Source organism: Ornithorhynchus anatinus, chromosome 4, assembly GCF_004115215.2.
Source record: "Ornithorhynchus anatinus isolate Pmale09 chromosome 4, mOrnAna1.pri.v4, whole genome shotgun sequence".
Lineage (NCBI taxonomy): Eukaryota > Metazoa > Chordata > Mammalia > Monotremata > Ornithorhynchidae > Ornithorhynchus > Ornithorhynchus anatinus.
Genome location: NC_041731.1, coordinates 41,715,536 through 41,841,465, shown reverse-complemented (window position 1 = coordinate 41,841,465; position 125,930 = coordinate 41,715,536). Strand labels below are relative to the sequence as shown.

Here is a 125,930-nt window from a genome sequence, read left to right as displayed (position 1 = left end):
TCAAATTCACCTTCATTTATGGCAGGGCCTTTGGTTTGGTGACTTCCACAGTCTACAACCTGTTTCACTGGATGGCTGGAAAGTCCGATAGAAGCCCTCATCAGTGGACTGTTTTTAGCTTGTAAAACTCCAGGAATTTCATAACGATCCCTATGATTCACACAACTTTTATCCTTAATGCATGTATTCAGTTTCCACTGGGGTATGGTGAGGTCAATAACAAAACAAATTGATTATATGGCCATCTCACCGAGAGGCAAAATCATTGTGGCACAGCAATATTATATACTGATTTATGGATGCTACTTATTCTCTCAGTCATCTATCCAGACTCCTGCTATTACCACCTTCCAATTCCCAGCTCCCACTACTTGTAAATAATTTGTGTCTACTTGTTTCCTTCACTAGGTTATAAGCTCCTTGAAGTGAGCCTTAAGGCTGACAGCCACAAACTCTAGCACAACAAGAGCAATCCTGGAGAACCATGCTGGTGGAGGGGGAACCTAAAAGGGAGAAAATTAATAAAAAGCAATAGCTTCTGGCTAGATATGGAAAAGGGAGATAACCTTTGAACAGCAATAGCCTCATAATTGCTCTGCACTCTGGGGTGAGTATACAACTTCCCTCCACCATATTCGGGTGTCTCCAGGGTCTCTCTTCTTACTGCTTTCTCCACTAAACCTACCTGGCAGTTGAAGGTAGACCTGATGACTAGAACCTGGTAGGTGCAGGTAAGTTGGCCGGGTTAGCACTTCCATTAAAAAATTATGGGGTGAGAGAGCTGAGTTGAACAGCAATGTGCCTTTTGCCCCCATTTCCTTTATCCCTTTGAGCAGAAGAAAGGAAGGATTGTGAAGAAAAAGTTCTTCCTGCCACTCTTACAGGGGAAGATGTTTTCCCTCCTCAGCTTCCTCCTCTTTCCCCTCTTTTCTGCTGCCAACACAGGGAAAGAATGAGGTTTAAAGAAAGTGAGAATAAGGCAGCAATGGGTGAATCAAAGTCAGTGTGTGTGTGAAGGCTGAGTTCTCCTTTGTTCTTTTCAGAGAGAGGAAGTCAATCCAAGAACCAGAAAAAAGGAAATGTTTGTGTAAAACAGGGTTCACTTAGAGGAAGGAGGAAAAGAGACAGAAGAAATACAGATGGTTAGATAGTGTCAGGCCACCAGCCCACAAGGCAGAGCTGCTGTTCTGCCTGAATTCCCGGTCTCATTAACTAGTCATTTCTATCCAGCTCCTACATCCAACGGAACAGTGCTACATTTCACACATCCACCCGACTTAAATTGCCAGCTTCCCCTCCACTAATGATGCCAGCTAACCCTCTATCCACATCTTCACATTTACACGTTCAGAGTCATGCATGCCAATGTAGTTTTGAATAACCGAGGCACCATAGAGTCAAAGAGGCTAGCCGTGCTATCTCACAGACAGTAAAGACAATTCTGAGAGCCTAATTCTACTTTCTTTGATGACTGAAAACCACACGATTCAGAATTCAAAAAAGACTACAACATTACCTCCTTCCTGGTACACTGGTGGCTGGTGAGAAGAAAAGTGCTGATACACAGCTGGCCATCAGGAATGACTCCTTACTTTTCAAACTGTAGGCATGAAATGCCAGCTTTTGGCAAAAAGATGTTAGGTTTAATGAAACTGACATCTGTTAATCTGTTTCAATGGGAACAAGCTCCTGGAATGCCTTAGTTTGGCCCGTTTCTCCAACAGGGCAGGAGTCTCCATAAGAGAAAAGAGAAAACTTTTGCTTTCAGAAAAGAGCCTATATTCTGCTTTATCAACTTAAATGATTAACACAGTTTCTGACAATCCAAGCAATAATAATAAAGCCAGCTTATTTAGGTTTCCCAAGCGAGCAAAGGAGTTTAAGTGTGGTAAATTACTGGCCAGATTGTTTCCTCAGTTGCTGCCTCTTGGCCCATCATGTTCAAATCAATGCCAAGATCATCCCCACCGCCCTGCTCCGAAAGTGAAAAAAATCAAAACGCCAAAGATCTAGAATCACTGAAACAAATATCTTTCATCTACATATAAATACCGCTGTGAGTAAAGAACTTACTGTTCATCCTTAGACTCAAGCTTGAGTTTTGTCCTTCAAGTTCCACCTCCTTGGAATGGAATGAGCTGTCATTTCCCAGAGTATTTATGCCTCCTGATCATCAGCTTGGCCCATTAGAGCAGTTATCCATGACAGGACATATTACAGATTAACAACACAGGAGACAAGTTCAAACAGGAAACACCCCTAGCTATAGGAAAGCTTGGAATGTTCAGCCCAACAGTGCTGCACATTCTCTGCACCTCCAACCCTCTTCTCTCCTTGACTGAACAGTACATTTGGTCTCCATCACCAGAGGGAAGAGAAGCCACATTTCACAAAAATGACACAAACTTGCAAAAAAATTAATTGAATGCAAATGTATTTATTTCAAGAGCCATGAGCAGGTCCTATCCCCTTAATGTCACCTGGAATATCTTCAAAATGAATAAGAGGTAATTCCACTCTTATATTGTACTCTTCTAAGCGCTTAGTACCAATGCTCTGCACACAGTAAGTATTCAACACATGCTGATTCAAATTATTTTGTATGTTTTCTAAACAAATATCACATAGTGGGTAGAGAACTGAATACTATATGTATTTGTTTAGAATAAGTATAAAAATAGAGATGTATCTATATACACAAGCATATACATATCTGTATATGTACACAGATCTACAGATATATGGATGCTGATTGACTAGTTCAAAATGTTAACCACAAAAAGAATAACACTGCTCCCAGAAAGCTGTTTTGCAGTTAAAACCCCTAGAACCAGAGCTCTGCAAAGACAACTGAAATGAAAGGAAATCATTCCTGCCAAACCTTCGGTAGCAACCCTCCAGAGGGTTAAAACAAATCTAGGCTCCAGGGTTGCAAACAAACTGTGCTAGGGTGCGTTTCGGCTCCAACATATTCACTCTAAGAACTCTTAAATTGTCTAATCATTATAAAAAGAAAGAACACAGTACTGAGGACAGTCTGCTAATCTGAGTTGGGCAGGAGTAGGACAGTGCAGGAACAAAAATAAACTCAGGACTGCCAGAAAACATATTGTCACTACACGTTTTGCCTAGAACATTGTTAGGGAATTAGGGAAGATTCATCCAACAACATGAGTTTGTTTAGATATGAAGCACCATGGTGTCAAAAGGAATAACATTTCCTTAACAAATGTCCAGTGAAGCTGAAAATGGCTCTTCCTGTCTCTTCTCTCATCGGTCTTACACTTTGGTGGCTGACTATCTGGTCTCTGATGTGTCTCCTTCCAATGCTTCCGGGTGCATCGGCCACAGCTCTCCAATACCTCATGCAGCAAGTCACGGAAGGGATACTGGGTCGTGTCAAATAATGGAGTGTGGCCTGACCGCAAAGAGGGGATTGTCTTATTTGCTGGAAGTCTAGACTGCAAATATGCCGCACCTCCATCCCACATCATCTCTCCCTGAATGCCCAGAATATTTCTAAATCCTTTCAGAGACAGTGAACTCCCAATATTCCCTACAGCTGGTTCTTGTTTGGAGACCTTCTCACTCAGAGGATTTGCTTTGCTTCTCTTGCTGATATCAGACTTGTCCATACGATCATTCTACAAGGCCAGCAATGGGTCACATTTATGGGCCTTTATCATCAGTCCTTGCTATTGGTATAGCAGGAGAACAGGGGAGTAGGTACTGATGTACCTTCCCAGAGCCCCTGGGCCCTTTGGAAATTAAACCTGGGTCTTGCTTACCTGCTGCTTGGGGCCACGTCTGAGATCTCCTCAGAGGATGGTGGGGCTCAGGGTTCCCATTTCTAGTCATTGCCCCTTGTGGTATAGCTTCAATCTCACCGAGTTTTTCAACAACCAGAGGGTCACTGAGATAACTCCCAGGATCCAAGTTTTCAGCCTTGGCAGAATTTTTCCTCATTTCTCATGGAACCTGGCCCAGCAGTGAAGGAATTGTTTCCCCTGCATCCTCACCTTGGGGTCTTCCAGTCAGTAGGAAGTGCTGATTTTCTTCATTGTTGAAAGACAATGCCCTAGCCCTGTTGGAGCTTCCGCTGTAACAGGTCCGGTCCTGGAGGCCAATACAACGGTTTGTTCTCGATGGACATCCACGTGACCCAGGCCATCTGTGTTGCCTCTCGAATACTCTGAGCTCGGGACCATGGCTGAAGGTGACTTAGCCCGACTTCTCGGCACCTTCATTTACCAAATGGCATTCTCCCTTGCGGGTGACCGTCCTATCCCTCAAGCTTCTGATTAACTGGTTTAAGATAGAGTCTTTTCTAGATGTAGTCAGGATAGTTGCATCCCCTTCATTTGGTTGGACTTGGATTCTAACACATTTTTTCTGCCAGTGTGCCAACAAAAGCAGCCCAAGCCTGAAGGACCCTGAAAAACACAATCCAAAATTGTTAGCCAAAATGCACTTTTAAATCTAAGGGCACTTACAATTTTTCAGAGGCCAGGAGCTGTTTACAATTAATAGTAGCCAAAAAACAAACAAATTTACTAAATAATTCTAGGGGAAATACATTAGTAAAGTACAAAGAGGGAAGTTACTTTGAGCGGCCTTTTGGGCAAATGGGTAATAATAATAAACAATTATTTCTATACATTCTGCGGCACTTATATCCAAAGATAATTTTCATGAATTCAGTTTTTTGTGAGTATATTTATGGAAAAAGTCTACAGGAAAAAAATAACTTTGGTCTTGGTTCTACTTTCTCACATCGGTGACTGATATGATTAATAAAATCTCGCTCTTTGTGGCTGAAGCTGTTATGTAGGCCATTACTAATATCTACTCACCAGTAAACAAGTTTGGAATTCTTTAAAGAAAGGTTCATTAATACTCTAGATGTCTTAGGAGACTCTCTTGTCATCAGTAAGGACAAAACAGGAGGTGCAGTAGCAAATATCTCTTCAAAGCCTCACCTTCCTCCCCATTATAAAGAAGGGGCCTGAATGGGATCAGCACACCAATATATGATACAACTCCCACCTGAGGTGAAACAAATCAATAAACGGCATTTATTAAGCATTTACTATGGGCAGCGCATTTAACTAAGCACTTGGGAGAGTATGACAGAGTTGGACAGAGTTGGCAGACACATTCTCTGTCAACAATGAGCTTACAGTCTAGAGGGGGAAAAATACTTTAATATAAATAATTTATAATATATAATTTAAAGAAATGTACATAAGTGCTTTGGGGTTGAGTGTGGGGTGAATAGCAAATGCCCAAAGGTCACAGATCCAAGTGCATGAATGATGGAGAAGGGAGAGGAAGTCAGAGAAAAGAGAGTTTAATCAGGGAAGACCTCTTGGAAGAGACTAACCCTAATAAGGCTTTGATGGTGGAGAGAGTTGGCAGTCTGACATATATGAAGATGGAGGGAGTTCTAGGCTAGGAAGAAGACATAGGAAAGGGGTCAGCAGCAAAACAGATGATGCAAAAGGGCAACTAAATTTATGAAAAGGCCTGAAAGAAATCAGATTGTAGTCGGGGAAAGTGAATCAAAATTTTTAACGTCTTTACTTCAGATACGTAAGAGTAGTGGCTTCCTGCTGTAGATACAGGTAACCTCAAATTATAAACATTATACCTATTCGAGAGGCAAGGTTGGAAGGACTTGTGAAAGGCATATGAGCTGGTAAAAAAATTCAATCTAATTAATATTTGGAGTCTCTCTGCAAAGATCTACTACCCACAAACTGCAAAAGTGAAATTTTTCCAGAAAGACTGAGTTAACATGCCACTCAAACTAAAAAACTAAAAGCAGCTGGCTTAAATCCTTTGAAGACAGTAACATCCTTATCAACAAACTACATTTACCTTATATATGTAAAATGTGAAATTATCATTGGATAGTCACTTATTTTATCAAACCTGCCATTTCTATTCAAATCACTTTCTCTGTGGTACTGTCTCTGTTTTCTTATTTTCTCAGCATCTCGCAATTACTCTTTTAGAAAAAGGAGGTTTTTAAAAAAATGGATTTTGGGAGTCATGGATTAGAAGGGATGTGTTTCTGGACACAGAATAAAGTTCCCAAGTTCAATGATGTTTGCCAAAAATACAACATACCTATGCACACCAATGTGGCTGGTAATCCAATTATAGTGAATGCACTTTCAAAAAAATGTAGGTAATACGATGGATGGACAGCGAAAGTCTGAGACCTTCCAAACAGTAATTCCTTTCAGTCTAGGTGGACTATGGCAGGTGACCAAGGAGGCATCTTCCAAAAGAGAAGCAATCAAGAGTTCCGAAAAAGAATTCAGATTGTCAAAATTACATCACATTTTAAAAAACAAAGACAAGGTAAAAGTGGGCTAAAAGTTTTAATTTAGCTTACAACTAAGCTATTTCTGGAAATTTCTTAGTCCTCTCGAGTCAATATTTTTGCTGTCCTATCAGCCCTCCTGGAAACTATCGAACTGATTTAGAAAAAAATACATTATTAAAAACCAATAATGGGTGAATACAATTAAGGACTGGTCTGGTTTCTCACTGGAAACAAGACTAGCAATAATGAGATATTACTTCCATTCACAAAATTACATTACATTTCAGTGAATTTTTCCTCATAAAAAACCCAGAAATTCTTTTTGTTGTTTATGTTTTATAATACGAACATGTTAATATTTGCTATCAGACTGCAGCTATGAGGCAGGTCTCTACTGCAAGACTAAGATGGGGTCTCAGCCAAGTAAGTTGGAAGATGAAAAAGAAACCCAAGCGATGAGACCCATTCATTCATTCATTCATTCATTCAATAGTATTTATTGAGCGCTTACTAAGTGCAGAGCACTGTACTAAGTGCTTGGGATGAACAAGTCGGCAACAGATAGAGACAGTCCCTGCCGTCTGACGGGCTTACAGTCTAATCGGGGGAGACGGACAGACAAGAACAATGGCAATAAATAGAGTCAAGGGGAAGAACATCTCGAAAAACAATGGCAACTAAATAGAATCAAGGCGATGTACAATTCATTAACAAAATAAATAGGGTAACGAAAATATATACAGTTGAGCGGACGAGTACAGTGCTGTGGGGATGGGAAGGGAGAGGTGGAGGAGCAGAGGGAAAAGGGGAAAAAGAGGGTTAAGCTGCGGAGAGGTAAAGGGGGGACGGCAGAGGGAGTAGAGGGAGAAGAGGAGCTCAGTCTGGGAATGCCTCTTGGAGGAGGTGAGTTTTAAGTAGGGTTTTGAAGAGGGAAAGAGAATCAGTTTGGCGGAGGTGAGGAGGGAGGGCGTTTCAGGACCGCGGGAGGACGTGACCCAGGGGTCGACGGCGGGATAGGCGAGACCAAGGGATGGTGAGGAGGTGGGCGGCAGAGGAGCGGAGCGTGCAGGGTGGGCAGTAGAAAGAGAGAAGGGAGGAGAGGTAGGAACAGTGGAGTGTTGTTCTTTGGGCATTTTTCATCCTTGTAAATCAATCTTACTTTGGCCGCACCCACAGCAGGGCCAGCCACACCAGTGACTCCACAAAATAAGATGCCCAGATTTGTGGGTGCTCAAAGTAGACGGGGGACTGGATGTGTGAAAAAGAGAGAGAGCGAGAGAGAAAGGGATGTGAGGGGAGGGAATGAGAAAGAAAATGGTAGAGAGAAGTGGGTCCAACAGAGAAGAAAGAGGATAAAGAAGAAAAGGAATGGGCCAGAGTAGAGGGAACCCAGACTCCCTCCAAAAACATTCATATCTGCCATTAGCGGAGTCCCAGAAGATTGTTTGTTATGACCATTCTGGGCTACGTACCTGAAGACAGTTCCATCTCACTGCTTCATCCCTTGTGAGCCAGTTTATCCCTCTCTATGTAAGGGGGTAGAAGGGTAGATGCCTGGATGCTGGTACCCAGAGTCATAAGATTCAGCCTACTTTAGTCGTATATTCCTCTCTAATGTTCCCCCTCCATCTCCATAGTTCCTTATCCCTCTTGGTGGGCATATTAACAATTTGCCACACAAATACACTTTCTTGAGATAGATTCAGAAGCAGCGCGAGAAGCAGAATGGCCTAGTGGATAGAGCACGGGCCTAGGAGTCAGAGGGACCTGGGTTCTAATCCCAGTTCCTCCACTTGTCCGCTGTGACACCTTGAGCAAGTCACTTAACTTCTCTTTGCCTCAGTTACTTCAACTGTAAAATGGGCATTAATACTGTGAGCCCCATGTGGGACATGGACTGTGTCCAAACTGATTAGCCTGTGCCTACTCCAGAGCTTGGTGCATGCTTGGCACCTACTAAGTGCTCAACAATTATGGCAATAAAAGCATTAGGAAAAACTTCACTTTGAAAATGGTTTAAGGGGCTAATTCACACTTTATAAAAAGATTATCTGAGAACTAGAAATCAGGTTAAATTGGGTAAACTCCTAAAAATACATTCCCCAACTGTATGATTATATGGCTGTTTGTCCTCTATACTGATGCTGTGTAGTTCACTTAAACAAGGGGCCCTTTATACTTAAAAAATTTGAAATAGCCTATACAATTAAAAACTACTGCAAAAACTCATCTCTAAAGAGTGAGTTACCTTTACTAGACTGATGGACATTTCAAACATTACACTAGAAAACCATTTTCTCTTGCATTTGTTGAATAGGCTTTTACGTTATGAGTTTTAGCATTTAGGTTATGAGGCACCTGGAGGTTTTTCTCTCCCGGGCTAACAGTCTCCACAGTACCCTTATTTTACCAAAGGATTAATTCCTATTTTGACCTCTCCCAAGATCTCTATTCCCGCTTGATAAAACATGCACGTTCTTCCACTGGAAATGTCATCGGTTCTTTTATAGTAAATAAAAACATTAGTTCAACCACCATATAGTGATAAACCATCTAGACCATATCTGTTCAGGAAGTAAGCCAAAGAGTCTGTTGATTAGTGGGAAAAAAAAATCCTTGCTATTCTCGAAACTGTGATGAGTCAGCCATCGAAAATCATGGAATTTTTATGCACTTTAGCATTACTGGAAACAACAAAGCAACAAAATTCATCTTTAATCCTCCACCACTAACCAAAAAAACCCCAAAACCCAAAAAATGCCAAGGGAATTATGATTTAGCTAGTGTTAATTTAAGGATAGCTGTTTAATATAAACTGCAACCATTCTAGATAAGAGCCTGTTGGAGGGACATTAATTTTAAACTTAATTAAAAGATAGCCCAAAAAGATATGGAATTAATCTGGTAGTATGCAAGCAATCAGCATTCAGAATCCTTACCTTGCAGAAATGCTTCAAACTCCTTAAGATCAAAGGAACAGTTCCAGGGGTACAGAAGCAGCATGGCTTAGTGGAAAAAGCTCGGGCTTGGGAGTCAGAGGTCATGGGTTCAAATCCCAGCTCTGCCACTTGTCAGCTGTGTGACTTTGGGCAAGTCACTTCACTTCTCTGTGTTTCAGTTACCTCTTCTGGAAAATGGGGATTAAAACTGTGAGCCTCACGTGGGAACCTGATTACCCTGTATCTACCCCAGCGCTTAGAACAGTGCTCTGCACATAGTAAGCTCTTAACGAACACCAACATTATTATGACCCAGTTTCATGGATGGGGAGAAGATGCCTTTGAAAACATCTCAAGATCGAGAGATTGTTGTCAGATATATCTAAGGACTTCAACTTAGATAAACTCCCCAGATAAACATAAACTCCCCAGACTTCCCATGGCAATTGTATGGATTCTACTGCTTGCCAAATTAAACATAGTCAGGTTGGTAAACTTTGACAACATCTGGGGTCCTATTTCCTCAATGCTATTCAGAGCCATTGTGAGATTTTCTAAGTGACCTGGCTTAAAAAGCCAAAGGGCCAATGCAGTAGACAAATTGTTGCGATATAAATTGAGTTTGGTGAGACTCTGGAAAGCAGAAAAGGCTCCAGGTTCAATCTTCACATTACCATCGTTGGCTAATGCTAGACTGGTGACAGTCCTCAAGTTTGTACCAAGTAACACAGTAGAGTTGATTGCTTTGATATTTGGTCACTACAAGAATGGAAGTCAGGCTTTCTGGGAAATCTATGAATAAAACCAGGAAAAAATATTGTACACAAAGAGGAACAGAATAGTCTATTGCAATTCCAACATGTCTTTAAAATAAAATATGACTATTCAGTACCATAAAACCAAATATATAAGCACACAAATGCCTCTCTTTACATTTATAGTAGGAGGGTCGGTGGTAGTTGCCTCTTGCTGGAGAGTTTAGTCCCCCACAATAATTATGAAATTAAAATACAAAAGCTAACAATGGGACTGCCCAAAATATCTTTTGAAACAATAAGAAGCCAAAGTGGGATGTGAAAGATAATAATAATTATGGTATTTGTTAAGCACCTACTATTGGCCAAACATGTACTATGCGCCGGGATGGATACAAGGAAATGGGGTGGACAGAGTCCCTTGTTCCACGTGGGGCTCTCAGTCTCAATCCCCATTTTACGGATGAGGTAACAGGCACAGAGAAGTGAAATTTCTTGCCCACAGTCACACAGCAGACAATTCATTCATTCATTCAATAGTACTTACTGAGCGCTTACTTTGTGCAAAGCACTGTACTAAGCGCTTGGAATGAACAAGTCGGCAACAGATAGAGACAGTCCCTGCCGTTTGACGGGCTTACAGTCTAATCGGGGGAGACAGACAAGAACAATGGCAATAAATAGAGTCAAGGGGAAGAACATCTCGTAAAAACAATGGCAACTAAATAGAATCGAGGCGATGTACAATTCATTAACAAAATAAATAGGGTAATGGAAATATATACAGTTGAGCGGACGAGTACAGTGCTGAGGGGATGGGAAGGTAGAGGGGGAGGAGCAGAGGGAGATGGGGGGAAAAGAGGGTTAAGCTGCGGAGAGGTGAAGGGGGGTGGTAGAGGGAGTAGAGGGAGAAGAGGAGCTCAGTCTGGGAAGGCCTCTTGGAGGAGGTGAGTTTTAAGTAGGGTTTTGAAGAGGGGAAGAGAATCAGTTTGGCGGAGGTGATGAGGGAGGGCGTTCCGGGACCACGGGAGGACGTGACCCAGGGGTCGACGGCGGGATAGGCGAGACCGAGGGACGGTGAGGAGGTGGGCGGCAGAGGAGCGGAGCGTGCAGGGTGGGCGGTAGAAAGAGAGAAGGGAGGAGAGGTAGGAAGGGGCAAGGTGATGGAGAGCCTCGAAGCCTAGAGTGAGGAGTTTTTGTTTGGAGCGGAGGTTGAGAGGCAACCACTGGAGGTGTTTAAGAAGGGGAGTGACATGCCCAGATCGTTTCTGCAGGAAGATGAGCCGGGCAGCGGAGTGAAGAATAGACTGGAGCGGGGCGAGAGAGGAGGAAGGGAGATCGGAGAGAAGGCTGACACAGTAGTCTAGCCAGGATATAACGAGAGCCCGTAGCAGTAAGGTAGCCATTTGGGTGGAGAGGAAAGGGCAGATATTGGCGATATTGTAAAGGTGAAACCGGCAGGTCTCGGTAACGGATAGGATGCGTGGGGTGAACGAGAGAGACGAGTCAAGGATGACACCGAGATCGCGGGCCCGAGAGACGGGAAGGATGGTCGTGCCATCCACGGTGATAGGGAAGTCTGGGAGAGGACCGGGATTGGGAGGGAAGATGAGGAGCTCAGTCTCGCTCATGTTGAGTTTTAGGTGGCGGGCCGACATCCAGGTGGAGACATCCCGGAGGTGGGAGGAGATGCGAGCCTGAAGGGAGGGGGAGAGGACAGGGGCGGAGATGTAGATCTGCGTGTCATCTGCGTAGAGATGGTAGTCAAAGCCGTGAGAGCGGATGAGTTCACCGAGGGAGTGAGTGTAAATGGAGAACAGAAGAGGGCCAAGAACTGACCCTTGAGGAACTCCAACAGTTAAAGGATGGGAGGGGGAGGAGGCGCCAGCGAAGGACACCGAGAATGACCGGCCAGAGAGGTAAGAGGAGAACCAGGAGAGGACGGAGTCCGTGAAGCCAAGGTGAGATAAGGTGTGGAGGAGGAGGGGATGGTCGACGGTGTCAAAGGCAGCAGAGAGGTCAAGGAGGATTAGAATGGAGTAGGAACCATTGGATTTGGCAAGAAGGAGGTCATGGGTGACCTTAGAGAGAGCAGTCTCGGTAGAGTGGAGGGGACGGAAGCCAGATTGGAGGGGGTCCAAGAGAGAATGGGAGTTAAGGAATTCTAAGCAGCGATTGTAGACGACTCGTTCTAGGATTTTGGAAAGGAAGGGTAGTACGGAGATAGGGCGATAACTGGAGGGGGAAGTGGGGTCAAGAGCGGGTTTTTTTTAGGATGGGGGAGACGTGGGCATGTTTGAAGGCAGCGGGGAAGGAGCCATTGGAGATTGAGTGGTTAAAAATAGAAGTTAAGGAAGGGAGGAGGGCAGGGGCGATGGTTTTAATAAGGTGAGAGGGAATGGGGTCCGAGGAGCAGGTGGAGGGGGTGGCACTTGCGAGGAGGGAGGAGATCTCCTCTGAGGATACTGCAGGGAAGGATGGGAAAGTAGGGGAGAGGGTTGGTGGGGGGGGAGGGGAGAGGCGGAGGGGTGACTTTGGGGAGCTCAGACCTGATTGTGTTGATTTTTGTGAGGAAATAGGTGACAAGGTGACAAGGAAATAGGAGACAAGTGGCAGAGCCAAGATCAGAACCCATGATCTATTGACTCGCAGGCCCATGCTCTACCCACTACACCATGCTGCTTCTGCCACAAAAATTTTGAGTAAATTATTCCAAACATTCACTTTTTTCCATGACTTTTATCATTCACTCATGTAGGAAAAACAAACTTTTTCAAACTCACCATCTAGAATGGAAGAGCAAAAATATTCTGCTTCTTGCACACACTGGAGACTTGAAAGCTTCATTAATCCACTCATCAGCACAAGTCCATTAACACTACAAAAAAAGAATACACCCCAACATCAAGGGACCAATTCTAAGAAAACTGGTCTTTTCAAAGTTCACATTTTAAAACTCTCATGCCTCTTTATAAGAAAATTGAAAGTAAGATGCTACAAAGGCATAAGTTCATATATATGAACTTATAAAATATTCTAAATCAGGCAAAGGTTGTTAAGGTTTGTCTGGTCATCTGTGCCAATTTTTTATTTGGAGCACTGCTGAATTTTCCATATGGGAACAATATTAAACCTAAAATACATTTAAGTACATCTAATGCATCTTAATTTTGAACTACTTTCAAGAATCTTTCAAATTACATCTTAAAACATGCTAGGTACTCACCTTTTATATAGTGTGAAAACTCCCTTAGGTTTTTTTTAAGGCACAAACAAGAAAACATTTGCAATATTAGAAAAATGAAAATTTTGAGGAGCCTCTGAGAAAATGCAAGCTAAATCATTTTTCAATGAAGAAACAAGCCGAGACCTGTTGGGTGATCTGTTTTCCCTGCCTTATTGGGTCCTTGAGGGAATAACCCTGCAGTAATCTATAAAAGCAGTCACCTGCATGAGCAACTTCGTGCATCCACTTGCTACTTCCAGAAATTTGACACAATGGCAGTAAAAAATCCAAGCGGACAGTCTTCAAAACTATGCATACTTCCATGTTTTGGGAATTTTTTTTGTTGATGACCCAAGAACAAACTAGCCTAAGGGATTGAAATCTCATGAATTCATTAAACATAGGCAATACAGACCCAGTTTATTTTTCATTGGGGATCCTCAAAATTGAGTTCATCACAATTTCATATTTACAGAAAGCTTAATGCCTAAACCAAAGTTGAGTTCACTTTTTCAGTGCCTGTATTACTCAATGATACTTTAAATTTTCTAGTTGTCATTAAAATGGCACGTTTTCTTTAGGATGGAGTTATTGATTTTGCCACCTCAGATATGCTCCTTGTACATCAATTTTTCACAGTAAATTTTCACTCAACCATTATACTTTGAGTAATTAAAAAAAAACTTCATCTTTTACTGTCAGAACTTACGTGGTTCACGATTACATGCCTAGACTTGACTACATTAAAAAATAGTCGGTTAATCTTCTACTCTGTGTACAACACTTTTATTCATTCTTTAACCATGCAGAACCTTTGGGCCTTGGGAGAGACAGAGTTCAACTTTGAAACCTCCATCATTTTCTGTTTGATATGATTTAATAATTTAAATGCATGTAAACTGTTAATTGTTCCAATTGCTTGTTTCAAACCTCCCTTCTACCACCCCTCTGAGCCCAAACCATATCTGAAGGAAATTAGATTAGTGGACAGGATTGGAACATCCAAATCATGGTGTGAAATATCCTGGGAACTGTATTTTTCAAGTTTTTACAATTACACTTTGTGAAGATCCTAGCTCCTTTCGTAGGCCTGAAAGTTCAGTTCAAAGATCAATCGTTTTTGCAGTCACAATTTTCTCAACTTAAGAGCTTTGTTTCCATTCTTTCTGTATCCCTCACACTGCATGGCACTTTTCATGAGACTGTGCTTGCCCTCCTTTTTATCAAAATATTATGGGGTCATTGGAGAGGGAAAAGATGCCTTAATTATACCAGCAAACTTATGCAGATGAGAGGTTTGAGCTTCTAATAAGACAATACAACCTAGGATGAATTCTGATAATTGATGATCTAGCAATAAATAGCCTGGTTGAATAATGCTCTTTTTAAGCATATAATTCATATGAGTTTAGATATGAAACAGAATAGGATTAGATTTAAAGCCATACTTTAAAGTTCCTACAGGAAAAAAAAAATTTACTTCTGTCAAAAATGATCTAATCACTTGGGGTGGGCTAAAGCACTGAGTGAAACCTTGTGGCTACAGGACAAGTGCTTCTTTTATTGACAGTGGTTTGCAACAGGAAAAAAATAAAGATGGTGGGGAAGGAGATATGGTTTACTATGAGCCAGCAGATTGATTACATCCTTTGTATGCCCACATTTGTCTTGAAACATCATAAAATGAACCATCAAACCACAACTCTTTTACGGAGGACATATTCCTGAACTAATTCTCTTCTAACAGGACCCACTGATTAAGGAAATCAATCCTAGTAAGCGTCCACAAAAATTGAAACACATTCTTTTCACTTATCTCTGAAGATATGTTTTTCTTGATTTAATGAGTCTGATGTTGTTAGCCTTACAGACATTCTAAAAACCACTCAAGACCTATAGCATTTTCCAGAGTACTACTTTCCACAAACCTATTTTTCAACTAACATGGCCAATGTGAAAAAGAACATACAAGCCTATATTATGATAAAGTAAGAGTGAATACCTTCAAAAATGCAAATTCCAATTTCCGGTTATAATTTACCTGCAGCAAATTATAACAATCTAATTATTGCTTCTAACAATATAGTTTAAAGACAGCATATTTGAAAAAGCGTTCTTGAAACCCCAGGTAAAGCCAAGATCACTAAAATAAAGCAGAAAGATGACAACTTTACTTAGGTTTTAAATACTTACTACCTACAAAGGGAAACCATGAAAATTTTCCATTTAAAAGGATGATTCTCTACCATTAAAAAAAAGTTAAAACCCTAAATCAGTCTAATCTCCATATGGGGCTGAAATGAAAAAAAATGAAATCTGGACCACACAATTGAATTAAGTACTCTGTACTCATCCTTTAGCCCATATGGTTTACAATTTTCTTACACTGTTTGAATTTGATTATCTAGTATTAACTAGGATGCTACGCCAACCACTCCAATTTCTTTTTTTTTGAAATGGAATTTGGTAAGACCTTATTATATGTCAACCACTGTTGCAAGCACTAGGGTAGATAGATGTTTATGAGGTTGGACACCGTTCCTGTCCCACATTGGGCTAGCAGTCTAAGTTGGAAGGCCAAAGTCAAAATAAATGGAAAAGAAAGAATACTCTCAAAGCTAAACTCTGAAAACCTTCCTGCTTTGACAAGTACTTTAAGAAATCTATTTTTTTCTTATTCACAAATACCATCCCAGAAACCTAGCCTCCTTTTGCCCCCAAAAAGACTTAGAACTGCCGAGACGTGGTCATCTTATATTGTTTCAGCTTACTTTTCAGCACACCCATTCCACTCCCACTTCCAAAGGATTTATGAAGTGAATTAAAATGGAATGATTGCATTACATCTAGCAGTAGATGTGAGACAGCAGCCAAGCCTTCAGAAAGGCAAAGAAAGAATAATGATCTTTCCACCCCAGAAAATACATTGTCAATAGAATGTAAATCAATTGGCAATGTAAAACACAATAAATGCTTCAGGACCATTAGGGGAAGAAAGTTCAGAATCAATAACAGGGTAACTGACAGACCTAATAAGAAATGCTTGTATCTTCTCACAGAAAAGAACCAAGCTTATGCAATTTCTTCACTTGTCAAGTGGATCAAACAAAATGATCTTTGTGTTCTAATGCAGATGGACAGAGAAATATGAGAATGACTCAAGCACACACACAGATATGTATATATCTATCTCTATCTTTGTATATAGTTAGACATATATAAAATATATATAGTTATTTGTTTTTAATCAGCCACTTAAGCCAGCACAGGTGACAGGTTCAGAGCCTGGAGAAAAAAAAAATCCAGCTTTGAGTCATTTCTGATCCTTTAGTTCTCCAAGTTACCCAGTTGCCCATTATTATCATAAGCATGAGAAGTGATCCTAAAAAACTGGTAGATAAAACCTTCAGTGGGTTTTAAACCTGGGACTTGTTTAAAAAAAAATCCTGACTTTGGAGAGAATATTAACATTGTCTCCTAAATACTGCAGTATCCCATATTTAATGGTTTACATTTAACCCCTCCCACTCCTGTCATGTAAAATTTAAACATTTCCCATACTAAAGAGAGTTCCGATTTTACGTGGTTGAAAATTGTTATGGATTTGGTCTGCAATTAAATGAAAAATGAGCACTACTCCAACGAATAAGTATTTAAAATAACCTTATAAACATGGAATGTAGTACATCTTCAAAGCATGATGTTGGGTGGAATTAGATCCCTAACAAACTGAAGTATTACAACAGTTCAAACACATGGAATTAAAATAAAGCAAATTAGTTAATGATTTTATTACATTTCAGTGCTTCATAAAATAAATATGATAATATCAAACTTACAGTGAGAAATAAAGCACAAGCATGAAAAGCATGGTAACTGAAAAATTACACTCATGACTGTGTTTAATACTCAGCACTTTAGAAATTATAAAGCCTTTAGTTATTTATTTACAGGGAACCAGCTATCCCTAACACAATATATACAAAATTGCAACAAACTATAATCTTCAATATAAAAAAAAAAAATGGAAGGGTGGGGAAACTAACAAAACTGCGACATTATAGACATGCAGTTTGTTCTACTTAGTGTTTTATTATGTACCATATTTTCCCCTCTATATCCACAACGCACTTACCTCACATTTTTAAAGTTTATATAATAATTATACCCCGTGTCTTTAGAACTTCAGTTTCTCCCTACTGGTCTTTAGTGCCCTCTGCAGTACAAGATACATATTCAAGTAACACTTTAAAGTAAACAAGTGCAAACCTAACATACACGCCTATAAAGCCCTCAGGCAGTAGTGTCAAATCAAGGTACTGTAGCAATCAGTTAACTGTCCAATATGCTGAAACTACAGAGCTCTAGATGTTTATCTGAAAACATGCGTGCTGAAAGGAACCGTACATGCACAAAGAAACAGTTTGCGTTCAAAGCCAAGATTTATCTGCTGAAAAACACTAAAAGATTTTTAGGGCCATAATTCAAGATTTAATATTTCAACATGAAAAGAATTCAAAGCCGTTTCACTTATTTGAACTTTTTGAAACAACTGCAAATATCTGGTTAAAATGTGTTTTTTTTAAATGAGACAAAACAATATTACTTGATATCACCCCAAAATTTTTGTTTAAAAAAAAAAAAAAGGATTGCACATACTCGGGTTGGAGGATGCTGCTCATTCCAAATAAAGACAGGACACAGGAAGTAGAATTACATTTCAGGACATCATAAAAACATTAAAGGGTTTGTGATCATTCAAGTGCACCATCATTAGAGGAACATGCTCAGCCTGGAAATGTTCTACTTGTATCAAAAGCTGCCTTTATTAAAACAAATTAATAGACCATTATTCGAAATGGAAATGGCTCCAAAGAGTTTTGCCTAGGATCTGGCAAACTCCAAATGGAACATCGACTTACAATTTTTTGCCTCTTGATTGTGTCCCAGAAATAGTCATCTCTAAATTTGAAAAACTGATTTTACAGAGACAGATTTTGTAATCTTTCAGTGCTTTTAGTGACAAGATATTGTCATCGTCTATAACCTTTTTCTGAGCAGCATGGTTTGGAGACTTTTCAGGAATCTGAGTACTGGACTTAAAAGTTGGCAGTATATACAATTTGATATACATGAGAGTTCCTCAAAAGAAAATATGCCCCCAAACAAATTACTTTTTCCTCTAAAGATTGAATTGGAAAAGCTTGTGACCCAAAAATCAATACTCAGTTCTCCCACTGAAGATTACAGTTTATCGACAAAAGAAGTATCAGGTAAGAAAAGTGGAAGGTAGAGGTGTGAGGTGGAAGAGGAAAAGGGCCAGGGACACACACACACACACACACACTCACACACACAAATCATATCAATGTATTCCCAATTTGTACCGATGGAGAACTTCAAGTAAAAGGAAATCCACTGGTTGAGATCTTGCTACATGCACAGAGTTCCTCATTTGAGCATGTCAGTAGTTAGCATAGGCTGTAACAACAGATTGATGAAGTCATAAAAAAACACTGGCATTGTTCCTTCATTCTTTTTAATTTGCATCCATGTTTTGTGGGTGGAGTCTGCAGTTCTCGTTTTGTGTTTAGGAGCCTCTTTAAAAAACAGTTTATGGTTTTGCACATTCTGTACCCAATTGGAGAAAAATGGTCAATTTCTTCTTGCAACATAATCCACTGGGATTTATTCTCCCCAAGTTCAATGTCATTTACGAGTCTGAGTCTTCTTTGGCACTGCGGGCCGCTTGGCTTGCCACAAATGGTTATGAATAGTAAGAGCATCCACGCTGACAGACATGGTTTTGGCCGGAATCACATTAAACTGTTTTCGGTCTGAGCTATATTTATAAAGCTTGTCGATCATTTTCTTGGTGATGCTCTTTGGCCCCGTGCCCGTCAGCTTATAGATTTCTTCGGTGTCAGGGTAATAGCAATAAAGTGCCCTAAACTGGCAGCCAGCATCCCGAAATAGGATGATGTAGTGGTTGGCATCACACTTTTCTAGTTCCTGCATCAGAAGGAAGCAACAAGAGAGAAGAAAATATGCAGAGATTCACACTAGGAATGGTAAACAACTATAAACACATTCATTTACTCGGAAGCAAACAGTTCTTTGGCGTAACCCATCATCTAAATTAGAGAGGTAACCCTACATACGCCAATTTTAAAATACGAAAACAGTTCTTGGAACCTATGTCAGGTTTACTTAAATCATGTGAGATCTCCCAAATGGTTACCTTTTTGAGAGAGTCACAGGAACAAAGGGACTGGAAAGAGGAAAGGAAAGAAGGAAGGAAGCCCAATCCATTTGGCCACATCCACCTTCCCCTCTGTAGAGTAGGGATAGTGTAGCAGGAACTGGCCAAGAATATCAAGAATAATCTCAGCCAATTTGCCTGTTTTTTATTTGCTCGTACTGTTCTGACTGAAGGCTCATCAACTGAGTTCATTTATCTCCCCGACTAGCTCGAAATCTCCTCAAGGGTACCGATTGCACCTTTTAAAACTACTCTGCACTCCCAAGCACTAAATAAATGTTGTGGAAAACGAATATTCTGCACAATCTTTTTGTGGAAGACAATCCATTCACTATTATATTGACAGCATTTATTGAGCACCTGCGTAAAAAGCACCAAATGAGACTCCTGCCCTTGATGGCCTCACAATCTGATGGTCAGTCAAATCACTGAGATGAGACATAACAAAATATTTACTAAATGTGTTAGCCTATTCCTGGAATTTAGTCTAAATCTAGAAGTTATGTAACGTAGAGTTCTATAAACGGATTTGAAATTTATTTTCCTAATCTGGTTAAACAGTCAAAAACAGAGAAGGATATGGTAGGACTTTTGATGCAAAGCAATTATTTGAGCAGGATAAGAGACCATTAAATATTTTTTAAATCTAAGTAATTTTCTCTGTAAGATTTAGGCCCCTCAAGCATCCATCCTTTGGGATTTCAAAATTCTAACCACTGGTAACTTGAAAATATTCTCTTTCAAAATGCTTTTAATAAGGTTCCAATTCAAAATGGTACCCCTTTTTAAAGACTAGTTAGAGATAATATTCCTTTGTGGACAGGAAATGGGCTAAAAGATAGAAAATAAAGGTTAATAGCCACAGTTTAGGGTTAGAAAAGCCTAACCAATGGGATCCCTGGAATCTAGGCTGGGGTGCTTTTGCTTACACTTTCGTGAATGTCCTGGAAAAAGGGAATTTGCAGTTAAATCTCTAAATCTGCATATAACATTTAGGTCTCATGTGTTGAAATGCTATAAGGACATACTAAAACTGTGTGAGAGAGATGATAATGGCCAATAAGCTTCAATGTGGCAAGTACAAGGTAATCCATCTATGAAAAAGTATCCAAAGAGGGGCTAGAGGGGCTCAGTCGTGACTCAAGAAAGATCTCCAAGTCATCACTGCCTCTACTTTTAAATCATCTCTCCACATTACAGCATCACCCTAAACGACCAACCAAATGCCATGTCATAAGGAAGGGGATATAAAACAAACCACAATGTTTTCTTACTAAATAAAATAGTATCTTTGCACCCAAATGTGAAATACTGCTTGTAGCTCTATTTACTACAATTTAGGAGAACATAAGAGAGTTAGAGATAGGTTCAGAGTGTGACAAAAAAATATATGACCAGTAGAACAGAGAAGCTTCATCATGAAATTACAAATTGAACAAGTTAGGCCTCTTTAGCCTACTAACACAAATGCAGAAGGTGGTCATTGCCTGAAATCTATTAAATCATAAAGGGTGTGGGCTGGGGAAAAATGGAATTTTCATTTAGCAAATACCAATTCAATTAATGGTATTTACAGACGGATTCCTTTTTGCATATCACTATACTAAGCACTTGGGAGAGAATACAATAGAGATGGTAGACACTCTCCATGCTCTCAAGGAGTAAACAATATAGTGGGAGAAATCAATCACATTTTTGAGCACTCACTATGTGCAGACCACTTGGGAGAGTACAATATAACACAGTTGGGAGACCATTCTCTGCCCATAATGAGCTTACAGTCTAAAACGTGAGGCAGACATTAATAGAAATGAATTACGGATATGTACATAAGAGCTGTGGGGCTGAGGGATGAATTAAAGTGTGAAAATCCAAGTGCAAAGATGACGCAGAAGGGAGTGGGGGCAGAGGAAACGAGGATTTAGTCGGGGAAGGTCTCCTGGAAGAGATGAGTTTTTAATAAGGCTTCAAAGGTGGGGAGAGTGATTGTCAGATATGAAGAGGGAGGACTTTCCAGGCCAGAAGAAGGATATGGGTGAGGGGTTGGTGGCAAGATAAACGAGACTAAGGAAAAGTGAGTAGGTTGGCATTGGGGGAATGAAGGTGACAGGCTAGGTTTTAATAGGAAATCAGGGAAGTAAGGTAGGAGGCGGCAAGGTGATTGAGGGCTTTAGAGCCAATGGAAAGGAATTTCTGTTTAATAGGGAGATAGATAGGCAGCTATTGAAGAGAGATATTTTATAATACATTATGGATAGGAGAATCATCAGAATATAAAGATAGGTACTTAAGTGCTGAGGGGTGGGGGTGAAGTATCAACGTGCTTAAGGAATACAGATCCAAATGCACTGGCGACAGAAGGGAAGGACAGCAGAGTGGGAAATGAGAGGTTAATCAGGGAATTCCTGTTGGAGGAGATACGATTTTAATAAGTCTTTGAAGATGGGGTAATAACTGTGGTATTTTTTAAGCACTGTGGTAAACACAATATAAGTAGATCAGACACGCGAAATTTAGATGAAATCGAAAATTAGATCAGACACAGTCCCTGTTTTACATGGGGCTCAAAGTCTAAGAGGAGGGAGAAGGAATAGTATATCCCTATTCTACCAATCCCGGCTCGGCCACTTGTCAGCTGTGTGACTTTGGGCAAGTCACTTCACTTCTCGGTGCCTCAGTTACCTCATCTGTAAAATGGGGATGAAGACTGTGAGCCCCACGGGGGACAACCTGATTCCCCTGTGTCTACCCCCAGCGCTTAGAACAGTGCTTCGGCACCTAGTAAGCGCTTAACAAATACAAATACAAATACAAATGAAGACAATCAGGCCTAGAGAAATTAAATAACTTGCCCAAGGTTACAGGGCAGGGAAAGGGCAGAGCTTGGATTAGAACCAGGTCTCCTAATAAAAAATAATTATGGGATTTGTTAAGCATTTACTATGTGCCATGCACTGGATTAAGCAGTGGGACAGATACAAAATAATCAGTCCTTGTCCTGCATGAGTGTCACAGTTTAAGAGGGAGGGAGAAGAGATATGGAATTCCCATTTTCCAGATGAGGAAACTTGGGCCCAGAGAAAGTTAAGTGACTTGCCCAAGATCATATAGCCGGCAAGTGGCAGAGTCTATGCTCTTTCCACTAGCCATGCTGCATCTCTCTATACAGGTCAAAAAGATCAAAAGGTTCAAGGGGAAGATAAACCAATATATGGACAGTCACTTTAATTTAGAGTCTGTCTTCCCAGCTAAAATGTAAGCTCTTTGAGGATGGGAATTATGGTTTAAATAATTCTAATGCATTCTCTCAAGCACCTAGTATAGTGTTTGGCCCACAGTATGTGCTCAATAAATACAAATAACGAGCAGTTTAAATAAAGTTAGAGATGTTATGTGGCACGTTTGCAAACATTAGGATGGATCCTAAAGATGGCAATGATCACATGGTTGCTCCAAGATACCACAGTCAGAGATGGAACGATGGGATGGTGAGATTGATCTGGCCTGATGTAGTGATGGCATAATCTGTGCTACTAAATTTCCTTTTTAGGTTCTTGGCATGTGTCCGAATATTGAAGCTGTTTTGCATATGAACTTCTAATTGTAAATTTCCCCAAATAAAAGGTCTTCCTGCTTGTAATTATATTTTTATCATTTATAAAATCCAGTCCTTAAAACACCTAATACTGTACTTGCCTCCAATATCGAATTCTTGTGAGGTTCATTCACTTTTCCAGCCAGACAGCAATGAGATATAGCATTGTGAATAATTGGTTTGTTTGACTTGCTACTGGGCTCTTTAAAGAGTTTGGGGCCTAAAAAGAAGGAAAACCAACAAGAAATCAGGAAAATGAATGCCATGAAAATTGACCAATTACAGAAATACATTAATAGCTAAGAACTACCAATCTCAGCATGATAAATAAATGGGACAATTCAAACCCTTATAATAACCAAAGAACACCACACTGAGTTTAAAGTATGCTGATTAGGAATTGAACTTTTAAGTAATGAACTCCACATGTGATAGTATTACCTGTGTATTCTGCCACTGAAGCAATTGAAGATGCTGTGGAAGCATTTTCCCAGTCTCTTTCAGTATTTCTGCTAGGATTCCTGCTCAAAATTGGCAAGGATTCCATTGATTCAACACTTGAGGAGAGAGAATGGCACAAAGGTAAAAATGATATTAGAAGCTGGTTTGGTGAATGCCAATGTATTTGGTTACTCTTCTCACCTTCCAAGCCTTATTAAAATCACATCTCCAAAAAGCCTTCCCCAACTAAGTTTTCATTTCCCCTCTTCCTTCTACATCACCTATATACTTGGATCTGTACCGCTTAAGCAACTGATAGTAACCCCACCCTCAGTTCCACAGAATTTCTATACATACCTGTAATTTAACATCTGTCTCCCCTTCTAGAATGTAAGCTTCTTGGGGGAGGGAACGGTTTACCAACTCTGTACTATCCCAAATGCTTAGGACAGTGCTCGGCACACAGCAAGTGTTCAATAAATATCACTGCCTGGTTTGGTGAATTTTAAACACGGCAAGTATATGTTATTTGCCACTCAACCAGACGAGCGGCAAGAGACGTTAACACATAAAAGTCCCTCTCGTATGTTTAAGTTTGTAAATACAGTTTTGGTTTTAAAAAATCCTCTTTAAAATCTAACCACATGGTATTCACACCTAAAATAATCTCTATTCTGAATCCACCTTACCGTTGGGATGGAGTGCCTCCAGAATGTACGCTTTCAGCTTCTGTAGTTGCTGCAGATGCCAAGGACAGGCTGGAGCCAGACTGAGCGCTACTTAGGTTATCGGCTATTTTAAGAAGTTGAAAATAAAAACATGTTTGTAAACTTGGATCTGCTCTGAACACAGATCCGTACTCAGATGCACTGGATAAAAGTATACATGCCCATGGACATCTATTAATATCTATTTACACTGTTAAGTTGCAGTTTTCCCGGAACGGGGGTTTTGGCTGTTTTGCGATTAGAGATTTGTTGGGAAATAAGGGAAGGATCTGATAATACACATCTTCCTGAATAGAACACAATGCAATATCGGTACAGAGGGTTCTGCATGTGTGTGGGGTATCATTTAAGGCACAGATACTACAACTTCCCAATTTGAGCATCACACTCAATGATGGCTTAACAGAAGGAGAGGGCAAAGTGGCATCTGCTGCTGTTGACGTCTTAGATATTCCGTTCTAGGGAAGCAGCATGGCCTAGTGGAAAGAGCACGGGCCTGGGAGTCAGAGGCCCTGGGGTCTAATTCTGGCTCTGCCACATGTCTGTTGTGTGACCACAGGCAAGTCCCTTTACTTCTCTGTACCCCAGTTACCTCATCTGTAAAATGGGCATTAGGATTTTGAGTCCCCTGCGGGACAGTGAATATGTCCAACCTGATTTGCCTGTAACTACTCCGGCACTTAGTACAATTCCTAGCACAGAGTAAATGCTTAATACCCCATTAAAAGAGGAAAAATTACCATGAACTGCACCTATTCTCCCTACTAGTCATCTGACAATGCACACTGCTGGGCCCAGGGCTAGCGGGGAGTGTGGATGGTTCAGTGTAAATCATCACCACTGCAACACACTCAGTGCGTGACCTGTTGGCGGGAAAACATACCTTTCTCCACTTAACCACTGGTGTCTGAGCAATGCTAGGGACCAGAAAGGGGGCACTGCAGTATTTCATGGGCAAAATGGGCAAGTAGTTTTCAAAGACACTAACACACATGGACGTAGTCTTTGAACCAAAGGATTCAAAATGGCACATCTTTGAAACAAAGCTACTACAGCAACATTGTGAGTTTTCTGTAATGCAGGATTCCTTCAAAAATATAACCCCCGTTATCAGAGAACTGACCCTACACAGATTTAACCACTTACGCGTCGAAGAACATTTTGTTCCTGAATCACTGTATGATTCTTCCCGATGGACAGATTTTGGGCGTGTTTTTTTCAGTTTTGATTTAGGTTTGGTGAGTCCTTGCTCTTCTAAAATCTGTTGTTGCTTTCTTCTCAAGTACTCCTGTTTGATTAACTCTCGTCGTGCTTTTTCCTCTTCTTTTCGTATCCTGTCTTCTTCCGCTTTGCGCCTGAAAGCAATACGTACAGAATTCTATGGCTTTCAAAACAATTTCAAGTTAGAGAGGACCCGCTTCTCTGATTCCCAGTTGGATGATACACCAAATCATTTCAAACTAGAAACAAATGGAAAGACCAAAGTTATGGGCACCAGAGGGTCGAGGTACTGATCCTGGCTCTGCAAATGGTAGCCTGCTGGGCCTAGGTATTAGGGCCCACACACCAGAGGAAACGCAGACAACCAAACCTGTCCACTCAGGCTCTAAAGTTGATTTTTGGCCTGATTTCTCCGGGTGAGCATTCTACATGAAGCGAATTAACCAAATAACTGTCAGTCTCCATTTTACTCTGAATTGTGAATAGACTGAGAGTCCCAAATGGGAGAGGGACTATGTTCCACTCAATTTGCCTGTATCCACCCCAACACTTTAGTAGAGTGTCTGGCACGTAGTAAGCGCTTAACAAAAACCATCATTATTACCATTATTACCCAACCTCAATATGTACTCAGACTATTACACTGCACATTCCAAAAATTCACCTTAACATTAAACCAATCAGGTTTAGGACTGAGAGCTACCTAAGGTATCTCAAATAGTGGATAGGCCTAGCAAGAATCCTGGAAAATAGCTGGCCGATTTGGGCAACAAAGACCAGTGACTATCAAGGCAATCCCCTGCTGGATTACAGGGCTATGACTCCACATCAGTCCACTGTGCTGTGGTCATTTGGGCCATAAATGCATCTTGTTTCTGTCTGCCCTTTGCCATATGCTGCTCCCTTCCCACCTATTCATTTTTTGTACTCTGTGGCCAAGCCAGGATCCAACTGGCAGGGGTGAGAGACTACAAGCAGTACCGTGCAAATCACTAACACTATATCAATTCCTTCACACAGGTTCTCAATCCAAGTCTTGATTCCAAAGGGGAGTCTCCACTATCATCATTCTTCTGATCTTTAGGAATCTCCTCTGGTAATCTATTCTCATATATCATTAGCCTAACAAGAATTTCTTCAGATCTATTCTGAATCCCTCCTGTTGAAATGCAAAAACAACTTGACCCCGTCATCAGTACAATAAGAATTCTCTAAGGAGTCGGAAGGCTAAAGAGTAAGCTACCATTTGGTTCCAGATGCATCATGCTAAACATTAATATGCTGACAATTAAATACAGGAATTGATACGCTAAATATTCAAATGGTTTTCCCTCATTCTAATCGTCTTCTTTCCAAACCTCTATTTTACATAATCCATGATCGATGCAAACACTCTAGGCCTTTTGAATTATTGGCACAAGGCATAGTTTTGCTTGACATTTAAAAATATTGTTTACCTGGCTTCATCTCTTTTTAGCTCAACTTCTGCTTCAAGTTGCTGTTTCCGTGCACGGGCTTCTTCAGCTTTGCGCTGCTGTTTTAAGAGGAATGCTGCCCGTTTCTTAGCTAGCTCATCTTCTGCTTTTTGTTCATCCTGAAAGGTTGAAATATCTTTTATGCATATCAGACATATAAGTAAAAATTATTTTGTTATAAAAGACAGTTCAAACACAAATGATGGGAAAAGAGAATCAGACTGTGATTTCAAAGCACCAGAGGGAACACAGACAACCAAACTGACCATTAAGGCTCTAAAGTGGATTTTTTTGGCCTGATTTCTCCAGGTGAACATTCTACATAAAGCATGTTATCCAGATAATTATCAGTCTCCAGCTTGCTCTGATTAGTGAAGACCCAATCTCAATATGTACTCAAACAACTACATGGAATATTACAAAAATGCAGCTTAAAAGAACATTAATCCTAGCTATATATATATATATATATATATATATATATATATATGTATAGATCCTTCAAATCAGTTTCTATACCTACCTGCGAATTATTTTAATGTCCTCTCCCCAGCTAGATTAGAAGTCCCTTAGAGGCAGGGATCATGTCTACCTACTCTGTTGAACATTCCCAAGTGTTTAGTAGTGCTCTACACACAGTAAGCACTCTAATACCTTTGTTTGATTGATGTGTCTTTAGGGAATGCATATGAGTAATAAAAAAAAAAGAAGTATGAAAGACAGTCATACTGGCCTATAAAATAATGGCCTATAGAAAAATCTAACATTTAAGCAAAATACAGATATTATTGTAAAAACAATTTACCTACAAAAATGAACAATCCAAAACATAAATTCTCCAAATTTTAATGAATTATTGACAAGCTTTTCTAATTCTTGCAAAGATACTCAGAATTGCTACTACTAAATTCCTTAATTTAGAAGCAGCATAGCCTAGTGGATAGAAAATTCACCTAGGAGCTGGAAGGATCTGGGTTCTAATTCCGCTCCGCCACATCTCTGCTTTGTGACCCTGTCACTTCACTTTTCTGCTTGTATCTTCTCCAGAGCTCAGAATAACGTCTGGCACATAGAAAGTGCTTAACAGACTCCACTACTACGCTATTATTATTATTCTCCATAAATCGGTATAGCTGCAGCTTTAAGATTCACATTATCATTAGCCATTTGCTTCAAACCATTAAGGGCCTTTTTTTTAAAAAAAGAGAAACTTCTATAACACAACTGAATTATAATTTACTCTTGCCTCAGTTCGCATCATTTTTGAAAAAAAAAAAAAATTGGTGTATTTACCAGTGGCCCTTCCCCACATTTTATTTAGCTTTATCACTTTTTTCTGATTCTTACTTTTGCAACAATTTAATTAAATCTGTTAAATCTGTCTCCAAGTAGAATGTTTAATCGCCAATATCCCCATTACTGGGATCTCCCTTCTTCCATGTCCCAAAAAGGCAGTTTCCACATGCCTTAAAGAGAGGAGAAAATGGAGTGCATCATCAAATCTCACGTTTACAGGATCTTAATATTATAGCTTTACATCGGCCAGACCCCAGGTCTCCCCACATTCAAATCTCTCCTAAAAATTCCACTTTCTCCAAGTTTTTCTGATTAATTTCCGAGAACCTTGAGCCATATCATCACTTCAGTCAACTCTAGTGCTTACGAATGCGTTTTTACCCCCTCCTTAGTAGTCACGTATATCTCTGTAATCTTAATTTATTTTGACTACTTTAATAGTAAACAGCTTATATGTTTGTCTCCCCTTTTGGATGTAAATTTCTTTGGGGCAGGGAACATGTCACTTTTGTTATTCTGGACTTCCTAAACCTTCCCTTTCCAGTGTGGTCCCTCAATAAACACTGCTCCTTCTACTTTTCAAACACAGATAGAAGAATTACACTATTATTTCATTAATTATCAAAAGTTTTATGAAAGAAGCTTGGTGCAGGTGGAGCTAATTTTATGAGTACAGTAATAGAATATTTCCTTCTCCTTCCTCTTTACTGAAAAAGGAAGGGAAGGGGCAGAATTCAACAATAGTTCCTTGAAAATTTAAACTGACTTCTGCAACTTCACATTTTCTTTAAAGTTATGGAACTAGACTCTTGCTAGGATACCACACAGACTGAAAAAAGGTCCAAATAAAATCACTTTCCCACCCCACCATTACAACAACGCTCAAGTGTGCACTGACCTTGAAAAAGAACCCAACACCAGGTTTCTGATCGCATTCGTTTATTAAATCCACCGAACTATCCTGATTCTCTAGTTCTCCCTCTTCATCTGGCGCTTTCAAATCTGACAGATCTACTTCAATGAGATTAGCCTTGCTCCTCAAGGGTTCTTCCACAGGAACATTTTCTTTTCCTGAGACCTCTGAAGAGCTTAACGCTGTTTCTTTCAAACTACTATTCACAACCTCTTGGCTCACTTGTTCCGTTAGAATGTTCGCATCTTTGGAAGTGGCCAAAACGAAAGACCGCTGGTTACTCTCATCAAGGAGCCTGTAGCTGTCGAAGAAAAAGTTTTCTTGGCCACCATTTCCACGTTCAGGGGTACTTTCAAAGGAGGCTTCTGGAGGTGTCCGTGGATGGGCATGAGGAGGAAATGGCCTTAAATGAGGCAGGGTTTCCAGACTCGGTGTTGGGGTTTTAATACGGGATGAGCTCTGCTGCCGGTCTTTAGCAACTTTGAGGTCAGCTGGCCGTGCTGACCGGGGACTCCGGCCCTGACCAAATCGAGGTTTCCGATGCCCGGTCATTCCAGGTGGGGAGAGGGGTTCAACAAAATGGATGGCCGGCTTGACCTTCTGCTCCTGAGAGTTGTTTCTAGTGGTTGGCGTTGGTACCGTTGGAGATTTCAAAAGAAGCTGTTCTTGTTGTTGAGATATCTTTAAGATAGCTTGTTGGAGCGAACTAATGGTTTCGTTCAGCTTCTCAATAGAAAGATCGCATTCATTCATCTCAACTACCTCTGCAACGTTTTCCTCTAGGAGAGCGGCAGAAATCATCTTACTTTTCTCAAGTTCATTCATAGAGGCAGGATCTCTAGATTTGTGTTGCTGGACAAAAGCTACATTTTCCTGGATTTTCATTTTTATCGCCTCTTGTGGATCATTTAGGAAATCCTCTCTCTCCTCATCTTTTACAAGAAATTCTTCAGTTTTAGAGCTTCCCTCATCAAACTCCTCACCGTTGTGCCTAGAATATTCTTTGGAAAAGTGTTCCGGTTTAAGTGGCTGAGGAACAACCTCTGCCTTGCCCTTTTTAACTACGTGCAAAAAAGCTGCTTTACCCAACTTCAGACGCTGTCTAGCAGACAGAGCCTCCATTTTTTTCTTTTGGGCTTCTATTGCTCTTCGCTTTTCCTCTAATTGCATATGGAGCTGAACTAGCTCCGAAGCCAAGAGATTCGCATGGTCTTTATTTTGCCTGTTAGGGCTTTGTTCTCTCTTTTGCTTCCATGTAGTCAGAGGGGCTGGGCAGCATTCTGACGCATCTGGAGTGGTCTTCTGGGAACTACTGGTACTGGATTTTGCTTCGTAGCTATTTAGTCTCTGGAGTTTTCGTTCTGCAAAGCTAGTCATTCGTACACTCCCACTAGCCATGGAAACACTGCTAAGCTGAGAAATAGTACTCAGGCAAGGACTTGAACGCCCGCTGGCATCATCCTTGTCTTCGTGCTCCTTCACTTTCATATCCTCTTGAAGTTTTGCAGATTCTTCCTCTCCTACATATTTCACAATAGTAACTACCGGAGTGTCGTCTCTGATTAAATCTTGTTCAGCATCTTCTATATCTAGGATGTCTGAGTCTGAGTCCTGTCTTATCATAGCCCATGACGTATCTGGTCCAGGGGAATGAGCACTTCTTAGAGAGCTAACATTTACTTTGCCTGGTACATCTTCTTCAGCTCTGGTAACATGAAGAAAGAAGCCTTCAGCAGAATGTTCCGGAGGTAAGTGATCTAAACCATCGCTAATCAAAGGTCTACGGAGTTCTAATCCAGTGTCCGTTGAGCGAAATCCTGAATCAGCGGTAGCAGAATCTGTGCCAAATTCTGAACTAGGGATTGGAGTAAAAGTTCTATTGAGGTTGTGATCGATGTGATTGTTATTTGTCTTCTTCCGACCCGAAGGCTGATGTCCTTCATTAAGTCTCTTGGTCATGAAGTTCCTTTGTTTCCCTTCCCCACATTCATCCTCCTTGTTAATAATCTGTTTCTCTTTTGCTGGTTTCAGCACTGCCGGCATTAAGGGCTCCAAGAAAAAACTCTCAGGTTTACCTTCTACATGCTCCACTTGACTTTTAGGAGAACGGGCACTTGCAACTAAACCAGAGGCCCGACACGATGTACTTGGCAGTTCTAGTTCACCTCGGATGGGAACTTCATCTGCCCTAATTAGGGCAACAAGTTCTTCATCTTCATCCTCAATATCAACATTATTCAGCAAGCTTTTTCCATTAGTTTTGACAGATGCAGGAGGGGGCTGATGTTTTGGGGTAAGATTAACGATATTTGAAGCCAGGCTGTCTTTGCTGATAGATCGAGCTAAACTAATGCTATCACCAGAACCAGGGTCCACGTCACTGCTTGTGGCATGATGAAGAGCAAAGGGCGTTGGTTGAGATAAGGGTCTAAAAATAAGGGAAGAGGTGGAGAAAAATTACTCAGGTACCGAGTACCCAAAATACTAACTCTAAGCAAACGGACACTTCAGCTTGAAATCCTTCAAGCAGTCCAGTGCCTTTCCCCAGCCCTTCCCATTCCCCACAAAAGACGACACTAAAATCCTGATCTCGTACATACCTTTCAGAGTTAAAAGTATATTTCACACACAGGTAAACTCACACAACACAAAAGAAGATAACCAACCTGGGCCTTTTTTCTGGCCAGGCTATCACTGCGGTACGGGGCTGTCCATCGACGCGAGTCAAAGAATTGGAACGATGTCGCTGATCTACAATTCAGGGGAGGAGAACAAGTGAATCTTGTAAATGGCAAATAATTTTATACCATTTTGAACAATTCTATGTTCATTTTTACACCAGGAGATGGCAGTGTCAAGCAGAGAACCTAGTAGCCGTTTCAGCATGAAGAATTTACTGCTTCAATAAGACTTAAAAATTTTCAATACGACATAAGTGTGAGGTCCCACAAGTTGAAACGTAATAATAATAATAATAATGATGTTGGCATTTGTTAAGTGCTTACTATGTGCTGAGCACTGTTCTAAGCGCTGGGGTAGACACAGGGGAATCAGGTTGTCCCACATGGGGCTCACAGTCTTAATCCCCATTTTACAGATGAGGTAACTGAGGCACCGAGAAGTTAAGTGACTTGGCCAAAGTCACACAGCTGACAAGTGGCCAAGCCGGGATTCGAACCCATGACCTGACTTCAAAGCCCGTGCTCTTTCCACTGAGCCACGCTGCTTCATACCATGATAGCATGGAAACATCTTAAGAGGCCTAATTATAGCTGCAATTGATCAGTTTAGTATAACCTCATTACCCCTTAAAAAAACAGGGAACGCCTCAGTAAACAAAGCCACAACTTCATCCTAAACCTTAACATTGGAACTTTTAATCAAATGTTCTCAAGCATTGGAAAGCTATTCCCTGTAATATAACATTACTGTCAATGTATTCAAAAGGCACTAATGTTATAATTATTTCAAAAATTGAGACTGAGTCAAAATGCTTCTAGTTTATACCCAGAGAAAAATCTTAATACTGATTAGGGGAGTATGTAGCATATAAAAGGAGAACTGAACTATTTCAGGAGAACTGAACTGAACCTACTCCATGTTCACACCCCCAACAGATCATTCAGACCCTAAAATCCTCTCTGGGCCTAAATCATATGTTAGCCATCTACCAAATGATCTGCTCCAAATGGCCCAACTGGGTAATTCACATGATTCTGAGTCATGAAATTTCTGTTTAACATAACTTCAAGGATTAAATAAACTGATCAATTTTTTCAATCCACCACTTTACATGGGCTGGGAAGCCTAAACACTGCTACTCAAGATAATTTCATACTTTAGAAAAGAAGCTGACCATGTTTTCCCACCACCACCAATTATTAAAAGGTGATCTGATTTAAAGAAAAAAAAAGAGGGGAGGCAACATAAATCCACTATGGGAGGGGAAAGAAAAGAACTACAACAGAAAGGGCTTACCTGAGCCATCCTCCCCCTGTAACGTTTTCTGTTGTTTCTGTCTCAATGGCAATAAAGGATGGGATGGGCTAAAGGCAGGGGTTCCCTTCCCACTAAATGCAGAATATAAGATTTGATTAGTATTGTACCCAATCATAGAATAAATTGGCAAAATAAAAGAGAAAATTGGAGGGGAAAACCGATTCACATATTCTCATTTCAAATTTTGAGATTCATCATCATGAAATTGGACTGAAAAATTCAAATAATCCTGAACTGGAGAGAGAAAAATCTAAATATTTTAGGAAACTAAGCTTGGAAAGTGTCCTGAAACCTATTGTTAGGAACAAGATGTAAGAGAGCAAATTTAAGTATGTTGCTAAAACAGAGAAAATAAACAGAAGCATTTTTAAGAAGTCAATAATTCTTAAAAACACAATTCTTCAAAAATGAGTAAGATTTAATCAAATATAAGGAAATCAAAACTTTTGAACATTAAAAATAATTACACAAGTAATTTATGGCATGGTATGGATGTCTAAGATATCAAAAACACTAATATCTTATTACATAAACTCACAAAAAATTGCACAAGGATCATAATTTTATGTAGTGACAACAGTGCCTTTGAAAAATGACTTAAATGACTTATAAAATGTCAAAACTCAGTTACTGTCTATATTGGCTTGATTTTCCTACGGATATTAATCATCTTTGGTAAGCAGTCTATGGCTTGATCAACGAAGAGTGAAACAGCTTATGAAGTCTGCAAATAATTTCAGATAATATAAAAGGAAATGACAAAACCAGTTCTACCAAAACATGTTTTCATTATGTGTGTGGGCTAGAATGTTGTTAGGGAATGGTCTTCCAACCACGAGTGACTGCTTAGATTCAGGGTACACTGCATGGCCAGAAGAAATGGGCATGGACGTATGCATCAGTAGTGGGAAAAGTACAGTACACGCTTTCCTTAGTAAGGGGTTTGTGCAAATGCCCTCCTTGTGTTTGGTGGGAACTGAGCATATCTGAAATAAAATCATAAAATTTGGGAAGATAAATTATTCAAACTCTCAATGTAAACTCTCCCTAAAAACCTAGATGGGGGGAAAAAAGCCAATCTCCTCAAAATGCATACTTTTTTCCCCAAATTGATATCAGAACATTATATCATTTCCTAGCATTAATTCACATTTCCAGGTATTAGCTTGACTTGGTAAACCATGACTACTAATGCTTTTACATAGCAAATCTCAGTTACATTACATGCAACCACCAACTACTGAACTACACCATATTTCTTCATGTCTGAACTATTTAAATATAACCTTTAAGATATTTTCTTGTTTCTTATCAACTTGAGCTAATAAATCTTGATGTATAAATTTTTATACAGCTGTAATAAGATGCTCCCAAAGATTATCTCTTCAATACATGGTCTGTGGAGAAAATATCTAAATACGGACCAAAATCAGATCTCTTCTCCCAAATACTTTATGTATATGCCCATTAAAGATAAAAGATTTCTCTTCTGAGTCCAAGATCACCTCACGTCAAATTTAGCAAGTGGCACAAAACAACACTAGCAGAGTTTCCAAAAAAAAAATCCCACAAGCCCATAACATTTACTTGTCAAATATGTCCAGCTCCCTGCTAACAAACTGAAAAAGGAGAGGCAAGACGTTTACTTTGTTTGGACTGATCCCAAAGTATCACAGGGATGTTTGTTTGAAACTATAAACAAATGGATTCCTGGCTTTGAGACTGCCTGCTCATTCATGTCTCCTGATGGGCCTTAATTTAATCCAACTGGAAGCAACTGACATTGGGTATGGGGGAGGTTTTGACACATTTGCTCTCCACACACACTCACATTGTTAACTTGGCAGAGCCCTGGACCTGACAGTTTATGGGGAGGAGGGAGAGAGAGAGAGAGAGAGAAATAAAAAGACGACTTGATCCAGGGAGAGAAAAAGAACCTTAACATTATCTTTTAATAATGCATAAAAGAATGACTCTGGGTTTCCCAAGGCAGCACAAAGGAATATGATTCCAAAAGCATTATCCCCATCTGGGCAAGTTCACCTTGCCAGTGTTGTCGGGCATGAAGGGTTTAATATATCCTCTGCGGATTATGGTAAGAAATTAGTTTCTCCAACAAAAAAAATCATTTCAAAAAATTTGTAATATGAGGTGCAGATTCAGTCAGAAATCAACAGGCTTGGTGTTTTTTTCACCAACTACCTTAATGGTTACGTGGATCAGTGCCTGTTTCATTTGGAAAGACTTTGACTACCTCCATTTTCAGCAAACTATGCATGTTATTGTAAATACCTATGGCCCTTTACATTGTCTTTGCTGAATTACTGAACAACCTATGAGTAATCATTTCAAAATTATTCCTTTAATCTGCAATTATTTCACCTACCTTCTCACATGCTACATTCCATTGCCAAATGCATCTGCCTTCTGGTTGCCAATTTTAAAATTTCACCCAAAATCTGGATTAATTCTCCTCAAATCAGACTCAGAATCACCCAAATGACAAAGGGAAGCTAGAAGGTGTCACCTTCGCTGAGAAAGACAGACTTACAGATAGTCAGATTCTTCAGGGTGCAGGTAATACCTGTTACAAGCCTCCGGTGCGAGTTGAGCGGAAGGCTGCGGTTCTGCGGGGCTTGAAGAAGCGGGGCTTGCCATGAAACTTCGTTTTGTTGCATTGGAAATGGGAACAGGTGGACGATTGCTTTTTTGATGTAATATTGCTTTAGCTGCACAAAACATAGATTTACAGAAAACTCAGTATTTCTCCCAACCTCTAAAGAGGGTGGCGAGAAGTGTGAAAAAGTTAGCTTCCAACATCTCCTTCCAAACTGTAATTAATGTATCGATCAATAGGATCATTAGTGAAAATAATTAGGATAACACCCAAGAGTAACCTTCAGCACAATTTCACTGAATTTCTTCAATGAAAGAAATTCAACTGAATTAGGAAATTTGAAATACTGCACAACCTAGAGATGATGAATAGCTTGCTGCATTGTACTTTCCAAATGCTTAATATAGTGCTCTGCACGAATTAAGCGCTGAATAATTACAATTGAACCTAGCCAGATACCTCCAACCTAATACTTAACTCAAGTTCTCAAGCGGTAAAATGACAACACAGAAATCAGAGGATGTGCTATAGCACCATGAACTCAAAAGCATCTTAGTTTAAATTTATTATGCATAGATAATGTAGACTAGACAACAAGCTCATTGTGGGCAGGGAACGTGCCTATCAACTCTAGTATACTGTACTTTCTCAAGCACAAAGTACAGTGCTCTGCACACAGTAAGCACTCAATAAATACGACTGACTGACTCCCAAGTCTCCCAAACTGCAAAAGAATGCATGTAACTAGAAGTTATGGTCTCGCTGACATTTTATTGCTAGAGGTAAATGGGTTTTGTTTCTTAATATGAAAACTTGAGAAACTGTGAGGATGCAAAAAATTCCCATAGGTATTGCAAGATTATTCCCTCCAAAGAGGTTACAACAATAATAATAATGGTGATTTAAGTGCTATGCGCCAAGCACTGTACTAAGTGCTGGGGTAGATAACTGAGTCAGAGGTCATGGGTTCGAATCCTGGCTCTGTCACTTGTCAGCTGTGTGACTGTGGGCAAGTCACTTCACTTCTCTGGGCCTCAGTTACCTCATCTGTAAAATGAGGATTAAGACTGTGAGCCTCATGTGGGACAACCTGATTACCCTGTATACCCCAGCGCTTAGAACACTGCTCTGCACATAGTAAGCGCTTAATACCAACATTATTATTATTATTATAATCAAATTGGACACAGTTCCTGCCCCTCAGAGTGCTCACAATCCAAGTAGGAGGGAGAACAGATGCTGAATCCCTATTTTATAGATGAGGAAACTGAGGTAGGGTGAAGTTAAATGACTTGCCAAAGGCCAGACAGGAGGCATGTGACAGAGCTGGGATTAGAATCCAGGTGCTGACTCCCAAGCCCCATACTCTTCCCAATGAGCTATACAAAAACTCACTTAAAATTACTTACATAATGAATGTGCTTTTATTCCCTAAAGTATGGTTCAAAACCTTAATTCGTAATTTACGTAATTTATATACATCTCTGTGTGTGTGTATATATATGTATGTGTGTGTGTATATATATGTGTAGATATCATACAGATCATCAAAGCCAACTCTTAGTCACTCACCATCTTTTATTTCTTGAATATCCCTAGGCTGTACGAAGTCTGGCTTAACATTCTCAAACCACCAGAATAGTTCAGCAATAAAAACCATCACATTAGGCTAAAAGAAAAGAACAAGTATAAGTGGATTATTTACTACTTTGGTTCAAAATTGTATTTAATTATATTTGTTACCTTTAACACTAAAGGAGCATACAGCATATCTTCCAAGGTGAGATAAAAGCATTTGTTTAGGTACTCATTTGAGAATTCTCTCAGAAGCTGGATATTATAAAGACTATCTGCTATCGACGTCACTTCCTTCAAACAAATATCTGGAGGGAAGAAAGACATTTGAAATTTATTTCAAGAAAAGTTTCGCTTCACAATCTTTTTCACTAACAATTCTATACTAGAGTTTGTGGGGAAAAAAAGCCTAAAAGAATAGCAACATTTCACTAAAGCATAAAAGCGGGGTCAAAACCTCTGAGGACCATCACATCTTTAGGGCAACATTCTTTCTAAAAAACTATATTCACCTTTCTCCACGTCTTCAACACTCATATATATACTATATGAGTATATACTATAGTATATATATATATAGACAGAGAGAGAGAGAGCCACCTGTAATTTATTTTAACATTTGTCTCCCCTTCTAGTCTTGTGGGAAGTGATCGTCTATACCAACTATAATGTACTCTCGCAAGAGGTCAGTACTCAGCAACAATAAGCACTCACTATATCTCTTTGATAATTGCCACAGACATTTTTTTGAAGAAATAACAGTATTCTTTTTGTACCACATAATTGTAAGGAGTGCTAGGGACACATGCTGGAAGAGGAGGAGGGTGAGAACGAAATGACATAGTAGTGAGGGAGAATTCCTTTGTTGAGAAGGGACTGCTGAGGGAATTAATACACTGACTACTGGAATGCAGGATTTACAAGACTGCAATAGAATAACAATAATAATAATGATGGCATTTGTTAAGTGCTATGTGCCAGGCACTGTACTGAGCGATGGGGTGGATACAAGCAAATCGGGTGGGACACAGTCCTGTCCCACATGGGGCTCACAGTCTCAATTCCCATTTTACAAATGAGGTAACTGAGGCACAGAGAAGTGAAGGGACTTACCCAAGGTCACAAAGCAGACAAGTGGTGGAGGTGAGATTACACTCCATGACCTTCTGACTCCCAGGCCCATGCTCTATGCACTATGCCATGCTGCTTCCCGTAGAAGTAATAACAGGTATCCGCTTACCTTTCCCTGCATTATCCCTTCCATTTCTCCTTTTTTCTTCCCTTTTCCTTCCTCCATCCCTTATGGCTAGACTCAATTTTTTATGTAATGAGCATAACTGCCCCACCCATGCTTTGAAGGTAATAAAAACTGTGTGGGAAAAGCGGAACAATAATATAATATGGCTTGTTATTCTCAACAGAAATTTCATGAAATGGTTCAGATTTCACACATAAAAGGGAGACACCTGAAGTACTAAAATATAAGTGTGGATAATGTTTAAAATGTATATTTGAACGAACTTGAAGAAAAGCTTCTTATCAGCAGAATCTACTGTGCTCAAGACTACTGGGGAAGGGCCTTGTCTGTGGGAAATACTTTTAGTTGGGGGCAAGAATCTGCACAAGAAAAGTGAACCAAAAGTGGGGACTGTGCGATACTGACTAGCACTTTTAGGTTAAGCATCATTAGATGCACTTAATAGCCTGGCCCTGATACCATGTCCACTAGATTGATAAACTGCACTCCAGATTTTTCCAGCCTCCAGCCTTTCCCTCCACCCTACCACTGCCCAAGTGACTACTAAAGGAAGAATTCTAGGGGTAAGCTTATAAAGATGAGAAACTGAATGCACAGCAAGTACTCAGCATCCTTAGGATTCTCGGAAATTGAGAAAACGGGCATGGTCGTCCAAATCTCCCAGACAAAAACTAATTCATGCATGGGCACAAACAAGTGGTTGCAAGCTAATTCTGAAGTGTATCGTCAAATTAAATGGATACCATTTTCCTTTGGGCTTCAATTAAAAATGGTCCCTTGCATAAGTGATATGTATGTAGGTTTCATCTGCACTTAAAGGATCACTGGTTTTGTACCATTTAGATTTGATTACTTATATGCTACTATGATGAATATTTCATAGGACTCTAGGGTAATAGGAGTGCATCCAAGCCAGGTTGCACAAGGAATCATCATCTTGAAAAAGAGAAGCAGCTCAATTTAGTGAATAGAGCATGGGCCTGGCAGTCTAAAGGGCCTGGGTTCCAATCCCAGCTCCTCCACTTGTCTGCTCTGTGACCTTAGGTAAGCCACTTAACTTCACTGTGCCTCAGGTAACATCTGTAAAATGGAGAATAAGACCATGAGCCCCATGTGGGACAAAGACTGTGTCCAACCTGATAAGCTTTATCTACCCCAATGCTTAATACAGAGCCTGGCACATTGTAAGCGCTAACAAATACCATTAAAAAATACAAATGGCAGCAGAACAGCATAACCACTTGGGGGATACTGCATGCACAACTACAATGAATTGAGCAATCATTAGAAATTTCTAGGAAAAATGTGCATTTTTTCCCCTATTATGATTGAACTGTACAGACATGGAAAGTTTAGTTTTTTTGCACGCCTTATTCCAGCAGTGCAATATTTTTTCAAATGAGCATTCTACCCAAACCCCATAAGGTTTCACGTGAGGCAGAAGTCGGCATTATACACATTTGATGAGGAGGTAACCAAGGCAAACTCCTTAGGGAAGCAGTGTGAACTTCTTGACCCCTCCAACCTAGTTTTTTGCCCTTTCACTCTAGAGAAATTGTCCTAAGGTCACCAATAATCTCCTTCTTGCCAAATCCAACAACCTCTTGGCCATCTTAATCTTTTTCGTTCTCTCAGCTGCCTCTGACGTTGTGGACCATCCCGTCTCCTGGAAACATTACCTTATCTTGGCTTCATTGACACGATTCTCTCCTGGTTCTCCTCCTAACTGCTCCTTTTCAGTTTCTTTTGGAGGTTCCTCCTCTGCCTCACCTTCTAAACTGTCGGGTTTCCTCAAGGCTCGGTTCTGGGCGCCTTAATATTCTGCACAAACACCCACTTTCTTGGAGAACTCATTCACTCTCAAGGCTTCAAACTCTATGCAGATGATTCCTCAATCTACCTCTCCAGTCCTATACTCTCATTCAGTGCAGTCCTGCATTTCCTCCTGCCTCCAGAACATCTCTATTTAGCCTTCTAACCTACCCCTCAAACTTACCATGTCCAAATTAGAACTCCTCATATTTCCAACCAAACCTATCCTCCCCCAGACTTTTCCCATTACTACAAACAACATCATCACCCTCTGTTTCACAAGCCCTTAACCTTGGCATTATGCTCGATTCATCTGTCTCATTCAACCCACGTATTAAGTCTGTCACCAAATCCTGCCTGTTCTGCCTTCATAAAATTTCTATGAATGTTTATAGAAATTTCTATGAACTGAGCAGAAGGGAACATGTCCACCAACTCTGTTGTACCCTCCCAAGTGTTTAGCACAGTGCTCTGACCACTGTAAGTTCTCAATAAGTACCACCGGTGATACCATGCAAATATGGGTACTGTTGCTTCAACTGCCCAGATACACACGAACAACATTTACAATAAGAAATGCTCTATCAACTCATTCTCTTCTGGTTTCGGTTGATCTTTTACATGTGCTAAAGGGAAAAAGTATGATTATTCACTTACCATCCAGTTTCATTTGTTCTGGGCAATAGTAATGTATCACAGCTAAAAGAGCAGCACCATCACTGCCATCTTTCATAAGATCTTCCAACAATGGAAAGTAGGGCAGCTGCCTACTTGAAAGATGTTCTCGTCGATAGCGAACCTGTTTTTAATAAATGGAAAAGTATTTTCGTAAGGGATAACGCGTTGCTCTACATACACTTCAAAACTATCAAGAATTCCTCACTCTTTTTCAGGGAAGGTTGGCATGGCAAACCAAGCAGCTTGCATTTCCCACATTGGTTAAAAGTAATTTGGATCTACACACCAAAACGTTTAAGACATCAACCTAGTCTGTTTTGGGCTTGATCATAGAAACATCATAGCCTTAGTTATTTAGAGGTAGGCCCTCAAAGTTAAGATGGAGGAAAAGGCAACAGAAAAATCCAATCCAAATGATCTGAAAATGTAAATTGACTTTAAACCAATGAGAATCAGTAAAATTATGGAAGCTGTTACTTGCAAATCAGAAAGACCCTTTAATACACTAAATGCTGTCTACTGGGTTTAACCTTTTCCTAAAGAGAAACATACAAATAGCATTAATATGCAGTTTGGGTTTTTTTAATGTTATATCAGGATTTCAGAAAACGTGGTAACCATCACTAAGCAAAAGGCAACTAAATTCATGCAAAGCTCCTACATAAAATAAACCTTTTTCAGTTTTCATAAGTCTGCACAAGATAGAAAATGGTACAAACACTTACAAGAGAAGGGTCATCAACTATGTAATCTAATTCTCAAAATCTAACTGCATAATAGAAGATCATAATCCTGAATGAGAATACACATAAGTTTAAGGAAAAGTAGCCCAATTATTTTCTTGGTTCTTGAACTTTCATCCTCTGGTGAGAAGTGTTCTTTGGTTTATCATCTGATCCAAATTTCTAAGATTTGACAGGAAAGCTCAAGGAATCTTCATGAGCCCACCTGAACATGGATGTATTTTGAGAAGGGTACAGGCTGAGATAAAGTCCATTCCATAAGAACAAGGGTTATTCCTCTGTAATTTTCATATATAATAGGTTTAGTAGAAATCACTTACTAACAGTACACACTGATACCATGTCTAAGTAACAAATTCATGAATTTGAGATTTATAATCATGCATAACAATTCCAAAACTAAAATACCTGTTCCAAATGGTCGGTTAAAAAGTTTCTTGTCTATGAGAAAAAGTGTCAAAAGAAGACAAAAAATATTTGACTAAGCAGAGTAAAGTCAAAAGATTTCACTAATTTGGTAAGTACTAAATTTAGTACTAGGACGTACAAGTGATTGTAAATTTTTGAAGGTAGGGACTGTGTCTACTTAGTCTACTGTACTGTTCCAGGTGTTTAGTACAGTGCTAAACACAAAGTACTCAAGTACCACTGACTGACTGATCTCGAAAGGAATATTCTGGTTCATCAACAGAATCTGTGGGTCAGCACAGATTTTCACTGGTTTCTCTCAGCCTGAAGCACTCCGTAGAAATAGAATGTGAATCATACTGTACCACCCGATCAAAATCCACAGGTTCCAGCATGCAGTGCGCCACAGCATGCATCGGATCAGGCTTACACAAAAAGAACAGTAAGACACATACGATGGTAGTTAACCAAGGTCATGAACAAAAAAATCGAATATTTTAGCCAATAATGATGAGATATGTGGATATTAAATCAATGAAATGAATCTCCCAACTAAGGTGATCTGGTTAGTTCTTAAAGCAGCCTTGCAAATAGTTTTAAAAAAATCTTCAAGGAGATAAAACTTCTGAAAAGAAACAATTCAAGCGACTTGTTCCTACCCTTTCCATCACCAAAATCGATTTACTGAGAATCCAAAGGGTGAATGGCTCTGTACTAGGGTTATCACAGTTACTTTACATCGAATGACAATCTACGTTATTAGCCTTACATAAACACTAGTGCTGAGGATCATTTTCAGCTTATAGGCAATCTTATGCCTTCTGCAGCCAGCTCGATTTAAGCCCATTTATTGTGGGCCATAGCTAAACTGCAAAGCAGAGTCTAATGGAAAGAGAATGGGCCTGGGAGTCTGAGGACCTGAGACCTAATCCCAGGGCCATCACTTACTTGCCTGCTGTGTGACCATGGGCAAGTCACTTAATATTCTCTGTGCCTCAATTTCCTCTACTGTAAAATGGGGATTCAATATCTGTTCTCTTTCCTACTTAGACTGTGAGCCCCATGAGGAAAGGGGACAGTGTTCTACCCGAGTACCTTGTATCTAACCCAGGGCTTTAGAATGGTGCTTGACACATATAGGAAGCACTTAAATAACATTAAAAACTATTTAAATTTTAACTGTATAGCTGAAAAGGTCAAGGTGTACAGACTCAACCAAACTGTGCTCACACAAAGCCTATGATTTTTTGCTGCATACCTCATCTTATCTTCAGGACATCCCTATTAAGTGCAGGTATTATTATCCTTTTTTACAGAAGAGGAAAATAAGGCCCAAAGAGGTTGACTTATCTGAGGTCACACAGCAGGCCTGTGACAAAAGCTAAGACAAGATAGAACCCAGAACTCCTAACTGACCTTACCACTTGGAAAGAAATAATTTATAATATTTATATCAATGTCTCCCCATCTAGACTGTAAATTCCTTTTGGGCAGGGAACGTGTCCACCAATTCTGCTGTACTCTCCCAATCTCTTAGTACAATGCTCTGCACAGTAAGTGCTCAATACATACCATTGTATTGATTAATTGATTATTGGTTGATTGATTGATTAATGGTATTTTTTGATGCATTTTGTTGTTCTTAAACATCTTAACCAAAGAGAGTGGCAAACTACCAATCAGAGAAGTGGCAGTCTGCTAAATTGGATGCTGGTAACTGACCACTATCTAATTTCCTTTGCACTCAGAAATCTAAAGGAATAATTTGTCCAAATAAGAGGACTAAGTCAAGAAGGGCAGCACAAACTGATGACAGAAGGAGAACGGTGGGCTAAAGGTGATATGGGTTCTGAGGGTGATAAGAAAGTCTTCAGGAAATGATAATGTTCTAGAGTCAAATCACCCATAGAAATCACAGTTCTTGTAAGTGGAATAACCATTCCACAGTTCATATCTTCTACGTGATAGGTCAATGGGAAGTAACATCAGTGAAGGAAATGTCAGTTTAACCATCAGAGAAATAGGCAATTCAGTAAACTGATTAATACTTTGAGCTTTAAGTAAAAGGACTGACGTCCAAACACTTAACAAGTTTGAGTTGGTCAAATATCCTATCGAGGGGGTACCGCTGACAATGTTCATCAAGAAAAAAACAGAAGTTACCTTAACAATAACCAAAAATTTTAAGGAAACACTAGTTTCACAAGAAAATCCTACGAGACATTTGGCATTGAAATGAAATACAATTTGAAATTCTGGAATGTTTTACAGTGATTATGCAATATATTATGCAATTCTCATTATGAAAGCTAAATTATATTTCAAAATGCATTCACAAGTAAGGATTTTATCTCCTATGACATTTTTAAAAAGAAGCACACACTTAATATTTTAAAAAGCCATGGTTTTCTGGATGATGACTAGTGTAAAAGTAGATCACTTACAGGTACTAATTTCCAATACCATTTGGAAGGAGACTGCTCAGGAAGCAAGGAAAGGAAGGTGGGAATAGGAGATGAACATCAGCAGAGTAATTACAAGCAAAACAGCTAAATGCACTTATGCAAACAACATTTCTATAGAGCATTTTAATGGCAATTATTAGTATTTTGAAATAATAGAAACTGAAAGCTTAAAACTAATCCTTAAGAATCTACAAATTGAAGAATTTTCCTATTCCCAGAAAACAGTTTTTGTTTTATGAAAAAAGCTCTTCTCTAGTGAAGGAAATCAGTGGGGAGAGGGTGAATTCCTGCTCTTTTTGGCCATTTTAACTTTGTTCACGGGTCCAACTGAGTCAACATGCAAAGACAGAGTGGGCCGGCTCTTTTAAGATTAAGCTGGAGGCACACTCTTTCAGAGAAACAGTATGGCCTAGCGCTTACAAGACCAGGCTGGGACTCAGCCAAGTCACTTGTCTGTTGCGTGACCTTGGGCAGGTAATTTAACTTTGCTGCGCTTCGGTTATCTCATCTGTTAAATGGGGATTAAAACTGCGAGCTCGATGAGGGACAGGGACTATATCCAACCTAATTCGTATCTGTCCCAGAGCTTAGCACAGTGCCTGGCACATAGCAAGTGCTTAACAAATATCACAGTTTTTAAAAAAAGCCTTTAGATTCTCAAGTATCAAAGGTTAGCAGAAGTGCACGGTAATTTCAAAGTTGAAGGGAAAGAAAAGGAAAGAACACACAGGATAAAGACATACATACGCATATCATCCATCCTCCATCTCTGCCAACTACCCCTCTTCTTGAGCCTCCCAAGGACTTTCCCCAACCCTGGGTCAGAGTGCAGTAAGAGGCAGTTCCCCATCTCTCCATATTCTCCGAAGTCCTTTTATACCCAACTACTTCACCACTCCGTTTGTGGGAAACAAAGCAACTGATAACAGGAATTGGTACTTGAAGGTTCACAGGAAAGTTACAACCCTTTTTTACCTTTTGATGAGCTGGGCTTTCCAGTAACTGCTGCTTTAATTTTATCTCTTTCTCTGTTATCTCTCTCATTTTGAGGTTCACCTAAAATAGAAGAAAAAGTTATTTAAAAATCCAATATTTAGAGCAACCTGAGATCTTTATATCCCTATCCACAGACACTATGCCAAGGGTCAAGAGCCAAACAATATGAAACCTTCGAACAGTTGTCAAAGGGCCAATCATACAATCTGAATACAAATTAACATTGTTTACTTCATTGGGAAACATCTAATGGTTTTAAATGCCTTGTCTCCCCACACTACAATGCTCACTTAATGGTGGCTGGGACAAATTAATTCCCCCCAACTCAACAAATCCTCGCTTTGAGGGTAATTGGGAGACTGTTTTATGGGCCCTCATGTGATACTTGACTGTCATTGTGTCTTGCCACTGATGCAGTGTGATGACATCATTTTGTCACAGGAATGTTTCATAGAAATTGCTGCTGCTGCCAATAAGGGAGAGGAAGGGAGGAAAAGAGAAAGGAAGGAAAATGGTGAAAAGAAGGAGGGTCTAGGCTACAGGCCAGAATGGGAAAAGGCTATTCTTGCCCTCTTCTCCCATCCTCTTTCTCTCTATCCTCAGCCTAGGAATGGGAGAGGACAGTTCCCACATAGCCAGGGACGGGCAGCAAAAGCCCAGCCATTCCTCACTGCTCAGATCCGACAGGAGATGACAAGAGTCCCCTTCAATTCCATGGGAGCTACAGTGAGATCTTCGGGGTAGGTGATATCTGCTCTCTCCAGTCCACAGCAGGACACAGCCAATCCCCATCCTGTTGTGTGCCACAGGTTTCAGGCATGGGGACTGAGGGAAGACTTCTTGGTGCAGTGAGGTGGATGTTTAAGACTTGTTCTTCCTGGTCCTGCTTATAGCCCCCAACCCCAAAAACCTATCAGGCCTGAGGACACTTCCAGGGTAGGAAGGATTTTTGCTCCACAAAAGGGCGGGAACTTCCTCCCAGCGTAGAACAGGGGCAAGAATAATCCAGTCCAGAAGGCAGAGAGAAGGCAGTTCTGGCTCCACTCAGACCACCGACTGGGCCCCAGCATCTGAGGAGCAACCCGCAGTCACCCCAGCTACCGGAGGGCCTTAGATGCCAACAGCTGTCATCCTCCCTCACCGCCCCCAGGGCCCAACAGCCTCACAATGCCACAGCTTTGAGGTAAGTTGCAGTGGTTAGGGGTTCCGTGGGCCTTAAGGGTCTTAATGGCTCAAGACTCTGGGTGGTGGTCTGAAACACCCCGGCTCAACAACTACAACTACTTCCAGAAAGAGGCAGATATGGCTCCCAAACTATAGGCTGTAGATCTCTGTGATACACTAAACTCTACTGATATTCTACACTTGATTTGGAATCTTCACCGCTGAGAGGTGATTGATGCAAATATTATATCACTTACATATATGTCTCAACATTTATTCACTTCTATTTATTATCTGCATCTATTCTCTCTTTTACTGAAGTATATTTGGCCATTTGTGTCTGCCTGATTTCTCCAAACTGTAAGCTCCCCAAGGGCAGGATAACCATTTATTTCATCTGTTTACAATGCTCTGTACAGAGGAAGTAGGCAGTTGGGAATGTTGATCATCCCTATTGGATTAACGAGGTTGGGTGACTTTGCTCCAATAACGAATAATGTTCTGTAGAACAGCTGGGACAAGGATGAACCCCGTCCTAAATTAGAAACAACAATATCAAATCATTTCAAGAGAAATTAACAACATGAGCAGCCAGGGAATGGCAGATCACTGTCCACTGTTCTTTGGCAGTAGCAAACTCAGGGAAGAAAGGAAATTATAGCTTGGGGATGTTTTTCCTAAAATCAGACTTCTTAGATATTTTCTCTAGGGCCTAGTTTCTTTTCAGGGATTTTCATGCATGGTGGCTGCTGCCCAGGGAAAATCTTAAAGAAAATGGGACAGTTTATAATGACTATGAGTTTTCTACACACTCTCCAGTGACCCGGATCACTAAGAACACTGAAAAATGCTTACCTTATTTATCCAAAATACCATTGCATCTTCAAGGTCATATGGTAGTTCTTTTGAGGCACTGAATGTTGAAAAACGTTTGACACTAGCTACTACTTTTTCAATGCTGATCATTTCTACAGTATACGCCATCATTAAAGCATCAATCATTGCCATATGAGAACTCTGAGGAGCAAAAATACATAATTTTTAGCCAAGAATCTTCCCAAAAATATAGATTATTTGCCATGCTAACATTCCACTACTTGTCAGAATTCTTACATGATTTTAAGCCTTTTTTTCCCCCCCTTTTCTTGGTAAAAGGACTGCCTGGGTTTCAAAACTACATTTTCAGGTTAGTGCTTCATCATACATATTCCAGAAAAGTAGCATGCCCACTTTAGAAGGGGTTTTTGTAATAATTGGTTGTGCCTTCCACAAACATTGCCACTCACTTGCAAAAAAATTTAGTGGCACTCTCTTGAACCTAAACTTAAATCCACAAGAGGAAAAGTCAAACCCCACTCAATTTCAATAGCAGTACAAAATAAGAAAATGAATGTTGCACAAAATATTTCATTTCTAGCCTAAATCTTAAGCAGAGAAAGTGACAATTTGTAAGTAAGTTAGTGGGCAAAATGGGTTTTAAATAAAATTATCAAATGTTGTCTTAGGCACAGAATGGATAAGGAAACACAGAGAAATGGAATATAATAAACACACATCAGATGTTCTATTAGTGTGAATACATTTACTGGAAAGAATGCTACAAATTCAAAAAAAATTGCTTAGAGCAAGTTCTTTTTGTACTTTTCAAATATCCAAAGACCCATTAAAATATTTAAGAATATTTTTCAATATTAAGTAACAGAAATAAATCAATGTTCCCAATGCTTATATATACGATGTAAAATAAATACTATTCTTCTAGTTGAGATTTTGAGTAGCTGTTGATCTGCACAGCCCAGATATTTGAGGCCCATCCGAGAATTTTTTTGCTTGTGGAGTAGAGCGAAGATTTAAAGGGCAGTTTCTCCTATGTGCTGTGCTAGTGCATTTAAGTTGGAACTTTTCGGGTTCCTGCAAGAGCCAGTGGCTAAGGTAACAGTAGCAGCAGAAATAACGGGGAAGCAGCATGCCCTAGTGGATAGAGCACAGGCCTGGAAGTCAGAAGGACCTAAATTCTAATCCCAGCTTTGCCACTTGTGTGCTGTGTGACTTTGGGCAAGTCACTTAACTTCTCTGGGCCTCAATTCTCTCATCTGTAAAATGGGGAATAAGACTGTGAGCCCCATGTGGGACACAAACTGGGTCCAACTTGATGATCTTGTGATGATCCCAGTGCTTAGAACAGTGCTTGACACATAGTAAGCACTTAACAAATATCATCAGCATCATCAAATAAGTAGGCACTCTTCTAAATGATGCTTCATTTTTATTTCATTTGGGACCCACTCCATAAAAGTCATAGACATTTGTACTTGCTCTTCCTCCTGTCTAGCTCCACAGCAGAACACAGTCAGCAGGAGGAAAGGGACTGTCTGTGTCAGACCTCAGTTTTATGTTGTTCTAGGTGGTGTTGACCTAAGGGCCTTTCAAGACCAGGCAGAATTCCACAATCAATTAAACTATCATGTTCATTCAGCAAAAAAAAAACCCCGTACCATTAAATAAACCAAAATAAAGAGAGGAGTGACACAACAGGTCTGACATCTATATAAGTCATCTCAGGATAAATAAGATATTCAATAGCTAGCCCATTTTAACTCTGGACTCATTTTAGACTGGAAGTCTAAAAGCGAACATACCTATAAATGATTCTCACTACCCAAAGCCAGTCTCGCATAAAAAAATACAGAAAATTATAACTGTATAAATTCAAATTTTGGTTTTAAATGCCACATGCAAGCACTCACCATCTTTATAGGTGCACAACTGAGGTCAGATTCTGTCACTGGGGTGTCATCACTCTCCATTACATAAATTCCTTTCCGGGACAGGGCCTGAATAACTGACTGGTGTCCCTGTATTGCGGCTGCCTGGTCCCCTTTCAGGATGAGGCTACAGACCCGACAATACAGCTCACTGGACAGCAGAAGCTTGATAACAGGTGGTTTAATATGTTCCTGATCATATTGGTCTATGTAAAATGGATCTTTAAGGTCCTCGGGGATGTTATCTGAAAGGAAAGATTCAAAATTTAGCACATTTAAATAAGGAGCAAATTGGGAAAAACTCACATTCAAAATGTAGTTATGAATACAGAGGCTGCCATACGTGATCCTATTAAAAACGAGTGATCCTACTAAAAACGAGCCACCACCACATCGCTAGAATTTCAAATGAATTCTGAATACCAAGATACTTTAATTGGTGACAGAGAAAATGCACTTGCCAATAAATGGGGGGTGCCATGCAGCCCTCACTTCATCTTACCCCTCCACCCTGTCCAGCCCCTGGGTCTGTAGGGTGTCAGTAGCAGAGACAGGGTGAAAGAAAGGGAGGAGGGGTTGGAGGAGGCAGGAAGGGACAGTGGAGCAGTTTGTTGGCCCCACTAGGTCATTGACCCAGGAGACCATTCTGGGCCAGGAAGAAACTGGGGGAAGACAGTGCCCCCGGCAGACCTCTTCAGTGCCATCCTGTGCCTGTGCTCAACTGGCCACTGGCAAGAACCTTAGAATCAGACTGCAACTTGCTTGTTGCGGAGATGCCAGTGTCGCCCAAAAAGCAGGCTCCGGCTGTGGCGAGGGCACAGTCCCTACCCTCAAGAACCTTCCAACTGTCAGAGACCCAATACTAGGGAGAATGTAGCAATTCTCATATTATTCAGTACTGACAAAAACAGGTACACCCCGCTCTACTTAGCTCCTTGCGACTTTTCTGGGCTATCCTTCATTTTCTCCTGCCTTTGTAAAATCCCTTCAGACTCGAGCCAGCAAAGAAATCACACAATCACTCAACAGGTGTTTCGCCCCTTTACCTGCCTGCTGCTCTGCTCACCCTAAAGAGAAGGACAAACACGAGGAAGCCGAGTCAGTTTCAGCAGGTATGAAAGCAGCGGGCTTATGAACAATTAACCGACCATCATTTCTATAAACCCTCACTTCAGAGGAGCAATGTGACCTAATGGAAAGAGGACGGGCCTGGGAATCAGAAGGATATGGGTTCGAATCCTAGCTGTGCCACTTTTCTGCTGGGTGCCCTTGGGCAAATCACTTAAATTATCTGGGCCTCAGTTGCCTCACCTATAAAATGGGAAGGCTGTGAGCCCCATGTGAAACAGGCACTGAATCCAACCCAATCTTCTTGTATCCTCCACAGCACTTAGTATAGAGCCTGGTACATAAATCACTTAACAAATACTATAATAATTACATATAATAATCTACAATAATGAGATTGTGAGCCCTGTGCAGGATAGGGACTGTGTCCAACCTGATTATCCTGTATCTTTCCCAACACTTGACACATAGTAAGCACTTAAATACCACAATTATTATCATTATTATAATAAAACTATCTCTTTTTAGACCATTTGTAGGTAAGGGTAATGCAAGTATCAGAGTAGTAAATTTTTTATATGTGGCTTTTACTTTTTAGGAAATTTTTGTCAGCATGATTGCTATTTAAAAAATACACTGACATACTACTACCTTACTTAACAACAATAATCATGATAATAACAACAATAATGGTACTTAAGTACTTATTATGTGCCAAGCACTGTTTTAAACACTGGGGTAGATATGAGATAATCAGGATGGATAGAGTCCCAAGCTCGCATGGGACTCACAATCTAAATAAGAGGGAGTAGGATTCAATCCCCATTTTGTAAAGAAACAGGCACAGACAAGTTAGGTGACTTGTCCAAGGTCACCCAGCAGACAAGTGGCAAAGCTGGGATTAGATGCCATGTCCTCTGATTTCCAGGCCCACGCTCTTTCCACAAGGTAACACTGCTTCAATCTATGATTATTAATTATAATAATAATAATGTTGGTATTTGGTAAGCGCTTACTACATGCAGAGCACTGTTCTAAGCGCTGGAGGAGATACAGGGTAATGAGGTGGTCCCTCCGTGGGACTCACAGTCTTCATCCCCATTTTACAGATGAGGTAACTGAGGCACAGAGAAGTGAAGTGACTTGCCCACGGTCACACAGCTGACAAGTGGCAGAGTCGGCATTCGAACCCATGACCTCTGACTCCTAAGCCCGGGCTCCTTCTACTGAGCCATGCTGCTTCACACACTTGAGTACACATTTTTAGAAAATTTAGGAAAAAACAGAGTACCTGGTCTTGGTTCAGGAAGCTAATTGCCCCATATATGATATTGGAATAATGGTTCTCACTTACAACACTTCAATTTATCAGATTTCCAGAACTGATTGTGCCATAAATCAAAGGGCTTCCTGTACAACAGAAGTAAAAAGCAGGATCCCTGCCTCAAGGAGTTTATAACTGTCAGAAGCAAAAATACTGACAGGTTGGAGCAAGGTTACAGTGTGTCTCATTTTCTTATGTAGGAAAAAATGGAAATAAAACAGGGGGAAAATAGGGAAAAATGAATTTAAATATAAAAAGTATAAATATAAATTAAAATATAATATAAAGTACAAAATTTTCCAGCCCAGTGCCCCAAATTTTTCACTTTACCTTAAGAAAGCACTTTATTTTTCAAATGAACTTCAGCACATCTGCTTTCAAAACTCCATTCCAATGCTTAAATATTATAATGCAGATGTGCTTCCAGCATGTCTAACAAATATTTTTATGATTAAGCTGATTTTTCCATTTTCAGCACGATTAACAGCTGTTCCCATCTTCCAGTAATAACCCTAAACATACCTAAGTGATTGTTCGATCTTCTTTCCTCCCTGCCAAATATCCTCCCTGCCAAATATCAATTTAACTTTTTCACACAAGTCCTATTTTTAAACCCTGGATCACTTTCATGTGTCCTCTCTGGTATTCGATCAATTAACGGTACTTATTGGGCACTTACTGTGTGCCAAGTACTGTACTAAGGACTTGGGGTAGTCCAAGAGAATAATTAGAGAGGATCCCTGCCCTCAAAAAAGCTTCCAGTCTACTCAACTGTTTCCATAGCCAGAACCCGACTGGGTAGGATACAAAAAGGCCTTGGTGCTCAGAGTCTGAGCACCAGCATGGAGAGACAGAAGACTATTTTATGATCCTTCCATGTTAAGAAATCTGTTAATACATCCCAACATCACCATCATTACCATCAATGGTATTTATTCAGCGTTCTTTGTACAGAACACTATGCCAAGTGCTTGGGAGATAGAGTTGAGAGACATGTTCCTGCCCACAAGGAACTTAGGACCTAGAGCAACATCATGTTACTTGTTTGTTCTGATAAAAGTAAATACTGGCTCATTAATCCTTTATGAGCTAGTAAGACCCTAAAATTTCCACCATATTTGTGAGTTGCCAAGAAGAGTCCATCTTTGCTATCGTTACACCAAATCATAATAATCGCACTCTGCCAAAACCACCATGAAGGTCTGTTTCTATACAGTGCACCTCAAATGCACAATCCTTGACCTTAGGCACTTATATTTTGGGCAGCTTGCAACATTGGATTGATGTGCTCATTCAAAATAATTATTTCCCAGATACTCTATTCTTTATCAAAAATATACTGAATAATTTGACTAATTCCTATGTTTTTCTATCCTTTGGATTTTGAATCATTAATACTGTACTTAAGTTTTATTCTCAAGAGAATTTTGAACTCTTCTGAACTTTATTTTGTTCAGACTTTTGACCACCTCTCTACTTTAAGGACACCATGACTTAATAAACTATCTCATTAACAGCTGCCTTTCTCACCATAATTTTAATGCACTGCCCTTTATCCACGTAAGCACATAGCTAACATCCTCCCCTTCAAAATTGTGTGAGAGTGCTAATTTTCCTAAGAATCACCTAAGTCCCTGGGGTAGAGACAATACTATCAGTTCAGCACTGTCACTGTCCTAGGGGGGGTCTCACAAGCAAAGGGAGAACAAATTTTTAACTTGCATGTTATAGATGAGGAATCTGAGGCACAGAGAAGTTGAGTGGCATATCTAAGAACACACCACAGATAAGTGGTGGAGATGGGAGTAGAATCCAGGTCTTCTGACTCCCAGGCCCATGTTTCTTCCATTAGGCAATACAATATTTCACCACAAATAAAGAATAGTGGGATGCAGGAATAACCATGATCAGTCCCTTCGCTTTTCCTACTAGTAGGAGCAGTATTTTTTTTTTCTGCCAGAACTTGGGCCTTATGTACTAGAAGTTACAGATGACATCTGGATTTGGGAGCTTGGGAAGCAGGACTGGAAGGTCTCCATCCCAAGAGAGGCTGAATATTTGTGTTGGCCCAAGTCTGGGAACCAGAGGGCCCATATGTAAATCATAACACAGGACTAGGCCTAAACCCAAATTTTAAAAACAAATAATTACAACAGGAGGAAAATGATTCCTACAATCTAGAGTACTAATGAAGGTAAGATGGCATTTGCTTCTGCTTCCTTTTTCACAGTACTGCCTTTCTTGTTCACTTTTTCCATAAACCGATCTGCCTAAACAATATAATTTGTGACAATTTACTACTCTGACCGTCATTATTTTAATCAACAGTATTTACTAAACACTTAAATGCAGAGCACTACATTAAACCCTTAGGAGGGGACAATAGAAGTAGAAGACACGACCCATGCCTTCAAAGAGCGCATGATTTAGTGGGGAAGGAAGGGCCACCTTGCTAAAACACCTAGAACGAGAAGGCTTGGAAACTCTTTACCAACCTGACATTCAAAAGGACTAAAAGACATGGAATCTGGACAGAATCTGAAACTGAGTATTTTGAAGAGCTCTAATTATACTATCAGCTCAAAAGTAACATTTTCATTGAAAATACAATTGAACTGATGGCAAGAAAAGTATATTCAAAGAAATTTAAACCACAAAGTAAGATTTACACCAGAAAAACTCAAAATAGATCGACCCCCCCCACTCCTCTAGCCTACTTGTCCATCAGCTAATTTATGGTATATGGAGTTACCCAAAAAGGGCCAGCTCTGCAGAGGTAGGTGACAACCTCTTCATTCCACAAGTGGCAGAAGAGAGGAAAAAAAAAAGGCAAGATATCTTTCTCAGTTAATTGCATTTACTGAGGGCTTAATGTATGCAGAGCACCCAGCAAGGCACATGGGAGAGTACAATACAATAGAGTAGGAAGATATGATCCCTGCTCACAAGGAGTTCACAGACTACAAGGGGAGACAGACATTAAAATAAATTACAGATGGATATCGGCATGAGTTCCGTGAGGCTGGGGTGTAAAACCAAAACGCTTAAGTGTGACAGACCCAAGTGCATACTAATACAGGAAGGAGAGCAAATAGATGAAGTGATACAGAAAGGACGGAAGTGAGGGCTTAGTCAGGAAATGCTTCTTGGAAGAGATGGGATTTTCATTGGGTTTTGAAGTTGGGGAAAGTGGGGGTCTATCAGATATGAAAGGGGAGGGAGCTCCAGCCAGAGGAAGAACCTGTGCAAGAGGTAGTAAGCCGGACAGACAAGATCACGGTAGAGAGAGCAGGCTGGCATTACAGTAGCAAAGTGTGTGTGCGGGTTGGGTTTTAGTAAGAGAAGAATGAGGTGAGTTTAGGAAGGGGTAAGCTGGTTGAGTGCCTTTAAGCCAATGGTAAGGGATTTCTGTTTGACGCACAGATGGACAGATGACTACGGGAGGCTTTTAAGGAGAAGGGAAAAGTAGACCGAACACTTTTTTTAGAAAAATGATACAAACAGCAGAGGGAAGTATGGCCTGGAGAGCAAGTAAGTGCTTGGATCAGTGTGGTAGCAGTTTTGGATGGAGAGGAAGGGGAGGATTGCTTTAAGGCACTCAATCAATTAGAACTCCCATCCCCCTCATATTCAAAAGACCACCACTTTCCCCAGCTTTAAAACTCTCCCAAAATCACATCTCAGACAAGAAGCCTTCATTTACCATATTTACCCACCCTTCTGTGTCCCCATGTACTTGAATCTGAGCCCAGCCCCACAGCATGTATGTATATGTCCCTATATTCTCCCATTTCACCTATCTGTAATTCATTTAAATATGTCTCCTCTTCCAGACTGTAAGCTCCTTGTCGGATGGGGCCGTGTCTACGTACTCTCCTTAACTGTATTCTCTCAAGCACTTAGTACTGTGCTCTGCACCCAGGAAATATTCAATAAATACCACTGATTGACTGACTGATTGAACTATGATGTAGTGGAAGGATGGAGGGGAGGGGGCTGATTGAGAGCCTTAAAGCCCAAGGTCATGAGTTTCTGCTTAATGAGGAGAGGAATAAGAAATAGCTACTCCATTAGACTGTAAGCTCTTTGAAGGCTTGGAATGTGGGCCTCGCTTTGGTTGTAATCTTCCACTGCTTAGTACAGTGCTTTACAATCGGGACACTTAATACCAAATATAAAACAGGACCAAGGACCTCACTGCTGCAGGGGTTGGAGAAGAGTTCATAGGTACATGAACATACATGAAAGGACCTTATAAATCAACATGTACATACATGTTGTGGGGCTGGGCTCAGATTCAAGTAAATGGGGACACAGAAGGGTGGGCAAAGGGTTCCCTACATTTCTCTCTTTTCCTGCGACAGGCCAGCTGAATGCCAGTCCCGACAAGCAAGAGAGTGCACGTCAGGTGTGTGAGTGCAAGTCAGAGGTACGTGAGCGCGCGCGCTCTCTCTCTCTCTCTCTCTCTCTCTCTCTCTCTCTCTCTCCCCCTGACTCCTTTTCTTCTTCCTCATCTTGGACCACTGGTCTCGTCCCCATTGCAGTCTCCCTTCTAATTCTTTACCATCAACAAAGTAATCTAGTTCTATTTCCCACTTTCATTTCCTTCGTTAGGAGGCATAGCGCCAATTATCTCACTCTTCGATCTCCAGTCCTTACACCGTTCGGCCCCTTGATACCCTGCCACCTCCTACTGATAAACACAGAATAAAAAATTCATGTGCCAAAGCACCTATGGTCCCCACATATTTTACTTTCTCACATTTTCACTTCCTCCAACTGACACTCATGATCAAATCCCTCCTAATTACTATTTTGTATATTTGGAAGGGATAGTCTTATTCAATGGCAGAATATGAGCCTACCTTGCTTGGATATGGCCATTTTTCTTTTGACTTTTCCACTGCTCTGACCCAGAAAGGAGGGGTTCTGGAGATATATGGTTCCCCTGCTCCAGGATGGGGTGGTGCAGAAGGTTCCTCTTCAAGGCAGAGACCCCCACATACACTTTGCAAAATGCTGCAACTCTGCCTGCCTACTTGTTTGATGCATTCTATGCCCCACAGGGGCATGCCTGGCAATTGAGTGAGAGAGGTGCTGCTCCAACCACTAGTGCAGGTTTATGGTTCCAAAGTCTTGGGACTGGAGCTCACCCATCTCATCACCCTGCTCCTTTACTATCTGCAAGTGTTACTTCCATGTTGTATTCTTTCTGGCCAGGGGAATGTGAATGTGAGAACCAGGGTTTAAAATAAAAAACTCAGTGAGTACAAGAGGATTAGTAGACAGGATCCTTGCCCTTAAGGACCTTATAAATCTAGCTGCCAACTGCAATGGGAAATCCGAAGGTGGGGAGACAATTTGGGAGAGAAGGTCAGGATTCACTTTTGGACATACTGATCTGCTAGGTGCAGGCAGGACATCCGGAGGATGTCCAGGAGACCGGCGGAAATGTGATATTTCAGAGGAGAGAGGTTGGCGTTAGTGAAGTAAACCTGGGAGTCATTTTAGTTGAAGCCATGGGAGTGGATGAGCTCCCCAAAGGAGTGAATGGAGAAGTAGTACAGTCCAGTGGAAAGAGCCCAAGCCTTGGAGTCAGAGGACCTGGTTTTTAATCCCAACTCTGACAACTGCTTGCTGTCTGATCCTGGCAAAGTCACTTCAGTTCTCTATTCCTCAGTTGCCTCATCTGTAAATACGGATTCAGTACCCTTTCGGGTTTTTATTGTGGGACAGGGACTGTGTCCAACCTGACTTGCTTGTAATGACCCCAGCGCTGAGGACAGTGTCTGGCACATATTAAGTGGTTAAATTCCACAATTATTAATACCTCTTACTTTATGGTATTTTGTGAAGCCCGTGCCATGTGCCAAGCACTGTACTACGTGCTAGGATAATCAGGTTTGACACAGTTTGGGTCGTACGTGGGGTTCACAGTCGTAATCCCCACTTTACAGATGAGGTAACTGAGGCACAGAGAAATTAAGTGACTTACCATCGTGACACAGCAGATAAGCGGGGGAGCTGGGGTTAGAACCCAGGACCCCTGATTCCCAGGCCCGTGCTCTCGCCACTACACCACACTGCTTCTCCCTCGTTTTCCCTTCTACTTAGACTCTGAGCCCCATGTGGATAGGGACTGTGTCCAACCTAATTAACTTGTACCTGTCCCACTAGACTGTAAGCTTGTCAGGGGCAGGTTAACTCTGTAGTGTTGTGCTTGCCTAAGCACTTAGTAGAGTGCCCTACATATAGTAAGTGCTCAAAAAAATGCCCTTGATGACAATAATGTTCTATCCCAGCGCTGAGAACAGTGCTTCACGTTAAACACATAAATACCATTTTAAAAAGTAAGAAGAAAACAGGACATAGAACAGATACTTGAGGGGCACCCACAGCTTAAGGGGTTGACAGATCAGCAAGAGAGGCAAGATGAAAACCAGAAGAGGCCTGTATCAGAAAAACCATGCTTAGACAGTATTTCCAGGAAAATGGCATGATCCAGTTTATTTGTATTAAAGTATTTTATTCCTATTAATGTCTGTCTTCCCCTCTAGACTGTAAGCTCGTTATGGGCAGAGAACCTGTCTGCTAATTCTGCTGGATTGTACACTCCCAAGTGCTTAGTACAGTGCTCTGGACATAGCGAGCACTCAATAAACAGCATTGATTGACTGACTGATCCACAAGATTGAAGGCAGTCAAGAGGTTCAGGACAATTAGGATTCATCATCATCATCAATGGAATTTACTGAGCACTTTTTTTTAATGGTATTTGTTAAGCACTTACTATGTGCCAGGAACTGTTCTAGGCACTTGGGAGACTACAACAGAATTGACTGACATGCTCCCTGCTCACGGGTTTACAGTTAGAGGGGGAGGTCGATACTGATAGAAATAAATTACATAATAGATAATTTAAAGATATGCACATACATGCTGTGGGGGTTAAAGGAGGGACAAATATCAAATACTACCCAAAGATCAGAGATTCAAGTGCATAGATGATGCAGAAGATAGAGGGAGCCAGGGAAAAAAGGGCTTGATGTTTATGTATATGTGCGCATATATGTGTGTATATATGTATACACACGCACATATATATGGATTAGGGTAGCATCTGGTAGATTCGGCCAGTAAGAGGCATTGATGACCTTGAAGAAAGCAGTCTCAGGAGAGCAAAAGGAATGGAAAACAGATTGCAAAGGAAATGGAGGCAATGGGTGAATACAAACCAATTGAGGAACTTGGACAGAAATGGCAAAAGGGAAATAGGGTAGTAGCAGCAAGATGCAGTGGGATTCAGAGGGTTATTTTAAGAAAGGGGAGAGACAGACATAAAGACAGCAGTCAACAGAGTGCTAGTGGTTGAAGATAGCAGTCAGGGAGAGAGTGGTGGGAGCAAGTGCTTTTAGACAATGAGAAGGAATGGGTTTGGAGGGCCATTTGGAGTGGATAGATTTTTGAAAGCAGGCAAAAGATCTGAGAGAAGAATGAGAAACATGATAGAGTGGATGGAGGAAGGAGGCTGAGGAGATGAGGGAAAGATTTTGAGGATCACGTCTAATTATTTTGAATGAAAAGATTTCAATCTGCGGTGTAATGGGAGATGAGAATACGGAAGAATTGTTGGGCAGCCCAACCCAATTGCCAGGAGTTTGATATGGCAAAAAAATGGGTAGCCATTGGAAGTTTTGGATCCATTTTCTCAAAATGATGAGAAAATCCCACATCTCTACTTTGGGATCCTACTGTTACCTCAAAGTGAATGGGTCTATAGCAGATCTCATTTTCCCCTACTAAGCCCCTAAGTTTTCCCATTTCAGTTGATGATTCTAGCACCCTCCCAGTTCCAGAAACCTGCAACACTGGTGTTATCCTAGACTCTTCTCTATCATTCAATTCTTACTTCCAATCAGCTGCCAAATTCTACTGTTTCTTCACCACACATCTCCTGGATCCACCCTTTCCTCTCCACCCAAACTGCTATCACCCAGGTACAGACTCTCAGGTCCTCCCTTGGCCAAATTATCTCATTAACTTTCTTGCTGGTCTCCCAGCCTCCGGCTTTTCCGACCCACTCCAACATATACTACACACTGCTGTCCTGGATCATCTTCCTGAGGCCTCGCTCTGCCACATCTCCTCCTCAAAACCCTCCAATGGTTCACTGTGTCCTTTTGCATCCAACAAAAATTCCTCATTATCACCTTCAAGGTCTTCACTAACAGATCCCTTTTTCCCTATATGCTCTCTTCACCTGCGAGGCTCCTACTCGCTATCTCCCCTTTTCCCAAGCAAACCTTCTAGCAGTATCTCACTCTCAACTCTCTTGCCTCTGTCCCCTCCCCATCACTATTCCCACCGTTTGAAACTCCTTCCTTCCCTTCAGGCAGACCAAGTTCTCCTTATATTCATATCCCTACTATAATCCCACCACTTCCAACACAATTTCCCTGATTTACTTCCCAGCATCCTGAACCAACACCTCTTTGGCTAATGCTTGTACCTCCCTTAGCACTTACATTTATATGTTCACTGGATTTATTTTAATGACTCCAGCTGTATTTTTATATTTGTCTCCCCTATTAGAGTGTGAGCTCCTTGTGGGCAGGTAACGTGTCAATTTAAGAAATGTCCTTCCCAAGTGGCTAGTACAGAGCCCTGCATTACACTGGGGGGGGTCAATAATTGCTACTACTATTAATACACTATGTCCCTTAATGATGGCATTTGTTAAGCGCTTACTATGTGCAAAGTATTGTTCTAAGCGCTGCGGTAGATACAAGGTAATCAGGTTGTCCCAGGTGGGGCTCACAGTCTTAATCCCCATTTTGCAGAGGAGGTAACTGAGGTACAAAGAAGTTAAGGCACTGCCCCAAAGTCACACAGCTGACAAGCGGCAGAGCCGGAATTTGAACCCATGACCTCTGACTCCCAAGCCCATGCTCTTTCCACTGAGCCAAGCTGCTTCTCTTCTCTCTCTTCTTCCTAGGAAAAGAGTCTTTACTCTGAGTTAATTTGTCACCTTCTTTCAGTTCTAATTTTCAACAGACATGGAGTTACTCTATATTTTCTTATATTTCTATAAAAAATATTGGCCCACAACATTGTTCCTTTTGAATTTAATAGATCCCTTGGGAAGTGCATAAAATTTACATGGGCTGTGGAGGGGCAGGGGACTGCTAAAAACTGTAGGCTAGTGAAAATACTAGTGGACTAGTCGTGTTTTAAAACTGATTTCCAAGGCTAGTCTACTTAAAAAAATTAATAAATCAGAAATATGAAAGTACATTTGTCTTTCAGTAGCATAGTTTAAACTGGAGTTAACACAAATCAATTCTAAACTTTGATGTTTCTATAAGGCTAAAAATACATTCCATTTGCATAACATATTAATTACCACACATCAAGGAGCAATTTAAGAAATATATATTTTAAACTTATTTCACAATAATTCTGCTTAATCGAAAATTCTAAACTATTACTAAGACAGTTATTACTATGGTACACATTTAAGTGCTTATTAAATGCCAAGCATTGAGGTAAATACAAGGTCCCTCTCCTTCATGAAATTCTCTATCTGAGAAATCATGAGGCTAGATACGTTATCCCGACTTTACAAGTGAGAAAACTGAGATTCAGAAAGGTGAAGTCATTTGCCCAAGATTAGAGAGGACACCAGTGGCAGAACTGGGATTAGAACCCAGGGTCCCTGTCTCTTCCCAGTTGGCCATGGTGAGCCCCCGGCAACAGCCCTACTAACATGATATGTTGTGAGACAGTAATTATCAATACCAAAGAGACCATATAAATCACAGAAAATCTATTAACACTAAGTTCAAGAATACTTTGACACATTTGGGAAGATTTTCACAATTTTTACAATAAATTATATTTTATTGCCTAATAATAATGATTGTGGTATTTGTTAAGCACTTACTATGTGCCAGGCACCATACTAAGTGCTGGGTGAATACAAGCAAATCCGGTTGGACACAGTCCCCGTCCCAAATGGAGCTCATAGTTTTAATCCTCATTTAGCCGATGAGGTAACCAAGGCCCAGAGAAGTGAAATGACTTGCCCAAGGTCACCCAGCAGACAAGTGGGGGCGCCAGTATTTGAACCCAGGTCCTTCTGACACCCAGGCCCGTGCCCTATCCACTAGCCAAACTGCTTCTCTATGGGACTTAAACTGAATTAATGATTATCCCTGGACTCTATGCATAAAAATGATAAATTTCCAGGTTAACTGTAATGGTAAAATAAGAACACAAAGGTAAATAAATCTGAAAAGTAGGAGGTGAAGTTCTACTGTCTCATTTGGAAAAATTACATAACACATTAATGACCCAGTTACTTATTCCTTCCATACAAATTCCACTGAGGGACCCATGCTATCACTATTGAAGCCACACACCTAAAAGCATCCTCAAATTGTAACTGATAAAATGGGAGGGAATTTACTGATATTTAGACTTCTATAATTATATCACCTGGTTTGCTGTTTAGTGAGGAATAGCTAGCTGGATTAGCCCAGAACAAACAATGGCACACTGAAAAAAAAAATATTTGCAGAATCCTTATCAATTCCCCCTACAAAATTTTCCTCATTAGGCTATGTGTCAAGCATTGTTCTAAGCGCTGGGTAGATACAAATTAATCTGGTTGGACACAGCCCCTGTCCCGAATGGGACACACACTCTTAATCCCCATTTTACAGATGAGGTAACTGAGGCCCAGAGAAGTTAAGTGACTTGCCCAAAGTCACACAGCAGACATGTGGCAGAGCCAGGATTATAATGCATACACAGTCACATTTAACAACAAGAGACTCAAGGGCACTAAATTGATATCAGCATATTTTTTTCTTCCTGTAGGACTGCATCCTTGAGCAAGCCCTGATAAGCCTGAGAGCCCCACTGAAAAATTCCCCACTTAGGGGACCTGCCAGCCTGTCAGTTAATCAATAGTACTTATTGAGCACCTTCTGTACAAAAGGCACTACTGGGAAATTACATTTGAATAGGTATGAGCCCTACTTTCAAGATACCATGATTATTATTAGACAATAAAATATAATTTATTATAAAAATGGTGAAAATCTTTCTGAATGCATCAAAATATTCTTGAACTTAAGGTTAGTAGATTTTCTGTGATTTATATGGGCTCTTTGGTATTGATAATTACTATCTCACAACACATCAAGTTAGCAGGGCTGGTGCAGACGAGCTCAGCACGGCCAATTGTCTAATGGAAGAGACAATGCTCACTTGCTCTTCGGCTTACCTCTGTTCTAGAAAAGCTGGAAATGTGATTTATCAGTGTGGACTCTGGGGCAGATCTATTGTTTTGTAGCTGCTACACTGGGTATTAGCAAAAAACATTTGTATGACATAAAGCAGGTATTATCTCACACAAATTTAAGCCCCCCTCAAGAAACTTTACACTAAAAAAATTCCTTTCAAATTTTTGCTTCACCTCATGTAACCACTGTCCATAGCTCGCATTTTACATACCACCGAACTTTAATGTCAGTGTACTTTGAGAGTGGAGGGAAAAATATGCAGGCATCAGGCTTCAAATAGTAACAGATCAAAAAGTCGTAATTTGAGGTATGTTCAACTCTGATTGGGCATTCTCACGTTTGACAAGAGAATGGAGACTGGCAAGGCTGGAAGTCCAGCTCAAAAAGCTTATTTATGTGGTATTCGTTAAGTGCTTACTCTGTGCCAAGCACTGAAGTGGATACAAGACAATCAGGATAAACACAGTTCCTGTCACCCATTCATTCATTCAATAGTATTTATTGAGCGCTTACTATGTGCAGAGCACTGTACTAAGCGCTTGGGATGAACAAGTCGGCAACAGATAGAGACAGTCCCTGCCATTTGACGGGCTTACGGTCTAATCGGGGGAGATGGACAGACGAGAACAATGGCAATAAATAGAGTCAAGGGGAAGAACATCTCGAAAAAACCGATGGCAACTAAATAGAATCGAGGCGATGTACAATTCATTAACAAAATAAATAGGGTAATGGAAATATATACAGTTGAGCGGACGAGTACAGTGCTGAGGGGATGGGAAGGGAGAGGGGGAGGAGTAGAGGGAAAAGGGGAAAAAGAGGGTTTAGCTGCGGAGAGGTAAAGCGGGGGTGGCAGAGGGAGTAGAGGGAGAAGAGGAGCTCAGTCTGGGAAGGCCTCTTGGAGGAGGTGAGTTTTAAGTAGGGTTTTGAAGAGGGGAAGAGAATCAGTTTGGCGGAGGTGAGGAGGGAGGGCGTTCCGGGACCGCGGGAGGACGTGGCCCGGGGGTTGACGGCGGGATAGGCGAGACCGAGGGACGGTGAGGAGGTGGGCGGCGGAGGAGCGGAGCGTGCGGGGTGGGCGGTAGAAAGAGAGAAGGGAGGAGAGGTAGGAAGGGGCAAGGTGATGGAGAGCCTCGAAACCTAGAGTGAGGAGTTTTTGTTTGGAGCGGAGGTTGAGAGGCAACCACTGGAGTTGTTTAAGAAGGGGAGTGACATGCCCAGATCGTTTCTGCAGGAAGATGAGCCGGGCAGCAGAGTGAAGAATAGCCTGGAGCGGGGCGAGAGATGAGGAAGGGAGGTCAGAGAGAAGGCTGACACAGTAGTCTAGCCGGGATATAACGAGAGCCTGTAGCAGTAAGGTAGCCGTTTGGGTGGAGAGGAAAGGGCAGATCTTGGCGATATTGTAGAGGTGAAACCGGCAGGTCTCGGTAACGGATAGGATGTGTGGGGTGAACGAGAGAGACGAGTGAAGGATGACACCGAGATTGCGGGCCTGAGAGACGGGAAGGATGGTCATGCCATCCACGGTGATAGAGAAGTCTGGGAGAGGACCGGGTTTGGGAGGGAAGATGAGGAGCTCAGTCTCGCTCATGTTGAGTTTTAGGTGGCGGGCCGACATCCAGGTGGAGACGTCCCGGAGGCGGGAGGAGATGCGAGCCCGAAGGGAGGGGGAGAGGACAGGGGCGGAGATGTAGATCTGCGTGTCATCTGCGTAGAGATGGTAGTCAAAGCCGTGAGAGCGAATGAGTTCACCGAGGAAGTGAGTGTAAATGGAGAACAGAAGAGGGCCAAGAACTGACCCTTGAGGAACTCCAACAGTTAAAGGATGGGAGGGGGAGGAGGCTCCAGCGAAGGAGACCGAGAATGACCGGCCAGAGAGGTAAGAGGAGAACCCACATAGGGCTCATAGTCTAAGAGCTGAAGGGTGATTGCCTCCATCACCCCTATGGAGTTGGCAGCATCTCTGCCACTGAATACAGACTCAGTAACATGATCATGATGATGATAATAACATTTGTTAAGCACTTACTACGTGCCAAGCACTGTATTGAGTGCTGGGTGTAGATACAAGCTAATCAGGTTGGACACAGCCCCTGTAATGGGGCTCACATCATGAAGACTATCAAAGACAAAATTAGGATTAGGGTTTTGAGAGCCATCAACTCACTATATACAAAACTCAAGGGGTCGGTAACTACTTGCAGCTGACGCTTATACCAAGGTGCCCCAAAGCTACTCTGACTGGCACACAATGCCAAACACCACTTTTGTTCCACCTTCTCAGGGTTGTTATTTTTCCACAACCTCGGCTCAAAAATGGTCTACCTCTTTCTGTTGTGAACCTAGCTGATATGCCTGCTTTTCTGTGGTTTCCCAACAATCCACTTGATTACGGCACTTCAGGCCACTGTGACCTACTAAACAGCTTCTAGCAGGGTGCTGGTGGATGTCACATTCTGGAGCTTCACAATCCGAAACATCTTCTAGTGCTGGCCAAGATGCCGCTTTTCTTCCCCAAGCCAGCAATCTATAGCCACAAGACTCTCTCCTCTCTACCCCTTCTAAACTCTGCCCAGAACCTGACCCATTTCCTCAGAGCCCTTTCATTAAAATGATCCACATACATTATACATTTCTTGAAGTCTGCAAAAACAATTCGATGTCTCCACGGTAAAAAAAAAGTCCAATTTAACTTTTCTAACTCTTCTTTGAGCGGCAAATCTACTTACAGATGTAGAAAAATAAAGGTATTTACTCAATAAATGATTTTAAAATCTTTAGCAGAGTTCCATGACACTGACAAAGACCTTTGGTTACTTTAAACCAACAAGAAAAAAAAAATGACAACCATAACTACTACCCTTTTGGAAAAGTAGGGCACTCACATGAGATTTCCGTAAGAAATTAGGGTAACAAATATTCAGAATTTATTTGCAGTGTCTCAATCAATCATAATCATGAGTACTTACTGTGTGCAGCCCATTGTACTAAGCACTTGAACCACTCTCCCTACACTGGACAGCAATAATTATTTCATTGGTAAAGGAAACACTCGCTAGATCAATTTTTTTAGAGGTTTCATCATTTCAGAAACAAGAGTAGCCCATAAAAATACAAATCTAAAATGGAAATCCAGAAAGTAATCTGCAAAGACTTGTGAGAAGCAGCAGCATTTTACTGAGTGCACTTAGTGGAAAGATTTCTGCGCAAAGAGCCAGAAAAAATTACCTCACTCGGCAAACAGTACCATGTGATGAAATCATCACGTCACAGAGTGACCCAAAGCTGTAGCCACTTCACAGCTAAGCTGTTACTGCCAGTGTGGCTAGCTCTGTCACATCTCCCTAGCCCTTCCTACCTTCCAGCCTAGGCCTCTGACAGGAACATAATAATAATGATGTTGGTATTTGCTAAGCACTTACTATGTGCAGAGCATTGTTCTAAGCGCTGGGGTAGACACAGGGGAATCAGGTTGTCCCACATGGGGCTCACAGTCTTACTCCCTATTTCACAGATGAGGGAACTGAGGCACCGAGAAGTGAAGTGACTTGCCCAAGGTCACACAGCTGACAAGTGGCAGAGCTGGGATTCGAACTCATGACCTCTGACTCCAAAGCGCATGCTCTTTCCACTAAGCCACGCAAGCAAAGAAGGAGAAGCCATGTAATGGTCAACTCCGGCACCTGCATCCTCAACAGTAGCTGTCCCAATCCTACCCTATATCTCCCCATCTCCCACAGCTGGGGCAGAGAAAGGAAAGTGGGGCTATAATAGTGACGGTATTTGTGAAGCGCTTACTATGTGTCAAGCGCTGTTTTAAGTGCTGGGGTAAATTCAAGCTAATCAGGTTGGACACCGTCCCTGTCCCGCATGGGGGCTCACGGTCTTAATCCCCATTTTATAGATGAGGTAACTGAGGCATAGAGAAGTGACTTGTCTCAAGTGGCAAAGCCAAGATTAGAACCCAGATCCTTCTGACTCCCAGGCCCATGTTCTATCCACTAGGCCATACTGCTGAACTGGGTGGCTGATGCCAAAGAATATTTGGTGCCCCAACCAAATTTTAAGAACATCATGCTCCTCCACTCCAGTCCACCAGACTGTTTGAGGGGATACAGTTGCCCTTTCCCCTCCCCAACCTATCTGTGCCATTTGCAGCTCTCAGAGAATACCACAAAATGTGCCTCAGAGGCAGGAGAAAGAGAGAGATCCTCCTTCACAGCTTCACTCCGCAGAGAAGTAGAGAGCGCTTCTTCGGGAGCAGCATGGCTCCAGCACCCGTTTCTGACCAGTCCAAGGTGGGTGTGACTGCCCATCTGGGGTCCGTGTTCGCCTCAAAAGCACCATGAAAATGCCTGCATGGCAGAGGCCGGAAGGAGAGCCATTTCAATTCCAGGGTAGTGGCTTCTCCTTGGTGCTGGGCTAGGCTCGCTGAGGTGCACTAAGGTCCCAAGAAGGCCAGGTCTAGCTCGCAAGCTTTAGGGTGCCATTCCGCCTTAAACTGTGAGCCCTCCGCAGGCCAGAGATCATGTCAGAAGTATTAAACTCAGTATTTCACATATTGTAAGCACTTAATATGATGACTGATAAGGAATCTTAATATAGCTAGGCAACAACAGTCCAGTGGTTCCCTACCTCATAAGAATACTGACTTGAACTAATGAGAGAAAAATGAAAGCATTCAGTTATCTGATAGATGACATGAATTCAAGATGGTATTATTGTTATTGCTTTTTTTCCTAGAAGCTTGAAAATGGGGTTAAGGATTGGAGGTGGAGCTCATTAGTGGCTGTCATAACAAGTCAGAACTCGGCTCCAGTAAAAGATAAGTGCCAGGACAGCTGCCCCAATATATACTATGGACATGGTAGGCCTGTTGGCTGGTTGGAGGCAGTACCTGGCCCACCCCCAGTCCCTCCTGTCTCTCCATCACCACCAGGTACAGCCCCACCACTTCCATTTTTCCTCTGCCCCAAGGTGCCTGTGCTGTTTATCCAGTGTGCCTTTGGAGCAGGAGAGGAGGTAGCTGGACTTTGAGGAGGCAATGGGTCCCTTGCCCATGCCCACCTCCCTTCCCTATCCCTACCCCACAAACACCACCCACTCATCGTCTCTTCCCCTGGCCCCCATATAACGTCTCAGGTGATGGCACCCAGTATACACTCAATAAGTTCCACTGATTGATTACAGGGTACCAGCCCAAGCGTATGGGTGATGCAGAAGAAGTAGGAGAAATGAGGGCTTAGTTGGGGAAGGCTTCTTGGAGGAGATGTGATCTTACTAAGGTTTTGAAGGTGGACAGAGTAGTGTTCCGTCGTCCTTGAAGTGAGAGGGAACTCCAGGCCAGAGGCCTGGGCCAGCCGGCCAGAGGTCAGTGGAGAGATAGATGAGATCGAGGTACAGTGAGCGGTTGGCATTAGAGGAGTGAAGTGATCATACTGGATTATAGTAATCAGTGAGGTGAGATATCAAAACGTATTTAATGAGCCCTTACTGGGTGCAAAACACTTCACTAAGTGTTTGGGAAAGTACAATATAACAGAGTTGGGAGGCACTACAGTCTTGAGGGGAAGAAGGACATTATATTAATATAAATAATTTATATTATGTAATTTATAGAATATGTACACATGGTGTCCTCTAGACTGTACACTTGCTGAGGACAGGGAATGAGTCTGTTATATTGTTGTACTGTATTATCCCATTTAGTACAGTGATCAGCACACAAGCAAATACAACTCACTGACAAGGGGTTAATTCCAAATGCCCAAAGGTCACAGATCCAAGTGAATAGAGAATGCATAAGGGAGAGGGAACCAGGAAAAAGGCTTAATTGGGGAAGGCCTCCTGAAGATGCGTCCTTAATAAGGTTCTGAAAGTGGGGAAAGTGCTGGACTGGGAGTGGGAGGGAGTTCCAGCCTGGAATCAGGATATGGGAAAGGGGTGGACGGCAAGATAGACAAGCGGGCACAGTGAGCAAGCTGGCGCTAGAGAAGCGAAGTGTGCAGGCTGGGTTGCATCAGGAGATCAGTGAGGTAAGGAAGGAGGGGGCAAGGTGACTGAGTGCTTTTAAAACCACTGCTAAGAAATATCTGTTTCATGTGGATGGGCAACCAGTGGAGGTTATTCAAGACTGGGAATACATGGGCTTAACATTTATTTTTCTTTGAAAATTATTAGGGCAGCAGAGGGAGAAGTCTGGGAAGTCACTGAGGAGGTTAATGAAATAGTCAAGGCAAGATAAAAATGCTTGGATCAGCACGGTAGCAATTTGGATTGAGAGGGAAGGCTGGATTTTAGCGATGTTGTGAAGGTAGATCTTGCTTCCCTTGTGCAACTGACTAAAAGAAAGGTGTTGTTTAAAGCGGTTACAGTAGTAATAGTGTTTATTAAGCACTTACTGTGTGAAGACCGCTGTACTAAAACCTGGAAAAAGTATACCAAGAGGGTCAGAACTGATCTAACCTTACAATTATGTATGAGGTGAAATGCTGTAATTCATGTCCAGCTGACAAAGTTTCAATCCCACGTTCTAGCAATAATACAACCTTGAATTTTGATAGTGTTTTTATTATTACAAAGTGTTTGTCAGCTATCTAAAAGGAGATGTAAGTCACATGAGGAAATTGAGGCACAGAATGGGTAGGGGATTTATCTAAAGGTCACTGAGCAAGCAGATCAGTGACACAGCTAGCACTAGAACCCAAGTCCTATCCCTCTCCAAATACTAGATGACATCACTAATCCACAGAAACAGTAATACCACCATCCCATTACCCTGACTTTAAAGATGTCAGAATACTTTCATATTCATTAATTTGCCTTCACATTAACCCTCTATCATTCTCATTTTAAAGACAGACAAGTCACATACTCAGCCCAATATCACATAGTAAATAAAGAGCTAACCCAGGACAAGATCCAGTATCCTAATTCTAGTCCAGTGCTTCATCCACAGGATTATATTGAATTTTAAAGATATCCATTTCCCTCATGCATCGATGCCAATAAATACTAAACGTTTGATTTTCCTACATTTATTCAGACCTCCAAGTGTCACTAAAGTATCAAGACATTACCGAAAAAAGGAAATTAAAAAATTCCCCAAAATACAGAACTATAAATATATGCATAAAACAAGTTACATTCATTCATTCAATAGTATTTATTGAGCACTTACTATGTGCAGAGCACTGTACTAAGCGCTTGGAATGTACAATTCAGCAACAGAAAGATACGAACACTGATCTCACCTGTGACATCAGCAACGGAGAAAAGCTAAATCAAAAGTATATATTGAGCACTTACTGCATGCAAAGCATTGTTCTAAGAGCTTGGGAGAATACAGCAGTAAGAGGTTGTAAGACAGCACAACGGCTGAGCTCCATCAAAGGTCTAATTACTTACTACAAATGACAGATGCTCTGGGGAGTGGAACTGTCCATAGGGTTGGTAATTCTGACAAACCAAAAGGTTAAAAAAAGAAAAGGCAGCCTCAAATTATCCTTCCCATATAATTTCAGCTTACTTTCTACTCCAGTACAAATAAAACCATCAGGACTTCTTGCTTTCATTCAATCTCTTTACTAAACATTTCTAGTCTCATGACTTTAAAAAAAAAAAAAAGGAATCAGACTCTCTAAGGATGTCAACTTGGACACAACCTTATTCTCCATGCCTCAGGGAGTTGCCAGTAGTGTGCAAAATTACATTTTACCTCATAGAGAATCTACTACTAAACTGATACTCTCAGCTACAGCATAAAAAGAAAAAAACATACTCCGGTCCCAGGTATAACCTAATTCTTTATATAGAGGCTCCAATTCAAGAGAATCATGACTCTTTCCCAACTACCAGTTACTTCCCCACATCTTGATAGAGAAAGAGAAAGAAAATCCTGAGAAAGATAAGCAGAAAGGTATAAGGATGAACTCAGTGAAGCAGAAGCTTCCTTAAAGGTTGAAAACTTATTAATGAGGTTTATCGGTTGGATACAGTAGGTCGATAAACCCCATTAGTAAGTTTCTGCCCTGTGTCTTAACACTACCAAAGAACTGATGAAACCTAGGGAAGGAAAAAAAGGGTGGAGAAAAATAATTTTCACAAGAGAATTTTACAATGCTAGAAGAAATCTGAATGCCAAGAGTGAAAAACTAAGTGCAGGAGAAAAGTACTTGGATGGACTAAGAAAGAAAACCATGCTGGCTGCTGTGATTAAGCTTCTCATTTTCAGCTGAGATTTCCAGGCCAGAGAGGTTTGGAGAGTGAGTAGTCTGGTCTAAAGTGACCGTGGCCAGGATTTCTTTTTTGGGGTTGGTGGGGATGGAAGGGGGAGCCAGGGTCTAGTGGGGATACACTCCCTACATGATCAATGTTTATCACAGCAGTAGCACCATTACTTTCTCACTCCTCTGAATATTGCTTTAGTTGGGATCAACTATAAATTCATACAGAACTCTATCAAAACATTTTTTAAAAAATTTTCAGTCCAAATTCAAATGTTCAGAATCAAGAGAAAGGTAAAAGGGAGCGAAAGGAACAGTGGGAAAAGTGTAGAAGATATTTTTATGGAATGTGAACTGGAAAGAAAGAAATGTACACTATTACTTCTAAAAGGCTTATTTCTCTCACAAACTATACAATTTAACATTTGTCACAAACACTTCAAAGGTGAGGAGCAGTGAAGTGGAAAGAAAATGGAACCTCACAATGAACTCTAAACTGCTTAATAGGTTTAAGCCTTTTGAAAAGTTTAGTAAAACCAGTTTCTAAATTAAGCTCTCCCACTTAACACAACAATTTTAAAGGGAACCTGAACTTGTGGTTTTGCTGAACTCAAATACTTCTCCCAACTCAAACCCATGAAAAAAGTGAATAAAATTGGAATCATGCTACTGATAAATGACCTTACTATTACACCAGTAGAAGGGCAATTCAAGTTAGGATCATAAAGCAGTCTTCATGCTGCTTCAGTTCTGGCACATTTCACGGTCACCCTGTAAAACTCTACCTTATAATGTGTTCAAATGTTTTGAAAAGTTCAGTAAAATCACTTTCTAAATCAATCAACTGTTTCATCACAGATTTTTACTTTTTCTCATTGCGATATCAACGTATACCAATGAAAATATGTTAAAATGCATATTACTGAAATGTTGGCAGACCTAATAATGAGATGAATTCTTTTTTGAAGAAACTGAAGCAGTACAAGTTCTCCAGTAAATAGTTACCTTTCTAAGGCACTCACCCAGACCCTAAGATATTGAAATAATCTGGCCTATAAGCATACACAATGAAGAAAGCAAACAGTCCTTCCTTGCTTTATGGGAGCATAGATTGAGTAACTAGAAAATGAAAAGCATCTAGAACAGCAAATAAAATAAAATTTGAAATAAAACAAAACACACCATATTTAATCCCTTACACTCACAAAACATGCTTATCCCAGTGACTAACTACTCAACTATAGCTGTTATACAAGACTTCTCTATTCCAACTGTTGAAATATTTCACTAAGAGAAATGCCTGTTCAGCAAGTTTTTAAGAGCAGCCAATTCAACCTGTTTAGAAGGGTTAGTCCACTCTTGCATCTTTAGTATTAAGAAACAATTATTTCACTGGAACAAAACAATTCTATATGGGGAACCATATGTAGAGATGCAGTGTGGCCCAGTGGATAGAGCACAGGCTCAGGAGTCAAAGGGACCTGGATTCTAATCCCGGCCCCACCACTTGTCTGCTCTGTGACCTTGGGCAAGTCACTTCACTTTGCTGTGCCTCAGCTATCTCGATTGTAAAATGGGGATTAAGACAATAAGCCACATATGGGACATGGACTGTGTCCAACCTGATTTGCTTGTATCTATCCCAGTGCTTAGAATAATGCCTGGAACAAAGGAAGCGCTCGCTTACCATATACCATAAAAAAATGAAAAATATAATTAATGATAAAAGGATTACCGAAGAAATCCGCCCAAACAAAACCAGATCGATCAATAAAATTCAAGATAACAATTTTAGTTACAATTATCTTATTTTTTTTGGTATGAGAATGACTTACTTGGCCAAAGCTTGAAAACATTAACTAAACAAGGCCTAATCCGCTAAGCATATTAGGTCCGATTAGAATAATAAGGTTACCTAGCTTTCCAAAACAAAAATAATATAATGTTAGGGAAGTGGAAACTGATCATTATCATCGTTACTAACACTGTTTTCGAATGGCCTATTTTAGTAGTGATAAATAAACAAGCTTCTGATGTATTTTGCTGGAACGCATTAAAAAAAGCAGCCTTTGAAAATATTGGGAGTCCACCCAGTGCTTCCTAAAACACATTTAACTATTCTTTTTTACAGGATTCTACAATGAAGCACTTTTGATGTTCAACCGAAGGGATAGCTTTAAAAGTTTCCGTCACTAATCCAGGATTGCCCGCTCCCTTTCCACTGTACTTCAGGATGATGCTTCTGTAACAGATGTGTCGACAACTGAACCCTTGAAAGCACTCTTGAAAAAAAAAATTCATCAAACCATGCCCTTCTTGGCTTTATTTAAATTTCAAACCAGTTATCTGCCTAACATGGGCAACAAAGACCCAGTCCCCATCTACCAAGGAGACCAGATACGGAATTGCTTTAAGATCGGATTTGTCAATCAGGGGGGGATCTGGGCTGGCAGGTGGTAACACATTGCCTCTATCCAGGGAAATCCCGTTCACTAAAAATCCCACCATTTTACCGACCCTACATTCAAACAGCACACCGACAAAAGATCTTGTCTAGTCCAGGGATTGATGGGAATAGTTTGTCTTCTTTGTATCTATTCTTGCAGTTGCAAGACTAGAATAATGTCTAATGACGTCTGACATCTTCCGAAAAAGCCCCTCGTGATTCGGCCCGCCACGACAAATACCCCAAAAAGGTAAATCACCTTACCTATTCCGTAGGCTTTCGCACAGATCCATTGTAGATTAGCAGCTATTTTTGCCCTGGCTGAATCATAGTGCTCCGAAGGGACAATCTCCAACGCGCTGTCAGTCAGGGCCTCCATTTTTCTCCTGGTGCTATTTCCCCCGATACAAACATCAACATCCACCATCTAAAAACCAAGAAAGGATCCTCAGATCTCACCCCGGCAAAGGAAATATATCAAAACAAAATCAGAATCAAGCCTGTCGTTGTCAACCCTCCTCCCCATTCCCCCTCCTCACGCCCCTTCCCCTCCCCGCAGCACCGGTGCATATTTCTATATTTTTCTCTATTTTATTAGTGATGTGCACATATCTATAATTCTATTTATTTTGATGGTATTGTTGCCTCGTTGTTTTCGGCCGCCTGTCCCCTTGTAGACCGTGAGCCCGTTGTTGGGCAGGGATGGTCTCTGCCTCCCAACTGTCCATTCCAAGCGCTTCGTCCAGTGCTCTGCACCCACTAAATTCGACCGAATGCATGAATGCACCCACCCCTCGCCAGGCTGGTCAAGGCACCACAGGCCCTGCATGTCCACTCGTCCCCAGCTCCTAACGCCCCACGGCTTGGATGAAACAAACAAACGGACAAACCAACGCCACGGCCGGGAATGGCTGAAATTGCTGCGGGGCAACGACCTGGCATTTCCCCCACTTTAAAACTGCGCCTTGCTGCGGGTCTCGCCTCCATTATTAACGACCAAAGCCCTTTTCTCAATTCAGGGGGTGGAGGGGGACGGGAGAGAGGGACCTAAAGGGGCCTAGATTCAAAAGAGGGAGCTTGCCACGTTTCTACCTGCTACAAACCCGTCAGGCCTTGCTGGGCATCCTTGCTAAACACACATCCCTACTCGGGGGTGGGGGGGACTAAAACGTGCTAAATCACAATGCCCCCCGCCCTCCATTCTGCGCCTCTCCCAGAAAGCGGGCGGCTCCCGTTCATTGTGACAGGGAGGCAGGTGACACACACACGTTGGGCAGAGGACGGGAGGCCGGTCCTTTTTTTGCAGCCCCCGGCCTGGGGTCCTCCCAAAGATGGAGGTGGGGGGGGGGGGGGAGGACGGCCGCGGCCTACCTAGCAACCGGCCGATGGCGGGGGGAGGACCGGGCGGCCCCTGGGGAATGGGGGGCGGCCAGGCTTTCCGCAGAACCCTCCCCTTTCCCCCCACCGTCCCCCACCAACCTCCCGCCGCCGCGTCCGTGTCCGGCGGCCGCTCCTTCATGCTGCCGGCGAGGAGGGCGGGACGGCGCGCGGGCGGGCGCGCGCCCGGAGGGAGGAGGCGGGCGCTCGCGCACGGGGCTCGCGCACGGGGCTCGCGCCGCCGCCCACAACGGCTCGGCCGGAGCGGGGGCGGCAACTGCGCAGGCGCGAGGGCTCCCTTCGCCCTCCCTTTCTGCAGGTGGCCCGGGCTCCCAGAATCCTCTCCTTCCCTCCCTCTCCTCATTAACGCCACCCCAAGCCCAGGCCTCCATTAAGCCACAGACCTGGCCTGGTCGTTCATTCAGGCTGGGTGCAAGAGCACTGGACTAAGCGCTAGGAGGGGACAATTCAGAGAGAGCGTCCCCGCCCCACAAGGGGCTCGCCGTCTAAAAGACGCTTACTGGGTGCAGAGCACTGGACCAAGCGCTTGGACTGGGCAACTAGGCAACAGAGAGAGACCATCCCTGCCTACCATTCGTTGCTATTGTTTTTGTCTTTCTCCCCCGACTAGACTGTAAGCCCATCAGTGGGCAGGGATGGTCTCTCTCTGTTGCCAAATTGTACATTCCAAGCACTTAGTACAGTCCTCTGCACATAGCGCTCAATAAATACTATTGAATGAATGAATGAACAATGGGCTCCCCATCTAAAGGTGGGGGCAGACAGACAACAAAACAAGTAGAGAGGCATCAATATCATCAAGATAAATAAAATCATATAGACACATCATTAATAAAGTAGAGAAATAATATACACAATCTTCCCCGGGGCCTCGAGATCCCCCTCACAACCCAGCTCTGCCACTTGTCAGCTGTGTGACTGCGGGCAAGTCACTTCTCTATGCCTCAGTGACCTCATCTGGAAAATGGGGATTAAGACCGTGAGCCTCACGTGGGACAACCTGATTACCCTGTATCTACCCCAGTGCTTGGAACAGTGCTCTGCACATAGTAAGCGCTTAACAAATACCACATTATCATCATTTCCTTTGGGATGACAAAGCCAGTCATATAGGGGGTTTTCCTTTGGCTTTTTTTAATGGTTTTTGTTAAACACTTAGTACATGTCAGATTCTGTTCTGAGCTCTGGGGTAGAGTGTCTAATGGTCTTTGTAAATAATAGTAATGAATATGGCATTCGTTAAGCCCTTACTACGTGCCAAGCACTATTCTAAGCACCAGGGTAGAGTCTGATGGTCTTTGTAAATTATAGTAATGAATATGGTATTAAAGCGCTTACTACAAGCCAAGCACTGTTCTAAGCATCGGGGTAGAGTAATGGTGTTCGTAAATAATAATAAAATTATGGTATTCGTTAAGCACTTACTATGTGCCAAGCACTGTTCTAAGTGCCGGGATAGAGTCTTATGGTATTTGTAAATAATAGTATTCATTCAATAGTATTTATCGAGCGCTTACTATGTGCAGAGCACTGTACTAAGCGCTTGGAATGAACAAGTCGGCAACAGAGACAGTCCCTACCGTTTGACGGGCTTACGGTCTAATCGGGGGAGACAGACAGACAAGAACAATGGCAATACATAGAGTCAAGGGAAAGAACATCTCGTAAAAACAATGGAAACTAAATAGAATCAAGGCGATGTACATTTCATTAACAAAATAAATAGGGTAATGAAAATATATACAGTTGAGCAGACAAGTACAGTGCTGAGGGGATGGGAAGGGAGAGGGGGAGGAACAGAGGGAGATGGGGGGAAAAGAGGGTTAAGCTGCGGAGGTGAAGGGGGGGCGGTAGAGGGAGAAGGGGAGCTCAGTCTGGGAAGGCCTCTTGGAGGAGGTGAGTTTTAAGTAGGGTTTTGAAAAGGGGAAGAGAATCAGTTTGGCGGAGGTGAGGAGGGAGGGCGTTCCAGGACCGCGGGAGGACGTGGCCCAGGGGTCGACGGCGGGGTAGGCGAGACCGAGGGACGGCGAGGAGGTGGGCGGCAGAGGAGCGGAGCGTGCTGGGTGGGCGGTAGAAAGAGAGAAGGGAGGAGAGGTAGGAAGGGGCAAGGTGATGGAGAGCCTTGAAGCCTAGAGTGAGGAGTTTTTGTTTGGAGCGGAGGTTGAGAGGCAACCACTGGAGGTGTTTAAGAAGGGGAGTGACATGCCCAGATCGTTTCTGCAGGAAGATGAGCCGGGCAGCGGAGTGAAGAATAGACTGGAGCGGGGCGAGAGAGGAGAAAGGGAGATCAGAGAGAAGGCTGACATAGTAGTCTAGCCGGGATATATGTTAAGCACTTAGTACGTGTCAGATACTGTTCTGAGCTCTGGGATAGAGTCTAATGGTATTTGCAAATAATAGTAACAATTACGGTATTTGTTAAGTGCCAAGCACTGTTCTAAACACCGGAGTAGAGTCTAATGGTATTTGTAAAGCGCTTACTACATGTCAGATACTGTTCCGAGCACTGGGGTAGAGTCTGATAGTATTTGTAAAACGCTATCTGCCAAGCACTGTACTAAGCGCTGGGATGGATACGAACAAATCTGGTTGGACACAGTTCCTGTGCCATGTAGGGCTGACAGTCTCAATCCCTGTTTTACAGATGAGGTGACTGAGACACAGAGAGGTGAAGTGACTTGCCCAAGGCCACACAGCAGACAGGCGGCGGAGCCAGGATTAGAGACCATGAGACGACCTGACTTCCAGGCCCTTGGTTTAACTGCTATACCATGCTGCTTCCGAGCTGATCGGGTTGGACACAGTCCCTGTCCTGCATGGGGTTCACAGTCTTAGCAGGAGGGAGAATGGGAGAACCGAGGCCCAGAGAAGTTAACTGACTTGCCTGAGGTCACATAGCAAGCAAAGGATAGAGTAGTGATTAGAACCCAGGTCCTCCGGCTCCCCGGTCCAAGCTCTTTCCACTAGGCCATGCTGCTTCAGTCCTGTTTACGAGTCCTTCCCCACCTTCTGCCCCGTCTGTTTGTCTTAATGTACCCTCCAGGTCCCATGCCACGTCTCTTGGGACCCTTGCAGCCCCAGGGGGAGCAATTAGATCTTACCCTAAATTTTCAAGGGGCCCTAATGGTGCCTGCACCCCGTTAAACAGCAGATTCTGGGAAACCATGCCCAAACAAATAACCTCTCAGGGAAGGTACTGCATAATAAAATCACCATCATCATCAAAAGCCCTATATTAAGCTTATAATTAACTCTAATGATACCTTGAGTTTATATAGGGCTTCTCTTTGGAGGAGCTCAAAGCCAAAGGAAGGCCTGCCCCAAATTACAAAAGCTACGGCCAGAGCAGGTGCAGTTTATGTGGGAGCAGCCTACTGTGGTGGGATTGGAAAGCGAGGCAAGCATTCAGTCATATATATTGAGCGCTTACTGTGTGCAGAGCACTGGACTAAGCATTAGGGAGTCTAAACTGGAGGGCACACTTAAGAGATGGAGGCCTTGTGATTTTGGCAGAAAGCAAGCAAGTTCCTTTCTCCCTTAGTTTCTTTAGCTGTTTAATAGGGGTAATAGAATTAGCCCGTTCACAGGACAGAAAGATAAATGCTGACTTTCATTCTGAGGGATTGGGGTTTTCAGCAGGAGGAAGAAACAGGGCAGAAGAACCCAATCTTCTCTTCTCTACTTGGAAATTGTACTCTGTGCAAGCTTGTAAAAAGCTCTCGGGTCTTCTTGGAGGCCTGGGATGAGGGAAGTTGAGAGTCGCCTAAAGAGCTGTGGGTTTGAAACATGATGTCCTCACCCCGACAGATGGAAATCAACGGAGAGAATGGCTCATCATCCCATGGAAGTGACAACCCTGGACAAATATATAGAATCCACTACCGTTCTATGTTGTTCAGGAAGAAGTTATCAATAAATTCAAGAAGCGATTGAATCAATGAATGGATTTCAGATCCAAAATGGATTGTTAGAGGAAAAAATAGGGGTGTTAGAAGGTATAATCAAGTGCTCCTTTAATGTGGGTTTGTGTTCCTGAAGAATGGTGTGTTACTGAAAACGGATGTACTATTCACGCCGTCCGACACCGCGTACATAAGCAAAATAGCTTCTTTTAACATCACATCGCATTGTATCCAGGCAGATGCATGTTGTCATGCAAAAAGAAAAAAAAAATTCCCTAATTCCTCAATAGCATTCTGTCCAAAGCATGCAGTGAAAATATAGATTAAAGCAAAACAGACGGCATATCCCTAGCTACGAGGAAGAATGTGAAGCTTCTTTGTTGTCCCCGCCAAGACAGAATATTTGCCTGGCTGGCCGGCCAATCAGTCTGACCCAGTATGGCCTTGCTTACTTTCTTATGTTTAGTGATGAGATAATGTATAATAAAAGTACTCACTATTTAAATGTCCTGTGCTATTATTATCTGTGCCATTAAAATCTACTTTCTTTTTTCAGCCCACCAAACGACTTTTGTCTTTAAATGTCCTGGGGCCTTCCAGAGAAGCTCACCTGTTTATCCGGGTTTTTTTTTTCTATTACACAGTACTTTATTCTAGTAGGCTGCAGAGGTAACCATCCCTTTATTTCAAGAAACCATTCATTTAGGCCTAGCGTCTTCTGTTAGTTTCATTTAAAGCAGCATGCTTCTCTGGATAAATTTCTTCCACAGAGCCTCCATTGATAAACTAACAAAGAAATAGGAATGGAAATTAAATAAATAAGAAATACTAAATACAAAGGAAACTCAGTACAGTAATTGTGCAGCCTCCAGAGCAAGCCACCATCTGGCTAACTGTTGTACTTCAGGTCTGACATGGCTTAACCATCTGATTTAGAATTTAAGGGCAAGTTGCAAATGTTTGTCAATGTTTTATGAATGTATGTCCTCATGGAATTCAGAAGGTAGGAACAATAGTAATTAACATTTCAGTGATTCTTCAATTAATTTCAGTGAAACTGTAAGTGGCTCTGTCAATTCTTTTGGATATCAAAATCTCCAAACTACCAAATAAGTTCCAGTGCTATATATAAGGATTATTAAAAAGAGAGAGAGAGAGCAGTCATTTGCTCTTTCATCCGCACATCATGTTACACTCGTTTTTCCTTATTTATATTGATTTTCTGAATGCCTAATTGACATATGAACCCTACACATTTTCTGCAGAGATTTTTAATCCTGGGGGAACATAAAATATAAATTATGAAAACTATAAGCAGCAGAATTCCTAGCGTAAAATAAAAGGGTAATTTCCAGAAGGTGCAGGGGAAAGACATGATTGTTTTGCTGTTTATTTTTTAACACCTAATTTGCCGAAAATGCAAAAAAGTGCTGTCTTGATTTATCAGCATTTTTGCATCATGTCATATAATCACCAATATCAATAAGAATGTTTTTGTTTCCTGTCTCATAAGGCATATATCTTTCTCGCTTCCTGAAACAGGTAAGAATTCTCACTGAGAAACCTTCTATTGTGAAATATACGAAAGAGCTCTGTCCAGTTAATGAAAGAAATGAAACTTTTCCTCTGACTCTATCTGGACAGTCTGCTTACCATCAGTCTATTGATATACAGGTGATCCTCTGACATGACATTGGTACCTGTAGAAATGTGTCTCAAGTCAAAACATCATTAAGAGCCTATTTTCTCATGAGACCAATGTTATTCATTGGGAACAGATTCCTTCAAGGTTGGACACCCTAGTTTTACCAATATTACCAAGAACCGTGTATTCTATCAATTTTAGAGGGGTAATTTAGCTACATTAATATCTTTATATTGCACCAGAGAGCTTCTATGACTGTGTACTTTATCATAAGTAGAATGGATGAGTTGACTCTGTCTGACTCTACTTATCAAGTAACTTCCTCCTGCTCCAATCCTTCCTGGGACCTCCTGCCTACCCCCTGCCTACCCCTGCCTACCTCCACACCCTCTTTTAATATTCCTTCCAGATTTAAAAAATGCTTCCCCATATTCCCAACACATCACCTGGGCTCTAGAGCTAGTCTCGAGAAGGAGGCAAGTGTTGTAAAGTCAAAATACGTGCGTCGTAAAGGTGAAAAAGTGTGTAAATTTAGAAAGATAAGTGGTGTTTGTCATAGCTTGTCACTGAGCAGTGTGGCTCAGTGGAAAGAGTCCGGGCTTGGGAGTCCAGAGGTCATGGGTTCGAATCCCGGCTCTGCCACTTGTCAGCTGTGTGACTGTGGGCAAGTCACTTAACTTCTCTGTGCCTCAGTGACATCTGTAAAATGGGGATGAAGACTGTGAGCTTCACGTGGGACAACCTGATTACCCTGTATCCACCCCAGCCCTTAGAACAGTGCTCTGCACATAGTAAGCACTAAACAAATACCAACATTGTTATTATAGCTCAAAACATCTTAAAATAAGGTTCTTAATTCTTCAACTGTGAAATAATCTAAAACTATTTCAGGCCAAAATAGAAGTGTTTATATAGCAATAGGACAATGAACTTTGACCAAGAGAAAGTGAAAAGTGAACCCATCAGCCACTTGATTCATTTGTTTCTACGTGGCAAGTGAGCCATCTCTATTATGGCTTTGGAAGTAACTCTGAGCCCTAATATTAATAAGTATAATCATTATTGTATTTACAAAGTGTCTACTATGTGCCAAGATACAAGAAAGTCAGATCAGACGAAGTCGCTGCCCACATGGGGTTCACAGCCTAAAGGGAAGGGAGTACACATACTTAAACCCCATTTTACAGGGGAAGAAATTGAGTCTCAGAGAATCCACCCATCAATCAATCAATCATTGATATTTACTGAGTGCTTACTCTGTGCAGACTACTGCACTAAGCACTTGGGAAAATACAACAGAGTTGTTGAACCCGATCCAAGCCCACAAAGGTTGTATAATCTACAGGGGGAGACAGAGATTAAAATATATTTAGGGATAAGGGAGATCCCTTAGATGGGGGATAGAGGAGATAGGGGAGAATAAGAATATTTATATAAGTATTGTAGGCCTGGCGTGAGTTTCAAAGTACATAAGGGATACACAGCCAAAGAAGCAGCGTGGCTCAGTGAAAAGAGCCCGGGCTTGGGAGTCAGAGGTCATGGGTTCGAATGCCGGCTCTGCCGCTTGTCAGCTGTGTGACTGTGGGCAAGTCACTTAACTTCTCTGTGCCTCTGTTAGCTCATCTGTTAAATGGGGATTAACTGTGAGCCTCACGTGGGACAACCTGATTACCCTGTATCTACCCGAGTGCTTAGAACAGTGCTCTGCACATAGTAAGCACTTAACAAATACCAACATTATTACGCAGTGGGGAGGGTGGATAGGGAAAATGAAGGGCTTAGTCTGGGAAGGCCTCTTGGAGGAGGTGTGATTTTAGGCGGGTTTTTAGGTGCAGAGAGTCACCTGCACAGAGAGGTGCAGACTGTCAGCTATTAAGCGGAAAGGAGTTCCAGGCCCGAGGAAGACAGTCCTCTCTAGACTGTAAACCTGTTGTGGACAGGGGACATATCTGCCAACTCTGTTATATTAAACTCTCCCAAGTGCTTAGTATAGTGTTCTGCACACAGGAGAAAGGCAGAAGGAAATATGAGACTGCAGAGAGGGAGAGAAGTCAGAACTGGAGAGGTAAATTTAGGAATCATCCACATGGAGACGGTAGTTAAAACGTGGGAGTGAATGAGTTTTCCAAGAAAATAGAATGGGACCCAGAACTGAGCCTTGAGGGCCTCCCACAGTTAGGGGGTGGGAGGCAGAGGAGAAACCTGCAAAAAGGAATGAGAGCAAGTGGCCAGAGAGACAGGAGGAGAACCAGAAGAGGACATTGTCAGTGAAGCCAAAGTTAGATAATGTTTCCAGAATAATAATAATAATATTAATGGCATTTGTTAAGCGCTTACTATGTGCAAAGCAGAGTTCTAAGTGCTGGAGAGGATATAAGGTGATCAGGTTGTCACATGTGGGGCTCACAGTCTTAATCCCCATTTTACAGATGAAGTACCTGAGGCACAGAGAAGTTAAGTGACTTACCCAAAGTCACACAGCTGACAAGCAGCTGAGCTGGGATTTGAACCCATGACCTCTGACTCCCAAACCCGTGCTCTTTCCACTGAGGGATCCACAGTGTCAACGTCAGCAGAGAGGTCGAGATGATTAGGATGGAGTAGAAGCCATCAAATTTGGAAAGAAGGAGGTCATAGGTGACCTTAAGGCAGGTACTTTCCATGGAGTAAAGGGGACAGAATTTTAAAGGGTTTACTTAAGAATTGGAGGAAAGGAATCTCCAAACTTGCTCAAAGAGTTTTGAGAAGAACTGTAGGAGGGAGATGAGATGATCAACTGGAGAGAACTGTGAGGTAAGGGAGTGTTTTTTGGGGTTTTTTTTATCAAAAAAGGAGATACATGAACGTGTATGAAAGCAGCTGAAAAGAAACTATTGGAAAGTGGACAGTTGAAGATGACAGCCGGGGGGGGGGAGGGAAGGAGAAAAGGAGGGGACAAATGTTTTGATAAGGTTAGACGGGATGGGGTCAGAGGTGCAGGAGAAGAGGGTAGATTTTGAGAATAAATTAGAAATCTCTAAAATACTGCTGGGAAAGTTGGGAGAGTCAAAGAGGGGGTAGGAGGAGGGAGGGCCTGGAGAGGAGCAGGGCAGATTCTGGAGAGATCATGCCTGATAATTTCTACTTTTTAATAAATTACATGGCCAGATCACTAGGGGAGAGAGATGTTGGGGGTGGAAGGGAAGGGGGCATTGATAAGGGAGTTAAATGTCTGAAATACCTAGTATAGGCAGTGGACATGGGAGTCCAAGGGAGTCCACAAGAAGAGACGGGAGAGGAAGAGAGTTGAGTTCAGTAAAGAGGGTAGTGTTGAGGACATCGATTTGTGTGCCAAGAGAGCGTAGTTTGGGAATGGAGACCAAGTGGGGCATAATTACTTTAGCAAATTGGAGGGGTTCAAAAGATCAGAGGTCTCTAAGGGAACAGGACAGATTTGCAGGGAGTGGGGGTGTGGGAGAGAAGACAAGTGAGGAGGTTGTAGTTGGATAGAGGAATTTCAGAATTGGCTAGGGTAGAGATTATACAGTGATTTGGGATGATGAGATCAAATGTGTGTCTAAATTGGTGAAAGGGTGATGTGGGGTGGAGCAGAAGACCATCGGAGTGGAGGAGTAAGGGGAAACAGGCAGTGGAAGTGACAGAAAGATCCCCACGGATAATGAAATTCCCAAGGATCAAGGTAAGGCTGAGGAAAGAGAAAAGGAATATATGAAGGGGATCAAAATGGTTCAGGAAGTTTCAGGAGCAGTCTGGAGGGTGGTAAATGACAGTGACTAGTAACTGGAGTGGGTGGTAGAGTGAATTCTGTCGACTAGGTGCTTAGGTGGAGTGAAAATCATTTTATCCAATCCCTCTTCTAGTCAGGTTTGCACCCCAATGCACAACCAGAACAAGGTTTTGTGTCCCTCCCTGAATGCCACCTTCCAGGTGTGGGAACCAACTTTTAACCAGGCTTACTCCATTTTGTTTTCAGTCTCCATTTTGAGTTATTCTACCTCATTTTCCTAAATCATGATTCAGCCCTGCCCCTATCGTCAATTTCAGCCATACCTTCCCCTGTTGTCAATTTCAACCACACCCTGTCGCCAGTTAAGAAAACGGCCAACACAATTTGATGGCATGCTGTTGATGTGAAGAAACTCCATTCCCACTAGCTCTCTCTCCTACCTTTCAGTGATGAGGTTGAACACACTTTTAGGGCAACAAAATGTTTGTCCTTATGCATACAGATCTGTATTAAATACTGCAAGAAAAACCCCTTTTGTGCAGTGTGGCTGCCACTTGATTTTTTTTGTTGAACTCGACACAGGGTATTACCCTGAAGGGGCCACATTCTTGCTAACCCAGACTCCACCCCTCCCAAGAAAATGGGTAGAAGTTCATAGATGGGAGGGATTTTTGTTGCTACTGTTTTCAGCACCCCTTCTCTCCCATTCATTATTTGCTGGGCAGCAGTGACAGAGTGTTTGGATCAGCTAGTGGTTGAAAGAGGGCATAGGGGACAAGGGTGCCTAAACCAATGCAGCCAGAAACAGATTCTACAAGTTCGCTCAGTGTGATGCAACCTTTCTTAGCCTTTCTAAAACCCAAATTAGTGAAAGTAATTCAGGCAAATTTACATTTCAAGCAGTAAATAAATAGTCTGCTTGATTCAGTAGAACAGAAACAGGGTTGGGTCAAAATCTGACATTTCCCACAAATGACATGACCACCTAAACGGTGCTGGAAAGAAGCCAGATATAAGCAGTGTTGCCTAATGGATAGATCACGGACCTGGGAGTCAGAAGAACTTGAGTTGTAATCCCGGCTTTACCACTTGTCTGCCCTATGACCTGGTGCAAGTCGCTTAAATTCTTTGTGCCTCAGTTACCTCCTCTGCAAAATAGGGATTAAGACTATGAGCCCCATGTGGGACATAGACTGTGTCCAACCTGATTAGCTTGTATCTACCCCAGCACTTAATTCAGTGCCTGAAACGTAGTTAGTGCTTAACAAATACCAGACCCACACACACACAGAACCAGCCTGTACTCATCTCCAGGAAATTAAAAAATCCTAGGATCAATCAATCAATGGTATTTACTAAATGCTGTGTGGAGAACAGTGTACTAAGCACTTGGGGAGAGCACGGTACAATAGAATTGGTGATGATGATGATGATGATGGTATTTGTTAAGCACTTACTATATGCCGGGCACTGTATTAAGCACTTGGGTGGATGCAAGCAAATCTAGTTGGACACAGTCCCTGTCCCATGTGGGGCTAACAGTCTCAATTCCCATTTTACAGATAAGGGAACTGAGGCACAGAGAAGTGACTTGGCCAAGGTCACACAGCAGACCACCTTCTGACTCACAGGCCCATGCTGTCTTCACTAGGCCATGATCCATTCCCTGCCCACAGGAATTTATAGTCTAGAGGGGAGAAAGACATTTATATAAATAATTTATAGATAAGAACCTAAGTGCTCTGGAAAACCTGGGTCCCCGGGGGGGAGCCAATAGTGGGGTAGCAGGGGCGGTGCCCCCCACCCAAGGAGACCATGGTCAGGGAGGAGCTACGATCCCTTGGCCCCATCCCCATCCCCCATGTCTACTATCTCTTTGGTCACAAGCAGCCACAGCGCTGCTTCTCCCATTTTACCCCACCCTGAGCCCAGTGTCTTCTTCAGCAGATGGAGGGACCCACCCTGAAAAGCTTCACTACTAATTCGGGCTCTGCTGGGTGACCTTGGGGAAGTCCCTTCACTTCCCTGGGCCTCAGTTACCTTATCTGTAAATTGGGGATTGAGCCTGTGAGCCCCACGTGGGACAGGAACTGTGTCCAACTCGATTTACTTGTATCCACCCCAGTGCTTAGTACAGTGCCTGGCATAGTAAGTCCTTAGCAAATACTGAGAAGCAGCATGACATAGTGGATAGAGCATGGGCCTGGGAGGCAGAAGGTCACATGGGTTCTAATCCCGGCTCTGCCACGTGTCTGCTGTGGGACCTTGGGCAAGGCACTTAACTTCTCTGTGCCTCAGTTCCCTCATCTGTAAAATGGAGATTGAGACTGTGAGCCTCATGTGGGACAAGGGACTGTATCCAACCTAATTTGCTTGTATCCATCCCAGCACTTAGTACAGTGCCCGGCACATAGTAAGCGCTTAACAAATAACACAACTATTATTACCACCACTCCCCATCCTAAGACCCTGCCGGCATCTGGGTTTAGGAAATAGGGGAGAGAACAGAAGAGGTTGCTGGCAGTTCGGTTGGAAACTGTGTTTTCCTTTCAGTGTGGCAGCTAATTATTTTTGAGAATTGCATTTCTGAAAAAGAGGGTTGCACAATCAACCACCAGACCCATTACACTCTCGGGGTAATCAAGGATGGTGGAAATCAGGAAACTATCACCCTGGAAGATGAATTTCGCATGAAAGAGTTCTCAATCAGTACTGCTTATGAACTATCTCAAAGCCAGAGTGTCATAGTGTTGCTCATAGTGATGAGCAATTTGTCAAAATGAATGTGGGTATGGGAAAAATATTAACAATAAGGTTATTGTTCAAGGCTAGTAAAATCTGTAGAACACAAGGCAGTCATTTCTAATATATTCTCTCAGTGGAAACAAACACGTATAACAAGTTGTTCGTGCACCTCCCATTTTAACTGCAGGGTGATCATCCCTCACAAGATTTTGGGGATGTCAGCATTACCGGAGCATTATGTGGTACTGAATGCTTGATATATCCCTTAATCATCAATCAAGACTTTCACTGAGCAGTAAGCTTTGTTTTTTTCAAAGACATAAAGATCAACTAAGTCAGTCAGTCAAAGGAATTGGTGTGCAGGAAACCTTCTCCGTGCAACTGACACCAAGTCTAGAAACAATGACAGCATGAAAAAAGGGAGAGGAGAAAGCAACCTGAGGTGGGCAGGTGAATGATTAGAAGAGTTAGCCAAGATCCAGCCAAAAGCTCTGACCATTCATCCATTGACCATCCTGCCAAAATGAGGACATTCTTTTTTCCGGAAACTTGTGGGCTTGGTAGTGTGTTGCATTAACAGCACTATGCACCTTCGGTTTTCTTGGAAATTTATTATTTCATCGTGGAGACAAAGTTTCCGGCTTCAGCCTACTGCTTTGATTACACTCTAGTTTTGTTGTATCAATTTTCACTGGATTTGTTAGTTTCGTTAAACTGCGATAATGATCCACATATGACCAAGATCACGACGCTAACACATAAACCTTTGAAGAATAGAAGCCTGTATCCATTTTTTTCTGATGATTGTGAGCTGACATGGGTAGCATTTGACACAGGTAATATTGTAGCCGAATCTGCTGCTACTGGCACAAAACAGAACTGGATCAGCAAGTTGATAGAAGAAAAAGTGCGAGGAAGTTCAGTGGCCTGGAATACCATCAGTCTAAAACATAAACTCCCCTATTCATGCACCGCAAACACAGAAGAGATCCGGCCAAGAGCAAAGACTTTAAATTCAGTTATTGCTCTGATATTTGATAGACATCCTTTTGTTACTGAATTTACAAGATTCCTTCTCGTGACAGTTAATTATGGAAGCTATTCTTCAAAATGAGATATCAAAATAATATTTTTAATGATAGATGAAAAGACATTATAATGTAATAACCAGAATTATGGGAAAGTTCTTTCATATAATACAGCTCCAGACCAACATCTAATCAGAGGTAGTTCCTGGGATGTTTATCTAAATTGTGTGGACTTTTCAAAAGAAGAAAGCAGATTGTAAAGAACATACTCAGCAGGCAATAAGATTTTTTTTTTATCACAGAACTCAACAAATATTTGTAAAAGTTGTACCAGTGGGTTCCAATTATATAAGTGGAAGGGTTTTAAGTATAAATTGCAGAGTTTAGCTCAAACAACATTTCCCAAAATATTTTAGTACCTGTCGATAGCTTTGCCATTCAGAATCATTTTGGGGAGGTGGAGATTCCTATTGAGAAGACATATGTTTCAGTCTGAATGCGCTGAAGCCATCAACCTATTGTATGAAGAACTGCAGTATTTTTTATAATCCCCACTGCTCCCAGTAGGAATTAAGCACATGGAAAGAATTTTGGATCATGTGCTTCAAAGCTACAAATACCACAGAGAATAATGAGAGCTCTTCTATTTAAATACTGTATTAAAAGTTGATGTCCAGTTTTAGAAAAAAGTATTGATAATGCAATCTCTTGTTTCTGAGATCATGGATACATATTACTGAAGAATGGGCTTCAGAGGAAAAATGATGAAAAAGTATTTGATGTATTTAATGGCTTCCATAAGATGATCACTTTTTAATTAAAGGATCTCTATGGTTCTGGAAGGATTTTATTCTTATGTTTTCAGGATATTAGAAAAATGCCTCAACAAAAAGGATCAGGTCTTGCTATGGAATGACAGTCTGTATAAAAGTTTGCCACTTGAGAATAGCCATGGGCGTAGCCATCTATCCATTTGCCTAGGAAGATTTCTGGTGATCTGTAAACAAAAGTGGATTTAATTTATTTTATTCCTGAGTTCCTGCTGGAGGAATACATAGCAAATTGTAGGCTTCATAGCTCCCACTCTGATGAGTTTAAATTTTAGATTGTTAATTATCAATCAGTGGTATTCATTGAGCCCTTATGTGTGCAGAGCACTGTACTAAGCACAGAGACCAGTACAATCCTTGCCCTCAAAGAGTTTATGTAATAATTACCAAGTGCTTACTGTGAACTACCCTATGATAAGTATTAAGGTAGTTAGAAAATAATCAGGTGAGACAAACTCCTGTCTTTCCTCAACTAAGTAAGGACAACGGGTATTTTATTTCTGTTTTACAGATGAGGAAACTGAGTGACTAGTCAAGTGACTTGCCCAAGGCCACCCAGAAGACCGGTGGCAGAACTGGGACTAGAACCTGATTTCTTACTCCCAATCCTATGCTATTGGCTTTACAAAATTAATTAGTTCTCCCAGACCCCTGGGGTGCTATTTTCAGGACTCAAAAAGTAAGATCTAATGATCTTCAAAAGATCCTGGAGTTAATGTGCCTCCTCGTATATTTTATTGAGAAGCTTTAGTCACCTGGGCTGGATCTGTGCCAAATACTTTTACTCATTCATTAATTCAATTGCATTTATTGAGTGCTTACTGTGTGCAAAGCACTGTACTAAGTGCTTGGGAGAGTACAATATAACAATGAATAGACACATTTCCATCTGATAAGGTGTTCTTTTTTTTCATAGATTGCCATTTTATAAGCATACTACATATAGGTCTGGAGGCACAGATGGTGGAGCAGTTTTTCAGCCACTGAGCCTTCTCATAGGGCACCATGGTTTCCTGAAAGTACACCCAGTGGCGAGAGCAAAGAAATCTCCTTTCCTGCAAAGGATAGCAAGTCCTATTTGACTGAATCCTTAATAGAAAGCAGAGCAAAAGGTAAAAAGCACATTTTTATGTCTAATGGATTATTGGAATGCTATGAAGAATTTGAAGAGAAAATCACGGATCATTTAAAAAATTCTCATTAAAATCCAGGGCCTCGCTCCCTTAGCATGGGTAGAGCTATGCTTTCCCAAGAAGGGGGCAGGAAATAGGGATGGAAGGCAGGATCCCATTGTATACATACCTTAGAGACAACACCCCAAAGGCCCTTTTTTCAAAGACCATAAAGAACACAAACGATGTTCTGTATTAGGTGTTTATGCAAAGTTTTTCTTTGCATGAACACATTTCCTTCAGGAACAAAAAGTGGACTCCCACTGCTATAATTCAGAACATGTTTTATTGCTAAATAGCTTTATGCCAAAGGAGCATTCTGTTTCTGTGATCTAAGGAATGGTAACATTAACATGGAAAGAGAGTTGGGACCGCAGTAGGAAAATTCATATTTTTTTCCATTTTTTTCCATTGCTTCCTAGAGAAGCTGCGTGGCCTAGTGGAAAAGAGTATGTGCCTGGGAGTCAGAGGACCTGGGTTCTAATACTGGCTCTGCCACTAGTCTGCTGTGTGACCTTGGGCAAGTCACTTAACTTCTCTGTGCCTCAGTTTCATCATTTGCAAAATGGGAATCAAGACTGTGGGCCCTATGTGGGACAGGAACTCAGTCTAACATAACTATCTTTTATCTACTTCAGGGCTTAGTACAGTACCTGGCACACAGTAAGCACTTAACAAATACCAAGTAACAATTGTCCAAAAATTGAGTAACAGGAAAGTTTATTTTTTAAATGATTAAGTTAAAAATCTAAAAACTGACTAGCACAATGAACTGTTTGAACTTGAATATTCCGTGCATGTGGCAGAGAAAGTTCGCTCCTGTTGGTGACAACTAAATTGCTGAACCTGGGAATTAAATGAGGTATAACTCAAGTCACTGACTGGTGCTGACAGATGTGTTTACAGCTGGGATTATTTAATCCCATCATGAGGCTTGTTCAGCTACTGAACCTGTCACTGAAGATGCTCCTCAGGGCCATTGGATGGTCACTTTTGGAATGGTTACACATCAATATTAGCTTGAAGGCATTTTGTTATTATTATTATTATTACTAGTAAGCCCTAGCCAGTCCTGCTGTTGATCCAGAGGAAAAAACACTGCTCAGAGAATCTCTCAAATCATTTACTCAGCAGTATTAATTGAACATTTACTCTGTGCAGCACACTGTAATAATAATAATGGTCCTTGTTAAGCACTTACTACGTGCCAGGCACTGTTCTAAGCACTGGAACACAGCGTGGCTCAGTGGAAAGAGCATGGCTTTGGAGTCAAAGGTCATGGGTTCGAATCCTGGCTCAGCCACTTGTCAGCTGTGTGACTTTGGGCAAATCACTTAACTTCTCGGTGCCTCAGTTCCCTCATCTGTAAAATGGGGATTATGACTGTGAGCCCCACGTGGGACAACCTGATTCCCCTGTGTCTACCTCAGCACTTAGAACAGTGCTCGGCACACAGTAAGCGCTTAACAAATACCAACATTATTATTATTATTATTATTACGTTAATCAGGTCGGACACAGTCCCTATCCCACATGAGGCTCACACCCTTATCCCCATTTTACAGATGAGGTAACTGAGGCTCAGAGAAGTGAAGTGACTTGTCCCAGGTCACATGTCTGCCATGTGGCGAAGCTGGGATTAGAACCCAGGTCATTCTGACTCCCAAGTCAGTGCTGTACTAAGCGCTTGGGAGAGTACATTATAACACAGCTAGTAGACACATTCGTAGCCCAAAGTGAGCTTGTGTTCTAGCAGCAGTTTATAGTCAGTACAGAGGGGTTATAGAACCAGTTCTGCTTGCAGGAGTTATTCCTTTAATGGTGAAGGTATCTCACCCATAGCAACTTCTATTTCGCACAACATGTTTCATTATGCTGCACGTACACACAGAATTCCATATGACATCTAATGGAAGGTAGTTCGAATCTCCAAACCTTGAAAGCTTTCTCTGGAGGGACCCCCGAATCTATGTCAACCTTGCTTCAGAATCACTGTTTTGTTATACTAGGGAACATTTCCATCCGGTTTAAAATATATCCATGCAGAGTCTTGAGGTTTCCCTCCCAGGTTTCTCTGAGCACATGCGCTAAAATCCGATCCACGGGACTCTGGCCGGAGCTGTGACAGAGGGAAGCTAGGCCCTGAAAATAAAAATACAGGACTTAAAGATGCTGTATCTGTACTGGGTAGGGGGCATCTTGACATGGATGTCCTGCTAGCACTTCAAACTACACATGACCTAAATTGAGCTCCTCGTACAAAGCCCCGCTTTCGTAAGATTTTCACCGGCACTTTGAAATTTTTCAGGACTGCCAACGCCATCTGCTGCACCCCTGATGGGGCACCCTGAGGCAATTGCCTCTCTCTCTTCTGATCTGAAGCTGGCCTTGTCAGTGTCTCCCTTGAGCTGAGCTTTGTTTCAGTCCAGGAGAAGCAGCATGGCTTAGTGGATAGAGCATGGGCCTGGGAGTCAGAAGGTCATGAGTTCTAATCTCGGCTCCCCCACTTGTCTGCTGTGTGACCTTGGGCAATTCACTTCACTTCTCTGGGCTTCAGTTCCCTCATCTGTAAAATGGGGATTGAGACTGGGAGCCCGACATGGGACAGGGATTGTGTCCAATCCCATCTGCTTGTGTCCAAGCCCATTTGCGTGTATCCACCCCAGTGCTTAGAACAGTGCCTGGAACATAGTAAGCACTTAACAAATACCATCATCATCATCCTCCAGAGGTTGTAGACCCAGGCGCAACCACTGTAAATCAGTCCTTCTATCACCCCATTCAACACTTCTTCTTTTAATAGTCTCGTTAAGTGCTTACTTTGTGCCAGACATTGTACTAACCACTGGGATACTTACAAGCTAATCAGGTTGGAGACCTTATGTTTTCCACTTGGGGCTCACAGTCTCAATTCCCATTTTAAGAGAAGTTAAGCAACTTGCTCAAGGCCTCAAAACAGGCAAGTGGCTCATCCGGGTTTAGAACCCAGGTCTTCTGACTCTCAGGCCCGTGCTCTTTCCACCAGGTCACGCTGCTTCTCACCTCAAGACCAGCAACAATTTCTTTGGGTCAAATATTAATGAGTCTTTGGACTTGGAATCATCATTAAGACCTTTCAAATTTGGGCCAACCCTAGCTACCCACTTTCTTCTTCTTTCTTCCCATATTTAAGTAGTGCAGAATACTTTCTTTTAAAGGAAGATATTCTGAGATCATCCTGAGAAGCTGGGAAATTCTGCCCTGAGATTTCCTAATAATGTTACCTTCACACATTTGGCCTACCCAGTTGAATTTATTTGCAGCCCATTTGCCTTGAACTTCTGAACATGCATGGGGTACTTTGAAGAATGGCATGCTGTCCTGAAAGTACAGCATTGGCCCCTGTGACTGAAGAATTAGGAAATAATAAATGAACTGGGAGGAAATTCAAGCCTGCTATTCACTCAAGCCTGATAATCTACTGATTATCCAAATGCATGAAACACAGACCCACTCACTGGGGAAGGGTGGCCACGTGCTGGGAATAAATTCTTCCTTTCCTCTCAAACCTCCGGATAATACGATGACGATCTAAAATAATAGGGAGGCGGTTTAAACATTTTTAAAAGGAACCTTTAAAAATCCCACGGTTCCTAAATAATCCCCCAAATTCTGATTTTCCCATAGCGCACTTCATAGAGGGCTGAGGGCAAGGGATGTTCTATATTCTAAATTCTAATTTGGGATGAGTGAGCCAGGCAAAATGCAAATCCTACCACTCCTTTGTGCCCTGGGCCATCTTTAGAACCAAGTGGGAGAGAAACCATTGTGAGGAACTGAAATGCTCTGCTAAATTCATTGGCAAACGATGGGAAAAGTCAAGATTCTGTGATTTAAACTGCTTCTTTCGCTGATCCCTATTCTATTCTGATTACAATAAGAAGAGAAGGTAAAGGGGAAAAGGAAAAAAACATTGCCCCTCCTGCCAGCCACATAGTTACAGTGGAGTGGAGATGGGTAAGTAGGAGGCTGAGAAGCATATTTCAATCACGCAGTGGTATTTTTTGAGTGCTTACTGTGTGCAGAGCATTGCTCTTGGGACAGGATAGTACGAGAGTCAGTAGACATATTCCCTGGCCCACAGGGATCTTACGGTTTAGGGTGGGAGACAGCTATTACTATAAATAAATAACATTTCAGATATGTACAGTTATCATCTTTGGGTAGCTTTTGGTGAAACAGACACCACAGATAAGCAGTCTCAAAATTAGGAGTCAAGTGCCAATGATGAGGTTAAGAAAAATGTAATGGCTGCTTTTCAGTACCGTAGGCCTCAGTCAGATGAACCCACCAAATTTCCAAATTTCCAATTTCTCACAACACACTCAGCAGCTGGGCTCTTCATCCTGTCCTGTGAATGCTTAAGATCCCAGCAGATCTCCCTCTCCCCCAGGGGAAGCTCCCTTCTGTCTGAAACACCTATAATCATTCTCCAAGTACCTTGGCATTCATTTCTATTTTACTTCACCCGACCCAATTAGCTTAGTCTCTCTTCTCTGGGTTCCCACAGTCAGTTCTTCCTTTGACTGCCCACTCATCCCAGGGCACTGCCATGACAGCCTAGTCAAGAGACACTTCAATTCTTTCGGCAGCCCCTCTGGTTGATGTCTCTGCCAACCGCTCAGTAGTTACTACTCCTGTGGCTCCAGGCTCACTCTTTTCAGGTGACTCCAGCTAGCAGCCCACCTGGAGTTAAGGAGGCTCCCCTTAGGAGCAGAGCATTGTCCTGCTTTTCAGGATGTCCAGGAACAAAGATGAGATAAATCACTGCTATATAATAATAACAATAATAACTGTGGAATTTTTTAAGAGCTTCCTATGTGGCAGGCCCTGTTCTAAGCAATGGGGGGTATACAAGCAAATCAGGTTAGACATGGTCCTTGTCCCGTGTGGGTCAATCCCCATTTTACAGATGAGGTAACTGAGGCACAAAGATGAGAAATGATGTGCCCAAGGGCACACAGCAGCGTGGCTCAGTGGAAAGAGCACGGGCTTTGGAGTCAGAGGTCATGGGTTCGAATCCCAGCTCGGCCACTTGTCAGCTGTGTGACTTTGGGCAAGTCACTTAACTTCTCGGTGCCTCAGTTCCCTCATCTGTAAAATGGGGATTAAGACTGTGAGCCCCATGTGGGACAACCTGATTCCCTTGTGTCTACCCCAGCGCTTAGAACAGTGCTCGGCACATAGTAAGCGCTTAACAAATACCAACATTATTATTACAGCAGACAAGTGGCAGAGCCAGAATTAGAACCCATGACCGCCTGACTCCTAGGCCCGAGCTCTATCTACTACTATGCATGCTTCCCCATAAGCCCCCCTTTTCCTTTCTCTGCCTCCCCTCCCCATCACTCCGACTCGGTCCCTTTGCTCTAGCCCCCTCCCCGCCCCACAGCACTTGCCTATATGTGTACATATTTATAATTACAATTCTATTTATTTTTATTAATGATGTGTAATATCTATAATTATATTTATTTATAATGATGCTACTGATGCCTGTTTACTTGTTTTGATATCTGCCTCTCCCCATCTAGGCTATGAGGCCGTTTTGGGCAGGGATTGTCTCTATTTGTTGCTGAACTGTACTTCCCAAGTGCTTAGTACAGTGCTCTGCACACAGTAAGCACTCAATAAATACGATCGAATGAATGAATCATTGTAACAATTATTATTATATTTACTGTTGTTATTATGTCCATTGTATTGGTTAAGCATTTACTATAGGCTAAATACTGTACTAAATGCTGGAGTAAATACATGATAATCTGGCTGGACATAGGCCCTTTCCCACATGGGAATCACAGTCTTAAGTAAGAAGGAGTAACATTAAATGCCCATTTTACAGATGAAGAAACAGGCTCAGTGAAGTGACTTGCCCAAGGTCACACAGCAGGCACATGGCAGAACTAGGATTAGAACCCAGGTCCTCTGACAACTATTTCCTTGCTGTTTTCATTAGGCATAGCTACTTCTCATTTCTGTCTTGAGGCTAGATTAGCCAGCCTCCAGTTTTATAGCTATCCGGTTTTCAGTGGGTCTGTTCAATCAATCAATTGATTTATCAGTAGTATTCATTGAGCATTTCCTTTGTGCAGAACACTGTACAGAGCATTTGGTAGAGTACAGTAGAGAGTTAGTAGACATGATTTCTACCTTCAAGGAGTTTAGTGGTGGAGACAAACACTAAAATAATTTACAGGTAAGCCCTCCTTTCCTCTTCTCCCACTCATTTCTGCATCGCCCTGACTTGTTCCTTTATTTCATCCCAACTCCCAGCCCAAGGCACTTGTGTACATAGCTGTAATTTATTTAGTTAGTTAGACTGTCTGTCTCCCCCTCTAGAATGTAAACTCACTGTGGGCAGGGAATGTGTCCATTTACTGTGTATTGTGCTCTCCCAAGTGCTTAGTAAAGTGCTGTGCACACAGTAAGTGCTCAATAAACATGATTGAATGAATGAATGGGAAGGAATAAAACATAGAGATACGAATATAAGTGCATTATAAGCGCATATAAGTGCACCTATGTGCTCAGGTGATGAAGTCCTGAAATGGCAGTGGGAGGAAATTAGGATGAGAGATTAATCAGGGAAGACTTCCTGGAAGATATAGGATTTCAGAAAGGCCTTGTCAATGGAGCGAGCAGTGATTTCCCAGATAGTAAGGGGGAACGAGTTTCTGGCATAAAGGAAGGCATGAGCAAGAATTCGATGGCAAGAGAGGCAAGAATGAGACACAGACAGTAGTTTTGCTTGAGAGGATCAATAATGTGTATGGAGAGAAGTCAGACTAAGTAGGTGAGGGTGAGCTAATTGAGTGCCTTAAATCCAGTGGTCAAAAGTTTCTGCTTGATGCTATAAGTAATAATAATAATAATTATTATTATTATGATGGTATTTGTTAAGCACTTACTATGTGCTGAGCACTGTTCTAAGTGCTGGAGTAGATAGAGGGTAATCATATTGTCCCATGTGGGGCTCACTTTTTTTTAATCCCCATTTTTACAGATGAGGTAACTGAGGCACAGAGAAGTTAAGTGACTTGCCCAAAGTCACACAACAGACAAGTGGCAGAGTGGGGATTAGAACCCACGACCTCTGACTCCCAAGCGCGTGCTCTTTCCACTAAGCCACGCTGCTTCCCCTAAGGGGCAACAGTTCGAATTTTAGAGGAATGGGGAGGCACATGCAAAATGATGTTTAAGAAAATGATCAGGGCATTAGAATTAAGTACGAACTAGAAAGAGGAGAGACCGAGGCAGGAGCGCCTGCTAGGAGGTGATGCTACAGTAGTGGACTAATAGTAATAGTATTAGTCAAGTCTGGGAATCCCAAATGCTTGGTCTAATGTGGTGGAAGTTTAGGTGGAAAGTAAGAGGTGAATTCTGCAAGTGTGAAGGAAGGCCGGGCAAGATTTGGTGACTGGACATGGAGGTTGAACTAGAGTGAGGAATCAAGGAAAATGTCAAGGTTGAGAGTTTAAGAAACAGGGAGGATGGTATTGCCAAATGATGGGGAAATTTAGGTGGAGAAGGTTTGGGGGAAAGATGAGAAGTTCAGCTTAGGGCCTGTGGAGCTTGAAGGGCCAGTACGGATGCAGCACCAGGCACCTTCAGGTTCTGTATTTTTATTTTCAGGGCCTAGCTTCTCTCTGCCGCAGCTCCTTCCAGAGTCCTGTGGTTCAGATTTAGTGACTGTGGTCAGAGAAACCTGGGAGGGAACCTCAAAGCCTCTGAGTTTAAAACCGGTTTGTTGGAAAGTGTTCCCTATTTACAAAACTGTCCTCTGCCCGTAGGAATCTGTTTGCCCATTTTCAAGATGAAACTCATAAGATGGTGCAAGTGGAGGCAGCCACATCTACTGATGTGGAAAGATATACATTGTGATGATAAAAGATGTTAAGACTGATCTAAAGTTACCCATAGGTACTCCTGAAAGCCAAATTTCTAAGACAGTGTGTTTGCAGCTCCTAGGGACACAATTGCTTCAGTGCTTTTTCTTCTTCCTAAATGATTGATAAAATGTACTTGACATTAAGCCTTTTTAGGATGTAAGTCCACCCAAGGGCTTGAAATTGATAGCAATACAAAGGAAATTGGACCAGCGCTTACAACAGTGCTTGGCACATAGTAAGCACTTAACAAATACCATCATTATTATTATTACACTCCCAGTAAAATTGCCCCTGTCTTCCATGTGAGGCTTTTGTGGGTAGGGATTGTCTCTGTTGCTGAATTGTACTTCCCCAGTGCTTAGTACAGTGTTCTGCATTCAGTAAGTGCTCAAGAAATACAACTGAACAATCTACAGTCCCTCTAGACTGTAAGGTTGTTGTGGGCAGATAACCCCATTATACTGTACTTTCCCAAGTGTTTAGTATGGTACTCTGCACAGTGGAATGACCTCCCTCCTCACATCCGCCAAACTAACTCTCTTCCCCTCTTCAAAGCTCTACTGAGAGCTCACCTCCGCCAGGAGGCCTTCCCAGACTGAGCCCCCTTTCCCTCTGCTCCTCCTCCCCTCCCCATTCCCCCTTCTGCCCTCTGCTCTTCCCTCTTCCCCTCCCCCAGCACTGTGCATATTTGTATATGATATTTATTTTGTTAATGATGTGTATATATGTATGATTCTATTTATCTTGATGATATTTACGCTAGACTACTTGCTTTGTTTTGTTCTGTTTTGTTTTGCTGTCTCCCCCATTTAGACTGTGAGCCCGTTACTGGGCAGGGATTGTCTCTATCTGTTACTGAATTGTACAGTCCAAGCACTTAGTATAGTGCTCTGCACATAGTAAGCGCTCAATAAATACGATTGAATGAATGTAAGCGTTCAATAAATTCAATTGACTGATATGCCCCTTCTTCACCTTCAGGGTTCCCCTTTCCCCCAGATTAACTTGTTTCTATAAGAAGAGGATGGCCACATTGTTTTGGTGGAAAACTGATAACGCCTTTTCCAACTTTCATACACCAGTTCCCTCTCATGACTCAGAGCAGGGGGTGGAGAAAACATGGAATTAAAAATTCCCCATATCCAGGTTGCTCTGGGACCTAAACTGAGCATGTTCTAAGCATGTTCCATCTCAGATGTAGAATTCCAGGCACTTCAAATGAAACGTGCACCTGAAAGTTGGGGCGGTGAAGTGGGGACATCCCACAGCCCAACAGAGCCTATGAAATCCAAGATGCATGGTTAGCACTAGTCTAGTGAAGAAGAGGATTTGTGAAACATAGCCCAGAACTAAAGAGCTAGTGTTCAAAAATCAATGGATTCCAGTCATTACTTCAAAAAAATCAAAATCCACAAATTCAAATTCCCATCTAACTTGTTTAAAAAATTGTTAGGGCAAAGACTTGGTAAGGACTGATAATAAGGTTTATGGGCATGAACGAGAATCAGAAGTTGATTCTTGGGGCTTTTTTTGGCAATTAAATGGTCAACCACTCACTATTATTTAATCGATTAGTCAGAGACTTTTAGGGATTTGGTTTGGCAATTTATACAAGCCTCATTGGCAATTTATACAAGCCTCATTATGTAGTCATTGTTTTAGTTATTTTAACTTCAAATGATTAGACAGGGTTTGAGGCAGTCCAAACCACCCCAATTAGAAGGATAAGCATGTGCATGCATGTACTTTTATCATGAGCTCTTTAGAGAGAAGCTCTGGAATTAATTATTTCTATTGTTCTCCCAAACCTGGCACCCTTTCCTTCTGGGTCCTGGTCATTATGGACATTTCACCATCTTTCCCTAAACAAATCTTGGGCAGGGTATTTTTCTTGAAATAGCACTTCTTTCCCTGAATAAACCTCTCCCATGGCCTTATGAAGTGCATAAGTGCATCAAGAATGTGTAATTCTCATATAAGAGGCTGTTGTCTAGGATATATACCATTAAGCTTATAAAATAGAACATAAACTTAAAAGTTATGTATTTTCTTCCTGATATTTAGGCAGACTCTCCTGACCAAGAAAGTTTAAAATCTTTCCATCCAATTCTATTTTTTTTGTTGTTGTTTCTGATTTTGCTAAAATCAAATAGTCATTTGTAGATTCTCCTTAATAGAGCTGCTTTATATTTGGACAAAGACATAATTAGTTTTCATGGGGGAAGTATTTCAGGCTACAGTGCTGTTATTATTTTCTTCAATAATAATGTTGGTATTTGTTAAGCACTTACTATGTGCAGAGCACTGTTCTAAGCGCTGGGGTAGACATAAGGGAATCAGGTTGTCCCACATGGGGCTCACAGTCTTAATCCCCATTTTTACAGATGAGGGAACTGAGACCCAGAGAAGTAAAGTGGCTTGGCCACAGTCACACAGCAGACAAGTGGCAGAGCTGGGATTCGAACCCATGAACTCTGGCTCCCAAGCCCGTGCTCTTTCCACTGAGCCACAGTGCTTCTCTGTAACAGATATGCAATTTCAATTAAAGTAATGAGGCACCCTTCTGTAATTGTAAACTCTCACGCATCGAGGTATATACATATATATATTTATATACATGTATAAAAACACCCAGAAACAGAGCTTAAAAACACACCTAGACTAAATCAACATACCTTATACAATGACTTAAGTAGTGGCTGGACAACTGCTATGCTATTCATTTATAAATATTTTATAGCTATATCTCCTCAAAAGTAAAATTATAAAATGATCAAATCTCACATTTCTCCATTAATCTCTATTTGCACTAAAATGAAGTGTCTACATAGCAAGCAGGAGTGATCAAAAATCACTCAGGAAAGCCATGAGTTACAAGAGAAAAGATAATAGTGAGCGTACTTTACCTTTCTTACAACAAGACTGGTTCCACCACCCATCTGCTGTGTGACCTTGGGCAAGTTACTTCACTTCTCTGTACCTCAGTTACCTCATCTATAAAATGGGGATTAAGGCTGTGAGCCCCATATGGGACAGGGACTGTGTCCAACTTGATTAGCTTGTATCCACTCCAGTGCTTAGTACAGTGCCTGGCATAAAGTAAGTGTTTAACAAATACCATAAAAAGAAAAATAAAGGCATAGAGACTCTGACAGTGGCAGATTTGGCAACACAACCCTGAAAACAGAATGTACTTATCCACTTCTGGTGAAGTTGGGTGCAAATGTGATCGAAAAGGCTGACAAGGGATCGACAGACTGCGTTCCCCTTGCCTATAGAAAGATGGTTCCTTGTTTTCCTGATCAATTAAACAAATTAAGACAACCATAAACATTTCCTAGTAAAAAGGAGAGTTGCTGTTCTCTGGTCATGGTCTGCAAGTGTGCTGACTTCGAGATGGTGGTTGGCTAGAAGGGTAGGGCGCTTTCACTCCTTTACTCTTATCTATAAGTTGTAGCCCTAACTTGGGGGGAGGGGGGGCGGGGTGGTGATGGCAGTGAAAATGACCCTTCAAGGGCCAAGTAACCTGCTTCACCTGGGTCTACTGTTGCCTCAGTTTCAGCCAAGAAGGCAATGGTAAACCACTTGCGTATTTTTTACCAGGAAAATTCTACGGATCAAGTCCATAAAGTCGGAAACGACTCAACGGCATTTGATGATGATGATGATGATTCTGCAGTGGGGACCACATCAGTGGCTGACGCTGTGGGGAACTGCAGAAATCCTGGATTTCAATCTTAGTGGTAGAGGCAGCAGGGCTCAGAATGGAGTAACAAAGCGGTTCCCAATTCCCTCTATGTCTCCATGTCTCCGCTTTACCTCCTTCTCTTCACTTTCATGTCTTTCTCACCTTCACAAAACTTCCATTTTTTCATTTACCTAATGCTAAATGGCCTGCTTACTCTACCCGGCATAAGAATTCTTTCAGGTATTAATATAAACATACTTGACCTGTCTTTGCCATTGTTGTCCATGGAGTTAATGAGTATTCAGCACACGTGATCTGTGCCATTTTTCTATCTCGGAAGGAAATCAGTAGTCCCTGGACTATATCTGAGCTTGACTATGTTGGTCCTGGAGACAGCTATATCAGGATAGCAGGGTGGCTTTTTACAGTTTCCCTCTCCCCACCTATATTTTCCTAGCCTAGTCTGTGTACATTCCATGACTATTGCCTGTCAATTGCACACCAATAATGTTATTTCCTCCCTCAGTGACAGAAGTCCCAGTCCCCAATCTAGGATGCCTCTATAGGTAGAAAAAAGGAGGATGAGTTATGAAAAGCAGCCTTGTCTAGTGGCTAGAACACGCGTCTGGGAGTCAGAAGGACCTGGTTTCTAATCCCAGCTCCACCACATATCTGCTGTGTGATCTTGGGCAAGTCACTTAACTTCTCTGTGCCTCAGTTACTCCATCTATAAAATGGGGATTAAAAGACTGTAAGCGCCATGTGGACATGGACTGTTGTCCAACCTGATCATCTTGAATCTACCCAGTGCTTAGTACAGTGTCTGGCACATAGTAAGTGCTTAACAAATACCATAAAAAAGGTAGTAAATAGTGTGCCCCAACCATAAGATTGGTGTCAATGAAGCAACCATCCCAGAGTTCATCCAATCATCCTGTTACCATGGTTAAAGACAATCAATTAATCATATTTATTGAGTGCTTACTGTGGGCAGAGCACCGTGCTAAACCCTTGGGAGAATACTGGGCTGGATGGATTTCTTATGTTCTTCTTAAGCCCACCTGGCTCCTGGCTTCCCAAATCCACACTACCTAGGGTATGGGAAGCAGCATGGCCTAGTGGCAAGAGCCCAGGCTTGAGAGTCAGAGGTCGTGGGTTCTAATCCCGGTTCCACCACTTGTCTGCTGTGTGACCTTGGGCAAGGCACTTGACTTCTCTGTGCCTCAGTTAACTCATCTGTAAAATGGGGCTTAAGAGTGTGAGCCTCCTGAGGGAGCGGGACTGTGTCCAACCTGATTACCTTGTATCTACCTCAGCACTTAGAACAGGGCTTGGCACACAGTAAGTGCTTAACAAATGCCATAATTATTACTATTATCATTACTCTAGGCCCCAGCTTCCCCATCTTCCACCCACTCAACCTTTCTATTCCTTCCTCTACATCTTCTCCTTCAATTACCATTCATGAGGGTGCCAAAGAGGCATTATCTTCATGGCTGTTACCACTGCTATTGCAATTCTGCTGAGGTAGAAAGCAGGCAGATGAATCCAGCATAGCAGTAATAGAAAGTATTCATCCAAAACCCTATTCAGGGGCCTAAATACCTTCAAGTCCATAGGGACTCAATGAGGAGCTGAATTTACTTTATGCGAGTCCAATCCAATATGGTTTTAGTTAATAAAGCACTTTAGACGTGCAGGGGAATAAAAGCTGAATTTCTTGGGACCCTCAATAAGTTTTTTAACCTCTCTCTCGGCTTCTCCAGCTATAAAATGGGAGTAACGCTACTACGTGTTATTCCCAGTATCCTCACGAGGCACCGATGGACTATGTTTGCGAAGCTCTCGGAAGGCCTGAAATGCTTTACCATGGCTCTAAACCCCACTATATTAATCAATGCAACCAAGATCACTTGCCAAGGACTGTGCTTTCCTCTTGCTTGGAGTTCAGCCCACCACAACCAGTAAGGGAAAGGTTAACTTCAAAAACATAGGGGTTTTGTAGCTTTGAAAAGAGATAGAATTCCTCAGGGTTATCCATGACAACGATTTAAATTCTGGACTCATCCAGGGTCTAGACAGATAACTCTTGTTTATTTTTTTAGGATCTTGACATGAGAACACAAGCCTCCCTTAAATTGAACATTTTTTAATGAGAGGCGCACGTAAGGTCAGTGCTAAATATGGAGTAAAATATCATCATCATATTTTAAATATCTGATCGTGACACCATCTTAATTTCTAACAAATGAGAAGAAAGACCCATAGAGATTAAGTAGGTTATTGGAGGTCATTCAGCAAGTCAGGAGAAGAGGCAAACTTAGAGTTCTCCCTACAGAGTTGCTATCGAATGGGGTTAAAGATGTTAAACCACTAGTGTTGATTCACATGCGCAATGAAAGGTTAGCATCATGGTTTATTGGAAAGAGGGTAGCTTGGGAGTCAGAGGACCTGGGTTCTAATCTCAGCTCCACCATTTGCCTTCTGGGTGACCTTGGGTAAGTCACCTAATTTCTCTGTGCTTCAGTTTCCTCACCTGCAAAATGGGGATTCAGTAACTAGAGAAGCAGCGTGGCTCAGTGGAAAGAGCCTGGGCTTGGGCGTCAGAGGTCATGGGTTCTAATCCCGGCTCCACCACTTGTCAGCTGTGTGACTCTGGGCAAGTAATTTCACTTCTCTGGGCCTCAGTTCCCTCATCTGTAAAATGGGGATTAAGACTGTGACCACATGGGACAACCTGATCAACTTGTATGCCCCCAGTGCTTAGAACAGTGCTTTGCACATAGTAAGCGCTTAACAAATACCATCATTATTATTATTACCTGTTCTCTACCTCTTATTTAGACTGTAAACCCTGGGTGGGACAGGAGCTGTATCCAACCTGATTCACTCGTATCTACCCCAGTGCTTAGAAAAGTGCTTGACACAAATAGTACTTCATAAATACCATAATTATTATTATCGTCAATGACTGCAATAATACAGTAGTAAAAATAATACCGCAATAAAAATTAAGGGACCTGCTAACAGACCAATGGAGCATCATTCAGTGTTACAACCTAGCTGATGCTTGCAAGGTCATACAATCACAATCACTTTGGGATTCCTTGTGAAGATTAAAATGCCAAATTGGGAAAGTTTAAAATTTTAAAACAGATTGGGTGACAGGGAATATCCCTGTTTATTGTTGCATTGTACTCTCCCAAGAGTTTAGTACAGTGTTCTGCACACGGCAAGTGCTCAGTACAGATGATAGAATGAATGAATGCATTCAGTCCTAGTGCACAGTGACAGAATAATCCCAGAGCTTCCCCTTTTAAAGTCCTCCCTCCCCTCCACATTCTGGACCCAGTCACAAAGTCAGAGGGACACGGTCACTTACTGGTGCTCTTCAAAGGCCTTTTGGCATTTTCAGGCTGAATCAGCGCCAGGGACAGCAAACATGGTCGTCTTAATAATCCGGGATCCGAGGGTCTCTCTCCTCAGCAGGCAATCCAGCTATTGTCTGCAACGATCTGTGCAGCTGCTCCTCTGGTCCAGGCCTTGGCCTCCCACCCACATTCTGCAAGCCGGCCCCAGCGAATGGGCCGGCTGTGCGCGGTGTGGATCACGGCAGATTGAGTAGGACTCCCGTCCCCATGGCAACCGCTAAATGAATCATGATCATTTTATAACATGACATCACAGGAAGAGAATGAGAAATAAGCTGGAAATGTTTCCAGGCACAATGAATCTGTGGATGCTGCACACCCGAGATATAGGCAGAAAAATACGCACCCAGAGACAGATGCAGACAGCCCACGACAACTACAGGATGAGACTGGTGTAGCAGTTTCACGCTTCCTGGCAATTGTATTGTAGTGTGGGGTGTTTTATTTATTTTTTTTTTGCATTCAATAAAGGAAAGAACATGATGTCTAAAGAAAATATTTCGGTTGGATTTTGCCCAGGTTTATACTTGGATTCAACACAATTTACACAGGGTTTTTTTTCATATTTTGATATTTGGTCCCTCTGAAGAGTATACCAGCCCAAGAACAACTACCTTCATGTGATTTTGTTCTTTTTGAAAGGTGACTGAGTTGTGATTTATTATCAACAAACCTAACCTCAAGCTAACTGGAGTTAGAAGCAGGCAAACAGCATAGCCCTGGAGTCTTAGAAGGTAGAACTCCAACTAGTTACCAGCAAAAGGCAACCTTGGCTTATATCACCATTCTTGAATTTGCTCTGCACTTTTCACTCTTGGAGGAAACCCATGAGCATTTATAGCGAGAGGACTCCTGAGATAATTGGAATACTGTGCTTACCCTAGAAAAACTCCTTTCCAACAATCATCCACTGAGAGGCCCTCAGATGAATAAAATAATTTGTATGACACCGAAATCTCCATTTGGGCTGTTTCTTCAGCCTTTCTAAAATGTCATTTTTTCCTCTCTAAAATACGTGCAGAATTCACAGCAAGGCCTGGAAAATTATATATACAAACCTTGTTCCATATACATAGAGAAACATTTTAGGGTAGGAGTTAGATGTGACACCATTGCTTAACAAATATTTTTCACTGATAAACGTTCTCTTTATCAGGGTAACAGATGAATCCATAAGTGCTCAGTCAGACCCCTGACCCTCCAAAGGCATGCACCAAATTGCCAAAATGATGTTTACTCTTATTCGTTTGTAGGCCACCCACTAAAAGGATTAATAGATGATTTTTTTGGTTCAAAATACAGATCAGAATCCCAGCGACTTCTGAACAGAAGAAAATGAATGCCTGAGGAGGCAGGTCCCTCACAATCTGCGTTAGATTCCTGTAAATTGGCAGAGAAGAGCATCACCTCAGTGGTGTCCTCAACTGGGGCACCGTGAGGATGAGAGCGCGCCTCAGCCAATTTCAACCAGCACACAGGCTGCTGCTATCCTTTGTGTTCACCCTTCCCCCTCTGCCTAGCCTCCGTGATGGTAGCATAGCAACTCCTACGGACATCTCCCCAAGTGTTCCCCTGAGGTAGTTATTCAATAAGTGATGTGCCGGCTCATTGGCGATGCTTCCTTGGTGGTGGTGCTTCCTTTCTCCCCGGGGGGACCACAGAAAAGATGCTTCTCTGTTATTAGCAAACCATCTCTTTTCCTAGGACTGCCGGGGTATTGGTCAGCTGCATGGCTGCTCCTCTGGCTAAAATGTACATCAGGTGGATCACCCACATCCTCCACTCCCCTCCCTAAGAAGAAAAGAAGTGACACCCAATAAAGGGAAATGTCAGATAATAGCAGAATTGGGGCTAGCATCTCTTACAAGGAGCCATCTGCTCGGGATCAGGTCCATCACTCTGACAGATCAGCCCTCAGGGGCAAAAATAACTAAGGAATCTATTAAGCTTCTGGAGCCAAATTGGTGAATTTAAATTCAGTGTCAAATATCTGTTAGCCACTTGGGTACGTGGAAAGGTTTGAAAGATAAGTTGCTGCTTTTTGAATTAAATTGGTCTTGGGGATAAATCACTCGCTAAGTAGGTTAAAAATGAAAACATTAATAGCAATGTCTCTTTTCCCAGAAAAGTCATAATACATATTTTAAATTGTTTTGAAAGAGATTTGTTCTGATGTTTGGTCCCGTAATTTTTGTCAGGATGTATAGAGGCCTATGTTCTTTTCACCCTCTGAACAAAGAAAATCTAATCCCAGGGAGAAATAATATCAATATGTGTATTTATTCTTCCTTCATGTTGCTGGATAGAGATTTTTACATTATAATAATGATAACTGAATAAGTGCATACTATGTGCCAAGCCCTGTACTAGGTGCTGAAGTAGATACAAGATAATCACCGGGCTAATGATTGACAAAATTAATATGTGATTGAGAATCCCTTCCACCCTATGTGCATATAAAGACTGTCCCTTGTGGCATTTGCTGCCCACAGAGCTCGACTCCATTTCTGTTTCACCTCCTTTGTCTCGATTTTCTCTAACCTTCTGCTTGAAGTAAGTCTTCCCATTTCTAATAACCATATACCAGGCAGGTCTCTTTTATGCTTCTGCTTTCCAGTTATCCACAACCACGTCATAATGGCTGAATATTTCCTTTATTATTTCTTTAAAATGTTTCTTCTGTCCACAGTGCTTATAGTTAATCCAGTTATGGCACCATAGGGCAGCCATTCGGGGATCCTGCTTTTTTTTTTTTTAGTGGCATTTGCTAAGGGCTTACTCTATGCCAAGCAGAAGAGCTGAGAGAGAAACAAGATAATCAGGTTGGACAGAATCTCTGTCCCAGATGGGGCTCACGGTCTCAGTCGGAGGGAGGAGGATTCAATCCCCATTTTACAGATGAGGTAACGAGCACAGAGAAGTTAAGTGACTTGCTCAAGGTCACACAACAGACAAGTGACAGAGCTATTAGAATCCAGGTCTTCTAGGTTTATAGTCTATTCTCATCTGATCTGCCCAGCAAAGATGCTACACAACATGCAATCCCTCAGAGTCCATAGGCTAGCTATATTCCCAGACCTCATATTTTTGTGATCCTTTCTTACCATGTGCCATTATGTATGTCTCATAGGTGACATTATAGAAACTGTTTGAGGAGTTGGATATGTATCACAGATGTATAGGACCCACAACTATAAACCAATCATCAATCAACCCATATTTATTTAGTGCTTATTGTGTGCAGAGCACTAAATAATAATAATAATGCTAATAATTACAGTATTTGTTAAGCGCTTACTATGTGCAGAGCACTGTTCTAAGCACTGGGGTAGATACAGGGTAATCAGATTGTCCCACGTGGAGCTCACTTTGTTTAATCCCCATTTTTACAGATGAGGTAACTGAGGCTCAGAGAAGTTAAGTGGCTTGCCCAAGGTTACACAGCAGACAAGTGACAGGTTCGGGATTAGAACCCACGACCTCTGACTCCCAAGCCCAGGCTCTTAACACTCAGCTACATAAACACATGGGAGAGTATGATATAAGAGAGTTAGTAGATATGTTCCCTGACTTCGAGGAGCTTACAGTCTAGAGGGGGAGAAGAAGGTTGAACACTAAAACTGCTTTGGAATACTTTAGTTTCGTCTGACTTTTGACCATACTGGCAGAGTACTCAGACTCCCAAAGGACATATGAGCCTTCGGAGCTTTGTTTTCTCCCTGTAAAGTTGACCTACAACTATGAATCTCCACCAGGAACACAGAAATGAACACTCAAGTCTGCTAACTAGGCTGCACACTGTATAATGAAGCAAGGATTAAACAGGGAAATGGAAAGCAATCAAGAGGACTATTACATATTTAGAGAGATTGACAGAGGGGGATGCCAAAGAGGCCTAAAGATTCGTACAAAACTCAAGGCCAGCAATTGCAGTGTCCAGCCTTCATTACAGACGTGAGACCTGGACTTAGACACTTTTCTTCTTTGGGCAGTTGCCAGTTTAAAGTACTTTGCTGATTCTGAACAGGTGCTTATAATCATTCATGTGTGTGTGTGTGTGTGTGCATGCACGTGCTTCTAGGCCTTAGTTATTAACAGAGAATTCTTGTATGAATGATTCAAGGAGTTTATATGGTATTTGGTTATGTGCTGTCCTGAGTTTTGGAATAATATGCTGATCTCAGATTCCTCACGGAGGTCTCAGGCATCATGGAACTGAGAGTACGGAACAACTCTGAACCTAGTCACAGCCCTGATTTACTCCACTAGTTATAGGTAAAGGATCACACAACCAAATCAAACCTACCAAAGGTTTGGTTGTCCTGAAAGACTGATGAAGATTCTAAAATCTTGGTAATATGGCTAGTTGAATCTGAGTATTATCATGTCTGTCTAAATGAATTGATAAAACCTTCTAAATGAATGGTTGGTTGGACATGCCAAGAATTAAAACAACTTAAAGAAAAACATTTCATCGGAAAAACCTTTTCAGGTGTTCACATAGGTTAATGGTGTTAGGCAGTTGCAGTTTTGATATAGTTATACATTTTAAAGAGTGATTTGAAGAAGCATCTTGAGCGCAGGAACTATATCTGTTTTTCTCTTTTGTAATCCCCTCCCACAGCACCTATGTCTGTGCTCTGTCCAGAATGGTTACTCTGTAGAGAAGTAATGGATAGAGTACGGGCCTGGGAATCAGAAGGTTGTGGGTTCTAATCCTGGCTTTGACACGTCTGCTGTGTGACCTTGGGCAAGTCACTTCACTTCTCTAATACCTCAGTTACCTCAGCTGTAAAATGGGGATTGAGATGGTAGGCACAATGTGGGACAGGGACTTTCAACCTCATTTGCTTGTATCCACTCCAGTGCTTAGTACAGTTCCTGGCACACAGTAAGTGCTTAACAAATACCACAACTATGAAGTCTTTGTTTTCTCATGAGGTTGTTAAGCGCTAACTATGTGCCAGGCACTGGGGTAGATGCAAGCTAATTAGATTGGACACAGTCCATGTCCCACATGGGACTCATTCATTCATTCAATAGTATTTATTGAGCGCTTACTATGTGCAGGGCACTGTACTAAGTGCTTGGAATGGACAATTCGGCAACAGAGACAATCCCTGCCCAATAACGGGCTCACAGTCTTATCCCCATTTCACAGATGAGGTAGCTGAGGCACAAAGAAGTTAGGTGATTTTCCCAAAGTCACACAGCAGACAAGTGGTAGTGTCAGAATTAGAACTCAGGTCCTCTGACTCCCAGGCCTGTGCCCTTTTCACTAGGTCATGTTGATTCCCAAGTCTTGAATGAAGCACACTAAATGAGCTGAGGTAAAGACATGGATAATATAGCAGGGAAAATCAGTGGATAGGTTTCTCTAAAGGTGAGTCTGTTATTATTAGGATGGTATTTGATAAGTGCTTATTATGTGTCAAACACTGTTCTAAGCACTGTGGTAGATACAAGCCAGTCAGGTCGGGCACAGTCGCTGTTCCACATTTATTATTATTACTATTGTTATGGTTTTGTTAAGCGCTTAACTATATGCCAGGCACTGTACTAAGCACTGGGGTGCATACCAGAAGATCAGTTGGGACACAGTTCCCGTCCCACGTGGGGCTCACAGTCTCAATCCCCATTTTACAGGTGAGGTAACTGAGGCCCAGAGAAGTTAAGTGAGTTGCCCAAAGTTACACAGCTGACAAGTGGCGGAATCAGGATTGGAACCCATGACCTCGGGCTCCCAGGCCTGGGCTCTTCCCACTGAACCCTACTGCTGGAGAACATATTTTGAATACCCATTTTAGAGATGAGGAAATTGAGGCACAGAGAAGTTAAGTGACTTGCCCAAGGTCACACAGCAGAAAAATGGTGGATTCATGATCAGAACTCAGGTCCTCCGATTCCTACACCTATGCTCTTCCCACTAAACTATGTTGCTTCTCACAATAATTTAAAAAAATCAGTAACTCTCAATGCCCAATCTAGCTTACATAATTCTGTTATTTTGATTTTCTTTCAGATTGTTGAGCAGTCACACAAAGTTGAGTTAATTAGTACCTTGCACTAATTGCAGTATTACAACAAACAACTTCCCTGGCAGTTCTTGAAGGACTCCCCACCCAGGGAGTTCCCCAACATTCGAATTCAGCAGGCAGTTGTCATTGATGGGGTTCAGGAAGTTTATTTGCCATCCATTAGGGACCCATGTTTCAGGGAGCTGCAGGGTTCACAGAAAAGCCCCCGAACCACAGCAAAGATCCCAGACATCCTGCTCCTTCTATCAGAGCCGCCAGCATTCACACCCAGTTTGGCATCTGTCATACTCAGCATCCCGACGAGCACAAGTATCTTGACTTTCACAACCTGTATTTTCACCTAGTGCAGATGATCAATCAACCAATCGTATTTATTGAGCACTTACTGTGTGCAGAGCACCGTACTGAGCGCTCGGGAGAGTACGGAACAACAGCGTTGGTCGACATATCCCCTGCCCACGATGAGCTTACATCCCAGGTCTCTCTCTTGAAGTTCGGATCTTACTGAGCACAAGGAACAATTCATCGCCTGAATTGCCACTTGGTGCAGGCAGTCCTGGTCCTCCTTTATCCACAAGCCTGGGTTCTGAGTACTGGAGCGCTGAGCCTTCTTGCAGAATCTCCCATAAATGATTGAAGTATCAGCTTCTAAAGACCACTAGTTCTCTAATGGGCCTCAGTTAACCCGGGTAAAACTCAGCAAAGCTAATTTCTTCATTCCTGGATCAGCCCACAAGACCTTTGGCCCAGATTTGCCAGGGCACCAATTGAAGCCATAGATTTAAAAAGTGTTTTCTGTTTATTTTATGAGGAAAAACTAGAATATACTGGCTAAAATTGATCATTTTTCAACCCAAGATTGGTATGAAAAAGTGAAACATGAAATATCTTACCTACCTCATTAATTTACCATGCATCAATTATATTTATTGAGTGCTTACGGTGTGCAGAGCACTGAGCTAAATGCTTGGGAGAGTACAGTACAACAGAGTTGGTAGCCATGTTCCCTGCTCACAAGGAGTTTACAGTCTAGGGGGGAGATAGATATTAAAAGGAATTAGTGATATGTATATAAGTGTTGTGGGGCTGAAGGTGGGGTGAATATCAAGTGCTTCAAGGGTACAGTTCCAAGTACATATGTAGTGTAGAAGGGAGCAAGAGTAGGGGAAATAAGGGTTTAGTTGGGGAAGGCTATTTGGAGGAGATGTGATTTTAATAAGGCTTTGAAGATGGGGAGAGGGCTGGTCTGTTTTTTATGAAGGGAGAAGGAGTTCCAAGCCAGAGCAGAACATGGACAAGGGGTTATTGGGGACAGAGACATCGTGGTAGGGTGGTTGGTGTTAGAGGAGTGAAGTGTGCTGGCTGGTTCCTCACATTACATAATGTGCATTCTGTGAGGAATCAAATTAAAGGACTGCTATTCAGCCACTCTTAGAAGGAAAATGAGAGGGAGGATGGGGGAAGATGGGTGCAGTGGTTTTATGAAGTGAAAGGCATTCCTTAGGAATTTGCCTCGTAAAATTCTCCCAGGGATGCAGGCAGGGGAGGGGTTCTGTGAGAAAATTCCCTGAATACAACTTTCACTTTAAAAAAAAAAGAAAAAAAAAGCCACTCCTCTCTGGATTATTTGCTATCACTGCCAGTGGGGAAAAGCTCACTATCTCCAGGAAGCTAACCTGCAGGTACTGCCCTTCGAGAATTATTTGCTGATATGGGAGGGAAAATTAATTAAAAACCCATAGGATGTGGGGCGCAGTCTTCACAGAGCATTTTACAGTATCATCTCCAGTCTACATGTAACCATTGTAAATTAGTTTGTAATTAGTCTTCACAAACTTCATGAGGTAGCACATGCTCCTGGAAACACTAACCCTGAATGTCAAGGACAGCAAACATTACAACACTCCTCCAGTCAGCCTTTGATACCATGGGGAAGCAGCATGGCGTAATGGATAGAGCGTGGGCCTGGGAGTCAGAAGGATATGGGTTCTAGAGAAGCAGCGTGGCTCAGTGGAAAGAGCATGGGCTTGGGAGTCAGAGGTCATGAGTTTGAATCCCGGTTCTGCCACTTGTCAGCTGTGTGACTGTGGGCAAGTCACTTCACTTCTCTGTGCCTCAGTTACCTCATCTGTAAAATGGGGATTAACTGTGAGCCTCACGTGGGACAACCTGATTACCCTGTATCTACCCCAGCGCTTAGAACAGTGCTCAGCACATAGTAAGCGCTTAACATATACCAACATTATTAATGCCGCTCCGCCACTTGTCTGCTGTGTGACGTTAGGCAAGTCACTTCACTTCTCTGTGGCTCAGTTCCCTCAACTGTAAAATGGGAATATTAATAATAATAGTATTTTTAAGTGTTTACTATGTGCCAGACACTACTAAGCGCTGGAAGACTGTGAGCCCCAAGTGGTAGAGGGTCTGTGTCCAACCTAATTAGCTTGTATCTACCCCAGAACTTAGAATACAGTAAGCTCTTAACAAATAGCATTATCATCATCACCAATGTCAGAGACTGAATGGCATTATATGGACCTAGAGTGACACTACTTACTGCTGTATGGCAGGAAAACTTTTCTGTAGCTGCGCACCACAAATTCTTTGAAGAGGGGAAAGAAAGCATCTTGGAAATAGGCATGGGATTGAGTATTCTTGGGATACAGTTGAGAGATGGAAATGTGCCTATTGATTAATGTAGTTTTCTGCAAATACAGTTAGCCTTTGAAACACATGAGGTGAACTATTAACAGTTATTCTCATCAAACCTCCAGAGCATTCAACCAATGGGCCCATTTTTAACAAGCCCTATGCTATACTGCCAATGACCATTAGAAAGTTCAACATGCTGCATAGCTCTTAACTAGATAAACATGGAAAACAAAGCCTGGAATATCCTGATAGTGCTGGTTTGGGGCACCAATCCCTGAAAAAGTATAGATGTGATTTCCTGAGGTTAAAAGGTCAACCCCAACCTATCCATGATCAGTCTCCCACACTAAATTACATGCTGGGTCACTCTCCAGTGGAAATATGCTAAAAGGGAGAACTCTTCCATGAGAGGTAAGAACACCACCATATTAAATTTAGTTTTTCTTCCAAGTGTCTTTCAAGAGATCAAAGTGTTTTACATACACATATAGAGAAGTAGCATAATCTAGTGGAAAGAGCACAGGCCTGGGATTTGGAGGACCTGGGTTCTAGTCCTGGCTCTGCCACATGTCAGCCATGTGACCTTGGGCAAGTCACTCAATTTTTCTTTGACTCAGTTACCCCCTCTGTACAATGGGGATTACATCTTACTCCCTCCTACTTAGACCAGGAGCCCCATGTGGGACAGGGACTGGGTCCAACCTGATTAACGTGTATCCTCCTTAATGCTTAGAACAGTGCTTGGCACGCAGTAAATGCTTAAGAGGTACCATAATTGTTATTAAATACTATATTATTTAGGAAAGGGGTAGTTAAAAGTCATCTCGTTTCAGAAGAAGCCTCCCCTATTATATTGAAAACATGATGCTGTATAGGGGAAGAGGGAGACTTCTCAAACTTGGGTGTTTGTCCTGCACTGGGCAAAATGTCCCTGACGTAGGAGGTAACAGTTCAAATTAAAACTCTCTCGGTTCTTATTGAGTGGTTAAGACTTAGAAGCATTGAGTCACCCTAGGTTGAACCCAGAATATCCTAGTAAGTGATGGATTTAGGCGAAACTAATTTCCATCCCTGGGCTTTGCCTACTAAAAAATAATTGAGAGAAGTGGACCACTTAATGAAATTAAAAATACTTTTGCCGATTCTTCCCTTTGGGCTGCCATTGGCAGAGACAGGTTTAGAGGTTATTTCTCACAGAGAAGGCAGGTGGGCCTAGTGGAAAGAACCAGAGGCTGGGAATCGGAAAATCTGGGTTCTGGTCCAAGTTCCATCACTTGCCGCTTGCCGCTGGTGTGATTTGGGCAAGTCACTTACCCACTCTTTGCCTCAGTTTCCTCGTTTGTATAATGGGGCTAAAGTACCTGCCCTCCCCCCTTAGACTGTGAACCCTGGGTGGAACAGGGATTGCATTCAATCTGATTCTCATGCATCTACCCCAGCACTTAGCAGAGTGCTTGACACATATTAAGTGCTCAGTGAATATCATCATTATTTATTACTGTTAGTTCTTCTGCAGTTCTCACTTTCAAATCAAAGTGGTAGCTTCTTCAAACCAATTTTTCTGGAGAATTCAAGGTCACAAAGAAAGTAAAATAAAAACAGAGAGTCATCAAGTACCAAAATAACAAGAAGCAAAGCTAAAAATACCCCTTTGGTATCTAATGGCATGACAGATTAAGCAATTAAAAAAAATCATGACTAAGATAAGATAACTAGACAATAAAAAAAATTAAAAAATACAAATTAAAACTATAAATACTGGACCAACAGGCTGGATAAAGATTTAAGGTTTGACACTTGCTGTTTTCTCTGTGGACTCCTGATTGCTGCTGCCATCTGCCTGTTATGGGTTTCCCTGGGCAAATGGGTTAAATGAAGTTTTCCAATTGCTTATTTTGGTGCAAATTAAATAGTTAGTGACTGCTACTATTTTGCACCATTGCCCTCATTTTCACTGCCTACATTCACTGTGGGCAGGGAACGTCTGTCTACCAACTCTGTTGTATTGTTCTCTCCCAGGTGCTTAGTAGAGTGCTCTGCACATGGTAAGTGCTCAATAAGTACCATTAAATGAGTGCTGTGACTGTAACCATCAAGAGGACAAGTTAGAAGCCTCGATTTGATAAGCTTGAAGTTGGTCTGTCTGCTACATCAATCAATCAATGAATGGTATTTGTTGAGCTCTGCTGTGCTACTGGACAGTGCTTTCTGTTTGCCTCTAGGCCACTTCCATCTACTCAAACGACCCTAGTATCATCATCCAGGGTATACGAGGCTGTGAAAGGAGCTTTACGCTTGGAAATGTTTGGGATTTTACTGCAATATTCTTACAACTGAAGTTTCCTTTCAATTTATAAAGATGGCCAGTCCTACAGGTACCCACATCAAGTCAGGTATCTCAAGTCGGCCAAATCTCAAGTGATCATTCATTTAATGAGGAGTATTTTGGTGTTGTCAGCCCTCTCTGCCTCCGCCTGTAAAGCTGGTGAAATACAGTTATTGCAATACCAAGCGGCTAAGAAATAATTTGTTTTGCCTGGACACAGGCTGCAAGCCTGATTCATCACCTCTTTTCCTTTATAAATTGTGTAAATTTGTCATTTTAAAAAAGGATGCCAAGTATTTTCGGGCAATTTTTCCCTTATTAAAGCTTCAATTAAATTGTGACAGCTAACCTTTTCCTGAGCAGCCAGACACAGCAAACTGACATATCGTAGGATGGAGAGGGACAAGGCACGACCCTAGAGGAGCATTATAAAAGGTGGTTAAAAAAGTCCAGCATATATGCTTTCACATGGTGTCTTTTAAAGGAGAAACCACAAGTGTTCCATATTAATTTTAAGTGTCCAACCAGTTCCTTGTTTCTGGTCCATTCTGTAAGAAACACCCTTTTTACAGATCAGCACAAGTCATGTGTTTTAGACTTGGCAACAAAACAGTGACATTTTCTGGTTTGATTTAAGCTCAAAATGGCTTCTTCTGCTGCCACCCGTTTTCCATATGGTAGGAGGGAATGTAGTCAAGAGGAGGGAAAGAATACAAATTGTGTTAACTGCTGCCAAGAAATCAGCCTCCTCCACCCAAGACCCTCTTCAAAGAAGAAACAGGATTCCTAACAAGCCTCACAAAGGCATTATTTTTATAATTTTACTAATTTTAGAAGCAGCAGTGTTCTGCTGGCAACAGCACTGAAGTTGAAATGCCGGTGAATAATTTAGTTATAAAACTAGATATACATGTGGGAGCTGGTGAGAAGAGTTCATAGAATCATGAGTCAAGATGCTTTCAGGTGACAAAAAAAGGCCCATCTTCTTTTAAAATGATAATTCCGCGTGAGGAACATATGTTTGGGAAAGACCTGGATGAGAACAAAAGGGTATTAAAATAGGTTTGCTCCAGAATTCTCCAACTGCCAAAACACAGTACAAGGTACCAAATAAAGGCATATTAAGTCTCGGGGTGCTGGCAAATGTTAGATGGTATTAGCACAAAACTATTTAGAATGCTGGATCTAATTGCACTGTTATTTTCCTAGGCAAGAGATACCGTCCAGTGAAATGACTAGTCTCAGTTCAAGATGAGCCATAAAGTAAATCAAGATTACAAGTAAATTTAAATCATCAATGCCATCAAGGCAAAAATGATTAGCCTTTTCATATGAATAAATCCTGACTCTGTTGGGGGAAAAAAATGAATACCAGTCAGGTCAGTTTTTAAATTTACTGTCTGCTTAATATGTCTCAAATGACACACTGACCACCCTGTCCTTACAGAATAGGATGCAGCATTCTTAGTGACATTAGACCCTCGAGGGCTCAGGTGCCATAACCTATTTTTAGCGTGCCTCTTCTCCAGCAACTTCTTCGCTAGTGTCTACAAGCACTGCTCATATTCTCCCATATGAGCTGCGGCCAGATGACAGAGCGCTCGCTCACATACCCTGGCTGATTCATTCGAGCCGTGGGATTGGTTTGGTGTCCTCCAAGGGCTCCCTTTAAAGTCAGGCTTTCCAGTAAACAACTTCGAAAGCACCCCGAGCAGAAGAGCACCTGCTCTGAAAAAGTATATTAGACTGAATCCTAGAACCCAGAGGGACAAGGGTTACCTGAGCATTCTGACTCTCGATTTTCTCCAACTTTCAAATGAGAGTTGGTTGAGGGTTGAGATTGTAAGAGTCACACCCTGTACAAAACAACCAAAAATGGCAGCCTTTTACAATGATCTACAAAACCTGCTATTTCTTCCACCAACTCAAGAAGAGAGTCATCTACAATATCAGCTGTGAAAGGATTCAGATTTTTTTGCAACCCTAAAAGGGTTACAAAAGCCCTTCATTCTTTTAAGACTGCCAGTCTTCAAGGAGAGGGCTCTTTTGCTCTGAAGTCTTAAACCAACCAATCAAATCAAATTTACTGAGTGCTTATTGTGTGCAGAGCACTCTACTAAGTGCTTGGGAGAGTACAATTTAACAGAGTTGGTAGACTCTGCCCACAACCAGGACCTGAAATCGTGTTTACTTTGCTTGGTATTGTGGAGTGTGTTGAATAGGAACAGGTGTTCACTCAAGCCACATGCCTCAATAACATATGAGTCAGCTTCTTTAGCTCTTCACAGATGTTTATCTACATAGTTCTATGTCTTTGGATTACTAAAGATTTCAGGATGCTATAGAATCAGCCAGTCAATAGAATTTATTGAGTGCCTTCTAAAAAACAATGGCATTTGTTAAGTGCTTACAATGTGTCAGGCACTGTACTGCCCAAAGGAGTGGAGATAAACTAATCAGATTAAACACAATCCTGTCTCACAAGGTGCTCACGATCTTATTCCCCATTTTACAGATGAGGAAACTGAGTCACAGAGAAGTTAAATGACTTGCCCCAGGTCACACAGCAGACAAGTGGTAGAGCTGGGACTAGAACCCAGGTCCTTCTGACTGATAGACAACAGGCCATGCTGCTTCTGTGAGTAGAACACTGTAGAAAATGGTAGAGTTAGAAGACAAGAGAAGCAGCGTAGCTCAGTGGAAAGACCACGGGCTTTGGAGTCAGAGGTCATGAGTTCGAATCCCAGCTCTGCCACTTGTCAGCTGTGTGACTGTGGGCAAGTCACTTAACTTCTCTGTGCCTCAGTTACCTCATCTGTAAAATGGGGATTAAGACTGTGAGCCCCACGTGGGACATCCTGATTCCCCTGTGTCTACCCCAGCGCTTAGAACAGTGCTCGGCACATAGTAGGCGCTTAACAAATCCCTAAAAAAAAAAAAAAAAGACATGACCCCTGTCCTCAAGGAATTTATAAACTAGTAGGGGAGCTAGACACAATAAAAACTTACATAAGGAGAAGTAATGGAGTATAGAGATCCTACTTAAGAGATTAGGTCCCATAAAGGGCTCAAATTGGGTATAAAGAGGGGAGTTTGGAAATCAGCTGGGGGAAGACTTCTTGGAGAGGTGATTTCAGGAGGTCTCTGAAGATGGGGAGTGAGATGATGTGCTGAATGTGAAGGGAGAAGGGGATAGGAGCTCCATGCAGTATCCTTTCGGATGTAAGCATCCAGCCAGCCAGGCTGTAAGCAAGAGGTCGGCAGTGAGAGAGGCAAGAATGAGGCATAATTCATAAGAATGAAGCATAATGAGGTTATCTTGACAGGAATGAAGAGGGTGAACTAAGGCGTAATGGGAGAAGAGTGGATACATAGGGGGTAGATATCTGAGTGAGTGCCTTAAAGCAACAGGTCAGATTTGGTATTCACCCCAATTTCGGCCCCACCGCACTTATGTATATACCCATAAATTATTTATTTATATTTTCTGTCTACCCCTCTGGTCTGTATGCTCACTGTGGCAGGGTACTTATCTACCAACTCTGTTGTATTCTCCCAAGTGCTTAGAAAAGCACTCTGCATAAAGTGCTCAATAAATGTCATTGATTGATAAGGATGGGAATGGGCAATCATTGGAGGTTTTGGGGCGGGGGGGGGAAACAGGTGCAGAATGCCATATTAAAAAAATGATTTGGACAGTAAAGTACGGACTGGAGAGAAGAGAAACTGAAGGCAGGGAGCTCAGCAAGGGAATTCATTTCGTGAAAGGGCAGTTATGCTCAGAAAATATAGTGTGCGTAATCTTTTCCTCTTTTGCAATATAGGATGCTGGAAAATCCATGTTTAGCTGTAAAGGCTTATCAAAAGAATTAAAATGTTTGCAGGCCAAATCCCTCAGCATCTTTTCCCAACTCTTTAAGCCTAAAACAAAGTCAGGACACCATTACCCTGAAGTTGGGCCATGCTTTTAGGCGTGTACTTCAGAGCAAACCTGCTCAACTAGTTTTTAGAATTTGAAATTACCATTAGCACTTATCATCAACTTGGGACTTGGATTTATTTAAATTGCTAACATGATTGGCAGGTAAGTTGTTTCACTGCCTTGGGCTCTGCTAATTTAGACGTCGGAAAACTTTAGAATGCACCGAACATGGCATTGGCAATTTTGAGGTAGCTACTCATTTGAACACTGAGGTTTCATTTTAATTTTTAAAATCAGATTATACTATCCAGATTGTACTATCACGATCCAAAGGCTTGAAAATCAGAAACAAGGGGTTAGCAAACCTTCCAACTTATTCCAACTAAAACCAGTCATTCAATATTTGCCTTTCACTCTTAAAATAAGGAATGATATGGCTTATATAGGTCCCCAACTTCTCCGATTGAAACGATTGCTCATAAAAAGCTAGGGTTCCGCATACATAATCCCCATATTTAATATGCCCTATAAAAATGCAAGTAAACTCAAGTCTCCTGTGAAAGGGCTTGATGCAAACAAGTTTCTTCCACTCCCTTCCTTGTAGGCAATTGAGTAAGAGGCTTTTGAATGTGACAAAAGGCATGAAAGGTCTTTCCACCCTTTCTAGTTTGTCAGGCTTAACTCTGTGCCCCCAAAATGTACATCTTGCCTTTCCAGTTGGGTCTGGCACTCATGCTGCATTATTGCATAGTACCGAGAACCTAGAATGACATATTAATGGAACACCCTACTATGCATTTCCACCACACCCCCAGGTACTTTTTCAGTATCAATAAAATATCGACTGAGCAAAGCCACTCATACAATTTGGAGCGAGACCTTAAATCAAAGGGCAGCTTTGATTCAAAACACCTTAAGGCAAAGCATGGGTGTGCAAGAAACTCTGCTCTGGACCTGGGTAAGCTCCTACTGTAAATACCTTTGCGGAACCTAGCTTTCCGATCCACCCCCACCCACCGACTTTAGCATTGATCAGTACGCACTAAGCAATGGGATTATAGCAAAGATTCAACTTGGTCCCTAATTCCAAGGAATTCTCAATATATGGAAGAATCAAAACCCTGCGATAGTTTCAGCATTTTTTAAAACAACAAAAACAAAAAATCAAAGTAGAAACATGGTACAGCACGCACACAGGGAGGGAAATTGCACCTAAAGAACTGGCAGTTCTCCTTTCTCGGGCCAGTCTTTAGAAATTTTCCTTAATCCTCACCCAAACTAAGAGCATCGCCTGGTTCAATGAAGGCACACCTTAAAATGCAGGGAGGTCCCCTTCTGTTCACCTTTCATGTTGTAACAAGTCACCCACCTAAGATTCCTGTGTGGCCAGATAACATCTCTCTTTAATACCAGTAACTTCCTGTGGCTCAGTGGATCCGGTGCAAATTCCTGCCTAAGAAATTTGAGGCATCAAGACTGGTGTCTGTGCCCACCACCTTGCATTACACCAAAGAATGGTATTAATTTTCCATGGGACCTCAGCCCCGCCCTCCACTTCAGCTCCCCAAATGTATTCACCATCTCTTTCACCCTGCAACTCAGTTCTTCTTCCCCTGCCTGTCACTCTCTTCTTAAATCTCCTATTATAGGAACACTCTGCCCTCTCCTGCCTGCCATTCAAAACTTCAAGCCTTTGGAATTCAGCTCAAAAGCCTGCTTCCATCGTAAAACCTTCCAGGCTTAACCTAGATCTACCTAGCACCCATCATCCAAATGCACCTTACTTGTGTTTATGTTACCAATACAGATATTCTACTCAATCTGATTGTTAGTCATGTCTTTATTTATCCTCTCTCTTTCCTCTGGATCTTAAGTCCAGCAGGGACAAGGACAACTCCTCAAAAATGCATAGAATCAAGGGATTCAGTAAGTGTTTAGGAATACAACCACAGTTCCACCGTTGCCAATTCCCTACTGAATCTTTACAGAGACACAAACTATTTCTTCTTGTCATTTCCTAATTTCATAAACCATCAGCACTGATCCCAAACCTTTTTTCCAGTCTCCTCAGCACCATATTATCAGCAGAAGCTATTTCAGTGATTGTTTACAGTCGGGACAGCTTTTGTCTTGTCCTATGCCCTTGGGTCGTCGCTGACCCATAGCAACGCCATGGATGCATCTCTCCCAGAACATCCCACCTCCATTTGCAATCGTTCTGGCAGTGTATCCATAGAGTTTTCTTGGTAAAAATACAGAAGGGGTTTACCATCGCCTCCTTCGCGCAGTCAACTTGAGTCTCCGCTCTCGACTCTCTTCTATGCCGCTGCTCCTCAGCACAGATGAGTTTTGACTTGTGGCCGACTGCCTTCCACTTGCTAGCCACTGTCCAAGCTAGGAATGGGATGGTTAGGCCTCTGCTTGACTCTTTCTCTCCTAGTCAAGACTGGTAGAGTACTGGAAACTCTCCAGGTGAGACCCTGAGAGGGGTAGGACAGCTTTTAGGCCCCCTCTCCCTGGCCCCAAAAGCTGGAGATTATTTAAGAGGAAAAAAAGAGATTTAACCATCAGCTCATATAATAAATCAAAAAACTTTTATTTTGAAGATGTTATGAATTTACAACACACATTATTAAGTGACATCAGTATTAGTGTGTGAATAGGATGGGCGAAGGTTAAGACTCAGCATTCATTCTAGTCACACTTATGGGTCAACAAATCCTGCTAACATTACTAATGACTATTACTGTGGTCAGAACTATTTTTCTTTTTTTTTTCAAATATGCTGGAGAGCTGAGAAAACATTTCAGCAGCTAAATTTGTCTGGGTAACCATTTCAATCTCTTCCTCTTTTTTCTTTTGGACCATGGTATTCAAGAAAAGTAAATTAAAACACACTAACAATATTATTGGTATCTCTCTGCAGATGGATAATCAGGTCACTGGCTCATGCTAGCAAGTTGATAGAATGAAGCCTAAATTCTAGCACTTTAGCTATCCGCCCAAGTTAACCTTCAGAAAAGTTACATTATATATTTTAAACAACTGGGCATGCCACATCCGTGTCATTTTCATATAAAAAGCACTATCTATTGTACTCTCTCAGTTAATCATATACACAGTTGAATGGAAATTGTGAAGTCTGAGTACCTTGCGACAAAATTTTACTTGTGCTACCTTGTGGTCGTTGCTGTAGAGCAATCACATTCTGATATTTTTGGTTAAACCATTAAATGCTGCAAAATAATGTCTAAAAAAGTATTCACAGGCATTACCAGCAGCTGTAACAGTAGCATTTCATTTGGTAGATGTGTACTCACTGGTTTTTTTCCCCCCTAGAACATCACAATGAGACAAAAACTGTAAGCTCTTCAGTTTCAGCCAGGGATCTCCTTAAACCCCAGGGATGACTGTCCAAGAGGAATATCACTTCTCAAGTACATCTCCTACCTTTTGTTATTATCGACGTTTCAGACACAAAATGAACACAATGTCAAACATAAGGAAACAGAACTAATTTAATTTGCATTTTCAGCCCCATTTACATACAAGTAGTAAATCAGTAGTCTTAAAATGAAAGCACTCGAAGGTGAAAACAATATTACTATTTCCTGTAGCAAAGACATGCTCCTTGGTGTGGTTCAAACAATGGTCAGATTTCAGACAGCTCTGAGTTTTTAAATCAATCTAATGAGTACTTAAGGAACAATGTAAGAGTGGGAATCACTTGGGCAATTGAGTGAGCAGCATAAGATGCTCCTGGAAAAGTCCACGATTCAGTCTTTAAGTTACTAGGGATCCAAATTCCTACCACATGAATAGTCTCAAGGAGTTCTTCTAGAATTTAAATGACCCAATCATTTCAATGATTTTTTTTAATTAAAAAAAAAATTATGTCTCTTAAAAGCTCTGGGCATTTCATCAACAGGACACTGGACTCTCTAGAGGAGAGAGACCTCCTCTAGGCCAGTATTCTGAAACAATGTGCAAGGATTGGTTTGGGGGACTGGGCAGGTAGAGGAGAAGATGCTTGTCCCCAACTGTCAGTCCATCTGCAATATTTTATGTCTTCCAATTAGAAGACTGCGAGAAGACAACTTTCAGAAGGAAAAGCATTAGTGCTATAAACCTTGCTCGGGAAGATATGGAAACGCCGTCACTGGGGTGGTTATGTACATGTGCAGTTTGGTCAACTAATGGGAACCGCTGACTTAAAAACATTACTGCTTGCGCTACCACTGGATTCAGGCGTTGGGGCTACCGGAAGCTGACCGAACTGTCGTTCCTCTCCAACAACCCGAATGCAGTAGCAGATTGCAGAAATTTCTTGGAAGTTGTGTAGAAACACTAAAACGTAAAGCGACTCCACATGTTAGTGTATTTTAGCTTCACTTTTTTCGTTTCTACATATCAGTGCAACAGACTTGCCAGGAGCCCTCCCCCCTGCCAAAACAAAGAACAGGAAACACTTTTTCTGCAACTACCTGTGGCAATGGGCCCCTGTGATTTTCTTGTTTTCGGGCTTTTCCTCACCTAGGTTAGGACCAACCCTCCTTATTCAAGTTACAATGTTTCAGTTGCAAAATGATCATAAGCATTGTAAATTGTGTTGCACCTCTTTAAATGCATCCCCTATAAAGATAGTATAAATATGAAGCCCTGAGAACAAACTTTCATATAGAATATTTCTATTAAAAATATCAAAGCTTTGTGATATCTGACAAAATTATAAATTACATATATTTTAAAATAAATAATACCTTTCCATAATTGCATGTAATATCAAAAGGTAAAGATTGTCTAGGTCAACCAACAGGGATGGCATAGAATAAGCTCAAGAACATTCTGGGAGGGGTCAATACTGTTGAAGCTTCCCTCTCTTTCCTCCTTGGTTTGCATCCATCCCTAGGTCTACAGCTGGGAGGATGCACTGAGGTGCTTGGTAGCAGTGGTTCTGACATTCCCTTAAGTTTTGCGGAAATATTGCTACGCTAGGTTGAACGCCGGCGATTGTAAACATAATTCTTCCATCCTTGACCACGGACAGGTGAAGGTGACCAATTCCAGACAATTCAATCTCCCTTCCAGGGAGGCTGCCAACTTGAAAACCCCATCCTAATTCAATAATCCAACCCCAGATCCTAAGAGGAATTTTCGAGGCTCCCAGAGCGGCAGAGCATGGAACTATGAATAACCCAACCACGGTGCAGAAAGGGAACAGTGGGTATGTATTGCTGTGGAACGAGCCTCCAAAGGCTTTCTATACTGTAACAGCAGAATTGGCTTCTAGTTTTCCACACCCCTAGTCCCCAGATACATTTTTTGTGTGTTAAATAACAGATATGAATACTAATGGCTTGACTCAATTAGCTCCTTTGGGTGGCATTCCAGGTCAGTTTGAATTTCCATGATTTGAATACTCATAAAATCTATTCACACTAAGCCTCGGGGCAAAAGA

At 41.8% G+C, this 125,930-nt stretch overlaps 2 protein-coding genes and 2 long non-coding RNA genes across 7 annotated transcripts in view; 2 read left to right on the top strand and 2 right to left on the bottom strand.

Moving 5' to 3' along the window:
• LOC114811110 overlaps positions 1-5,042 on the bottom strand; it is a 12,553-nt gene extending 7,511 nt beyond the window's left edge. The window contains exons 1-2 of the mRNA XM_039911793.1: positions 4,854-5,042; positions 1-4,433 (exon numbers count right to left, since the gene is read on the bottom strand). The exon at positions 1-4,433 is cut by the window's left edge and continues 146 nt beyond it. Coding sequence (XP_039767727.1) covers positions 1-101 — 101 coding nt within the window. The 5' untranslated portion in view covers positions 102-4,433; positions 4,854-5,042. The remainder of the gene's footprint in view (positions 4,434-4,853) is intronic.
• An 11,973-nt stretch (positions 5,043-17,015) lies between these two features.
• On the bottom strand, positions 17,016-105,700 carry CAMSAP1 (calmodulin regulated spectrin associated protein 1). Of its 4 annotated transcripts, none has more exons than XM_029062423.2 (19): positions 105,486-105,700; positions 74,302-74,464; positions 49,648-49,910; positions 47,756-47,917; positions 45,716-45,796; positions 44,720-44,752; positions 41,104-41,245; positions 37,545-37,684; positions 37,374-37,470; positions 35,736-35,913; positions 33,164-33,255; positions 31,852-31,936; positions 29,171-31,613; positions 26,959-27,095; positions 25,427-25,635; positions 24,242-24,344; positions 23,553-23,668; positions 23,213-23,331; positions 17,016-19,266 (listed from the first exon to the last, which is right to left on the bottom strand). In XM_029062423.2, exons 2-19 carry the CDS (start codon positions 74,462-74,464, stop codon positions 18,964-18,966), a joined length of 4,866 nt encoding a protein of 1,621 aa, XP_028918256.1. In that variant the 5' UTR covers positions 105,486-105,700; the 3' UTR covers positions 17,016-18,963. The 4 variants fall into 4 exon arrangements, with proteins under 4 accessions (XP_028918256.1, XP_028918255.1, XP_028918260.1 ...); XM_029062422.1 differs by lacking the exon at positions 105,486-105,700 and adding an exon at positions 75,517-75,587; XM_029062427.1 differs by lacking the exon at positions 105,486-105,700 and adding an exon at positions 75,517-75,587 and having other exon boundaries at positions 35,769-35,913.
• Positions 56,420-73,901, top strand: LOC120638332. The gene is made up of 2 exons (XR_005659937.1): positions 56,420-56,486; positions 73,723-73,901. It is a non-coding gene; the product is annotated as an uncharacterized LOC120638332 (long non-coding RNA).
• On the top strand, positions 94,231-107,151 carry LOC114811118. Its single transcript, XR_003758821.2, has 3 exons — positions 94,231-94,480; positions 104,209-104,273; positions 106,837-107,151. It is a non-coding gene; the product is annotated as an uncharacterized LOC114811118 (long non-coding RNA).
• Positions 107,152-125,930: the final 18,779 nt, after the last annotated feature.

Coding starts and splice junctions, on each gene's coding strand:
- CAMSAP1 (XM_029062423.2), bottom strand. CDS start 74,464: ATGGTGGATGTTGATGTTTGTATCGGGGGAAATAGCACCAGGAGAAAA. Junction 41,246..44,719: donor GGTATTGGAAATTAGTACCT/GTAAGTGATCTA, acceptor TATTAAAAACAG/GTTCGCTATCGACGAGAACA. Junction 19,267..23,212: donor ACAAGAATTCGATATTGGAG/GCAAGTACAGTA, acceptor CTTCTGATGCAG/GAACTAGAAAAGTGTGATGC.